This window comes from Ursus maritimus, unplaced genomic scaffold (genome assembly GCF_017311325.1).
Source record: "Ursus maritimus isolate PB19 unplaced genomic scaffold, ASM1731132v1 scaffold_4, whole genome shotgun sequence".
Classification (NCBI taxonomy): domain Eukaryota; kingdom Metazoa; phylum Chordata; class Mammalia; order Carnivora; family Ursidae; genus Ursus; species Ursus maritimus.
In genome coordinates this window covers 79,274,341-79,413,376 of record NW_024426552.1, presented here as the reverse complement: position 1 = coordinate 79,413,376, position 139,036 = coordinate 79,274,341, and the positions used below count along the sequence as shown (strand labels likewise).

Genomic DNA, 139,036 nt, shown 5'->3' with positions numbered 1-139,036 from the left:
AACCAACTGGGGAAACCAGGTGCCCCCAGAGAAAGGGTTTTGAGAAAGAAGAGGCCAGGAAGCTGGGAACGGTGAGGGGATCTCACTGAAAGGGGTGTGGAAGCTAAGTGGTAAGGAACTCAACAGTCTGGGCAAGGGGGTTGGGAATATTTGGGAGGCTGAGTTGTCTGGGTCTCCTTTGCAGTGGAGAATGTGGTCCTGGGCATGGAGAAGAAAGTGCAGGAGATTTCGAACACATCACAGAACCTCATTCGGAGCAAGGGGGAGTGGGTACTTCTGGGTATCCATCAGAGAATGATGAAGATGACTGTGGGCACCAACCAGTATGACCAAATCATTTTCTATGTGAGCTCAGGGGATGTGGTTGTGATCTTCTCTAAGATGCATAGCTTATGTCCCCTACCAGAATGTAAGCCCACCCCCTAGAAGGTAAGCTCCATAAGGGTGGAGATTTTTATCACTTTTTTCATTGATAAATCTCCACTACCTAGAACAGTACCTGGAGCTCAGTAAGTATTGATTGAATAAATCCTCCCAGAGAGAAAAAAAGGCTCCCATGGGAGTGACTCATAGTGAAAGTGAGATTCCCAACTCCCATGACTATCAGAATTCTTTGGAAGGCAAGAATTTTTATGTTTATTTTTAAAAAGAGATGGTGTAAAAGTTATGAAACATTGTCTATGGGATAGTATGCTTCCAAATCCTGGTGACCACAAAATTATCTGCCATTGTTTTACTTTCCCTTCCACTGGTCTTGAATGGCCACCAGCAAAGTTACTAGAGATTAGACTTTGATGAGGAAAGTAAGCAGAAATACAAGGATAAAATGCACCTGATACCTAAGAATTTGGTCCCACAGTCCTGCCAAGAGCCCTACATTGGTAGGGCTAAAAATGGAAGTGAAGAAAGTTGACACCTTGGGTCAGCAAGGAATGAGATACATTTCAGTGGTAAGCAGCATGGTAGAATCAAACCCTGGAAAAGCAGAGTGTAGTGATTAAGATGACTTTGTTGGAAAGAGGGGACAGTGAAAGGGACTTGAGGTAACATTTCCTTCCTAGACAGTTTGGTCTGGGACATATCTCAACTCTTGTTCTTAACTGGCTCAGCAGCCTCCCAGCCTATTCCTCACTTGCTCCTCTGTCTCTTCCCCCCAGGTGGCCATCAGGCGCAAGCCCAGCCTCTACGTCATAAACCTCCTGGTGCCCAGTGGCTTTCTGGTTGCCATCGATGCCCTCAGCTTCTACCTGCCGGCAGAAAGCGAGAATCGTGCCCCATTCAAGATGACACTTCTGCTGGGCTACAATGTCTTCCTGCTCATGATGAATGACTTACTCCCTGCAGCTGGCACCCCCCTCATCAGTATGGCCCCTCCCTCCATCAGGAGAATAAAAGCAAGGTGGAGGGAGGGGTGGGGAGATGGACCAGTGGAACCAGGTCAGAGTGAAAAGAGATCCTGGAAAGGGTCCTCCGGGAAAGGAGGAAACACAAAGTCCTGGGAGGTACCTCTGGCCCTTACACAGACCTATCTTCCCTCCAGGTATCTACTTTGCCCTGTGTCTATCCCTGATGGTGGTCAGCCTGCTGGAGACCATCTTCATCACCTACCTGCTGCACCTGGCCACAACCCAGCCCCCACCCATGCCTCAGTGGCTCCACTCTCTGCTTCTTTACTGGGCTAGCCCAAGGAAATGCTGTCCCACTGCACCCCAGAAGGGAAATAAAGGCCTGGGCCCCACCCCTACCCACCTGCCTGGTAAGGGGAGTCAGCACTGCCCACACTTCCTCTTCCCACACCTCCACTCTCTGCTCCTGACTCCTTCCCTGGCCCCCTCCCTCCCCAAGTGCACTTCATGGTCCTGGCTGAGTCTCTTTCTCTCTGTAGGTGTGAAGGAGCCTGTGGAGTTGGTGGGGAAGGTGTCATGTCACATAGAGTCAGAGTTAAACGGGTGTCCTGGATCAGCAGGGACCCAGCAGGAAGAAGAGGCTCAGAAGCAGCACCTGGTCGACCTGTGGGTGAAGTTCAGCCACGTGATGGACACCCTGCTCTTCCGCCTTTACCTGCTCTTCATGGCCACCTCCATCATCACAGTCATCGTCCTCTGGAACACCTAGGCAAATGCCCACCTGCAAGCTCCAGTCTGGACCTTCTCTTGCCCCTAGAAACCAGCCAAGCTCCCTTGTGTGTCCAAATCCCAGCCTCACAGCCCTGGCAACCACCTTGTTTTCGACTCAGTCCTTCTGTGCAGTTTCTGACCAGACCTGGATGACTGCCAAGCCTCCCAGAGTTAGGTCCTTACTCCTGCACGCCATCAGCCCCCTTCATTCTTCCTGTATGTGCTGCCTGCCTGGCTCCTAGGATTTACGTTCCTGGAATACTTTCTTGATTGACTCACCCCCAATAATCCCCTTTACAGAAAGCATTGGCTCTTCCCTGCATTATATTACAGTATCAAAAATCTTGGATTGAGAGTCTTCTTGGAAAAGCTACTCATTACCACATTAGAAAGGATTTTTTAAGTCTATTAGACAACTTGTGAAAGCAGGGAGAGGGGAGTGAAGGGTTCAAAACCTATTACAAGGAATTATAATAAAATAGGGATTAATCTCCTAAATCTAGTTATCCTGGATTTAAGCTTTAGAAATTAATAATGTGCCAGAATCAGACATCTCTTAAAGTGTGAAGCATTTTGTCATGGCTTGACATATGACTCATTCATCCTTAAGCATTTAGATGTTAACATAATCCCGAATTACCGTTAACCGTGTTGCAATCAAAGTGGATGTGCCCTTAATCATGCTAAGGAAAGAACACAAGGCCAAGGAAAGCACATTTGAAAATGGCATCTGTTTTACTTGGGAGTAACATAATGAACTGGAAAATTCCCCTTCCTAGCACTTGTCTCAGGATTTTGCAAGTGTTTGTCTTTTGGCCCATCTCTCCCACTAGCTGTCTGGGGGATGTAGAGGCTCCACGGTGTCACTGTACATGGGAACTGTGACATGATTTGCTGGACACCCCAGGTTCAGAAAAGCACAGATATGAGAGCGAATTAATTACAATTCACACAAAATATTTTCTTTTTAGCAACCATTTCTTTTCCTTTCTTTCCTTTATTCTACTATTTTCTATCTCAAGCCTAAGAGATTAACGGTAGTGTTTACTAAACAACATTTCCTGGGTCCCTCCTCTCTGCTGCTCTTCCTCAGACTTCTCTGACTCCCTCCTTAGGGAGCTGTCCAAAGCGAGACAAGGCGATCAGTGTTCCGAGAAGGGTTGCTGTTGGTGGTGCAGGCGCAAAGTCCCACCCCAGGGTTTGCTGCAGAAGCATCTACCCGCAGAGCCCAAGCCAGTCAGGGCAGATGTCCCCAGCTGGATGTTGAGTCACCAGCACCAGCTATTACTTGTTCTTCCCTTGGAATCCCCTACTGCTGGGACTCGGGCAAGAGTCCATGAGAAGCTGGGAGTATTGAAGCAGAAGCACCCGGCTAAACTCTAAATCGCTCCTTGCCCTCAGGCCCATGGTCTTCCAGCTCAGCTTGTGTTCCTTAGTTCTCCTTTTCTTTGATCTGCATTTTTTTCCAAGAATGTCTTTGGTTTCTCAGTTTCTAAGGCCCTGTCAAGTACCCCTCACCATCACCAGCGTTCCAGGCATGTCCAAAAACTAGCGTATACATAATGTGGACTCAAATCAGGAGCCCCTGACGTTCACTTAAATAAATCAGCATATCTGTTATTATTTCTGCAATTCCTCTACTCACAGCTTTCTACAAAGTGGGCCTTTAGAAAGGACACAGTATAGTAATAATAATAACCAGCCTTTATAAGTTAGGAATATGTGGCAGGCGCTCTCCTAAGGGTCTTAGATAAATAACCACATTTAATCCTACAGTAATCCTATGAAGTAGGAACTATAGATCCATAAACCCTTGGAGCCAAAGGTGTTTTGGAATATGGAATTTTTCAGATTTTGGAAAGGAAATAATTATCCATGTACTGTATCGGGTATTGGGCAATGCCCTATAATCAAACATATTGACGTTTCTGCAGGGAAATCTATGAATATTCACAGTAGGGAACAGAAATGAAATTAGGGATAGTCTCGCATCAGTTCAGGTCAGGTTTTGCCACCAAATAACTTGTGAAAAATCATTTGGTTTTCAAAGCTCTTTAGCTCTTAGTGCTGTGGTTTTGTATTATTGTCCCCGTTTTATATATTCAGATACAGGAGATGAAATAAATGAAGGAAATGAAGCACAGGGGTGAAGTGACAGCCACTGAGCTGCCTCCCAGGTGCCCCAGCTAGCTAAGTGACCCAGCCGCCATTAGCTACTGGACTCTGAGCCTCCGCCTCACTGCCCTCCAAACTGAGGACGAGAACGGGACAGGATCTTTAAGAGTCCCGTGCTGAGATGTCAGGTCCATTAGCTAACGCCTTAGAATTAAGACAGAAAGAGCAAGGCCCTGATCAGGGCCCCAAAGACAAACTTTCTTTCAAATTTCCTTTTACTCCCTCCCTCAGTCTTCCCCACTCCTCCCCTCTCCCCTCCACCCCCATCATAAGTCATAACAGCCAAGTTCACTATTTACACTTTCTCCACTCCTTTCTATAGTGTATATTTCCCCAGATCTCATCTGAGAAATCCACCTTTCCTTTGTATTCTCTATGGGTTTCATTTTTTGCTGCTCAAATATATTATATGGCCAGATACTTTTGGACCTTCTACTCTTATGCCTTATCCCAACACAGTCATCTCACCTGGAAACTCATTCTTGACTTTGCTGAGAAGCCCATTAACCCAGCTTTGTGGGGGGGGGGGAGGGGATCTAAAATTATTTAAGATCAATTTGTGGCATTTTCGTTTTCTTACCCATCTTCATGGTACATATTTTTCTGCTTATTTTCTTCACATTTTTCCAACACATAGCTTTATGTTTTATTTGAACAGGAGACATACAATTTGTCTTATTTGACACATGCATTAAGAAACTAGATCTCCTCTCAGTAAGGGAAGGCATAGTATAATTATAGTGATTTTATCTTCTCCACAAGCAAAATCTGAGCACACGATCTTAATACACAAATGATAATCATGTGGAAGCTTGAAACCATAACTCTCCCAGAAAATTTACAGATATGGTTGCTGCATTTCTGTTCCATCTATAACAGAATCCTCGAATAAGCACACTTGGGTGCTAATGACTCTCCTCTTGTTATGGGGCAAATCTCTGAAAGGCTTTGCAAGGTAATTTAGAAAATTTTAAGAAAATCTTTAGAAAAATCTGCCGACAGGCAACTGGTCCTGCCTGGTCAATCTTGCATTTGATGGCTTGTCTTTGCAGGATAGCCCTTCACCTTGTCCATTCATCTGCAGTGCTACCTGGGGTTCCTGCACACATCTGTATTCACTTCCTTTCTCTAAACTATTATAGGCAGTATTTCTCCATGTTTTCCACATTTTCTTTCAGCTCCATATTAACCTGACATTAAAATGTATTATCTCATTACCACCTTTGTTCTCTCTCCTCCTCCTTCAGGTCCACTCTAGGATGTGAAGTCACAGACTTCAAGCCCATCCTTTCTCTCCTCTTTCCCTCCTCCAATTTTTTTTTTTTTTAAGATTTTATTTATTTATTTGTCAGAGAGAGAGAGAGAGAACACAACAAGCAGGAGGAGCAGCAGGCAGAGGGAGAAGCAGGCTCCCCACTGCGCAAGGAGCCCAATTGCGGAACTCGATCCCAGGATCAGGATCATGACGTGAACCGAAGGCAGATGCTTAACCGACTGAGCCACTCAGGCATCCGTCCCTCCTCCAATTTCTGACCCCTCCCTTTGATAACCTCTCCTATTTGATCATTCATTAGCACTGGTTCTTCTAAATGGCAGGGGGGGAAATAGTATAATAGGGAGGCTTTGGAATCTGGCAACCTTAGGTTCTAATCTGACCGCATTAGTTGTCGGGTAAAAACTCGTACAAGTGGATTCACCCCACAAGTTTAAATTTCATTTGTGAAGTGGAGGTAATGACGCAGATTAAATTACTTTTAAAATATGAATTAAAAAATCATTTACAAGTTTACAGAAACTAGAAAGCCATATGTGATGCACCAGAGAGCATCTACTTATCATGCAGACTGAGACTTAGTGTGCAAAACTGACTGCTAGGTGGGAGGCCATAGACACAAAGAATTACTGACTTTCTAGTTCAGCCCCCTCATTTTTTAGGCGAGAAAAATGAAGTGATAAGTGTGGGGTTGTCATACTTCAAGAAAGCCTGGGATCAGAGCTTGGGCCTGTCAAAATGGCAGCTCAGATGAGTACTTGTCCATGGGACTCTTTTTCCAGGTGTGTTTCAGAGTCCCAAGACCTTCCTTCTCTCCTGCTCCAGATGCCATAGCCAGCCCGACCCCAGCTAGTGACCCACTCTGCAGTTTGGATGTTCTAGCTGCCTCTGTACTCCTGGATCCTTACCCCTGGCCAATGGCCTCTGTGTGTGACTGCCATCCATCAGGACTGCAAAACAATGGCCCTGATTTTGCCCTCTCACCATCTCATTCTGCCCTTGTCAGTTACAGCTATATTCCCAAACCTGATCCACCAGGGTCCCAGATGAGTGGGACCATGCAGTGTGATCCAGCTTGGAATGAGCTAAGGAGAAAGATACTGGTGTCTATGACTTGCAAAACTATAGCTCCTGTCCTCACTGTTTACCTTTGAATCCAAGCATTGTCGAGGCCTAGGGATTTCACTGGTGAGAAACTAAGGGCCTAATAATTCAGGCCAAAAGACTTCCCAGCTATGGAGTAATAAAAAGAGCAAGGAAAGAACAATGGAATCAGACCTGGCTTTGAATCTGGATTCTACCTATTTCTACCTGGGTAGACACTGAACACAATTTTTTTTTACCTTCTTTACCTCATCTGTTTTCTTCATCTGTAACATGAGAGTAATACCACCGACCTCTCCAAGCAGTTGGGAGGATAAGAATACTGTAAGTAAAGTGCCTTCCACAGTGCAGGGCACATGCCACAAACTCAATCAATGGTAGCTCTGGTTAGGCCTTTGTTGGAAACTTAGACAGGGGAAGTCAGAAATAGAAGGCTGGGCCCTGGCTCTAGGCCTCTGTATCTCACCTGCTGTACATCTGCCAACCCCCATCTCTACCAAACGGCACCCAAGATGGAGGCCCACACCTTAGCCACACCACGGGAATAACAAGCAACTTCTCCGATACAGCCTCAGGACCCTCATGAGGTTCCTTACCATCTTTCTTACATCTGCCCAAGGTGCCTGTGTGTCTCTCTCCATCCATAGTGAACTGATGGGCCAGATATTGAACTAACATATATTGACTGCTAACTACTATATGCCACCCCCTGGGTGGGGGCAGTTGGGAGGGGGTCTCAGTGGGTAAAAGAACAAGACATGCCTCCTGCTTTCCATGAGGTTACAGAGCAGGAGAGGAGACGCCTTACTGCTTTATTCCCCCTGCCTCCATCATAGGCATTTCCTGGCAGCTAAATCTACTTTTAAGTCCAACCTATAGACTTAGGTGCAGTTTCTCAGCCAACCTTGATAAAAGCAAGATACACATCAATGGTCGTCAGCTGCCTTTCATCGGGGCTTGAAGTTAACCCTCCTTTCCTAGACCCAAGGTCTGGTAGCCAGCCCACCTGTGGAACTCAAGTGTACTATGAAGTCCTTCGCTCTTAGCCCATCGAGGAGTCCAGTGCCCCACAGTTGTATTCTTCTGCATATATACGTAGCATGACAGCCCAATCCTCTGGCCAAGTTTCCAAAACAGGGAAGAAATGCCTTACAGAGCGGGTGGGGCTGAAGCAGTGCAGATATTTTGAACCCGAGACAGAAAATATGTCTCTCCTGTGCTTTCCTACTTTGGGCCCCTCAGTCACTCCTGCCTTCCTCAGCTCTTTCTATTTAGGGCTGTCATAATCTTCCATTCTGAACAAAGTTTCTTTTGTATTCTAGGTCTGATCCTTCCCCCTTTCTGCAAGAAAAAAATTTCCAAGTCTTTCTGGAAATGTAACTAAGATACTTAATAGAACAATGCTCCAATTCACTCGTTTGGTCCAATTGTGTTTTCTATAGAGATGTCACATAAGATATAATATTGATACATGCCATTAAGATTGATGTTAACTGCAATTACTAGTTTATGATAATGTATAACACTATTGACAACACAAAGACATTAAAAATGGTTCTGCTACCTTAATTTTATGACTTCTATTATCAAGTAATCAATGCATAAAGTAAAAAAAATGTATAGAAAATTTAGTTTAGGGAAAATGGATCAGAAAGGCAGAGGGATTGAAAGGAGGAAATCTTGTTAGGAGCTGTTGGAAAAATACAGACAATAGATGATGAAGGCAGGAATCAAGCTTTGTAATTTGGTATTTGCAATTATCCCTAATGAATACATAACCAACTCACTAAATATTGTCACCTTTCCAAATCTGCAGATTCCCTGGCCGTAGAAGTACTTAATTCTTACTTCCCCGGCCCTCACCCTCTCATTAAGGCAAGTTATTTTGTTATTGATCTCAGCACATTGCTGCCAAACAGGTGCTTCTCCCTTAGTCTTGGCCCAACTCCCACTCCTGCCTGGAGCCCGGAAGGCATACCAGCACAGGGACAAAGCAGGACACTCTGCTGTGACTTCTCTGGCCACAGCCTCTCACCAGGGAGTGGTCACCTGTCATGAGCATTATTCAAAACCAGGAACCAAGGTGTGGTCTCAGCTCCTTTAAGCTCAAGAGTTTGGGGGCTCCTGGTGAATCCCCAGGGAAGAGTCCAGAAGAAGAGGATGGAAGGGGGATGGCCTGTGGTGGGGGGAGTCCTCCTCTGCCTCACTGTCAGCCTTCTGCTTCCAGGTAAGATGGGGCAAGAACAGGGAAAACCAGAATGTCGTTCTCAAGGACATCTAGGAACTTCCCTGCACTTGGAGGACATTCAGAATTAACACGTTAAGTATTTCTTCCCTAATATCTGTGTCTTGAGTGTGTGTGTGTGTGTGTGTGTGTGTGTGTGTGTGTCAGATAGAAAGACATTCCACTCTATTCCTGTCCATATAGGAATCTGCCAAACTGTCCCTCTTCACCACTTCTCCAGTTCCACCTTTCCTTCACTTCTGGTGTCCCTCCCATCACACCCTCATCCCACTCTTCCGGTCTTCTTCCCTTGATATGGTATCTGTGAGAACAGTAGCCACGAATTTTAAACAAGCCATGAAGGACTAAGTGTAAAACACTGAAGGAGGGTAGGAATCAATCTGAGGTAGGAGTAGACACTTTGCTTCCATGAGGGAATATTTGTTCCTAGTCTGGGTATATACCTTAAATATTATGGTAAGAGATGGAGTTGTAGAGGAGCAAGCAGAGCAAAAGATCACACAAGGCCGGAAATGGGGAAAGATTCTGCCCAGTTACTACCAAGATGGCTCCCTGGTCATAGCCAAGAGACAACATCTGCACAGATCTCACTATATGATTGGCATCTGGTTTATACCAGATTTTTATACCTGGTTTATACTCAGTGATATCACCTGATTATCCCAATGCTGAAAATAAATCCCAACATATCTGAAGTCACTAAATCTGAGAAGGGCAAAATAAATGCATAGCACCAAGGTACACACCAATTCACAATACCTACTACATGTTACCCATATCCACTTAGAAAGTACAATTGTTTCCTTCCCTTATTTGCTTGATAAATCAGTTCTTGTCTTCAGTAAATGGAAGTCCCTGAGAATGAGAAAGAGAAACACACTATATCAGATTTCTAAGTGACCCGGATGACAAGTTTTAAGGCAGTGCTGAGAGGTGCTCCTAGGTAGACCCAAGAAGCCTGTGATGGGTGCACTTGAGGACTTGTTGAAGTGGCTGCCATTGTACCAAGGCAAAGTTTGCATACAGATTTGGGTAGATTTTGCATGAGGACAAAACAATAGGAATGAGAATAGAGCCCTGGTCCACCTCACCACATCAACTTCCACCATTTGCCTACCAGATCAGCCTGTCCTCTCTGGCCTGGCAGGAAGGGGTTTGGCCTTGAGGAATCTTGGCCCAGGAAGGAGGGCTCACCACTCCTCCCAGTATGTCACCGTTTTCTCTCTGCAGAGAGGCTTCAGCCCTGGTCATAGAGGCCCTTTCTCACAGGGTCTCTGCTCACTACAGGAAGAGGCGACACTTTCACCATCAATTGCTCAGGCTTTGACCAGTATGGGGTGGATCCTGCTGCCTTCCAAGCAGTGTTTGACAGAAAGGCCTTCCGTCCAGTCATCAACAACAGCATCCCCACTCATGTCAACATCTCCTTCACCCTGTCTACCATCCTGGAAGTGGTGAGACCTGGTCCCCACTTTCCATTTTTCTAATAGGGAACAAGGATCTTCTGCCCTGTCAACACAACATTGTACTGGCCCAGTGGTGAACAGCAGGTCCTCTAAATGGATTCTGCACAAATTAGAGAATTTTCCTATGGGATGGGGAGACATAAAGAAGAACGCTGCAGTGGTATTTTTTCAGGAAGGATTCCTTCTAGAATCCTGTCCTATCTGGAATGTTCAGGAAGTGTCTGTATGTCAGTTAAAACCTGAATTGTCCCTAGATAGAAGGGAGACAAGCAAGGGAAGGACAGTTGAGCACCTAGAACTATGCCTGGCCCAATAAATTAGTGAATATTGGTAAGAATATGAGATGGTCATGGGCAAAGTCTTTTTGTACTAATAATCCTGGATGGGAATTTCTTTACCAGAATGCACAGCTCCAGCTTCTGACGTCATTCCTGTGGATAAATTTGGTAAGGAAGATTCGACTATCCCCTTCCCACTTGCATTTGTAAGTATAAATTTGAGAAGTAACTTAGGGGTTTCCTAGTCCCAACCTCTACTAAATCTATAATCTTTCTGGGACCAAATTACTTGGTCTAGAACTGCACTGGCCTTGGGCACACACATCTCCCTGGGCAGCTTATGAGGGGGGAAATGGTGATCCAAGAAAATGGCCAAATGGTTTGCGGGCAAATATATTGGTGTGCTCCTGGGACTGAAGGGTTTTAGGCTATACTTAAGGTCTGCCTGGAAAAAAAGGCCATTACAGGGCACTTTACCAATAACACTTGGCTAGATAAAGAAGGGGGTGACAGGCTGGGGTCATTAGAGACATGAGTGGGGGAAAGAAGATCAGAGCTCAAAGAAGAATGAGAAGGGCAGAAGAAGCTGACTATTCGAATAAGCTCTACCATTGCTCATCTCTGGTTCCCACTGCCCTGGCTACAGATGTGGAACAATCCTTTCATCAGTTGGAACCCGCAAGAGTGTGTCAGCCTCAAAAAACTCACAGTCTCGGCTGAAAACCTGTGGCTGCCAGACATCGTCATTTTGGAATCGTGCGTATTGGGGCTGGGGAAAGCCAGCACGAAGCCCATCTGCAAAGAGCAGCCTCGTGTCAGTGCAGGGCGTGGGAACATGAGAAGATTCAGACAGGGGCACAGCCTCAATTAATTGATGGCCACAAAACACTATGAGGCATACAAGAGACAAGACAGAGTGACAATAGAGAAAGAGTCCAAAGGGGGAGCACAGTAGGGGAAGACACAGGAAGGGAGGGAAACAAAAGCTAATGAAGGCACCACAGCACCCACTCCCTCCCTTTCACGAGCAGCATGGATGTGGACCAAGCACCTCCAGGTCTCACCGCCTTCGTTAACAGTGAAGGTCAAATCAAGTACGACAGGCCAGTGCGGGTGACCAGCATCTGTAACCTGGATATCTTCTACTTTCCTTTTGACCAACAGAACTGCACACTCACCTTCAGTTCATTCCTCTACACAGGTGAGCAAGACATGTTTTGCTAGTTATTCAAGATTCAGGGCAGATATTTAAGTGGTATAGGTATATGGTTAGGGGAGGTTTTAGATCAGTGTTTCTTAACTCTGCCTGCCCACTCAAGCTTTTTAAAAATACCAATAACTATGCCTCACCCAGAGATTTCAATTTAATTTTTCCAGGTGGGGCCCAGGTGCTGATATTTTTTATATGTTCTTGGGAGATACTAATGTGCAGACAGGGTTAAGAATTACTGCTTTAATTCCTCAATAAAGTTTATTTTAAAAAAAGAAGAAGAAGAAGAACTACAGAGGGACACCTGGCTCAGTTGGTTGAGCGTTTGACTTCGGCTCAGGTCATGATCTCAGGGTCCTGGGATCGAGCACCACATTAGGCTCTGTGCTCAGCGAGGAGTCTGTTTCCTCCCTCTCCCTCTGTCCCTCACCCTCTCACCCCCTCACCCTCCCTTATGCTCTCTCTCTTTCTCTAATAAATAAATAAAATCTTTTTTAAGAGAGAGAGAGAGGGAGGGAGAGAGAGAGAGAACTACAGGGGCACCTGGCTGGCTAAGTCGGAAGTGCATGTGACTCTTGATCTCCGGGTTGTGAGTTCAAGCCCCACGGTGGGTGTAGGGATTACTAAAATAAATAAATGAATAAATAAACTTAAAAAAAAAAAAAAGAACTACTGCTTGAGATCTTGGATGGCCCTTGTGCCAAATGAGGCCCATCTGACCCTGAGCTTCCGTAGAGCTCCTGCTCTACAATTTTTAGCTGAAAACTTTTAATTTTGATAGCTAACACACTTAAACCAGTAAACACAGAATGCTACCAGGTGTCGTGTGGTAGATTTGGATATATTAATCATTCTAATGGGCATGCATGTAATTATAAAAAGGTTGAGCTGTTCAAGTTTGATTCCACTAAAACAACATCATATAACTAGGAAATGGAGAAGGAAAATAGGAATGATTGCAAAAGTTCTTGACTCACATTTGAGTCATATCCAATATTCCCATAACAAATTTGAGTCATTCTTGTTTTCAACTGAAAAAAAAAAATCAATGCTGCAGCCTGCATACACATGAATTGTGGTCCTGTAACCCACTTTTGAGAAAACCTGTATGCCTTGCCTTAAAGGAACAGAGAGGAAAATTTGCTGAAGAAGCTCAGCGGGGGAGGAATTTAACTTGGGGGCAGGAAGCTTGGGAGCACTTCCAGACTGAGTTCCCCCCGGCCTCCCTTATAGTGGACAGCATGCTACTGGGCATGGACAAGGAAGTGTGGGAGATAACAGACACATCTCGTAACCTCATCCAGACCCAGGGAGAGTGGGAGCTCCTGAGCATCAACAAGGCTACCCCAAAGATGTTGGTGGGAAGCAACCTATATGACCAGATCATGTTCTATGTAAGTGCAAGGGTCCTTGTTTGACTTCTAATCCTGGTTCCTCTGTGATTTTCCTCTTGATCTAAGGCACTTTGGGATGTAAAAAGAATTTCCAGGGGCGCCTGGGTGGCACAGCGGTTAAGCGTCTGCCTTCGGCTCAGGGCGTGATCCTGGCGATCTGGGATCGAGCCCCACATCAGGCTCTTCTGCTATGAGCCTGCTTCTTCCTCTCCCACTCCCCCTGCTTGTGTTCCCTCTCTCGCTGGCTGTCTCTATCTCTGTCAAATAAATAAATAAAATCTTAAAAAAAAAAAAAGAATTTCCAGGGGGTTAAGCATCTGCTCCCCACTCCACCCTCTATCCTAACTGCCCTGAAGAAGGATCACCAGGGTCTCCCCCTTCCCTGCCCCTCTTCTTCCCCTCCTCCACCCTGCAGAGAGGAGGAGCAGCTGGGCTCTTACAAGCTTTACAGTTCAGAATGGAGCAGCCACCTCTGTGATGGTCCAAAGGACCTACTTGCCCCTAAAAGTCTACAATTGTGTTCCCAGTGGGTTGGACATATTTACCAGTGAAAATTAGACAACAAAGAGGAGCACTTCTGTAGAGGATACAATTAAATGCATGTGTTACCTAAAGCAATCATCCCACAGCCAGCCTAACAGCACATCGGCAAGGATTACAAATATACGAGAGCCCTCTGACATCAGTATATTTGCCACATTCTCCACAATCTCTCCTCCCCTCAGGTGGCCATCAGGCGCAGGCCCAGCCTCTACGTCATAAACCTCCTGGTGCCCAGTGGCTTTCTGGTTGCCATCGATGCCCTCAGCTTCTACCTGCCGGCAGAAAGCGAGAATCGTGCCCCATTCAAGATGACACTTCTGCTGGGCTACAATGTCTTCCTGCTCATGATGAATGACTTACTCCCAGCCAGTGGCACCCCCCTCATCAGTATGGTCCCTCCCGCTTTCCAGGGAAGAACAGGCAGCAGGGCATAGGGAGGAGAACCAGGAATTGGCTGCTTCTCCACTTAAGGAGGGAAGGGGTTACAAGGAAAGACTGGATTTGGAGAAAGTCTTAAGAAGTGTAGAGATGAATCTGCCCTGGTTTGCTTATAATTTGTTTTGCCCTCAGGTGTCTACTTTGCCCTGTGTCTGTCCCTGATGGTGGTCAGCCTGCTGGAGACCATCTTCATCACCTACCTGCTGCACCTGGCCACAACCCAGCCCCCACCCATGCCTCGCTGGCTCCACTCTCTGCTTCTCTACTGGGCTAGCCCAAGGAAATGCTGCCCCACTGCACCCCAGAAGGGAAATAAAGGCCTGGGCCCCACCCCTACCCACCTGCCTGGTAAGGGGAGTCAGCACTGCCCACACTTCCTCTTCCCACACCTCCACTCTCTGCTCCTGACTCCTTTCCTGGCCCCCTCCCTCCCCAGGTGCACTTCATGGTCCTGGCTGAGTCTCTTTCTCTCTGTAGGTGTGAAGGAGCCTGTGGAGTTGGTGTGGAAAGTGTCAGGTCCCAGAGAGGCAGAGTTAAACGGGTGTCCTGGGTCAGCAGAGACCCAGCAGGAAGAAGAGGCTCGGAAGCAGCACCTGGTCGACCTGTGGGTGAAGTTCAGCCACGTGATGGACACCCTGCTCTTCCGCCTCTACCTGCTCTTCATGGCCACCTCCGTGGTCACAGTCATCGTCCTCTGGAACACCTAGGCAGACATATATGTCCACTTCTCCCTGCAAACCACAGCTGGAGTTTCTCTTGGTGTTAGAGCCAGCCAGATCTGGGTCCCTTTTCTGATCTTAGCTACTTACCCCCAGTGAATACCATGTCCCCATCTATACTCCCCAAACCCCAACTCTTCCCCCCCAAACAATTTCCTGATTTTTCATATGCCATGATTCTCTTTCCTACACACTTTCAGTGTTCCTTAGCCACACCTAATTTCTGACTCTGCTATCAATGGAGGTCAGGGTCAGCAGAGTCTCTCCTTGATTGATTGTCTCAAAAAACAACTTTTCAGGAAGCACTGCCTCCTCAGTACATTTACGATAGGTCCACAAACACTGGAGCAGAGAGTGCTCTTGCAGACACTTTGATAGTTCACTCAAAACAAGGGTAATCTGATTTGAAGTCTTTCAGACACTTTCACAGTTTTAAAAGAATGAAAAGGTCAAGTCTCATTTGTAAGAAATCACTATAAAATATTTATAATTGCAAAATGTTTCTTTCATCAACCACTTTCATTTAACTTGCCTTTACCTCTCTCATTCCTGAAATTGTTCTTTGAAATAAATGATATATTTTATCTTCCCCCCTCCCCAAATTCACAAAATCAAACAGGGAAGGCCTTCTGAATACATGCTTGGGGGCACCCAAGCCATGCTTGGGTGGCTCAGTCAGTTAAGCGTCTGACTCTTGATTTCCACTCAGATCATGATCTCAGGGTTGTGAGATCAAGCCCTCCTTGGGGCTCCACACTCAGTGGAGTCTGCTTGAGATTCTCTCTCTCCCTCTGCCTCTGCCCCTCCCCCCCCACTTGCGCTCGCTCACTCTCTCTCTCAAAATAAATAAATAAAATCCGATATACATGCTTGTATATCAGAGGTCCAGGAAGACTAGTTAGGGACCGCAATTACATGGTTCAAGTTAAATAAATTGTCGTATAGCCACCCAATTAGATGCTTTGTAGCCATTTAAAGTGAGAATACAGATCAATGTTACTACCATGGAAACAGGTCCATGATATATAAAGTGGAAAAAACAAGTTACAAAACAGTTTGTGTATATAAGTTCTGTTTTTAAAAAAGAAAGAAAAAAAAAGAGGGCTGGAGAGAAGTGCAGAGAAAAAGGTACAGATGGCTAGAGACGAAAACATAAGCAAACTTTGTCCTGGATAATGGGACGAGAAATGATTACTCTTTTCTTTTACATCTTCAGCTGCATTTTCTTAATTGTTTTCAATGAGAGCGTATTATTTTTACTATCAAAAAACCCCATATGTTTTTAAGTGTTCCTTATTAATAGTACTTTACACCTTCATGGGCAGATATGATCTTGGGAAGGATTCTAACAGCTGGCCCTCAGGAGAGACAGAAATTGAATAGGTAAGTAAAAGAATACCAAAGACAAATTTCTGAATTGTATTTCAATTAGGTGAATAAATTTCAGAGATTTTTTTATATTTTTTCCTCCCCTAAGAGAGTGTGTCTTCGTGTGGGTTTGGTACAATGTCTCACTCATTTTTATAACTCAGTATATGGTAGTATGCCTGACACAACATGGGTGCTTAATACAGACTCACTGAATGATTAAGAATCAGTATTTTACTATCCCTAGGTGTAATCCCTTTATCCCATCCTGGCATATTTTATTTTATTTTTACATATCTCATGTGGAAAATTAGCAACCCATTTTTATGTATCAACTTTACCTTTGAGTTCTTAGACATGTTAATTATACACCGACAGACATTTCTGCTTGCACATTCTCATGTGTTTCCTTCTTTCCATTACTTGGAACATACTTCTCATGCAGAAACTTGTCCTTGACTTTTGCCAGTAGCATAAAATGAAGAGTGTTTACCACATGTTTGAGAAATTTTAAATTTCTTAAGATCGCTTTTGCATCATTTCTTTTCCCTTCCCCATCTCCACATTTATATTTCTCTAGATGTCATTTTGTAATTTCTTTCCACCTTATTGAAATGTGACTTTAAGTTTTCTGTGCCAAGACCATTGTAATTAACAATATCCTTTGCAAAAGAACATCCTGTTCATACGTTAGGGTTGAGGTGAGCCTTGTGGTCTAAAATATGACCTAAAAACAAAGCGAAACATTTTAAGCTCGTACTAGCTTATGTCAGACATGTCATCAGGAACATTAGGAGTACTTCACAGTTTCGGGGGTGATTCTGGTTCCTGCCATCCTTCTCCCATTTAAAAGATATATATAAATAGTAGTCCTTGTGATAATAACTTTATTTACTTTCCCTCCAGTTTCTACTGTAAACCTCTGTTAAGAGTGTGCATTGAAGGGGCGCCTGGGTGGCGCAGTCGTTAAGCGTCTGCCTTCGGCTCAGGGAGTGATCCCAGTGTTCTGGGATAGAGCCCCGCATCAGGCTCCTCCGCTAGGAGCCTGCTTCTTCCTCTCACACTCCCCCTGCTTGTGTTCCCTCTCTCACTGGCTGTCTCTGTCAAATAAATAAATAAAATCTTTAAAAAAAAAAAAAGAGGGCTCATTGGAAATTTATGAAATGTTAGTAAAAACCAGACCACTGGGATCCCCAGGTGGTTCAGTTGGTTAAGTGTCTGCCTTCAGCTCAGGTCATGATCCTCGGATCCTAGGATCAAGTCCCACATTGGGCTCCCTCCTCAGCAGGAGTCTGCCTCTCTCTCCCTCTGCCCCTCTCCCCACTTGTGCGTGCACGCATGTGCTCTCTCTCTCTCTCTGTCTCTCTCAAATTTAAAAAAAAAACAAAAAACCCAGTTCACTGGCCCTGGGTATATTACTGTCCTTAAATGTTTGATCATGTTTCTAACTTCTTGAGTTGTCATTTCTACTAGCTTCCCACTCTCTTTTCATTAGCAGCATCGAGGGGTATCCTCACAACCTTTTCACATCTCAGTGTTTTTCTTTTTTTTTTTTAACTCAAGTATAGCGGACACACAATGTTACGTTAGTTTCGGGTGTATAACATAGTGATCTGACAACTCTATACACTACGCTATGCTCACCACTAGTGTAGCTCCCATCTGTCAATATACACCACTATGACAATACCATTGACTGTATTCCCTAGGCTCTGCCTTTCATCCCACTGACTTAGGCATTCCATACCTGGAAGCCTGTACCTTCCACTCCCCTTCACCATTTTGCCCAACCCCCCTCCCCTCTGGCAACCAGCAGTTTGTTCCCTGTATTTTTGTGAATATCTTTTTGTTGTTTGTTGGCTGTGCTTTCTCTTCTATAAAGTGCCTATTCACGTCTTCAGTCCATTTTTTCTGATAGGGTTTTTTGTCACTGTTATTTATTTATAGGCATGTTTTATATATTTTCTACTATTCTTTTGTCAGTTATGTGTTGCAGATATGATTTGCGGTTTATGATTTGACTTTTCACGTTTAGTGTCCTTTTTTTTTTTTAAGATTTTATTTATTTGAGAGAGAGACAGAGTGAGAGAGACTATGAGCAGGGTGAGGGGCAGAGGGAGAAGCAGACTCCCCGCTGAGCAGGGAGTCAGTCCAATGCGGGGCCCCATCCCGGGACTCCTGGATCATGACCTGAGCTGAAGGCAGACGCTTAACCCACTGAACCACCCAGGTGCCACACATTTACTGTCCTTTAATGAAAATAAGTTTAAATTCTTTTTAAATGCTGAATTTATCAATCATTTCCTTCATGTTTGTGATTTTAGAGTCCTATTTTCAGAAGTCCTTTCTTATCCAAAGTTCTAAACCCTGAAAAATGCAGAGAAACTGGATCATTCATACATTGTGGGCAGGAATGTTAAGTAGTACTGCCACTCTGGAAAAAGAGTATTGCAGTTTCTTTAAAAACTGTACATGCAGATACCATACAATCTAGCAATTCTACTTCTGAGTATTTATTCCAGAAGACTTTTGTTCACACAAAAGTCTGTAGACAAACATTTACAACAGCTTTACATGTAATAGACAAAAACTAAACAACTCTGTGAAAAAATGTGTATTTGGTCTCTCCTCCCAGCTTGTGACACAGAGTTCGTAAATCCCTTGGAACTTCCTAGACAATAAGAGCATCTTTTGTTCTATTGAGGTGACTCTTGGTCAGCTCCTGGATATCTTCAGGATGGGGGACTGGTCACCAGAAAGACCAAGGCATGACTAGAAGCTTGGAATTCTCAGCCCCAATCTCCATTCTCTAGGGAGGGGAGAGGAGCTGGAGATTGAGTTAATAATTGATCATGCCTACATAATGAAGCCTCCATAAAAAATCCTTAAACTATGCAGTTTGGAGACCTTCCAGGTTGGTGACATATCTACATGCTGGAACTCCACAGGGACAGAAGCTCCTGTCCTCAGGACCCTTCCAGATCTCACCCTGTGTACCTTTACATCTGGCTGTTCTGTATATGTTATTATAAACTTAATGGCCAGTAAAGAGAAGTAAATGTTTCCATGAATTCTGTGAGCTGTTATAGCAAAAAACTGAATCTGAGAAGGGGGCTGTGGGGACCCCCAATTTATTGTCAGTTGGTCAGAAGTACAGGAGGCCCTGACTTGGGATTGGCACATGAAGTAGGGGTCACTCTTGTGGGACTGAGCCCTTAACCCAAGGGATATGCCAGAAGGAGTAGTGTCAGAATTACTTGGTGTGAGGGGGAAACCCACAATTTGGTGTCAGAAGTGTTGTGGGAGCACCTGGGTGGCTCAGTCGGTTAAGTGTCCGACTCTTGATTTCAACTCAGGTCATGATCTCAGGGTCATAAGTTGAAGTCCCGAATCAGACTCCGCGCTCAGCGGAGAGTCTGCCTGAAAGTCTCTCTTCCTCTCCTTCTGCCCCTCCCCCCCATAAATAAATAAATCCTTTTTTTAAGTGTTGTGAGTAAAGTAGAGGAAATAAGTGTTTTCCCTTAAAACTCAGAAGTCCTTCAACAAAATTTTTAAAATTTGAAACCTCAGAAGTCCTTCAACAGGTGAGTGGTTGAATGAACTGCAGTACATTCTTACCATGGAATACTGTCAGCAATAAAAAGGAATGCACACTGATACACACAACAATCTGGATGGGTCTCCAGAGAATTACACCTAGTGAGAAAAAGCCAGTCTCAAAAAGTTTATACTGTGCTATTTGATTTACATAACATTCTTGAAAGGACAAAATTATAGAAATGGAGAACAAATTAATGGCTGCCAGACAGTGGGAGGTTGGGGAGGGAGGGAGGTGGTTGTAGCTGTAAAAGGAAAACATGGGGATCCTGGTGTTGAAGTTCTGTATCTTGACTATATATCAATATCAGTATCCTGTTTGTGGTATGGTAACGCAGGCCAATCCAAAGGTTTTCAATGAAGTGCGAATCAGAACCATCTGGGCAAATTTTAAATACACACACACCCTTCCATAGGGGTCAAGGAGGCGGGGAGTGCAGGTATTTTCAAAAAGCTCATCAAGTGATTTTTTTATTCACACATTCCCACATGGCTCCAGGACTGTAGGCCTTTGGAGACATTAGGCAAGGAAGGGCAAGCATTTGAGTTCTGTGTCAGGAGAATGGCAAAATGAAGAATTGGACCGGGGAGAGGCGTCTGGGTGGCTCAGATGGTTAAGGGCCTGCCTTCAGCTCAGGTCATGATCCCAAGGTCCTGGGATCGAGCCCCACATCTGGCTCCCAGCTCAGTGGGGAGTCTCCTTCTCCCTCTGCCTCTCCCCTTGCTTGTTCTCTCTCTTTCTCTCAAATGAATAAATACAATCTTAAAAAAAAAAAAAAAGAATTGGCCTGGGGGAAAACCAGAGAGGGAACCTTATGAAGATGTCCCAATAGTGCAAACAAGGATGATGCAGATCTGTACTACCTGTGCTAGCTGTGGGGGCAGAGGTCTGTTAGGTTGACGTCATGAAAAAGAAGCTTACTTTCTCAATATTTTTAACTCACTGTTGACAATAATCCTTAATGTCCACAAGTGGATAAAGGATACATTTCTAGGTCTGCAACAAATTACATGTTCTTGCCTTCAAAATTAGCAGGTGTCTCCACCACATCCATTTCTGAGTGAGCCATGCACTTTCCCTGAGGCATAGCTAGTTCCAGAAGCACCTGATGAGACCTTTATCAGTGGCCTTACCTGCCTGATCTCCCACATCCCCCATTTTCCCCCGAAAGGTATTTGGAACTGAGATTTAAAACCATTCATCTAGACAAGGCTACTAAACAGGTGCTTCTCCCCAGGTCTTGGCCTAACATGCCCCCTGCCTGGAGCCCGGAAGGCATACCAGCACAGCACTCTGCTGTGACCTCTCTGGCCACAGCCTCTCACCAGGGAGTGGTCACCTGTCATGAGCACTATTCAAAACCAGGAACCAAGGTGTGGTCTCAGCTCCTTTAAGCTCAAGAGTTTGGGGGCCCCTGGTGAATCCCCAGAGAAGAGTCCAGAAGAGGAGGATGGAAGGGGGGTGGCCCGTGGAGGGGGGAGTCCTCCTCTGCCTCACTGTCAGCCTTCTGCTTCCAGGTAAGATGGGGCAAGAACAAGGAAAGATGGGAATGCTGTTCTGGGCAAAATCTAAAAACCCTCTCATTCTCCAGAACTAGAGAGCATCTAAAATAGCTGGGTTAAACATTTTCTTTCTCTGTAGGATCTATGTTATGGCTCCCTTGGAAACAGACAAAAAAAACCCACTTCACTGATCAATACACACAGCCCCTCTCTCATTTGCCTGCCTAGGCATCTACTAAACTGACCTTCCATCTGCCACCTCTCCAATTCCACCCCTTTATAGTGTCCAACTTTTCCTTTCTACCAAGATATAGTAACTATGAACAGGGTGGTTTGGGTCCTGGTGACAGGAACATAGCTCTTTTCCCACCTCACTCAGGAAGATCTTGCAGAGGAGGTGATGTAGAGGGGAAAGGACAATATTTTCTTCCCTGAGATGTGTTTCTCCTTGGTTTGGAGATGTACCTTTTGAGTTAGCTGGCATGGGGGGGCGGGTAATGGACGAGGCACTAGAAGAACTTGCTGGGCTGTAGTTACAGGAATAACCACAGAGTCCTCTGTGGCTGGGATGCAGGTGAGAGGGGCCGAAGGGCTTCTACATTTCATTGCCCGGCTCCACCAAGCCATGGTAAATGATCAGTGAGATCCTCTCAGAATGGTGATGATGACGCTGGCTCCCATGGATCTTACACGAAGCCACTGAGCTGGAGAAGGGCACAGAGCGCAGCACACAGTGGGTAGTCAATAAATTCACATCCAGTGCAACATTAAGTCCCCGCATATTTCAGGTTGCACTCAGGTTGACTTCTTTCCAAATTTTTCCTCCCAGGAAATGGGAAAACATGAAAGCAGGAAGGGGAAATTAAGAAACAAAATTTTAGGGAAATTTTGTTCAGTGACTATAAGAACAAGCCATAATCAAGCTAGAAAGAAAACAGTATGGTCAGACAAAAGCCAAAACTTCAGCGTTGGGACTATGGAAGGAATAGGACTCCCCAGAGAGGCTGTTTGCATACAAATTTGGGTAGGCTTTATATGGGAACAAAGCACAGGAAGAAAGGTCTGAGCCCTGGTTCAGCTCACCACATCAACTTCCACCATTTGCCTACCAGACCAGACCATGCTCCCCAGCCCTGGCAGGAAGGGCTCGGCCTTCAGAAGTCTTGGCCCAGGAAGGAGGGGCTCATGTGCTTTGCCCCATGTCCACATATTCTTTCTTTGCAGAGAGGCTCTCAGGCCTCAGCCCGGGTACTCCTCTCACTTAGGACACACAAAAGCCGTATTCTCAACTCATAGGTCTCTGCTCCCTACAGGAAGGTCAAACCCTTTCACCATCAATTGCTCAGGCTTTGACCAGCATGGGGTGGACCCTGCTGCCTTCCAGACTATATTTAACCAGAAGGACTTCCGTCCAGTCATCAACTACAGCATCCCCACTCAGGTCAACATCTCCTTCACTTTGTCTGCCATCCTGGAAGTGGTGAGTTCAGACTCCTGCATTCTTTCCATAGGCTGCTAGTAGGGAACAAGGAGTCTTCACCTTGGCAACCCAACCTCGCACTGGTCCAGTGGCAAGCAATCCATCCCTGAATGCTCTACAGGTTAGATGTCCATCCTATGGGGTGGAGAGACATGAAGGGGAACACTGCAGTGACATTTCTGCAGGGAACATCTGTCCTGAGTTCTGCGCCTATTTTCAGATGAAACATTTCCAATGGGCACGCATGCTGTCTTTCCCCCTACATTTTCCATGTAACCTGCACTTTTCGGACCCACCTTTCTTTTGAGACTTGTGACTGAAAGCTGAATAGTCACACAGGACCACATAGGAAACAAAGGCAAGAGCTGGAGGGGGACCTGATCTCTGGGCATTAATCATCCTGAATGAGGACTTCTTTTGGTCAGGATGAACAACTTCAGCTGCTGACATCATTTCTGTGGTTAAAGTTGGTATGTAAGTCCAGCTTAGTTCTCTTCCCTCTTTTTCCCCTTTTTTCTGGGCTCCTTTGCAAAAATCACATTTGTTGAAATTGGCATTGCCCAAGGGAATAGATAAATCCAACCAAAATAGGGCCCATGCTGATGACAAATAGCTTTCTGAGCTGCCAAACAACTTTGAAAGACATAGATGGAAAATGAAGGAAGAAGGGGGCGGTATTGTTGAAAACCCCTAAGTAAGCTCCAAGCCCCAAAGGTATCCAGCACCCAGTTTCAGATTTCTCTTGAATGGGAAATGAAAGGCCAAAAAGACTTTGTTAACTAGAGAAAGGGGACATTATCACCAGAAAGAGAAGAGGAATCAGAGCTTAACAGGAAATGAGGTTTAAAAAAAAAAAGCAACCTGAGTAACAATGTGCAAAGTATGAGTTCATCTGTGTAAGTAAAAGTGAATGCTGGAATATGTATTAATTTATTTTCTAGAAAGAACCAAGAAACTGTTAATAAGGAGACTGAGTTGGGGATATGAGCTGAGTTGGAGTGAATTGAGGAAGGAGAGGCTTGCTTTTTATGTTATACCTTTCTGGAATGGTTAAAATTTTATCATATGCCTGTAGTGCACACAGTTAGAAAAAAATACATATATATAGGAATGGAAGGGTAAATGTTGACATAAACTAGCTCCAGGTTTCAGCCATAACCATCCCTCTGTGCTCTGTGCTCTAGATCTGGAATAACCCATTCATCAGCTGGGATCCAGAAGAATGTGGTGCTATCAGTAAACTCACTGTGACAACTGAGAACCTGTGGCTGCCAGACATCTTCATCGTGGAATCGTGGGTACCAGGGCAAGCTGGAGCAGAGACCCTTCTGCAAGAAGAAGGCCAGGGCAGTATAGGGCAAACCCATTCAGTGGGGCCACCAAAAACTTATTTCAGAGAGGAGTACAATCACAGCTCATCAACCGTCTCTCATTTCTAGAAGATGTTTCTTCTAGAAATGAGAAAGTGGTGGGCAGAAAAGATGGCAGAGTGGCCATAGTGAGTAACATTGGGAAGCCCCACCCTAAGAGAGAAGCTTAAGCTGATGTGAAACCCAGAGCATTTGCCTCTCTCCCCTTCTACCACTTAGCATGGATGTGGATCAGACCCCAGAAGGCCTCTCCGCATATGTGACCAATGACGGTCACATAGTGTATAACAAACCAATGCGGGTGACCAGTATCTGTAGCCTGGACATCTTCTACTTCCCCTTTGACCAGCAGAACTGCACACTCACCTTCAGCTCTTTCCTCTACACAGGTGAGTTGCGGTGGGGGTTCCAGGATGGAGTAAAATGAGATCAACCAGTGGGGCAACAAAATAGCACACACAGCAAGGTTATTTTTTTAAATGCCTAAAAAGGGACAGTGGAGTATTTGCTGATCAGGAGTGTGTGGGTGGTGGGGTGGGGGAGTTGAACTTAGGAGGAGACAAGACTTCTGAGAAAGCCCAGAATTGAAAGAAGGAGACTGAGGAGTGAGGAAGCCATGTTACTGGACAGCCAGAGAGAAGGAGTTAAGCAGTTTTCTAGTTCACCTCTCTGAGCCCCGCACAGAGCAGGTGCTGAACAGTGTGCTGAATGAATATTTGTCTCCCCTGCAGTGGAAAACATGTTGCTGGGCATGGAAAAGGAACTGTGGGAGATAGTGGACACCTCACGTGACATTGTCCGCACACAAGGGGAGTGGGAGCTCCTAGGCATCAACAAGGCCACCCCAAAGATGTCTGTGGGCTCCAGTCTTTTTGACCAGATCGTGTTCTATGTAAGCCCAGAGACTGTGAGATGTGCCCATCTCCCATATCTCCATCATCAGATCTTTCTAAATCCCAGAGCCTCTCACTTCTTGTCCCAAGACCAGAAAGCCACTGGGTTCCACAACCCTCACAGCCTTCCCCTCTCCCAAGTCCCCCAGAGCAGCCCCCCTTTCTGAACATGCCAGCTCTGGCATAGGTTTTCTTTGGTGGGAATGGCAGAGTCTTTTTAGTCATGTGAAGTCTGACTCTCATCCAGCCCCAGAAAGAGCCCCTGTTGGATTGAGGACACCAAGGGAGGAAGGGGCTAGAATCATCCCCCAGGCTCCCCTCAGTGCTAGCTTCACCTGGTTCTCTGCTCTCTCCTACCCCCAGGTGGCCATCAGGCGCAAGCCCAGCCTCTACGTCATAAACCTCCTGGTGCCCAGTAGCTTTCTGATTGCCATTGATGCCCTCAGCTTCTACCTGCCGGCAGAAAGCGAGAATCGTGCCCCATTCAAGATAACCCTTCTGCTGGGCTACAATGTCTTCCTGCTCATGATGAATAAACTACTTCCTGCTAGTGGCACCCCCCTCATCAGTATGCCCACCTCTTCACTGTTGGAAAGTGGGGGGGTGGGAAGGAGGCAAGGTAGATAGGTGCACTGGCTAGACCTGCTGAGGCAGCTAAGGCAGAAGGGAGAAAGCAGTCATCTCAGAAAGCACTCTGTGTGAGACAGAGAAAAGGGGGGATTGCTGGTTCTTCTGGGCCTCACTCATGCATGCTCCTCACCCCCATCCCAGGTGTCTACTTTGCCCTGTGTCTGTCCCTGATGGTGGTCAGCCTGCTGGAGACCATCTTCATCACCTACCTGCTGCACCTGGCCACCACCCAGCCCCCACCCATGCCTTGGTGGCTCCACTCTCTGCTCCTCCACTGCACCAGCCCAAGGAAATGCCGCCCCACTGCGCTCTGGAAGGAGAATGTGGGCCCAGGCTTCAGGCCCACTCACCCACCTGGTAAGGAAAGTCTGCCCTGCCCATACTCTCTACACTGGGCCTAGCTTCCCCAGTCCCCCACTTCCCCAATCCTGTCTCCTTCCCACCTCACAGCTGAGTCTCCATCTTCTCCACAGGACCAAAGGAGCCAGGGCAGTTAGTAGGGAAGGAGCTGGGACCCAGAGAAGCAGAGCTGAATGAGGGCTCAGGATTGACAAGCACAGAGCTAGCTGATCTATGGGTACAGTTCAGCCACATGATGGACACCTTCTTATTTCGCCTTTACCTGCTCTTCTTGGCCTCCTCCATCATCACAGTCATCATCCTCTGGAACAACTAGGACCTGAATTCTAATGGTGCAAGAGCAAGTCAGTGTTCAGGTTTCTTCAGCTTCAACTGACAGACCCAGACCCCATTCCTCTGCTCCAATTTGCATACACAGTTCCAAATATGCCACAATCCCTGCTCCAGGGCTTAAACAGAACCTCTGCAGACTCTCTCAGAAATAGGACTCTATTTCTAAAACATAATGAATTCAGAATTTACATGTTTATGTTAGAAATACAACTTTTACTGGAAAAGGAAGGCTTTATAATAAATGACTGCAAGTATTTACCAAAAACAAAAAACCTAACTCACTTACTGGTGTAGAGGAAAGGGATTAAACCTCTTTTTAAATATAGGCTAACATATGTATTTATTCTTTTTAATAAATACTTATTGAGCACCTACCATGTGCTAGACACTGTTCTGAGTGCTGAGGGTACAGCAGTGAGCCAAGCTGATAAAAGTCTCTACCCTCACAGAGGGTGGGTGGAGACTGACAATAAAGAAAATAAGAAGTGAAACATAGAGCATGGGCTGAGTGCCGGGGGTGGGAAGCAAATTAGGGAAGGAAGAAGGGGAAATGGGGGAGGAGGAGACTGTAAGTTTAGGTGGGTGGCCAGGAAAGGCTTCACGATTGCTGCCTGGCTGGCTCCTATGCATTACTCCAGAAAAGTACCAGGAGGAGCACAGGTGGTGCTATAAACAGATGTCCCTTGACAAATGGAGACGTGAGGATGAATCAAACACAGCTCTGTCCTCAAAGAGCTTGTGGCCCAGGTGGACAAATAAAATATATATGTTAAATAATTGTAATTAAATGTGAAATCTGTTTTTAAAGTTTTGGTGAGTGCCACTGAAAATAAACTGCTGTGAAGTTCAGAGGAGAAAGGATTCTTCTAGTGAGAGCAGAGCTGTGGTTCTCAATCCTGTCTGTACATTAGAATCATCTGAAGAGACTTGCATTTTTTTATTTTTTAAGATTTATTTATTTATTTGAGAGAGAGAGAGAGAGAGTGCTTGCGTGAGTGGGGAGAGGGCCAGAGGAAGAGGGAGAGAGAATCCTCAAGCAGACTCCCCACTGAGCGTGGAGCCCTACATGGGGCTCTACATGGGGCTCCACACGGGGCTCGATCTCATGACCCACGAAATCATGACCTGAGCCGAAACCAAAAGCCGAATACTCAACCGAATACTCAGATAAAAGCCATCCAGGAGCCCCTGAAGAGACTTTTAAATAATCCTAGTCCCCAGGCCTTATCCCAGTCCAATTAAATCGGAACGTTTGGTGTGGACCCTGGATTTGGTATATTTGAATGCTCCCCATGGATTCTAATGTGCAGTCAGAATTGAAATCACTGAGCTAGCAGAGGAGGCAGTGTTAACTTGGACTCCGAAGGATGACTAATACATGAACAGATGGAGGACTTGCTGGGACTGACTAATCACAATACACCTCTGGGGTTACATTAGTACATTAGTACATTAGAAACACTGCAGGTTGGGCCTCGGGGGCCCAGGGGTTTGTGCAACAGTAGCTGAACGGCAGGATCCAGGCAGAATCACAACACACTCGTTCTCATGGTACTCAGATGGCTCAAGTGTCCAGAACAAACTCATAAAATCATCTACCAGAAATAACCCCACAATGGAATGCAAACTAGCATAGGCGTTTTGGAAAACAATTTGGCAGCTCCTCAAAGTGTTGAACATAGAGTTACTCTATAACCCAGCAATTCCACTCCTAGATACATGCCCAAGAGAAATGAAAACATATGTCCACACAAAAACTTGTATGCAAATGTTCATAGCAACATTATTCAAAATAGCTAAAACAACCCAAATGCCTATTAACCGATGAACAGATAAATAACATTTTTATATTCACACAATGAAATATTATCATTTGGCTATAAAAAGGAATGAAGCACTCATACATGCTACAACATGGATGAACCTTTAAAACATGATGCTAAGTAAGAGAAAAGCCAGTCACAAAAGACCACATGTTATATAATCCCACTTAATTGAAATGTCCAGAATACACTCATCTATAGAGACAGGAAGGAGATTAGTGGTGGCCTAGGACTTGGAGGAGAAAAGGGCAGGTGAATGAGGAATGACACAAATGGGTACAGGATTTCTTTGGTGGATGATAAAAATGCCCTAAAATTAGACTGGTGATGATTGCATAACTCTGTAAATATATTAAAAACCATGGAACTATATACTTTTAATAGGTGAATTTTACGGTATGTAAATTATATCTCAATAAAGTTGCTAAACAATAACAAAAAGTAATATAACCCCACTACACAATTCTCTGTGCCCACCACTTCCTTCCTGCTTATTCTCTCATTCCCCTCGTCCCTGCTGCCATCTCCCTGACTCTCTGACTCCTGACTCCATATATTCAGTTTTCATCAATGTCTTTCCCTGGCCCTCCTCCACCATCATATGACTCACCAGGAGCCCACGGACTGCAGCTCCCCACTCATCTGTCAGCTCTGCATGCTTCCTTGATTTGGAAATCACCCACAACTTCAGGTCAGACACAGTTTCCACCATCCCTAACTATATGAAACATTCACCAGTCAGACCAACTCAGAGATCCTTGATAGGAGATGGGAATTCAGACATGAGGTACATGGAGCATGCCGTCAGGCTCAGATGAGAACTTCTGCCTCTATGAACCATCTAGTCATCCGGTCCCCAGAACAGCATCATGGACTGAATGAAATGAGTGAAGCATTCATTCGTTCATTTATCCAATCTTTACTAAGTGCTTATTTATGTAGTAGACATTTTATCTAAGAGCTGGGGATAAACAAGTAAGACACATAGGAAGCACCAATCTTCTCAAGTAACAAACTGATGATTTCATATTACTCCAAAGAAAATAAAACAGGGTAATAGGACAGAGAGTGACACACAGATTAACAGAATGTTCTAGGAAGGCTGCTCTGAGAAAGTGACACTTGTGCCAGATGATCATAGAATGATGAGATATGTCCTTGGATTCGTGCTGATGTATTCATACAGGGAGGCGAGGATGAAACATGATAGACAAGCACTACAATTACAGAAGTAGATCAGGGTAAGATCCAGGATCTTTGGATGAACAAGGTGAGAAATTGGAAAGAGGTCGCATACTGATTATTTTTTTTTAAAGATTTTATTTATTTATTTATTTGACAGAGATAGAGACAGCCAGCGAGAGAGGGAATACAAGCAGGGGGAGTGGGAGAGGAAGAAGCAGGCTCATAGCGGGAAGAGCCTGATGTGGGGCTCGATCCCGTAACGCCGGGATCACGCCCTGAGCCCAAGGCAGACGCTTAACCGCTGTGCCACCCAGGCGCCCCGCATACTGATTATTTTGATGCTATTGTGTAATGTTTAAGAATTGTGAGGTTAAACATTTATATTATAATCCACTCAAAGAGTTTAGAACAGAAACTTTCACAGGGTTTTGATCACAGAAACTATTTTACTCACCCATGTATACGGCCTTACTCAAAAAAGAACTGGTGATGATACAGAATTAAAAAGGAACCAAATTAAAAGTTGCAGAAAAGTTATTGCTAGAATTGCTTACTAGATACTTACTATATACCATATGAGAAACTGTGAGTTTACCCATTTAAAATATAAAACAATGTCCTATAAACTTTAAAATAGTTAATACTTTTACAACACTTGTCTTGATTACAAGTTATTTAACTAGCTTCCATTCTCTGAAAGAACATCACCATTGCAGTGCCACTACACAAGCAGATTTTGAGGGAATCTGTATATATCCACTGTAACAATAATAAGATAGACACCTGAAACAAAGCGAAATTACTTTTGATGCAAATACATCACAACACCCTGAAGGGGGGAATCAAACAATTCACGTGATGTTGAATAGATGATGGAACAAAGCTAGCAGCGATTAAAGAGCATGAATAGCAATTCGACCACCTCAGACCAACACTGCTGATGCGCTAATAAGAAAAAGCCCTGGAAATTGAGAGAATCCCAACAAGTCCCATGTCTGCTTGCGGGTAGGAGCTTTGTGACTTTCTCACAGGCTGCAGGATCATAGTATAATGCCAAATTGGAATCTACAGGACATCGAGTAATGTGCAAATTTTAGTTTACAAATGCCTCATTTTTAGCAATCCTGAATTAACAGGTCCTTGGTGATGTGTAAAGCTGAAAGGAAGACCCAAGGAAGTGTTTGTGTTTGTCAGCCCTTTGGGAGATCCATACCGCCCTCTAGTGGGCACCCTACTCGGACCCTTCTGAGATGGTTACCTTAAGATACAGGCAAAAGATATGCACATACTATGCGGAGTGTACCTACATTACCCATATTTTCCTGACTAAAATTTGGACACATTGTCAGATGATCTGTAAATGTGAACGGGCCTATAAAAACCTATAAATAAAATTATGTTCATAGACTTAGTGAATTGCCTTTATTAAAAACAAAGATACATGAGGGGTGCCTGGATGGCTCATTCAGTTAAGTGTCTGACTCTTGATTTCAATTCAGGTCTTGATCTCAGGGTCATGAGTTCAAGCCCCACACTGGGCCCCACACTGGGCTCCATACTGGGTGTGGGGCCTACTTTAAAAAAAAAAAAATCACAAAGTTACATGAAAACAAATATGAAAGTTCCAAAAACAAGCAAACGAAAGAACATGTTTTAACATGCACTTGTGGTTTTCATCATCTACTATTGAAGTTGACAAGTTGATGAACTATTATTCCATCTGTCTTTGCTGAGCAAGAACTCTCTTGTCTGAGTATAAATGGGTCTGAAGTAAAATATAGATGTGGTGGTTTCTACAGTTTCATGAAAGATTATTAGTTTAGGCCTTTCTTTGTTTTGGACATAAAAAAGTTGTTTGTTTGGGATTTTTTTTAGATTTTATTTACTTATTTGAGAGAGGGAGAGAGCAAGAGAGAGCACGAGCAGGGGGCAGGGAGAGGGAGAAGCAGGCTCCTCACTGAGCAGGAAGCCCAACACAGGGCTTGATCCCAGGACCCTGGGACCATGACCTGAGTTGAAGGCAGACGCCCAACCAACTGAGCCACACAGGCACCCCTACAAAAGTTATTTTAATAATAGCTATTACTTACCGAGTACTTTTTTGTTCTTGTCAGAGAGAGAGAGCACAAGCAGGGGGAGCAGCAGGCAGAGGGAGGTAGGTGTTAACATTATTCCCAGTTTGCAGATAAGGACACCCGATAGAAGGAAGTTAAGATCCTTCCCCAGGATCACACAGCAAGTAAATGACAGAACCATTTTGAACCCAATTATGTTCAACTCTTACTTCTATGTTTTCATACATGTAGGTCATTACCAAGGAATGCAGAAATAATAATTCTTGAATAATTCTTGAATAAATTGAGCTCTAGACTCTAAATCCAGAATGATCTCCACCAAAGAATTCATCCCACCTCACTCTATTTGATAACTCTTAACCTCTGGGTGTCAGCCTTCACTGTAACCATCACCAGGCTTTGGACTTTCCACAGCTCTCATGATCTCCTGGACTCTCATCGGGACCCTTAGAAACTAACTTGTTCACACACACACACACAAATGAATGCATGTTTAACTGCTGAAATCTGAATAAGTGATATGGATCATACTGTTTAAAGACAATTTTTAGAAAGAGGCAAAATCATGATTCTCATACAAATATAAAAAGGAATACACATTGAAGAATTGATTGAACTCATATATTATGAGAGAACCAGACATATGTTATAACTGATTCAAAGGAAAAGTCAAGAAGCACACATTTATATGGAGTGAAGATACTGAATTGCAAATAGAGGTTATTTTTACACAGGAGGAGGAGGGAAGTCCACTGGAACTCCATAGGACAAGGCAGAGTTCACGTATTGACAATGTTGGATTTTACCTGGGCCCTGTGTTCCCAGAAAACACCAATGGTTAAGAAATCTCTCCAATCCTTTGCTTTCTGAAATCCCACTACCCTTTTATGTTCTGGAAATGGCTGATGGAAAAGAACCACCTTTCCCCAAATGACTTAGATAAGACTCACTCACTGTCCACTCTTTCTCATGACTCCCATAGGCCTTACAGTTGCTACCTTTGTTTACTTGTGACAAGACCAAACAAACTTTTCCCCTTCTGCCTGAACCCACCAGCAAGGCCAGACACAGATCCTCCAACTCCCAGTTCTTTGTCACACGAATGATTAACTGAGATTTGAACTGTTTATCCCCTAAAATGAGCCAGACACAGAGCTAAACATTTAACTGACTGAGACTTCTAACTACGAAACAGTCCCAACTGTAAATCACCTATAACGTATCCACTTCTCCCTATAAAAAGTCTAAGGCAAAACTGCCCTGCTGAGATACTCTGATCTATGAATCTGGGTGATCTCCCTATTGCAACAGTCTAAATAAAATCAATCTTCTTAATTGTTTGGTTCTTGTCATCGGCAATATTCATCAGTTACCTGCAATTTAAAAAGCGTTGATAAATAGCCCAGAGACAATGAACAGGGCTCTTATCAGACAGCTGGGAACTTGGGGCACCTGGGGGCTCAGATGGTTAAGCATCTGCCTTTAGCTCTGGTCATGATCCTGGGGTCCTGGGATGGAGTCCCGTGTCTGGCTCCTTACTCAGTGGGGAGCCTGCTTCCCCCCCTCCCTCTGACTCTCCCCCTGCTTATGTTCTCTCTGTCTGTCTCTCTCTCTCTCTCAGATAAATAAATTTAAAAATCTTAAAAAAAAAAAAAGCTGGGAACTTACTATAGACAATGCTTAATTTCTCATTGAAGTACACATATTTTTTCTATAATCTCCTCCCTTTTGATCAAAAATAATCTCAAAGGAAGAATATTCTTTCATTTATTTCTTTTTATTTTTTATTTTTTAATTAACATATAATGTATTATTTGTTTCAGGGGACAAAGGAAGATTATTCTTGATCGCAAATAAGGTGGTCCCTAACTTCACTGTTTACATTAGTGTAACAAGAGTGATAATTTGCCACTTATGACTTCTTAAACTTGCTTTGCTGAAAGGTTTCCCAAAAAAAATCTCAAATTGACTTCTAAAAGCCTCTGAGGTTAGATAGTCACACCAAGAACTCAACACCAGATTTCAGCTGTGATAGCCATTGTGTGAATTTGTCTCTTCTTAAAGTTCCCCAAATATCCTAAGATTCCTGGGTCTGACAAGAAAGTGACCTTATCCACTCAGAAGCTGAAAACCTTGTAAGCCAGATACCAACTAATTTTCCTGGAAGGGTTTGTAAGCATTGGTTCCATAAAGTCAACCTAGTTCCTTAGATGTGTCTGGCCATATCTGATTAAAGGAACATCATCCCCAAATATAACACTCTAGGCAAGGCCTTGGTTGCATACCCAGTGTTTCCAATTATGTCCCGGTAAAAAGGAGAACAGATTCTTTCTGAATCTATGCCAATAATTATATTGTCATGAATATATGATAATTATATTGCCATGAAATTAAGAATATTCAATAAAAGTTTCCAAATTTTAGATGGCTCAGGCAAAGAGAACAAGCTATCATTCACAAATGTTTCATTTCAGTGTACAAAAGCAGAGTCTTAAAAAAAGCAGAGTTTTAATTATTAAATTGTTATGAGTTATATATAGTTTAAGAGGAAAGAAAAGGGCTTCCTTAAATATCCAGAAAATAGAACATTACAAAAATATCAACAATACTTTAAGCAAAAACAGTAATCATCCCTCATCAATTCATCAGTCCTATGTAATTAATTCTATTTCAATGGATCTTGGGCTAGCGGTCTTTTTTTTTTTTTAAGATTTTACTTATTTATTTGACAGAGAGAGACAGCCAGCGAGAGAGGGAACACAAGCAGGGGGAGTGGGAGAGGAAGAAGCAGGCTCCCAGCGGAGGAGCCTGATGTGGGGCTCGATCCCGTAACGCCGGGATCACGCCCTGAGCCGAAGGCAGACGCTCAACCGTTGTGCCACCCAGGCGCCCCTTGGGCTAGCAGTCTTATGAAACCATTGGCTTCTCTAGAGTTCTAGAAATCCTGGCTCAGTCCACTAGTATGTTTTCAAAATTGTTTAAGCGATGCCATCAGAAACCTGTACCCCAAAGTATCTGGCATAGGCCTTTTCCACAGAATTCTGAAACATTCCTTTGTTGAAGATGGAGTACTCTGGCTTGTAGTTGATTGAAAAGCTTTCAGGGAAGCATCAAATACAAAACTATCTGTATACAACAACAAAAAAAATTTTTTTAGAGAGGGAGAGAGAATCTTTTTTAAAAATTTATTTATTTAAAGATTTTATTTATTTACTTGACAGAAAGAAAGAGTGAGCGTGAGTGCAGGCAGAGGGAGAGGGAGAAGCAGGCCCCTGAGGGGCAGGGAGCCCCATGCGGCTCAATTCCAGGACCCTGGGATCTGACCTGAGCCAAAGGCAGATGATGCTTAACGGACGAGCCACCCACAAGTCCCGAGAGAGAGAGAGAGAGAGAGAGAGAGAGAGAGAGAATCTTAAACGGCTCCACGCCCAGCATAGGGCCTATCTCGGGGCTTGATCTCACAACTTGAGATCATGAACTGAGCCAAAATCAAGAGTCAGATGTTTAACTGACTGAGCCATCCAGGTGCCCCAAATCTACCACCTAGACATTTTTTTAAGTAGGCTCCACTCACAGCATGGAGCCCAAAATGGGGTTCAAACTCTTGACCCTGAAGTAAAGACCTGAGCTGAGATCAAGAGCTGGACACTTAACTGAATGAGTCACGCAAGCACCCCCGTATACGACAAAAAATTTTAAATGATTATAGTTAGCTTACTAGCTTATTATTAATAATCTTCAAAAATGAAAGAGCAGATAAGAATTCATTACAAGAATTACACAAAATGATAAGGAACTTTGGTTGTTTCTATGTCATGCAAAACAAGATAATAAAGTCAATCTAAGGGCACCTGAGTGACTCAATCGGTTAAGTCGGTGGCTCAGGTCATGATCCTGGGGTCCTGGGATTAAGCCTTGCATCAGGCTCCCTGCTCAATGGGGAGTCTGCTTCTCCCTCTTTCTCTGCTGCTCCCTCCCCCACACCAATCCGTTCGTGCTCTCTCTCTCAAAATAAATAAATAAAATCTTTCAAAAAATTTTTAAAAAAATAAAGTCAATCCAAGAAAACCTCTAGATAAAATAATTATAAATATGATTAACTATTTTCAAAGAAGACCGTGAACATTGCATCTAATTTATAAACATGGATGAACACACTTTTTACAAAGAAAAAATATTGAGAGGTGCCTGGGTGGCTCAGTCAGGTAAGCACCTAAGCCTTTGGCTCAGGTCATGATGCCAGGGTCCTGGGATCAAGTCCCGAGGTGGGCTCCCTGCTCAGCGGGCAGCATGCTTCTCCCTCTGCCTGCCGCTCCCCCTGCTTGTGCGCTCTTTCGCACTCTCTGTCAAGTAAATAAATAAAATCTTTTTAAAAAGAAAAAATATTGAGACATAACATATCATAATCCTGACTTTATATCATGAATATACCAAGCTTTTTGCAAGAATATACCAAGTACATATCAAGAATGTCAAGTAAAGGGGCGCCTGGGTGGCTCAGTCAGTTAGGCAGCTGCCTTCCACTTGGGTTGTGATCTCAGGGTCCTGGGATCGAGTCCCGCATGGGGCTCCCTGCTCAGCAGGGGAGGCTGCTTCTCCCTCTCCCTCTGCCTCTCTCCCCATGCTCCTGCTCGCTCTCTCAAATAAATAGATAAAATCTTTAAAAAAAAAAAAAAAGAATGTCAAGTAAAGAGATTCAGTAAGTCTTGAGTAAGTCCTAAATATCTGTGTATTAATTAAACTATATTGATTAGTGATATGAATCCCCAGTTGAAGCCCAGAAGATGCTAGATTCAAATTTAACAAGTAAAAATGTGACCATGCTAATATTAAAAAGAAATAATAACTGAAATTATGACCAAGTCTCCAACCACATAACCAAGAGATCTGCTGCCCTCTCCTGGAAGCCAATACCCTATGATTCAGTTCTAGCTTAAAGGAAAGAGGACACACACAGAACCTCTAGACTTACTTTTGCTTTATCTTCCTTTCTTCTTAAAAAAAAGAGGTTAAATTCACATAAAAAATGCAAAAAGAGTACAAAGAGCTCCAGAGGATGCTTCATTTGGATTCCTCAATTGTGGGTATTTCTAAATCATTAAGAAACAGTTGCAGAATTGATGACCCATTAATTCTGAATATTTCAGTGCATATTTCCTAAAAATGAGGACACTCTCCTATACAATCACAGTATAACCATCAGCATCAGAAAATTAACATCAATCCAAGATTACCATCTAATCTACAAGGCCTATTTGAATTTTGCCTCTTGTCCCAATAATGTCTTATAGGTGCAGGATTCAGCCCAGAAATACACTGCATTTAGCTTCAGTCTCCTTCCATCTGGAACAGTTTCTCAGTCTCCTTGTCTTTCATGATCTTGACATTTGTGAAGAGTACTGCCAGTTATTTTCGAGGACTCTCCCTCAATTTGTATTTGTCTAACATTTATTTATAATTCATGCATTTTTTGCAAGAATGCCCCAGAAGTAATGCTGGGTTCTTCTCAGCACACCAAGGAAGTGCAAAATGTCAATTTGTCCCTTTACTCGTGATATAACTGTTAACTTGTAGCTACATGAATTCATTGATTAGTAGTTAATTAAATCAGTAGTTAATTAGTAGTTAAAGGTAATTAGCAAGTATGGCATGCTTATTAATTAATAAGTAATTAATCAGAGTTTTGCGAAAAGATGCTTTGAGACCATGTACTTATCCCCTTTCTCACCATAATGATTCTTGTATGAATTATATATTCAGGGATCTTTACAAAACCATTATTTTCTAATTCCATCATTTCTTCTACACTTATTCATTGGCACTCTAATGTAAAGTAGAGCTTCCCCTTTATTTTGCTCATTTATATCAGAACATATTCATGGGTCGTTATGTTTTTCTAAGAGATAAATCCACTATTATCAATATTTATTTTGATAAATAAATACTTTCTGTATTTATGGACTAGCCTTTCTTGAACATTTCATATAAATGGAATGATACAATATGTGGTCTGTTGTGTTTGGCTCCTTGCACTTAGCACAGTGTTTGTGAGGTTCATTCATGATGTAGCACGTGTCCATAGTTGATTTCCTTTGTGAATATTTTTCATCATATGGATATATCACATTTATCTATCCTTTCACTGGTTGATGGACATTTAGGTTGTTTCCAAATTTTGGCTATTATGAATAATATTGCTATGAATAACCATGTGCAAGTCTTTCTGTGGATATATTTTAATCTCTCTTGGACAATTGCATAGGAGTAGAATCGTCAGGTAGTGTAGTTTTATCTTTAACTTTTTGAAGAACTTAAATTGTTTTTATGGTTTCATCATTTTACATTCTCACCAGCAATGTCTAAAGTTCTCAGCTTTTCCATGTCCCCCACACATTGGTTATTGTATGTCTTATTTATTTTAACCATTCTAGAGGGTATAAAATGGTATCTTATTGTGGTCTTAATTTGCATTTCTCTGACAACTAGGATGTTGAGCCAATTTTTATGCATTTATTAGAAGTCGTCTTAAAAGAAAGTGATTTTGGGGACTCCTGGGTGGCTCAGTTAGTTAAGCAGCTGCCTTCAGCTCAGGTCATGATCCCAGAGTATTGGGATCAAGCCCCACATGTCCATGTTGGGCTCCCTGCTCAGTGGGGAGCCTACTTCTCCCTTTCACCTTACCCCCACCTCCACTTCCCACCCCAACCAACCCCCACTCATGCTCTCAATCTCTCTAATAAATAAATAAAATCTTTTAAAAAATGTGATTTTCTTAAGGGTACTGGTGTGCTCGCACACACTTCTGCTCACTCTCTTGCTCTCCCTCCCACCCACTGAGAGAGACTTATAGCATCTCACTTAATGTTGGAATCACACACACACACACACACACACACACACACACACACAAACACACACACACATTATAGTAAACATGTGAAAACTTACTCCTAACTCACATATTTACACAAGAATGAAATCCTTGATCTAATTCCCTTGGGTAGATATGTTGTTGGAATTCAGAACTTTTCAGAAACTAGAATGATAATAAATTGCATATACCATATATCATATAATGCTTCCACGGGGACTTGGGACAGTATTCATAATCAAACACATTTCTATTTCTGCGGAAAAAAAAGTATGAATATTCACACTAAGAGGAATAAATATAGATCATAAACAGCTTCAAGTCAGTTCAGGTTAGGTTGTGCTGCCAAATCAGTTCATCCCAAATTAACCAAAAAAAATTTTATTTTCAGAACTTTCTGGATTCCATAATTGTGGATAAAGACCTGTGGGGCTATTTATAATAACCTAAGAGTTGAACAGGCTACCTGACAATATTCAGGTTATTTGACATTTAATTAAATATGTATTAATTTTGTTTTTTCAATTTACTTTTTATATTTTGGAGCCAATAACTTTTTCCCAAATCTCAACCATTTATTTTATTTTTTTAAAGATTTTATTTATTTATATGAGAGAGAGAGAGTGAGTGAGAAAGAAACACAAGCTGGGGGTAGGGCAAGGCAGAGGGAAAAGCAGGCTCCCCACTGAGCAGGGAGCATGATGTGGGGCTCGATCCCAGGACCCTGGGATCATGACCTGAGCGAAGGCAGACACTTAACCAACTGAGCCACCCATGCACCCCCTCAAATCTCAACCATTTAATAGGCTACTAGGAATCTCTTGGACTCTGTGCATTGTGTCCCCAGTACAAATAAAATACTCCTGTGGATTTATGCAAACAAGAGAAGGGACTCAGAAACAAGAACAAAAACGAAAGAGTGGTATGAACTTGTAAGAACAATGAAGGAAGGCTAACGGCTTGAGAATAACGCCCAAATGAGGAAGGAGAATATTTACTCAGTACCTGTGAAATGCCCAGCACTGAACTAACTTTTTTCAAATGCCATCTCTTTAATCACCATCCAAAACCTATAAAGGGGGGATTATTATCCCCATTTTGGAGATGAGATCAAATACTCAGAATTTAAGAGCTTTCCCCAGAATTAAAAAGTCAGTATGTGATGGAGCCAGGATTTGAATCAATGTCTTCCAATTCCAAGGTCGATACTCTTCCCACCATAATGTCTTGATATATTCAGAATAGAATACATTCAAAGAGAAAGAGTCATCCTTGGGGAAGAGATTTTTGTCTTTTCCATTAGTTAGAATAATTAAGCCAATTGGAGATAAGCAAAAATGACCAAGAGAATTGAATATCAACAAGCATAAGGAAAGTGGAAAAAGACACCCAACTAATTTAAGAGATTTTACATCTCTAAGCCCGAATGAGTTTCATCAAAGGTTAGCATAAGAGTCTGAAGTTGTAATTTCAGAAACAGAGTTAGCAAAAGTCAGAATCATGGAGAAAAGAAGGAGTATCTGACAAATGCACAAACATTTTCCTTATTTCTAAAATTTAGGGGAGGATAAGTAAATTCCAAAAACATTAGGTCAGTAAAGTTTGACCTCAATCTTGAGCAAAACTCTTAAACAGAATCCTAAACCAATGACTTATAGAACATAATATAGTGATCACTATTTCACTAAACCCAGTAACTATACCAAAATAAACCTTTCTTCTCTTTTATATGGTTCTTTATTGATTCCGAGAAGAGGGTCTTAAGTTAAAGTCCATGGCTCATGAACCTTGAAATTGTATGCAAAATTTAGTGTATGTGAACATTTTTCTGGCTGGACAAAGGGTCTTTTAGCTTTCATTAGATTCTCAAAGTTGTAGACTCAGGGGCTTTTGTGACCTCATGGTAGTGGAAAAAATGGGGTCTCTGATCAGCCTGTGCAGGTCCTGTGAGTCCTCTCTTGTCTCCATGGTGATGTCCTTTGCCTCTTCGTTACTGGGTGCTCTGATGACACCTGCTGCTTCAAGTCTGTCACTGGCGAATTCTTGGTTAGTCTTGTTTCTGATAAAGTTTTCCTTCACTGGCTTGGTTCCACCTCCACAACTGCTGTGGCTGTAGACCCCTCTGAGCCTCACGCAGAGCCTCTATCTGGCCTTGACAGTCTACCCCACAGCCTCTACTGCAGAGGTGCTTCATCCGTCCGAGGAATTTCTGATTCCCTTCGATATCTCACGGGGACCAAAGGAGATGCAGGTGTGCAAACCAAGGCCCTCTCTCTGCCTAACCACTCTGTACTCTGTAGCTTCCATTTACCAGTCTGGGACCACAGGGAATAGCAGTCTCTTTCCTGGATCCCAAATGAGTGATAGGGCATAAGCCTCCTCTGCTTTTGGCATTCCTCTCAACCTACCTAGCCCCCTCTCAAATACACCCATATGCATGCACACACACAGATTTCAGCACAGAGAATCGTGTGTGTGTGTGTGTGTGTGTGTGTATCACACATTAATGTTATCACTTACTCCCTTCCCTCTTCTCTCCTTTGTCCCATATTCTATCAAACCAGAAGAAGGATTTCATCCCCTTCTACTGCAGCAGAGATCTTCCATAGGTCATATATTCTTATAGGGGTAACGTTTGCCCTCCCCCAGGTCTATAAAAGCAGAAGGGTTACAGAGGAAAATGATTTCTGGGGCTGTAAGGAAGTTGATGTAAGTGTGTTCAAAGGGAACAGTGAGGATTGAAAATTTCATAGGCTTAGTATTTTTAAACATTACCCCATTACACATGATAATTGTCTTGAAATATTTGAAAGGTATGATGCAGAAGATAGAATTAACTTACTCTTTATTCTCTACTGGGCTGAAATTATACCAGTGGTATAAGCTACGAGAATGCAAATTTGGATTTTTAAAAAACTTTCCAGTAACCAGAGGTTTTGTTCAAACATAAAATAGGATAACATAAGAAATAATGGGATGGTGTCACTGGAAATGTTAATATGTTATTCACAACTAATGAATCACTGAACATTACACCAAAAACTAAGGGGCGCCTGGGTAGCGCAGTCGTTAAGCGTCTGCCTTCGGCTCAGGGCGTGATCCTGGCGTTCCGGGATCGAGTCCCACATCAGGCTCCTCCGCTGGGAGCCTGCTTCTTGCTCTCCCACTCCCCCTGCTTGTGTTCCCTCTCTCGCTGGCTGTCTCTCTGTCACATAAATAAATAAAATCTTAAAAAAAAAAAAAACTAATGATGTGCTATACATTGGCTAATTCAATTTAAGTTAAAAAGGAAAACAAAACACAAGTTTGGATGACCACTGATCAAAGACACATAGGGGGAAAAATCCACCTTGGTTTAAAGATGATAACAAATGACTTCAAAATTACCTAAAGATACAGATTCTCATCTTTTTTTCCAAATGAGGTATTCATCATTTATCTTCTGACATCATTAACAAGTAGACTGCAGACTGACATGTCCCTGAGTTGGCCATCCACTACTCCCTCTATCTCAGACTACAAAAGGTAGCCAAAGATTTGACGCCAGCGGTAGAGAGGAAAGGTCATATGCAAGGAATTGAAACACCAAACCCGTGTCACGTTTTGGTACGGGGTCTAAATTTACACTAGTCGTAATGATGTGGGATCCTTAATACGCACGCGCACACACACACACACACACACACACACACACACACACAAGAAATGACTGGACCTGGTAAAAATCCAAAGGCTATGTCAGAGGCAAATGACAATTTTCTTTGTAGAAAAACTTTACAACCCAAGCACATGAAACTCCCACTGAAATAACCTTCTGAAGATGAGTTTACAATCAAGAGTTACAAATCACGAGGAAACAAATCAAGTAAGACAAAGCTAGCAAAATAGTTAGCATACCAAGAACGAAATGTAATAAAACAATCTGAAAGGAAATGCTAAATAAATATGTTCTATCAAAAGAAAATTCAGAAAGCTCTGCTTAATATGAATATTTTATTGAGCAAGGAACAAACTTTTGGAGAATAGGGAGACTTCTGATCCAAAGTAGTAAAGAAACTCAAATCTCAGCAGTTACAGCTCAGTTTATAAAGCATGAAATGTGGGAATGCATTTTCTATTGTGACTGGTTACTACAAAAACTTACACTCTTTTTCATTGCCAGCTTAGTTTGTAGCTGATTAGCTAGGAAGCTCCCCCACACACACACCTTAAGTAAGCTCTAAGCCCACTGTGGGGCTTAAACTCACCACTCCAAGATAAAGAATAGGGGCATGCTCCACTAACTGAGCCAGCCAGGTGCCCCATGGCTAGGAAGCTTTAAGGTCATGCTGAGATGAAGAAATCTTAACTTTTGTTTGAGGTCAGAGTAAACATTTGGGGAAATCGGGACAGTTTTAAGTTTTGGTTGCATGATTATGAGTGTTTGGTCTAGGAATATATTCAAACTGTATCCTCCAGTTTGGTTTTGCTTTAACAGTTCCAAATAAGAAAAGATTAAAGAAATATTAGAAACCAAAATGAAAGAACAGTACAAGAAAGAAAGAGAGAAAGAGAGAGGAAGGAAGGAAGGAAGGAAGGAAGGAAGGAAGGAAGGAAGGAAGGAAGGAAGGAAGGAAGGGGAGAGAAAGGGGAAGAAAGGAAAGAACCAAAAAGATTGGTTTCTTAAAAGAACCAAGTAGAACTTAAACAAAAAATATAATCACTGAAATGGAAAACTCAGTGGACAGATTAGACAATAGTTTAAATATAATTGAGAAGAAAATTTACCTGGAAAGTAGATCTGAAAGAATTACTAGGGACATAGATAAATGGATGGAAAATATGAAAGAGGGGTATGTTAGGCAGAATAATGATCCCCCAAGGACATCCACATCCTAATGTCTGGAACCTGTGAATATGTCAAATGGGAAAAGGTGAATTAAGGTTGCAGATGGAATTAATTTGGCTAATTGGCTGACCTTGATATAGGGAGAGTATCCTGGATTATCCAGGTGGGCTTATTGTAATCATAGGGGTTCTTGAAAGTGAAAGAGGAGAGAGAAGAGCATGGGAAGCAGAGAGATGGCAGTGTGAAAAAGACTTGCCAATGTTGCTGGCTTTAAAGATGGAAAAATGGGACCATGACCAAGGAATGCAGGCAGCCTCTAAAAAGTGGAAAAGACAAGGAAATGAATTTGCTCCTAGAGCCTCCAGAAGGAATACAGCCCTGGCAAAACTTTGATTTTAGCTCAATGAGACTCTTCAGACTTCTGGCCTACAGAACTGTAAAATAATAAATCTGTGTTTTTTAAAACTAAGTTTATGATTTGTTACAACAGTAGTGGGAAACTAATACAAGAGGTTAAAGGCATGTAAGGTAAAGGGAAATGATCCAATATATATCTAATAAGAGAAAAAAATGGAGGCAAAATATTTTTTAAATGGCTGAGAATTTTCCAGAATTGAAGATTCAGATTGAGAGATCACACAAAGGTCTGAATGTGATACATATCAACTAATCTACAACCATACATACACATTGTAGTGAAATATGTAAGAAAGAAAGTCTTAAAAGCAAACAAAGCCTCCAGCATGGGCAAGAACAAGACAACCAGAACTCTCTTTCCAGGAAGGTAACAAATGTCAGTGGTCAACCAATGCTATCAGTATTCAAAATTAGACTCTAGGTGTGGCCTGTGATCCTTTAATCCAGGGATTCCTGGGTGCTGGTACACTCCCGGAGAAGAATTTAGAAGAACAAAGAAGATGGAAGGAAGCTGGTTCCACAAAGAGAGATATCCCTTCTTCCTTGTTCTCAGTCTTCTACTTCAAGGTAAGAAGGGGGCAACAACAGGGGGAAAAGCAAAGACTCTCTGTAAACACCTAGAAACTTCTTACAAATTTCCAACTCCCAGAGATTATCTAAAATGGGCATTATTTCATAACTTTGTTATAATAATGCCTGATGGACATTCCTTCTCTGAAAGACAGAAAATATCCTTCCAGAGATGTGCCACACAGGAACACTTCTATTTCTCTTCCCATGAACCATCCCTGATTGTTTGCTCTTCCATTTAGCCCATATGTCCATTCATCTTTCTATACCCAGGCATGACTCTTTTTCTCTACAGCTATGAAATCCACCCTATTGTAGCAAAGTGCTCACTTTTAGCCATAACTTCCCCACCCACCTACAGGATCCAAGTGCCCTAGGTTAGGTAAGATGCCAGAAGGTAGTAGGTGGAGAGTGAAGATGGAGTGTGCTACTCCTTCAGGGAGTTAACATGGGAGAGTGGAAAGAACATGGGATTTGGAGACAGATGAACCTGGATTTGAATCTTGGTCCCTTACTTGGCTCCTTATGTAACCTTGGGCAAATTGCTTGACTTCTCTGAGCTACAGTTTCCTCATTTGTAAAACAGGACCTACCTTGCAGAGTTGTGAGGATGCAATGAGAGAAAGTGAGTAGCACAGTGGCTGCCTGGCATTTGATAGGTATCAATAAATGTCATCTCTCCCCCTTAGGTTGTCATATAACTTCTAGATAGGGGGAAATAGAGGAGGGCTGTATGAGAGGTGGCTTTAGAGGCCAGTACAAGAAAGAGGAACAAATTGCACACCTAGTCTACTCAGTAGAAAACATTAGAAACGTTCCTCTGGTCACTCACAGACCATGCTTGACAAGTGAATATTCATTGCTCATAGAATGATTCAAGGATTTGCCCGGACAGCACTGTGACTCCAGGAATGGATAAGGCTTGATGTTTTCGGGACACAATCCTCTCTCATTCCAGGTTGTTGTTACTCTAATAAATTTCTACCAGTAGAAAATTGGAATATTTATTAGTCAGAAAAGAGGGGAAGGCAACACTTCGAAAGCCTCAAACTAGAAAACTGATAGAAGGTTGTGCAGCAAAATAGGGGAAGGAAGGAAATTTGGGGCAGCAAAGGTGAAATAGGTGCATTCTCTTTGGGCATCCCTCTGCCCCCCCCCCATGGAATCCTATCCAATGGCTATCACTGTCCCAGGGGTCAGTTTGCATATAGATTTGGGCATGCTTTGCATGGAAACAGAAAGATTAGAAGAAGGCCAGAGCCCTAACTCAGCTTACCACATTAGCTTCCATCATTTGCCTTCCAGCCCAACCCATGCTCCCTGGCCTTGTTGGGCAGCACCCAGCATCTGGGCCTCTCTTGGTGATCCTCCTCCCTCATTCTCTATCTCATCATTGGGGGTGTATGCTGCAGCAGCATCAAACAAATTGGGGTTCAGATCAAGTCGGTTTCTGCCCCTTAAATATTTGACATCAGGAATTTAATTCCTCTTATTACATCTCAGTTGACTCATTTATTACATAAGGATAAAAATAATTTCCACCTTATAGGGGCTTGGGAGGATTAAATAAGGTAATTTGTTTAAAGGGCTTAGACTCTACCTGGCACATAGTCAATGCTCAATAAATGTTAGCTATCGTTATTATCACAGGCTACCCCCAAGATCCTTTCATAGGGCCCTCTCATATAGACAAAATGAGACTTCTCTCCCTCTCCTCACACATTCTATGTCCACTACAGGAAGGAGCAGTACCTTCATCAACAACTGCTCAGGGTCTGGCCAGCATGGGATGTACCCCACTGTTCTGGATTCAGTGTTCGACAGGAAGGCCTTCCGTCCAGTCACCAACTTCAGTATCCCCACCCTAGTCAACATCTCTTTCACTATGTCTGCCATCCTAGATGTGGTGAGTGCTGACCCCTCTAGCCCTTAATTTTTTCCCCACCCTGGCAAGTCAACCCCAAAAGCCTTTGTCCGCATTGCAGCTTCCTCCATCACTGCTATCTGGCATTTGCCCAATGGGGATCTCAAAGAAATTGTGTCTGTTTCAGCAAGATGAGATATAAGAGCACATAGAAGAGAATTTCTTTTCTTCTCACCCAGTGTTTCTCTACCCTGGCTGCATGCCACTATTCAGGCTCCACTCCCAGAGGTTCTGATTGGATGGAACCCAGACTTTGGTATTGTTAAGCTCCTCAAGTGATTTTAAGATACAGTCAGTGTTGAGAAGTCCTCCTGTGAATTCTCCCACCATGGCCCAAAACATCTGTTTTAATCAAGCTTTTGTCCTTGACCTACATGTTGGCCTTGATCGTAGTACCAGTTTTACATATCTTGGGGGTTGGTAAACAGAAGTGGGGAGTGGGAGGAATGGACAGACTTCTTACCAGCATCATATTGGAAATAGGAAATTCTTTTGACAGGATGAACAACTACAGCTCTTGTCATCATTCCTGTGGCTGGAAATGGTATGGCCAATACTGTTTATTCTTTCCCTTCATTTACAGTCAGAAACGATGTTAAACAAAGATATAATTATGACCTTTATGTACCTTAAAGATATGTTGTACCTTACAACATATCTTTGAAATACATGATAGAGAAATTGAAAAATCTACAATTATGGTTAGAGGCTTCAATATACTGCTTTCAAAAATCAAGTAGAAAAAGAATAAACATATTGTGATTTTTAACAGCACAATTAAGAAACTTGATTTAGGAGTGCCTGGGTGGTTCAGTTGGTTGAGCATCCAACTCTTGATATTGGCTCAGGTCTTGATCTCAGGTTCCTGAGTTCAAGCCCCGCATTGAGCTCCAGGCTGGGTGTGGAGCCTACTTTAAAAAAGGAAGAGAGAGAGAGAGAGAGAGAAACTTGATTTAATAACATCAAACTTTGTGCCAATGAACATGCATAATCCCTTCTGACACAAATGGAATATTGTCCCACACTGACCCTATTTTTGGCCACAAAGAAGATCTCAATAAAGTTGAGAAAGCAGAAAGTATCTAGACCACATCTGATCACAGTACAAGAAAATGAAACTAACCAGAAAAAGCACTCCCCAAGAAAACCTTATTTCTTGGGAATTTAAAATTAAACTTCCCAAGTTTAATTGGGGTTTTTAATAAAACCCCAAACTACTTTGGGCTAAAGAGAAAATAAAACAGGGGCACCTGGGTGGCATAGTCAGTTAAGCATCCTACTCTTGGTTTCAGCTCAGGTTGTGCTCTCAGGGCTGTGAGATCGAGCCCTGCATCAGGCTCCACACTCAGCTCAAGGTCTGCTTGAGACTCTCCCTCTCCCTCTGCCTCTCCCCACGGTGTGTGCACTGGTGAGCTATCTCTCTCTCTCTCTCTCTCAAATAAATGAATAAATCTTTAAAAAAAAAGAGAAAATAAAACAATTAAATAGAAATTATGAACTAATTAGAAATGAAGAGCTCTACAAATGAAAATCAATGAATATAGCCAAAGTATAACTCAGTAGACAGTTTATATCTTAAGTGCATTAATTAGAAAACAAGAGGGGGAAAATGGAAGTAAATGAAATAAGTTTCCAATTTGAAAAGCATGGCTGAAGGGAAGGAGAGAGGAGAGGAATAATAGTAATGATCACCTAATCTTGCTCTCAACGTGTAGTTCCCAAATGGGCAGCACTGGTTGATTGCACCACCTAGAAGACTAGAAATGCACTCAATTTTGGGTCCCACCCAGCATAATCAACCATCCCAACATGCCCAAGACTGAGGAATTCTCAGGACATGGAATTTTCAATGCAAAAACCAGCAAAATCCTGAGCAAATTAGGATGAGTTAGTCACCCAACCTACTGAATCAGAATCTACAGTTTAGTATGATCCCCAGGTGTTTTACATGCAAAGTGAGAGTTGAGAAGCACTGACCTAGTACAAGTCTTTATTTAATGTGCATAGAGCCCTCTGTTGTGGCTGTAGTTCCACAAACTGCAGCTGCGGTTGAAAGTGTCCTGAGACTAAACAAGCCCACCCGGAATTAGACAATCCTTGAAAACAGTTTTCAAAGAAGGTTGCCAGACTTGGAAAAGGGAGTTTGGAAGGGTCATCCCAGAGACAAGGGAGGGTGGTGCCTGGCACCTGCCAAGGAGAGGAAGACCACTAAGACTCTTGGCTTCAAAGAACCCAGGGGCTCTTGTTCAAGTTCTCCTTGCAATAAAGACTGGTGAAAGGGGTCTGGAAGACAGCTGAAGCCATGCTAGATACTAATATATAATACCTATGAACAACATTACAGTTTCAAAATCCATTGATAAGCCTTATTTTATTTGATACCTACTAATCTCCTTATTTCACACTAAGGAAATTCTAGCTCAGAGAGGCTAAGTTACTGATCTTTCATCTCTGAATCTCATTCCTACTGAAGAAAGGAAAGGATTTCTCTGATCACCAGTAATTTCTCACAGAAATGGGAAAGGAGAGGGATCAAAAATTTATGAAGAAATGAATGCAGAGTGCTTCAATTCTATCTGTAATTCTTATTTCTTAAAAAAAGGCCAAAGTAAATTTATCAAAATATTTATTTCACAAAGTTGAGTGATAGAAACACATGTTTATTATATTATTTTATATACTTTTTATGTGCATGAAATATTTCATAACTTTTTTAAAAGAAAAATCAAAGGACAGGAAAAAATAGCCTCAATTCATATCAGGCTCTCACCTCTCCTGCACCTGGGCTCTAGGTCTGGGATAACCCATTTATCAGATGGAACCCAGAGGAGTGTGAGGGCATCACGAAGATCAGTGTGGCAACCAAGAACCTGTGGCTCCCAGACATTTTCATCGTTGAGTTGTATGTGTTAAGGGCTGGGAAAAGGCAGAGGGAAGCCCCATTTTCTGAAATCAGTAGAATTTACAGTCTACCATTGGAGCCACTACAAACGGTCTTAAATGACTGAGAAATGACCAGAAAGGTAGGAAGAAAAACCATAACACCTGCATCTCATCCCATTTCTCTCACAGCATGGATGTAGATAAGACCCCAAAAGGCCTCACAGCATATATAAGTAATGAAGGTCGCATCAGATATAAGAAACCCATGAAGGTGGCCAGCATCTGCAGCCTGGACATCTTCTACTTCCCTTTTGACCAGCAGAACTGCACGCTCACCTTCAGCTCATTCCTTTACACAGGTAAGTTGCAATGGAGCCTCGGGGATGTAGGTGAATGAGAGCAACAAATAAAACAACAGAAAATAAAATATAAATAAATTATAAACAAATGGTAATCAAGGTGTATGGGTGGAGCAAAGATTAAGGCTCTATGGATATTTAAATATTTTCCATAAAGGCAGAACCCAAATCTATCTTGTTGATTACCATTCCAAGCTCTTTCAAAGTTTCTGTCATATGGTAGATACTCAAAAATACGTGTTTAATGAAAGGATGGAAAAAGAGAGAGCAGTTGAGTCAACAGGAAACTGTATCCTTGGGAAATGATCTGGATCTACCTTTCAGTGGAGAACATGTTGCTCGGCATGGAGAAAGAAGTGTGGGAAATAGCAGACACATCCCGGGACATCGTTCAAACCCATGGAGAGTGGGAGCTCCTGGGCATCAACAAGGCCACCCCAAAGATGTCCCTGGGCACCAGTCTATATGATCAGATCACGTTCTATGTGAGTTCAGAGGCCCTTGCTTTTTCCTTCCTTGCTTGCGTCTACCCTTACCTAGAATCTCCACCAAGTGGGTATCTCCCAAGTTTCAGGGTTTCTCAGTTTTACTTCTGCCAGTTCTGAACCTTCTCTCTTGGCTACCCAGACACACTCTTTTTCCTAAAGCTCACTGCTCTGGCCTAACTCACCCATGGCAGGTTCTATACTTAATTATGAAGCTACATTCTGCATACCTCCAGATCTCAGGGTGATATCAGACCAACAAGAAAGGCAGAGACACAATCACTACTATTCCTGGCAGCCTCCAAATCCCTTATCCACTTCCCTTTCTTTCCTCTCCCAAGGTGGCCATCAGGCGCAGGCCCAGACTCTACATCATAAACCTTCTGTTGCCCAGTGGCTTTCTGATTGCTATCGATGCCGTCAGCTTCTACCTGCCAGCAGAAAGCGGGAATCGTGCCCCATTCAAGATAACCCTTCTGCTGGGCTATAACGTCTTCCTGCTCATGATGAATGACTTACTCCCCACCAGCGGCACCCCCCTTATCAGTATGGCCTCTCCAGACTTTGGGAAAAGAAGGGTGGGAAGGACTGACTGAACTAGCTCAGGGAAGGGAGATATACTGGGAAAAGGAGGCTCTCTGCTTGCCAGGATAGGATTGGAAGAGAGAAGTCCTAGGTTTGTGCCTCTGGCCCACATGTAGGCCTACCTTTCCTCCAGGTGTCTACTTTGCCCTGTGTCTGTCCCTGATGGTGGTCAGCCTGCTGGAGACCATCTTCATCACCTATCTGCTGCACCTGGCCACAACCCAGCCCCCACCCATGCCTCAGTGGCTTCATTCTCTGCTCCTCTGCTGCACCAGTCCAAGGAAATGCTATCCCACTGCACCCCAGAAGAGAAATAAAGGCCTCGGCCTCCCCTCTGCCCACCTGCCTGGTAAGGGTCCAGCACTGCACACGTTTCCTCTTCCCACACAGTCATTTCTCCGCTCCTGTCTCCTTCCCTGTCCCCCTTCCTCCCCAGGTGAACTTCATGGTCCTGGCTGAGTCTCTGTCTCTCTGTAGGTGTGAAGGAGCCTGTGGAGTTGGTGGTCAAGGTGTCAGGTCCCAGAGAGGCAGAGTTAAACGAGTGTCTTGGATCAACAAGGGTCCAGCAGGAAGATGAGACTCAGAAGCAGCACTTGGTCGACCTGTGGGTGAAGTTCAGCCACATAATGGACACCCTGCTCTTCTGCCTCTACCTGCTCTTCATGGCCACCTCCGTGGTCACAGTCATCATCCTCTGGAACACCTAGGCATGATGTCTATCTGCTTTTACAGATTCCAGCCCAGAACTTCTTCTGGCTTCCAGAGACTAGTCAGGTTTTTGCCTTGTTGAGTATCAACTGTCACAGCCCAGATGACCAGTTCCCTGCTGCATTCCATGCATCTCAATCCAGCTCCACTGATCAGTCTCAACATTTTCCTCTTGTATCTGCATTCTGTAGACTTCCCTCAGTTTTTTCATGTGGTTCTAGTCTTCCCTTATGTCTTCTCCATAGTAGCCCCACCTCCTCTGCTTGCTTACTTGTCCCAATAAATCATTCTGCAGAGATCTCTGGTTCTTTATCATGTTTTCAGGTAGCAAATTAACTATTCAGGACTGATAGTTTTAAAATATCACCTGTGCATCCCTCTGCCTGTGAAAAAATTTTGATGTCATAACAGACTATTCTCTTACCTTCAAGTCCAATGTGACAACAGTCCTGTCTGGGAAGTTTTAATTTTCTTAGACATTTTATTTTATTTTATTTTAGATTTTATTTATTTTTATTTTAGAGAGAGAATGAGCATGAGCAGGGGAGGAGCAGAGAGAGAGAGAGAGAGGGAGATAATTTCCAGCAGATTCTGTGTTGAACACAGAGCCCGACACAGGGCTCAATCCCAGGACCCCTGAGCTGAAACCAAGAGCTGATCGCTTAATGTACTGAGCCACCCAGGTGCCCATCTTAGGCATTTTAAAAGACTACTTGTAGATTCTTTTATTCATATTTTTCATTACTGTACAGGCGTACTGCAGAGATATTGCAGGTTAGGTTCCAGACCACCATAATAAAGCAAATATCGCAATAAAATGAGTCAATGAGTTTTTTTGGTTTCCTAGTAGATATAAAAGGTTTTTTTACACTATACTGTAGTCTACTGAGTGTGCAATAGCATTATAGCTATTTTAGTCGGTTGAGCATCTGCCTTCAGCTCAGGTCATGATCTCAGGGTCCTGGGATCAAGCCCGACATCAGGCTCCCTGCTCAGCGGGGAGTCTGCTTCTCCCTATCCCTCTGCTCCCCTCCAACTCATGCTCTCTCTCAATTAAATAAATAAATCTTTAAAAAAATGTACATACCTTAATTTAAAAGTACTTTATGCTAAAACCATCATCTGAGATTTCAACAAGTTGTAATCTTTTGGCTTTGGAGGATCTTGCCTCAATGCTTATGGCTGCTGACTGCGCAGGGTGGTAGTTGCTGAAAGCTGGGGTGGCTGCAGCAATTTCTCGAAGACAACAATAAAGTTTGCCACATCCATTGACTCTTCCTTTCACAGCAATTTCTCTGTAGCATTCGATGCTGTTTGATAGCATTTAACCCACAGTGGAACTTCTTTCAAAATTGGAGTTAGTCCTCTCAAATCCTAAGTTTGGTAATATTCTAAATCCTTTGTTGTCATCTCGACAATCTTCATAGCATCTTCACCAGAAGTAGATTACATTTCAAGAAACCACTTCCTCTGCTCATCCATAAGAAGCAAGTCCTCATCCGTTAGTTTTATCATGAGGTCACAGCAATTCAGTCCCATCTTCAGGCTCCACTTCTAATTCCAGGTCTCTTGCTATTTCCACTACACCTGCAGTTACTTCTCCCACTGAAGTCTTGAACCCCTCCATGTTATCCATAAGGGCTGCAATCAACCTCTTCCAAACTGCTGTTAATGCTGATATTTTGACCTCTTCCAATGAATCACAAATATTCCTAATGGCATCTAGAATGGTGAATCCTTTCCAGAGGTTTTCAATTTATCCAAATCCATCAGAGGAATCATTATCTATGGCAGCTACAGCCTTATAAAATGTATTTCTTAAATAGTAAGATTTGAAAGTCAAAATTACTTTTTGACACATGGGCTGCAGAATGGATGTTGTGTTAGCAAGCATGAAAACATCAATCTCATTGTACATCTCTGACAGAGCTCTTGGTGACCAGACACACGGTCAATGAGCAGTAACATTTTGAAAGAAATATTTTTTCCTGAGCAGTAGGTCTCAATAGTGTGCTTAAAATACTTAGTAAACAGATGTGTCATCCAGGCTTTGTTGTTCCATTTATAGAGCAAAAGTAGAGCAGATTTAGCATAATTCTTAAAGGCCTTAGGATTTTTGGAATGGTAAATGATCATTGGCTTCAACTTAAAGTCACCAGATGCATTAGCCCTTTATAAGAGAGACAGCCTGTCCTTTGAAGCTTTGAAGCCAGGCATTGACTTTTCCTCTCTAGCTACGAAAGTCCTAGGTAGCATCTTCTTCCAATAGAAGGCTGTTTCCTCTACCTTGAAAATCTGTTGTGTAGGGGAGCCATCTTCATGAATTATCTCAGCTACATCTTCTGGATAACTTGCTGCAGCTTCTGCATCAGCAATTGCTGCCATACCTTGTACATATGTGTTATGGAGATGGCTTTTTTCCTTACTCCACATGAACCAACCTCTGCTAGCTTCACATTTTTCTGCGGCAGCTTCCTTGCCTCTCTCAGTCTACACAGAATTGAGAAGAGTTAGGGCCTTGCTTTGGATTAGGCTTTGGCTTAAGGGAATGCTGTGGCTGATTTGATCTTCTATCCAGACCACTCAAACTTTCTCCATATTGGCAGTAAAGCTGTTTTACTTTCTTATCATTCATGTGTTTCACTGTAGTAGCACTTTTCATTTTCTTTAAGAACTTTTCAAAGAATTATTTATTTATTTATTTATTTGAGAGAGAGTATGTGTGTTTGCTCAGGGGAAAGGGGCAGAGGTAGAGGGAGAGAGAAACCCAGGCCGACTCCCCACTGACTGCAGAACCCGATGTGGGGTTCAATCTTACAAACCTGAGATCACGACCCAAGCCGAAACCAAGAGTCCAACACTTAGCCAACTGCACCACCCAGGTGCCGCAAGAACTTTTCCTTTGCATTCATAACTTGGATAACTGTTTAGAGGCCCAGCTTTTGACCTGTCTCAGCTTTTGACATGCATTTCTCACTAAGCTGAATCATTTCCAGCTTTTGGTTTAAAGTGAGAGAAGTAGGACTCTTCCTTTCACTTGAACACTTAAAGGCATTGGCCTAATTTCAATATTGTTGTGCCTGAAGGAATAGGGAATCCAGAGGAAAGGGAGAGAGACAGGCGTATATCCAGTTGGTGGAGCAATCAGAACATACACATTTATTAAGTTTGCCAACTTATATGGGCACAGCTTGTGGCACCCCAAGACAATTATAATAGCAACATCAAAGATCACTAATCACAGATCACCATAACAAATACAACCATGAAAAAGCGTGAAATATTGAGAGAATTACCAAAATGCGACAGAGACACAAAGTGAGTGAACACTGTTTGAAAAATGGTGCTGATAGGCTTGCTCGCATACGATTGTCATGAACCTTCAATTTGTAAAAAACAGTATCTGTGAAGTGCAATAAAGCTAAGCGCAATAAAAAAAAGTATGACTGTAAATGAGTTCGGCAAGGTTATAGGATACAAAATCAATATACAAAAGGCATTATATTTATATGCATTAGCAATAACCTGAAAATGAAATTAGAAATCATAAAAAACAAGACATTTAGGAATAAACCTAACAAAAGAAGTATAAGACTTATATATTGAAAACTACAAAACACTGCTGAAAAAATTAAAGAAGATCTAAATAAATGGAAACATATATCATGTTCTAGACTTGGAAAACTTAATACATGAAGATGGCATTATTTCCCAAATTAACCTACAGATTCAACATAATCCTCATCAAAATCCTAGCTGCCTTTTTTGTAGAAATTGACAAGTTGATTCTAAAATTCATATGAGGGGTGCCTGGGTGGCGCAGTCGTTAAGCGTCTGCCTTCGGCCCAGGGCGTGATCCCAGCATTCTGGGATCGAGCCCCACATCGGGCTCCTCCACTAGGAGCCTGCTTCTTCCTCTCCCACTCCCCCTGCTTGTGATCCTTCTCTTACTCTCTCTCTCTGTCAAATAAGTAAATAAAATCTTTAAAAAATAAAATAAAGTAAATAAAATAAAATAAAATTCATATGAAAATGCAAGAGATTCAGAATAGCCAAAATAATTATGGAAGAGAACACAGTTGGTAGTCCTACGCTTCCTGATTTCAAAACTTATTACAAACTAAAATAATCAAGATAGTGTGTTGCTGACAGAAGAACAGACATATAGATCAATGAAATAGAATTTAGAGCTCATAAATAAACCCTAACATTTATGATTAATTTATCTTTTACAAAGGGACCAAGATAGGGGCGCCTGGGTGGCTCAGGTAGTTAAGCGGCCAGCTCTTGATTTCAGCTCAGGTCATGCATGATCTCAGGGTCCCAGGATTGAATCCTGTGCAGGCTCTGCGCTCAGCCAGGAGACCGCTTGACGATTCTCTCCCTCTGCCCCTCCCCTCACTCACACTCTCCCTCTCTCTCAAATAAATAAATCTTTAAAAAAAAACAAAAACAAAAAAACAAAGGGACCAAGACAACTCAAAGTGGACAAAGAGGGGCACCTGGTTGGCTCAGTCAGCTAAGCATCTGCCTTCAGCTCAGGCCATGATCTCAGGGTCTTGGGATGGAGCCCCTGTCAAGCTCCCTGCTTATCGGGGAGCCTGCTTCTCCCTCTGCCTCTGCCCCTCCCCCTTGCTCCTGCTCTTGCTCACGCACTCTCTCTCTCTCTCTTTCTCAAACGAATAAAAAAAGCTTTAAAAAAATTAACTCAGGGGTAACTGGGTGGCTCAGTCAGTTAAGCGTCTGCCTTTGGCTCAGGTCATGATCCCAGGGTCCAGGGATGGAATAAACAATATCATATCTATGTATATGATCATATGTCATATGATATACACATGATATATATATGTATGTATGTGTAACTATTTTCAGAGGTGTTTTTAATTTCCAAATATATGGAATTTTCTTAATTATCTTCATGTTATTGATTTCTAACTTAATTACACTGTGGTTAGAAAACATGTTTCGTGTTGTTTTGAGTTCAAGTCCCATGTTGGGCTTAAGACTTTACATTAAAAAAAGGGGGAGGGTCTTTTTATGGGGTGCCTGGCTGGCTGGGTTGGAAGAGCATGTGACCCTTAATCTTGGGGTTATGAGTTTGAGCCCCACATTTGGTGTAGAGATTACTTAAATAAATAAAACTTAAAAAAAAAAGGAAAATGAAAAAGAAAACCTGCTTGGTGTCAAACTATAATGTACACATGAATCCTCCGGGGATCTTGTCAAAATGCAGATTTTGACCCAGGAGATTTGGAGGGGGCCCAGAATTTTTACTTTTTTTTTTTTTTTTTTTTTTTTTTTTAGTAGGCTTCATGCCCAGTGTGGGCCTCAGACTCAGGACCCTGAGATCAAGAGTCACACAATCTACCAACTGACCAGCCAGGTGCCACTGAGCTTATACATTTCTAACAGGCTTTTACGTGATACTGAAGATGCTCTAAGGACCATACTTTTCAAGGAAAGGGTCTGTATAACACCAATTCCTTGATATCTGTTGAGATTTCCTTTATGTGTGGTTAATGTTCACAAACATTCCACAGGAATCTGGAAATAATGTGTATTATTGGGGCCCCTGGGTGGCTCAGTCGGTTGAATGTCTGCCTTTGGCTCGGGTCATGATCCCGGGGTCCTGGGATCAAGCCCCGCATCAGGATCCCTGCTCAGTGGGGAGCCTGCTTCTCCCTCTCCCTCTGCCTGCCACTCCCCCTGCTTGTGCTCTCACTCTCTCGCCTCTCTCTCTCTGTCAAAATAAATAAATAAAGCATTTTTTAAAAAATAATGTGTGTTATTCCTTTACTGAATGGTGTTCTGTTTATATCTATTAAATCAATATGGTTAATTGTGATATTCAAGTCTTCTGTATCCTTATTCATTTATCTTTTTGATCTACCAAATACTGAGAGAGAGATTTAAAATCTTTTTTTTTAAGATTTTTTATTTATTTATTCGACAGAGACAGAGACAGCCAGCGAGAGAGGGAACACAAGCAGGGGGAGTGGGAGAGGAAGAAGCAGGCTCCCAGCGGAAGAGCCCAACGTGGGGCTCGATCCCAGAACGCCAGGATCACGCCCTGAGCCAAAGGCAGATGCTTAACCGCTGTGCCACCCAGGCGCCCCTGAAATCTTTTACTACGATGGTGGATTTGTCAATTATTTCTTGTAGTTTTGTCAATTTTTACTTCATATGCTTTGAAGCTTCATTTTTAGGTGCACAGAATTTGAAATATTTTATCTTCCTGGCAAATTAAAGGTGACCATTTCAATTTCTAGTAAAATTTACCAACAGATTTGTTTTGAACAGTATTTGCCTCGTGTACCTTTTTTCATCTTTTTACTTTCAGCTTTTCTGAGTCCTTATGTTTAGATGTGTTGATTGTAAACAGTACATTGTTGAATTTTAGTTTTTGATCCAGTTTTCACATGAATAATAATATTTTAGAATGTTTGAACTCTAATCATCACCTTCCTGACTTATATGTACAGTTTAGCTCTTTCTTTTTTAACCCCCTCAATTTATTTTTTTTATTTTAATTTTTTTTTATTGTATTATGTTAGTCACCATACAGTACATCCCTGGTTTCCGATGTAAAGTTCGATGATTCATTAGTTGCGTGTAACACCCAGTGCACCATGCAATACGTGCCCTCCTTACTACCCCTCACCAGTCTATCCCATTCCCCCATCCCCCTCCCTTCTGAGGCCCTCAGTTTGTTTCTCATAGTCCATAGTCTCTCATGTTTCATTCCCCCTTCTGATTACCCCCCCTTCTTTATCTCTTTCTTCCCCTACTGAACTTCCTAGTTCTTATGTTCCATAAATGAGAGAAATCATATGATAATTGTCTTTCTCTGCTTGAGTTATTTCACTTAGCATTATCTCCTCCAGTGCCGTCCATGTTGCAGCAAATGTTGAGAATTCGTTCTTTCTGATAGCTGAGTAATATTCCATTGTATATATGGACCACAACTTCTTAATCCAGTCATCCGTTGAAGGGCATCTCGGCTCCTTCCACGATTTAGCTATTGTGGACAATGCTGCTATGAACATTGGGGTGCATATGGCCCTTCTCTTCACTATGTCTGTATCTTTGGTAACCCCCTCAATTTAGACATTGATATTATTTTATATCATCAATATTTGTTTAGATTTACTAACACATTTACAATTTTTTTTTTTACTAGATCTTCCACTCTGCATCTCAGACCTTTGTTCTGAAATTTTCTCCTTCTGCTTGAGGTATATTTTTTAACAGTGCTATTCAATATGCTGTTCAAAATGGTGGAAATAATCAATTTCTGCATTGTCCAATGTACAAGCTGCTGGCCATATGTGATTATTGAGCACTTGAAATGTGGCAATGTACTCACTGAATTTTTTATTTTATAATTTTAATTTAAATAGCCATATGTGCCTAGTGGGTACTGCCCTGGATGGTAGAACTTAAGAAGTTCCATTTAAAAAGGTCTTTTGATGATTAATTGTATGTTTTTGTTGATCTAAAAATGTATGTATTTCACCCTTGTTCCTGAAAGAATTTCTCTGGGAAGGGAATTCTTGGCTGACAATATTTTCTCTTAACACTTTAAAGATGTTATGCTGGGGCGCTTGCGTGGCTCAGTCAGCTAAATGTCTGCCTTCAGCTCAGGTCATAATCCCAGGGTCCTGGGATCAAGCCCTGCTTCGGGTTCCCTGCTCCATGGGGAGCCTGCTTCTCCTTCTCCCTCTGCCTGCTGCTCCCCCTGCTTGTGCTCGCTCTCTCTCACTCTGTCAAATAAATAAATAAAATCTTTTTTAAAATAGAATAAAATAAAATAAAGATGTTATGCTATTTTCTGGCTTCCATTTTTGCTCTAGTGAAATCAATCTAATTTTTGTTCCCCATTAGAAAATATATATTTTCTCTCTGACTGCCTTTTATCTTTTTTTGTGTTTGGTGTTTTGCGGTTCTGCCACCAGTTAGTGCCCATGGTGTTACTAACATCCTCTGGCCCACCAGCCTCGGGATTTCCTTCTTGTCCAGGTATTGGGGAAGCTCTGATTATTTCTCCAGGTAGGCTCTTTAGGAGGGAGTTATCACAGCAGAGCTGTTGGCACCTAGTGACCTGTCTCTATGGTAACCAAACATTCCAGTTTGCCAAGGACTGAGAGTTTCCTTGAGTCCAGGATGCAGGAATTTCAGTGCTAAAATTGGGATACTCCTGAACAACAGGGACAGTTGGTCACCCTATCTGCTTCCTCTCCTCCACACCACAACCCTCCCCCTCCAGGAGCATATATGTCCCTTGGGGGAGACTGAATAAAGAGCAGGTAAGGTATCATGTCACATTGTTCCTACTATCCCTGCTCCATCAGGATTCAAGACTCTGATAATCAAGCCGATCCATTAGCCATACTTTCTTTCTCTTGGCAATGCTGTCTCAAGAACCCTACTGGCTCTCTCCAGAGAGAGATGGCTCTCTCCCCATCCATGAAGCTCAAGCTCATGTCTTCAAGAAAACTGGTCTCAGGGGTGCCTGGGTGGCTCAGTCAGTTAGGTGGCCGCCTTCTGCTCGGATCATGATCCCAGGGTCCTGGAATTGAGCCCCGCATGGGGCTCCCTGCTCAGGAGGGAGCCTGCTTCTCCCACTCCCTCTGCCTGCAGCTCTCTCTGCTTGTGCTCTCTCTCTCTCTCTCTCTCCCTGTCAAATAAATAAATAAAATCTTAAAACAAAACAAAGTACCTGAGTAAGTCTAAGGTAATTGCAGAAAAGGTTGGTGCACGACACAGCAATGACCTCTAGGGGGTGGTGGTGCCCAACTCCAGCACCTTATCAAGGCCCAGCCCAAGTAGAGTATATATGTGTCAATGACTTTTTCCCCTCTCCCTTCTTGTTTTGTTTCTTTTTTAAGATAGATTTTGTTTGTTTGTTTGTTTGTTTGTTTGTTTGTTTGTTTGTTTTAGAGAGAGAGAGTGGGAGAGCCCGCGTGCACATGCAAGCAGGAGATGGGGCGGAGGAAGGGAGAGAGGGAGAGAGAGAGAGAAGCAGACTCCTGGCTGAGCACGGAGCCCAAGAGTGGGCTCAATCTCACAGCTGGAGACCACAACTTGAGCAGAATCAAGGGCCTGATGCTTAATGGACTAAGCCACCCAGGCACTCCTTCCCTTAAGTTTTTGAGTGAAGTTTCTTTTTAATAATCCCAGCCTGTTTTGACTGAGCTATAGAAAGTTTATAGGATATTTTTTCCTCAACTCTCAGCCTGGAAGACAAAGGGGATTGTTATACCTATAGAAACTAGTTTTATCGCTGGAGGTGATAGTGAAGATTGGGGGGAGGACAGATAGGAGAGAACTCAGACCTTTAGTTATTCTGTCATTTTCTAACAAGCTAGGACATGAACAGTAAAAACTTCAGCTATCCTATAACACATTTAGAACCCTCAACTTTCAGAACAACGACTCCAGATCCAAAAGTAACTAGAAAAATAAACAACACTTGTGGCAGTGAACAATCGGCTCTGATTACTAAGCCACAAGTAACCCCAGCTGAGAAGCACAAAAGGCTCTAAGATTTACTGTCAAAGTGTTCTAATCCACCAGATTGATGCATGCAATCACCAGAGCCCTGACTCTTTAGCAATGCCTAGAAACGGCCAGCTCTGTGCATGTATCAAGGGTACCTGGCAGGGGACATATCCTACCATTATTTTGCCATCTCTGTAATAGAACCTAAAGAGGGAAAAAAACGTGTCATTTAAAAGTTGAAAGAAAACATAGGAGAAAAACCTCATGACATTGGATTTGGCAATGATTTCTTGGATAAGACACCAAAAGTAGAGGTAACAACAACAAAAAAAAAACCCAGATAAATTGTACTTCACCAAAGTGAAAACTTCTGTGGATCAAAGGGCATTATCAACAGAGTGAAAAGGCAACCCATGGAATGGGAGAAAATATTTGCAAATAATATATCCGGTAAGAAATGGATATCCAGAATATATAAAGAACTCCTACAACTTAAAAAAAATTTTTTTTTAGTGGTCAAATAGACCATTTCTCAAAAGATACACAACAGACATGAATAGACCAGAATGCTGGTTGCCAGAGCTGAGGACAGATGGGAATGAGGAGTTATTGTTTAATGAGCACAGAGCTTTAGTTCTGCAACATGAAAACAGTTCTATGGATGGATGGTGATGACAGTAGCACAACAATGTGAATGGCGTTAACACTACTGAACTGTGCGCTTAAAAATGGTTAAGATGGGAAATTTTATGTTCTGTGTATTTTACCACAGTTAAAAAAACAAAACAAAAAAACCCATGAGCCTCAGCTTGGGAGAGCCTGAAATTACTTTTATGCATTTGCTTAAAGTTGTCTCATCAGACTCTCACTTACTGACTAGCAACAACCAGCTAGTCATTCAGCAAATATTTCTTGAGCATGTGCCATGTGCCAAGTATTCCTCTAGACACCTGGGATACAGTAGTGAATAAAACAGATGGAAAGCCCTGATTTTCACAGAGAAATTTACATTCGAAACTGATATTCAAGACCCATTTTGAAACCGTATTGCTGATACATTTAATTTACAAAAAGAACCAGAACTGATAGTTGACCAAAGAAATACAAATGGTCTTTTAACATGTGAAACGATGTTCAACATTTCTCAAAATAAGAGAAATGAAAATTAAAACGACACTTCTTTTCCCTCTATGGATTGGCAGAAACTCCGAATTGTTGACAACATACTCTGTTGGTGAGGCTGTAGGGAAAGTACTCCCATACATAGCTGTTGTAAGGACAAAAAGATACATTTTCCATGGATAGCAATTATGTAACAATTAAACAATTAAGCCTCAGCAGGCTTCCCAGTGAGTTCAACAGCATATCATTTGCCATGGGAATTATATCCAATTTGAACCACTCTTCTTTAAGAAGGTATTCTAAGAAATGAATGCAAATTTATAAAGATATCAATAGGAGGATGCTTGTTGCAGCATCACCTGTAAGAGCAAAACTGCACCAAAAAATTAAAAAAAAAAATCTGAACGTTTATCAACACACTCTCTTTCAAACAAAAAAACAAGATCTTTGGAAAAGGAAAGAAAATTTTTTAAAAACAATAACTCCCCATTTCCTTGTCCCAGCCAGCCCCTAGCAACCACAATTCTATCTCTAATCGCTCTTCTACATACCTCATATAAATGGAATCATACAGTATTTGTCTTTTTGTGACTGGCTTATGTCATTTAGCATAATGTCCTCAAGGTTCATCCATGCTATAGCTTATGTCAGAATTTCCTTCCTTTTTAAGGCTGAATAATATTCTGTCATATGTATATCTCATATTTTGTTTATCCACTTGTTTGTCAATGGACATTTGGTTTGCTTTCCATGTTTTAGCTATTGTGAATAATGATGCCATGAACATGGGTGTATAAATATCTGAGTCCCCATTTGCAGTTTTTTGCGTTATATATCCAGAAGTAGAATTGCTGAATCATATTGTAATTCTATATTCAATCTTTTGAAGAACCACTGTCCTGTTTTCCACAGCGGCTATACTGTTTTACATTCTCACCAACGGTGTACAAGGATTCCAATTTCCCCACATCCTCACTAACACTTGTTATTTTCTGTTTTGTTTTGGTTTGGTTTTTTGATAGTGGCCATCCCAATGGATGTGAGGTGACATCTCATTGCACTTTTGATTTGTAATTCCCTAATGTTTAGTGATGTTGAGCATTTTTTCATGTACTTTATTGGCCATTTGTATATCTTTTTTTGAAAAATGTTTATTCAAGAACTTGACACATTTTTGTTTGGATTGTTGTTGTTGTTGTTGTTGTTGTTGTTGAGTTGATTAGGTTTTGAAGCAAATATTCTCTCTGGGACCCATCCATTAAAAACCTCATCTATCCAGTTACCTGTCTACAGAATTAGAAGGCCTGGATTTATCACTCACCACTTTCCTGGATCACAAGAGTCATTTAAAAATGTCTAAAATTGGACCTACTTTCCATATGCTTCACCACCACCACTACCAGCATCACCCCACCTCCGTGTGTGCATGCACCCACAAATCACTAGTCCAATTTGGTCATCCTTTTTTTCTCTCTCTCTCTCTCTCTCTCTTTCTGCCTATGGATTTGTAGGACAGTAGAACACCATTCTCTTCTATGTACATAAATTTAATCAAAAACTTTTACTGAGTTGCCTTCTGCCTCTCCTTCTCCAGGCTAAATTTTCTAAAATCCTTAAGAAATGGTTTTTGCCCAGCACTCTCTCATTCACTAGTATGGGGAAGAAATGAAAGATCTCCCTGGTCCTACGTGGAAACAACAAATCTAAGCTTTCTGAACCTCACATCCCAACACGCAACGTTTGCAGAAACTTTGCACGGTAAGCGATGGAATTCGGACCGTTCTGGGCAGAAAGGGCGCCGGTGCCTTGCTGGAAAGCTCCTGACCTACAAAGGACGCCCGAGCTGCGTTGCCTCGCTTCTACCGGGAACCCACGGTCTGGCTCCTCAGCAGGCCTGGTTTTCTCCCTGCAACCACCGCCTTTTGCCCCAATCCTCCAGCATCTCCCGAGCCTAGGGCTTTGCGCCTCTGTGCTCGCAGCTGCTTCCGCCTCCAAGGCTTAACTCCAGTCTCACTCAACTTTATGGTGTTCTTGGATGCACCTCAACTCCACTCTAAGACAGAGCAGGGTTTCAATAAATGCTGATAGGCCGAATGAACGAAGAAATGAAGAACTCATTAAATAATTTTTATCCCTACATAACTTGGCAGAAAGACTGTGGAACTGTGAAGTGGGACAGATCGGGTTCCAATACCAGTTCTTCCACTTGGTAGCAGGGGGAAGTTTACCCCTCTGAGAGTTCAAGAAACGAACGAATGAATAAGATGTTCTGGCAGAAACGTGTGAAGAATTAAATGACTTAATGCTTGTATCGTCAAACCTGGCCACCAGAATTACTACTCTCCCTACTCTACCACGTTCTGTATTTAGGCAGACTGTGAGTCTCCTGAGGGAAGGGGATGTCTGACTGGATTCTGAGCTCCCCAAGGTGCCGGGTCACATTTAAGTGACTAGAATGTAGATGGAGGACTACAATTGTTAACATGCTCCGGGCAAGGAAGATTACATATTCTGAATGGATCTGGCCCCTTCGCAGAGACCCCAAGTCCTGCCACCCCTCAAGAATCTCAGCTTGTTCGCGTACAAATGAAGGCCTACTATACCTGCAAATCGAGTCTGTGGTCCATAGGACTCCACCCCACCCGCGCCTCAAACCGCGGAGCCAGCCTGCGGCGCACAGCTTGCTCCTCCCAGCTCACACCTCAGCCAGGGCCGGCGCCTAGGGTACACGCCTGCGCACTGCTCTCTCCTCGTCTCCTCCCTCCCTCCCCTCTTTAGTCCAACGCGTTTCGAGCGCTGGGCCCTTTTTGTCCCCTACTGCGAGCGGTGTCAGTTTCCGTGCGGAAGTGGTGGCCGTGAGGGAAGAAGATGGCGGCGACTGCCCCTGGTGCGGTGGCTAATCGGGCCAACAAGCGCAGCGGCCCTGGGCCGGGAGGCGGCGGCAGCGGCGGCGGGGGAGCCAAAGGGACGGAGGAGGAACCGCCGCCGCCGCTGCAAGCAGTTCTGGTAGCAGATAGCTTCAATCGCCGCTTCTTCCCCATCTCCAAGGACCAACCTCGGGTGAGCGTCGCACGCGAGAGCAGCCAGAGGGCCCGAAGGTGGCCGGGCTAGAGCAGGTTATCCTTTCGGCTGCCTAGTGAGGAGTGCTCTGGTAGATAGGCACTCGTAGTCCTGGCCACCTGAGGTTGGAAGGCATGCAGAGGGCTAAATGTAGAAGCAAAGCTTTACACGGGGATTCAATGCCTCAAACGGAAGCTGTGATGCCTGTAATTGTGCAGTGGTAAAAGATCCCTGGGTGTATGGGAACGATACTTCCTTTTGCCTGCAAAAGGGAAGTCATATGCCTAGGAAAAAAAGGAGACTGGTAACAGTCTAATCCCATAGTAACAGAGGTCTTGAATCTCGGAGGGTGTGCTTTTTTTCTTTCTTTCTAGGTTTTAATGACAGCCGGTGCCATCTGTCAAAAGGAGGACAGAACAGGTTTAGTAGCTGGTTGGCTACAGCCAACCCGTATTGTCTAGATGCTGGGGAATTGAACCGAGTTAATTTTAGGGATTGCTGGGTCGTTCAACAGTCCCCAGTTCAGTCAAAGACAGGGAGCTGCATTCAGTTCAGGAAAAATCCTAACTCCCCCACTCCTCCCAAAAAACCTAATGGCTGTTCATTTGGGACAAGTGATGGGGTTGGCTAGCCTCTGACTCCCATTAGAAAGGGATCAAGGAAGGAAATTTTAAGGGGAAAATGCCCTTTTCATTGCTTAAGTTTCTGGAGATATGATTGATTTTTAGTATTTTCCTTTGCCAAGGTGGCCAGCTGTTCTGTAGCAGCTATGTCCAGTGCTAAGCAAATAGATTCCGTGCTTACTATTAGATTCTCACTGTAGATTCTTGTGCTTAGATGATGCCATGAACATCAAAGGCAGGGGCCCGATTACTTTTAACTTGAAAAGATAAAGTAAAACAATGGTGTTTGGAAACACTGGTAGGGAATTATAAAATGTGCTTAAGTGGAGGAAAGAATAGTATCCAGAGGCCCTTCCTGGATTGAAGACTTCAGACTTTTCATCTTCTACCCTCCAGGTCCTGTTGCCCCTGGCCAATGTGGCACTAATAGACTACACTCTGGAATTTCTGACTGCTACAGGTGTACAGGAAACCTTTGTCTTTTGTTGCTGGAAGGCTGCTCAAATCAAGGAACATTTACTGTAAGACTCTGCAACTTTTCTTTCCATGTTTCACTATTTTTTCCAGTTTCCTTAGGATGGTTGTAACTAAATAAGGGGAAATTCTGAGGGAAAAAAATATATCTATTTGGATTCCATCATAAGAACTAAGGGCCTTCTCTTCACTTATCAGGAGGTGAGCAGCTAAAGTTGTAACAAAGATTAAAGAACAGCATTTGGATTTTTTCTGAATCTTACTTACAAAGTTTGGTCCCATAGGTTTTGCTTTTATTCAATGGCTCTGGTATGGAAGTTACAAGAGTAACATCTTTGTTTTTCCACTGAGCTTCTAAATATTGAGCTCTTACTCATCTTTGTATTCCCAGTGCCTACCTTAGTACAAAGTACATAGTAAACAATTAACACATGTTTGATGAAATCTTCTTGAAAAAGAGTGAATATCAGAATTAATGAAGTTCAGGGTAATAAAGACTGGGATATTAGTATGGTGTCCTTTAGACAGTTTCTAAATTTGGTTTGGACTTTGGATGGCAAGAAGTGGCATGGAAAGTGTGTTCCCAGGATATTTTGTATACTCTAAATCTCAGCAGGATTTTGAATTCAAATCCATGTTAGGGGATAGGTGTCAGGGAATGGAGAAGAAATAACCATGTTTCTCTAACCCATAAAACAAGACTGGTGACACAGGATGCTGAAACCATTAATTATAGTTCATAAATCTCTTTGAAGTAGAGGAGGCTGTCAGGAACCCAGAAAAGCCATAGAGCAGGGGTGTGAATGTTGAATGGGTGAGCAAAATAGGGAAACTCTACATGCTCTTTATGCTTGATTTGCTCATTCCCCTCATCCCCTTCCTTTAGGAAATCCAAGTGGTGCCGCCCTACATCCCTCAATGTGGTTCGAATAATTACGTCAGAATTATATCGATCACTGGGGGATGTTCTCCGAGATGTTGATGCCAAGGCCTTGGTGCGCTCTGACTTCCTTCTGGTGTATGGGGACGTCGTCTCAAACATCAATATTACCAGAGCCCTGGAAGAACACAGGTCAGGATGGGAAGGTGGTAGGGACAAAGGGTTTGTGACCAGCAGAGCCCTAAGACTGCTGTTTTGCTCCTCTCTCCCTCCTATACTTTATAGATTGAGGCGGAAGCTAGAAAAAAACGTATCTGTGATGACAATGATCTTCAAAGAATCCTCCCCTAGCCACCCAACTCGTTGCCACGAGGACAATGTGGTAGTGGCTGTGGATAGTGCCACAAACCGGGTTCTCCATTTCCAGAAGACCCAAGGCCTTCGACGGTTTTCTTTTCCTCTGGTGTGTGGGTATCTGGGGTCCTTGAGGTGGGAGAGTTATTGGCTTCAGCAGGAGACAGGTGAAAGTCCTTATACTGGGTGCCTGGGTGGCTCAGTCGGTTAAGCATCTGCCTTCAGCTCAGGTCATGATCTCAGGATCCTGGGCTTGAGCCCCCATCAGGCTCCCTGTTCAGCAGGAAGCCTGCTCCTCCCTCTGCCCCTCCCCCTGTGCTCTCTCTCTCAAATAAGTAAATAGAATCTTAAAAAAATAATAAAATCTTGATACCTTCTCCCCACAGAGTTTGTTCCAGGGCAGCAGAGATGGAGTAGAGATTCGCTATGATTTACTGGACTGTTATATCAGCATCTGCTCTCCTCAGGTGAGCTTTTCAGGCCCAGGGATGCACATCCAAAGAGTAGAACTTTGAGTTCCACAGTAAATAGGTGCTGTCATACTGATTCCAGTAGCCCATTGGGAACCTTTTTGGGATTCTGGCCTTTGTCCAACTATCATAGGGTCTGATAGGTCTGTAGGGACTTATTTTTGTTTCCAGAGGATAGCACTCACCTTGGCCCCACCCAACTTCCCCCCACAGGTGGCTCAACTCTTTACAGATAACTTTGACTACCAAACTCGAGATGACTTTGTGCGAGGCCTGTTAGTGAATGAAGAGGTAAGAAAAGGCTCCTGGGCCTCTTTAGAAGAGGGCTATGATAGTATCCCAGGCTGATAACTTTTGGTCCCATTTTGTGTTTTACTGAGCCTTAGGATGAAGGAAAAGAGCTGCAGCAGAGAGGGAATCAGACACAAAGAAAAATTTTGTCCATTTGGCTATGACATTGAGGGGCAGATGGGAACTTAAGGTTAAAAAGAGTTGTACCTGGGTGTGTTCTTCCTCTTTTACTTGCTTGGGGTACCTCCCTTTCCTTCTCCTCATTCAGATCCTAGGAAACCAGATCCACATGCATGTGACAACTAGGGAATATGGTGCCCGGGTCTCCAACCTGCACATGTATGCGGCAGTCTGCGCTGATGTCATCCGCCGATGGGTCTACCCTCTCACCCCAGAAGCAAACTTCACTGACAACACAACCCAGAGCTGCACTCATTCCCGACATAACATTTACCGAGGGTCTGAAGTCAGCCTGGGCCATGGCAGCATCCTGGAGGAAAACGTGCTTCTGGGTTCTGGCACTGTCATTGGCAGCAATTGCTTTATCACCAACAGTGTCATTGGCCCTGGCTGCCACATTGGTGAGCACAGGTGGGGAAGTCAGGGTGATCACCCGAGGAGCAGGAACCCGGGAGGGTGGAGGCGGGTAAGAGAAGGATACAGAGGGACAGTCCCTGAGAATAAGGAACTAGAGTGGCTACCTTAATATAGGAGGGAATGAGGATGTGAAATTTGTGGCCTTTAATTTGTGGCCTGTGAGCCTCTTATTGGGTGACTCTTCGCATTCCAGAGTACCCTATTCACATTCAGGACCAAGTGGATAATTAACATGCAATCATAATATCTGTGTGGTGCCTTGCAGTTTACAAAGGGCTTTTGCATACATTGTTTCATTTATCCTCACAAAAACCTTGTGAAGTAGGTATTATTTATCTCCAGTTTTTAGCCAAGCAAACAGGCTCAAAGAGGCTATCTCCCTCACGGTCATAGCTAATGAGAGGTGGTGCTAGAACTTGAATCTAAGTATTCTAAGACCATTGTTCTTTTTACTCAAACATACCTGCCTGGTTGGCCTCTTGGTAACTCACTTTAGTTGTAGGAATGTGGTGCTCCTAATGGAACTGCCTCTTTAAAAGAACAATAAGATTCTAATTCTGAAACGTACGAGAAGAGGGGTTCCTGGCTGGCTCAGTTGGTAGAGCATATAACTCTTGATGTTGGGTTTGTGAGTTTGAGCCCCACGTTGGGTATAGAGATTACTTAAACTCTTTAAAAAAATAAATTAAAATGTACAAGAAGAGATGGGAAATTTTAGTTCTACTTCTAGATATGTGGATATGATTCTAATAAGGTTCTTGAGTTCAAGGGGATCCCCATATATCTTGAAGGTTCTCAGGTTCTGAAGTCCGGTATGTAGTCTGTGATTGTTGTAAACCTGGTAGAGGATGGTCATGCTAACCACTGTTCTATGCTCAGGCTGGAGTGTAGAGGGGGAGAGGGTGTTTCTGGTGAATTGGGGGATGGAGTATCAGAACTGGGTGGGAGCCGTGCTGGTATCAGTCAGCCCTGTCCTCCAGGAATGGCCCTGGTCTGGAATCCTGAGTGACCAGGAGTACTTCCTGTCCTGAGCCAGGTGATAACGTGGTGCTGAACCAGGCCTACCTGTGGCGGGGTGTCCAAGTAGCTGCTGGAGCGCGGATCCATCAGTCTCTGCTCTGTGACAATGCTAAAGTCAAGGAACAAGTTACACTGAAGCCACGCTGTGTCCTCACTTCCCAGGTGAGACCTGCTCAGTATTGCACAAAGACCCCAAACTGAGTAGTGGTCATGCTGAGCCAGAGGGTCTTTATGTCCACCCATGATCCAGCCCTGAACTGAGAGTCCAAATCCAGTGGATTCATGTGTCTTCTAGTTAGCTTAGTAAAAATCACTCCCATTGTCAGGATCTACCATTCCCCAACACACTAATGAAGCTGTGCCACCCACTCTTTTTGTGTCCGCTAGGTGGTAGTGGGCCCAGACATCACGCTGCCTGAGGGCTCGGTGATCTCTTTGCACCCACCAGATGCAGAGGAGGATGAGGATGATGGCCAATTCAGTGACGATTCTGGGGCTAACCAAGAAAAGGAGAAAGTGAAGCAGAAAGGTGTGAGGTTAATCAGGTGTGGGGCATCTGTGTGTCTCTCTGCCCCACGGGAAAACCAGTGTTTCCGCCTGAAGGGATTGTGCTTCTCCTGTGTGTTCACTAAAGATCACTGCCTTTTTCAGGTTACAATCCAGCAGAAGTCGGAATTTCTGGCCAGGGCTACCTCTGGAAAGCTGCAGACATAAACGTGGAGGAGGAAGAGGAACTACGACAGAATCTGTGGGGTGAGCTAGGCCTTATTCCTGTCACCACCACCAACCCCCAAGTCAGAATATTTTGATGACAAGTGAATGCTTCAGAATCTGACTTGTTCGTTACATTCTTCATTCAGACAGCTCAGATAAATTCCTCTCTGTCAACAGCTCTTGCCTTACTTTTCTTTTTTCTCACCCTTATGGGTTCTCAGGACTCACAATCAACGTGGAAGAAGAGAGTGAAACTGAAAGTGAGCAGAGTATGGATTCTGAGGAGCTAGACAGCCGAGCAGGCTCCCCACAGATGGATGACATCAAAGGTAATTGGCCAGGAGATTTCCCAGGGAAATCCAGCAGTGTCCTGGGACAAGAGAAGAAAACCTCCAGTTTACTCTTTGTCTAGATCAACTAGTCAAAGACTTGTGTTTCTCCCAGAAGGGTTTGGTATAAAGTCAGGACTGGAGAACTTAAAGCATTCTGGAGTGTTATTGGTTCATGAACTTATTTGTGCTTTGATTGCAGTGTTCCAGAATGAAGTCCTGGGAACACTACAGCGGGGCAAGGAAGAGAACATTTCTTGTGACAATCTAGTCCTAGAGATCAACTCTCTCAAGTAAGAGCAGCCCTCCCTCTTCTCCTCTTCTCTGGGTAATCCCAGCAGGTAGACGTTCTCTCCTGTTTCTTTCCCAAATAGGAACCGATTCCCTCAGCATCCCAGATGGGCAAGGCCAGTAGCATTAGGAGCAAGGAGAGCATTAGGTTCTGGCCTCAGCACAGACTTCCCCCTGCCAAAGCCCTCCCCTTGCATGTTGTTCCAGCCGACTTCTCACCCAGTGTCCTGCCAAAGTCATAATCCTACCGCAGGCTAAAAGGCCAGTGAAGGCCCTTGTGTCAGCCCTGTCTCCCCACAGGTATGCCTACAACATAAGCCTAAAGGAAGTGATGCAGGTACTGAGCCACGTGGTCCTGGAGTTCCCCCTGCAACAAACGGATTCCCTGCTGGACCCAAACCGTTACTGTGCCCTGCTGCTTCCTGTGAGCAAAAATCGGGGCTGGGTACAAGGGATTGGGTGGAGGCAGATCCACGTCCTTGCCATGTTTCACTTTAAAGGATATAGGGAGTAGAAGGTCTTATTGTGGATATGTGTTACTTGTGGTTCCTTTCTCCTTGCCTTTGGATGCAGATTGGGTACTAGAGCAGGCGTGGCTGGTCCAGAGGAGTCAAGTTAGGTTCAATACTGAGCGCTCTTTGAGACTCCAGGGTTCAGACCATGCTAGACCCTAAAGGTACGCCCAGAATAGATCTGGACTTTTACATTCTCCGACTGAAATAATTTGACCCAGAAAGAGATCAACCTTTAGGCTGGTAATAGGTATTTTGAGGCAGCCTGTAGCACCCGACCTCCTTTCACTTTCCCTGGGAAATCTCTTCTTTCTCGCCAACGCTGACTGCCAGCAACTCCCAAGTCCCTCTGACATGATTCCTCAGGCCTATATCATTTCCCTCTTGTTTGCTCATATCCTGAAAGTCCCACGTTTTCAATATTGTTTGCTATCGGGATATAGGTGCATGCTCAGGAATATATTGCGTCTCTCTTCTCCTTTCTTCCGTAGCTGCTCAAGTCCTGGAGCCCTGTTTTTAGGAACTACATAAAGCGTGCAGCTGATCATTTGGAAGCATTGGCAGCCATTGAGGACTTCTTCCTGGAACATGAAACTCTTAGTACTTCCATGGCCAAGGTGAATACCACCTTAAGCCCCAGAGTTCTGGATTTGCTTTGAAACAGACCTTGGCTACCTCCATGGAGACACAAAACAGGCTGACATGAATCCAGTATGAGATTTGATTAATAGCACCATCCACCCCTATTGTGCTGATTGCTGGGATAGTACAGCTGGGAGCCAGGCTGGTAAGGCAGCCATTTGGGGATTATCCTGGGGACCCAGCAATAGTTCCAGAAGTTATACCTGTCCCAGTAGCAGAGTGAAAAACTCATTTTTTGCCTGTTTTAAAAGCAACTGCTTGATGTTTTAAAGGAAGCCGACAATCTGATAGAGAGAGGTGTTAAGATCTTGCCTCCTCTTCCTCTGTTGTCTGTTATATCTTGCTGGATTCTGCAAGATCCCTGAGATCTCTTCTGCTGGCTTTCTGCAGGTACTCATGGCTTTGTACCAGCTGGAGATCCTGGCTGAGGAAACGATCCTGAGCTGGTTCAGCCAAAAGGATATGACTGACAAGGGCCGGCAATTGCGCAAGAACCAACAGGTGAGACAGGCCTCCCTCTTGTCACCACGGTGGTTGTTTGGTCCCCTGGCTCTTGGCCAGAGACTCCAGGGGGTTGGTCCCTGAGACTCTGTGGCTGTTAAAGCTGTTTATATGCCCCTCCCTCAGTAGCTCTCCACTCTGCTTCCTTACAGCTGCTGAGGTTCATCCAGTGGCTAAAAGAGGCAGAAGAGGAGTCATCTGAAGATGACTGAAGTTGTACTGCCTGCTTCTGTGGGTGTGGTTGATAGCCCTCCTGGCTTCTGGGCCAGAGCAAATGAGACGCTAGTTGCAGAAGGATGAGTGACCACCATCCAAGCTGAGACTTAAAGGAGCAGAGGCTGGAACTACAGTATTCTTCCCACCGCCAGCAACCATGTGCCTCCCATCCTGACCACGGAGTTGGGAAAAGGGAAGTTGGGCTGCAACGAAGCTCTGCCTAAGGAGGAGCAAGGCAGGCCCTGCAGTTAGAGGAAGCCTAGAGAAACAGTTTTGTGCTCTGGCTTTCCCTCAGGGAACAGCAGAGAGCAGCTGGCCCTTTCTGCTGCTTGTATCTATTAATATTAAAAAAGAGAGAGGGGGATGTATTTGGTTTCTCTCCAACTCTGACTGATCAGCTCTTGATGTAGGTGGCCAAAGGGTTGAACCTGGCAGCTTTTCCCTAACAGCTGGGGGAGAGGGAGAAGTGGGGTGTTAACAACCACTAGGTGGTACTGTGGTGCCTTGCTAATTGACCATTGCCTGGTTCATGGGTAGTGAGAGGCCTAGATTCTTTTCCAGTCTCTGTGGACCAATTTGTGGTCCTGGAGTGGTGTGCCTGAACCTATTTCCATAGAGAGTCCAAGTCCAAACACTTTCCTGCCAGAGGGTGATGATCCAAGCATATGTAAAGTCCACTAACCAACTGCCAGTCCCTCACATGTTTTATCCAGTTGACCAAGTACTACTATCAGGGAAGCTGGGATATTCAGCATCTTCAAGATAAGGAAGTTTGCTTAAGGTCTCAAGACTCTTAAGAGGAGTAAAGCTAAGGACTTGAATCTCATAATCAAGAATTCTTTCTGTTTCACCATATTCAGTGTCTCAGTGAAGGGAAATTGCCTCCAGAGGCAAATATAACCCCAAGCCAGCCATGGGTATCCTAAGAACAGAGGAAATCTTATGAAATGGGCTTTCCCTAATATTGAGAGAGTGTTTATTATATGATAAGCATTTTGTTAAATACTTTCATGTGTTTAGCTAAACTTCACAGTAAATGATGTAGGTCATATCCGGATTTTCAGACGAGGAGCCTAGTGTTCAGAGATGTCCCATAACTGGTCATTGATAGAGCCATGTTTGAGTTTGCCATTTTGCTATATAGTCTCCTTTAATCTCAACTATGAGACATGCCGTCTGTCTCATCTTTTTTAGCTCTGTTGTCGTCCTAAAACCCTTACCCTATTGACATTTAAACTGTGGCAAATTTTACTGGTAACAATTGGCCCTCCTGAACATCACAGATAAAATGGTTGCCAATGTTCATTTTATTTGGATAGAAAGGAGTAAGCTAAGGGCAGTGATACTGAATTGTGCTCGGGTGTGAGGGGCATTACTGGGTATTTCTAAAGAGGAAAAAACAGCTTATTTTACTTTTCTTATTTAGTAAATCTCAGTTTTTGCTTTTCAAATACAGGACCTAGTGTCTAGAGGGCATATGAAGGTTATGGCATGGACTACTAGGAGCCGTTAAATACAAAAAACTTATAGGGCACCTCTGATTTGTACCTAATGGGTGGCGGGGATCAGAGGTGGCCTATAGAACTTTTCAGAAAGAAGAGATTCCTTCCAGTGGAGTAATTAGGGAAGGCTTACAGGATTGTGACACCTGAGTGGCCTAAAAATCGAAAGGAGTAGAAGGGGACTTTAAAAGCAAAGCAAAGGGTTTCCATTTAAATATGATACATTAAACACGTGGGTTTTTTTACTTTTTCCAAAACCCCATTTAAATGCTAAAGGAATTCTTCAAAAAGGGCCCATAATTCAATAAAGAAAACCGGAGGTGATCACAATGAATGAGAGACATTGACATTTTGAAAAAGAAAAATAAATGAAAGAGCGAAAGTTGACTTAGCAGAATGAGATGGGTTCTATCTGCTGAGGTGGTTATTAACAAGCAAACCCAATGTACCCTTTTAAACCCAGAAAAGGCCCCCCCAGAGGAGATAAGGATCGGTTACTAACAGGGTGGGGTGGAGAGGAATCAAAGATCTATAAAAGAAAAGGCCTCCTGGGTCTCTATCTCCTCTGCTTTAGCCAGGTGATTACCCCTACTCTCCTGCAAGAAGTGGGAGATTAGTCTCTGGAGAAATGGTGGGGAGGAAGTTATCAAGTATTATGAAGTTTTCCTAAATCTGAAGGTCTTGAGTTTTCAGACTGACAGAGCTCATGAGTGCCCAGTAGAATGAATGAAATATCCCCATGAAATTTCAGAACCTTAGGGAAGAGGTATTCGAGCCTCTGGACTCAAGAGCAGACATGGGGATGGGGGTGAGGGGCTAGATTGGAAATGAGGGATTAAGTGAAAGTGTATGAGGGCTCTGAATATCAGCACGCACCAGGCAAAAACAAACTGAAAAACGGGGATGGGGGGGAGACTTTAAATACTTACCTTTTTTGTTTCCTCAAAACAAAAAGCCATCTTCACCCCCACTTGATCACCCTACAGTGAAACCTGTTAGTTAATAAGCCCTGTACGTGGGGGCTGGCTCGGTGGAATGTGTGACTCTTGATCTTGGGGTTGTGGATTCAAGCCCCATTTTGGGTATAGAGATTATTTTTTAAAATTAAAATTAAAAAAAAAAAAAAAACCCTGTACCTGGACAGAGCTTCCAATCAGTTTTTTTAGTATATTGCTCTTAAATGTGAATAGACCACCAATGGCCCGCAAACGTTTGAGGAAACTTCCAGTGCAGAAGGTGGAGACCAACCAAAACTGAAATCAAGGAAACAATGAGAAAGTAGGGAGTTTTTGCAAACCTCAGGGCAGGGGGAAGCTATAATTATTCTTAAAACTCAAAAAGGGAAGATACTGTGTCTATGAAAAAAGTACTGTGAAAAGGGAGAATTGGATAACAAGGTTTTTAGAAATTAAAAATAAGTAAATGATTTCCTACTGAGAATTGGAGGACTAGAGACCTGAATAGGATGGAGACCATATCCATCCTTATGTAGTTGAATTTTGAATTGTAAATATTTTACCTATCCAATTGGATAAGGGAAAGGTTGGAAATGTCAAGAAAATCTTGCAAAAAAAGGTGCAGTTATTTAAAAATAAAAGGGAATGGATGATAAAGGAGAAAAAAAATCAATCTAGAAGGGCCAACATCTTACAGGAGTTGTAAAAAGAACAGGAAAAATGGTAGTGATGTTATTAAATCATTTAAGGAAATATTGTTGAACTTCTAGATGGAAAGGGCTTATCAAGTGCCTAGCACAGTAAATTAGCACCAAGACGTATCACCATGAAATTTCAGAACCCCAGGAAGCCTGGGTGGCTCAGTCAGTTAGGCATCTGCTCAGATTGTAATCCCAGGGTCCAGGGACAGAGTCCAGAATCCCACATCCTGCTCCTTGCTCAGCAGGGAGCCTGATTCTCTCTCCACCTGTTGCTCCCCCTGCTTGTGCTCTCTCTCTCACAAATAAAATCTTTTTCTAAAAATTTTGGAATCCCAGGGATAAAGAGAACTTCCTAAAGACTTCCAGAGAGAGTGAAAACAAGTCATGTGCAAAGCCTTAGGAAAAACAGAGCTCAAACTGACTGCTTAATAGCAACACTGGATGCTAGAAGACTTAGGAGGAGGTGAAAGAAAGATAAACCCATCAATCAAATTTGGAAATAAATAAGCAATGTCCAGAATGTATAAATCAATAACTAGTATGAGGTGGGTTTTTTTCCTCCCCCCGCCCCCAACTAGTATGAGGTTTTAAAAATATGTATGTACTGGGGTGGGATGGAAAATAGGACAGAGAACTGTTAAGAGCTTTCTTAATATGTACATATATTTAATTTTAAAAAGTAAAGAGAAGGCTATGAAATGAAAGCACACAAAGTATGTGCAGGGGCTAGCAAATAGGTTGATTTGCTGAAGTAAAAAAAAAAAAAAAATAGCCAGGATATAATGAAGAAATAGCTGTAGAGGTAGGTAGCTTTGATTATGGAGAGAGTTAAATATTGTGCTACGAATATTTGGAAAGATGGGAATGTGGAGAGGTTTCTGAGCAGAAGAGTCCTGTGGAAGAGGTACTTACTCAAAATGCTAATTTGGCAACGGTGTACAAGATGGAGTGGGAGGAGCCCACACTTGTTCTGTGGCCTTAAAGGACCTATGTGGTCTGGGCCCAGCCTACTCCTCCAGCCTCATTCTACCACTATCACTATAGTCACAATGGCCTTCTTCTTCCTCAAATTGAGAGAGTTTATTCCTGCCTTGAGCCTTTATACCTGGCTGTGCCCTCTGCCTGGAATGCTTTTCCCCCACACTGGACCTTCTTCTAGCTGCTGTTTTTTTCCATTCTATGTCATAGCTGAAATGGAAGAGTCTTCTCTAACCACCCATGGTTCTCTTCTCCCTTCTACTACCACATCACTCCGTTTTATCATTTTCATAGCACTTATCCCTCTGAAGTTGTATCTTACAAGCTCGTGTGCCTCCTTTCAGGTGAGTGAAAGTCCTGAGGGCAGCCTTAACTGTCTTGTTTTCAAGTTTGCAGAGTATGCCTTGCACCTTAGTGGGCACCCATTTATTAAATGAATTAAAAGCTAAGGGGTGAAGAGATCTGTCAGAGACCGATTATACCTAGTTCTGATTTGAGACTTACTGTCCCAGTCTTGCACTCATTTTCATTCTTACACTCATTCTGCATCAGTCCATTTATTAAGCCACCGCTTTGCACCTAGGTATTGTACTGAGGTTGTTTTTGTTTTTGTTTTTTTAGATTTTTATTTGTTTATTTTGAGAGAGAGAGCGAGAGAGAGCAGAAGCAGAGGGGAGGGGCAGAGGAAGAGGGAGAAGCAGACTCCCCGCTGAGCCAGGAGCGGGATGGGAGTCGATCCCAGGGCCCTGAGACCAAGGCAAACGCTGAGCCGAAGGCAAACGCTTAAATGACTGAGCCACCCAGGAGTCCGGTACTGAGCTTATAAGAAGGAATCAGAATTCGATTCCCTTCTGTCCTCAAGGAACTCAGTTTGGTAGACTCAGTGACAGCAGCTATGCTTTCCAACAGACCCTAAAAGGGCCACGTGAAGGTCACTTTCCTCCATCGACACCCGGTCAGAACCCCCCCCCCCCCACCTCTGGGGACCAAAGTGCCCCCAGGCTGCTGAGGAGCAGCCGATCTCTCTTGGGTCCAGAACCAGGGCCTTGATGAGTCCGCGAACGCGGCCATCCTGTTGAGATCCGCCCTTCCCTGTCTGGGGAGCCTAGGCGACCGCCACCAAGCTCCCCGCAGGCCTGGGACCGGAGCGTAGGCAGCCGAGCTCACCGCCCGGCGGGTGGGCGGGGTGTCCGCGGGGCCCGGCAGAGGGCCCGGCCTTCTGCCTTGTGGCCAGCGCGGCTCGGCGGCGGCCAGGGGCGGAGCTCGCGCCGGGGCGGGGCCGCGCCGGGGTCGGGGGAGGGGAGCGGGCAGATCCGCGGAGCAGAGCCGGGAGGGCCGCGGCCACCGGAAGAGTCACCGTCGCCAGCCGAGCCGGGAGAGTGGGGAGCGGAAGCGGCGGCCGCGGCGGCGGCAGGCGGCGCTGGGACCCGGGAGCGGCCGGAGAACAAGGGAGCTGGCGCCGCGGCCGGCCGCCGAGCTAGGCTGAGCCGCTGGGCCGCGCCGAGCGCCGTCGCCGCCCGAGAGGCCCGGCCCGGCCGCCGGAGCAGGCCGCGCGCGGGCCGCCGGGCCCGAGGCCGGAGCCATGGGCGAGACCAAGATCATCTACCACCTGGACGGGCAGGAGACGCCGTACCTGGTGAAGCTGCCCCTGCCCGCCGAGCGCGTCACCTTGGCAGACTTTAAGGGCGTTCTGCAGCGACCCAGCTATAAGTTCTTCTTCAAGTCTATGGACGACGATTTCGGGTGAGGATGGCCCCCGCCTCACCTCCGGGGGACCCCGGCCCCTCCGGCTTCTCGGGGCCCTCTCGGCCAGTTTGGACTCCCTTTGCTACACTGGCTTCTAGCCCCACTCTGGATTCCAGGGGGCGACTTGGGCATTTGGTCCCCCCCTGGCTTTTTCAGATGCTGGAGTTCTAGCCCCTTTAGGGACTCTCCATTTACCTCTTGTGGGGGATCTAGGCCCCCCTAGTTTAGGAGGACGTCCAGCTCCCCAAAAGCAACCAGAGTTCCAACCCCCCTCACCTCCTCACAGACCAGTGGCCTACATAGACAGACACACACCCCCTCCTCCACACGATTCCAGAGCCAGAGTCCCCAGCCTAACGCCTGCCAAGGGAGCCACCTTTTTAGCAGAGATTTGGGGTGTTTGGCACTCGGCCTTTGACCTCTCCATCTTTTCAGCTCCCAACTCAGAGCCATATTTGGAGTAGTGCATCTAGGGGCTATGCTGTGGGACTTTGAACTGGGGGGAGGGGGAGTTGGGGGGGTGGTTTCAGGGGCCAGGCTGCAAGCTAAGGCCAGAAAACCTAACGTTTATTTAGCTGTCTACCCTTTCTTTTGGGGTGTTCAGGATGTTGTCAAGGAATTGGAGTGCCTGACCCCTGAGAAGTCCCCACTGGCCTAGGTGCTGATTTCCCTTCAGAATTGGGGCCTTTTTCCTCTAGATGGTGGCCAAGGGGGAGACCTTGGAAAGGGCCTCAGAGACTGGATGGGAGGGCCAGGAAGAGTCTCTTCGAGTTCTTCATCTTCCTCTCCCTGGCGGGGTCTTCTCCACCCAGCTGCAGGGCTTTGGACACGCGGAGTTTGGAATCAGCCACTTCCCCTTTAAGAGGGGATGGAATGTTGGAGCCGGAAGGTTCTGTAGCAGCTGGCCTGGGAGGGGGAGCCTGGCCCATCCCCTCACCGCCCCCCCAACTCCCAGGGGACTGGGGGAGGGGGAGGCCCCCAGACTTGCCTGCCCCACACTAACTGGGCACTGGGCCTGGAGGCCTGTGGGGAAGGCCTTCCCTGGGCCCTCCGGGCCTAAAGCCTGTCTCTGCAGCCCCAGCCTAAGGCCTGCACTGTTATTTGGAGCTGAGGCCCCAGAGCTGAGTGAGGGGAGACATTCTCCTCCCCAGTGTTGATGAGTCTGGGTTCTCTTCCAAGACCCCTGCCCTCTTGGCCCTAGGAAGCAAGCACCTTTTCTCTCTTCTGCTAGCATGTTTTGCTGTCACCTTTCCCCATGGAACTCAGGGTTTGATGAGCCATGAGATCCTATGTGTGAGTGCTTTGTACAGTGGGAAGTGCTACCCAGCTTCTGACCATTCTTGCTTCTGTTGTTGTTCCTGCCCTGGGGTGGGGTACTCCTGGTGTAGTAATGATTGTCTGGCTTCAGTCCAGAGACAGACACCCCTGATTGGAAGATTCTGAAGAGGGATTGATCTGCGTGGGGTGAGAGTGAGGGGGGCAGATGCCTTGGCCTGGTAAGAGCAAAACAGAGTTGGAAGAGACCAAGATGCCACCTCAGGGTATGAGGTAGGGGAAATCAGCTAGGGTCCCGGGTGCTGGAGCCACCCTGGGACTGGATGCCTTGAGGCACTAGGATAGGCCTGTGTCTCCACCCTCAACTCACCCCTGAGCCCAATGGGCTTAGCACCCCCCCACCAAACCTAGACCTCTCTGGGCTGCGTCCCACTCCCCCTGGTCAAGCCAGGCCTAACTACAGTCATAGGGTCCCCATTACATCTGCTCACAGTTGACTTAATGTTCTTTAAATTCACTGCCAGTTCACTCACTCTTTCTTAGCTTGACCCAATCAGTAATATGAAATCACAGGTCTTATTTTCTATTTGTATTTCTTCCTACCATATGTTAAAAATAAATACTTAACTATTGAGTTAAACATTCATTCAGGTGCACCTGAAGCGATCTTGCATACGTTAGTGGTACTTGAACCATCCTTTGCAAAATATTACAGTAGACTGTTTTAACAGGGTTGAAAACAAAGCTAAAGGAGGAGATTGATTTTGTTTTTATCCCTAGAAGGATTATTGAGCAGGAGAGGGCTAGGGCTGTCTTGTCACAGAGAACTAGCGACTGAGAAATATATATTTCATTTATTTAACGAACTCTTTTTATGGTGCTTCAGTGTGTGTGCACTGATTTAGTGCTTTTCAGATCTTTACTCATTCAGTCATCTTAATAGCCCTATGAAATAAGTATTAATATCGCCAGTTTACTGATGAAGAAATTAGAGCACAGAGAAAACGTAAGTAACTTACCCAAGGCCACACAGCTAGTAAGTGGCAGAGCTTGATTCTGCCTCAGAAATCTGGCTCCAATGTCTAAGACCTTAATCACACAATTGTAGGTGTTATTATTACCATCACCATTGAACAGATACATCCTCTCTGAGGGAGATGCTGAGCCTTGGCAAACTATAGAGGTGATAGGGCTGCCACTTATCCTAGCCCCATGAGACCAGGGTCAGGCAGAGGCCAGCGACCTCTGCTGACAGATGGGAGAGTGGGTCAGAGGAGAAAGGCTGCTCTCCAAGCTCACCCTTTGAGATTCTGGTTTGTGAGGCCTGAGGACTCCCCACCTCCCATCTGGTTTCCAGAAGTACTTGTCCAGCTAAGGTAGGCCAGACCCTTTTAAATTATTTGGGAAAGGGAGGAAGAATAAACATTTTTAGCACTGAGGGAGATAGGGGATGGATGCTAGAGCGGCCTTGAGCTGTGGGCAGGAGCAACGTGGGAAGTTGGGCTACCAACTCTGTTGCTCCCCACTCCATGTCACGTAACTGCCCTGCCTCTGGGCCTTCTACCCAAAGCACATGGCTCTTCCCTTGTCTTCCCCAGGTCCAAATTGCCCCATCCTCTGCATTTAGCTTTTAAAGTTATGGCACTTTATTCTGTTTATCCTTACACCTGCCCAGCTCCTAGCCAGGACCTGACACCTAAATAATACTCAAGAGATGTCTGACCAGTGAACACATCTGTTGTCTTATGGTTCTGACCACTTCCCACTTGCCATATACTTGTATGAACTATCCATTGGGCCATAACCTCCAAGGACAAGGCAGGCTCCTGGTCTGATGCTTCTTCAGGTTTATACAATGGCAAGCACAGGATTTAAAACCCGCTGGGCTCTTAGCAAAGTCTTTTTAAGGGAATGAATGACTATGGACAATGAGTGATGTGCGGATTTGTTTGGTCCCTGCCCTTAGAAACTTACACCTAGTTGGAAAGAGAGTAGGGAACCTGCTAAAAATTGACACAGCTAATAACTAGCTTTTATTGTAATCCTAGAGCGTGCCAGGCAGTCACAAATTCCACTTACCAGGATAAGACAAAGGTTTGGAAAAGTTAAAAAACGTCTCTAAGATAGAGGGCTAATAAGTGGCAGAATTAGAACCCAAATTTGTTCAACTCTGCTTGGGGTGTGTGTGTGTGTGTGTGTGTGTGTGTGTGTGTGTGTGTTAGTGCTGTGCAACCCTGAGCCGTTCATCTCCACGGTGGGAAGGGGAGGCCTGTCTGAGGTCCCCCAAGGCTGTTGCTGAAGATCAGCTGATCGTTATGAGTCAGCAGAGCCTTGGCGACCTGTCGGTGACCCCTAGAAAGAGAGGAAACATCTGTAGCATTGGAGCTGTGTGGTGGGGACTGCTGGGGAGGGAGTGGTGGGGACTCAGCAGCCGTTTCCCCCCACAGGGAGACCCTCTCCAGAGCAGATCAGTCTCTGCCATGCGACCCACATACCCCATTTTCCTTTGAGCCCCAGTTCCCATATTGGACTGCAAGCTTAGGGTACCCTGTGGCCAGCCTGGCTGGTGACTCTGAGCTAACCTCCATATCCCTTCTTCTTAGCATGTTCTATCCCTAGGCTTTCTGCCTCTGTGGGTTTGACCAGGATGATTAGAGCTGCTTTCCCAGGGTCTTTGTGGGGTTGAAAATGGTGGAGGAACCAGAGCTGAATGGGAGGGAGAAGGGCAGGCTCGGTCTTCGAACTTGGCTCTCAGTCCAAGAATGTGAGCATCACAAGGAGCCAAGCACATTCCCTGCTCTGGGCAGAAGCTGCTCCAAGAACAAGGAAGGACTAGGCTTCCCAGCCTCCTTCCTTTCTATCTTCCCTCTCTGCTCACAACCCCAGGCATGTGTCTTCCTCTTGCCCCTGATCACATCTTTCCAGCTCTGTACTCCTGGGGTGTTTGACACAGTCTGGGGCCCGCAAACTTTTCCATTCCTTTCCCTGGCCCCAAACTGTAATCACGGTCTGACTTCTTGCCTTGATGCATCCCCCAACCCAAACTACATGCCAAACACATCTCACTGCCTCCGTGCCCCACATCACTGTCTACCCCACCACCACCACCACACACACAGATCCACGTCACCTGCCACTGTATGAGAAAAAATGTGAAATACCATGGAAAGACCATAGGTTTTGTGGTCAGGCAAGCTTGGGGTTGAATTCCAGCTCTGACATCTTCCAGCTCTGCAACCTGGGATGTTACTGAATGTTTCTCCATTTCTTTACTCATAAAATGAGGGTCTTGTCCATATAATGAAGGTGATGTGAAGATTATGCATTCTAACTGTAGGGAGATAAGATGGTATAATAGGTAATAGTAAAGGCTAAAGAATCACGCTGACCAGGATTCAAATTCCAGCTTTAATTGGTGGTGTGACTGTAAGTGAATTTGTGAACCTACTAAGCCTTAGTTTCCCCATCTGTATCTATCTTAGCATTGCTGTGAGTATTAAATGAAATGACTCAAGTGTTTAGCTTAGTGCTTGGCCCATGATAACATGCTCAGTAAATGAGAGCAGTTGGTACTATTATCCTAATGGCAGTGGAGGATATTCAGTAAATACCTCTTGCCCTTTTCTTTCCTAATTTCCTTAAACTTCTCATCCACACCTCCCAGAAGAATGTCAGGATTCCCAAGAAGGGAAGTCAGAGATAAGGCTATGCTTTGTCCTAGTTTAGGGTCAGAGGGGAAGAATAAGTCCAGCCCAGAAGAGCTATGTTGGGGCTGGGTAAAGCACTCTCAAAGGTTCTAGGGAATAGCCACATTCATGGGGGACAGCAATTTGTCAGGTGTAATTTACAATCACCTGATAGTGGAGAGGACATCCCAGGATGGCATTTGGCCTGGGCAGGGCTGGTTTCTTCCTGGTGGTGCTAAAGAGCTGCTGCTTCCATTTGAATAGGCTTAGGCTGGTGGCATGATTCCCAGTTCAGGGTGGAGGATCTCTTGAATTAGGATTGTGAGGACACTTCCATTTCCACCCCAGAAAGCTCACTCTGACACCCCCACCCTTTCCCTGCAGAGTGGTGAAGGAGGAGATATCCGACGACAATGCCAAGCTGCCCTGCTTCAATGGCCGGGTGGTGTCTTGGGTAAGGAGCCCTCCTCGGCCCTCCCTTCTCCTGCGTTCCTGCGGTGGGCTAGACAGAGGAATAGCATTGCTAAGATTATAACTGGTGGTTTTATACTTCAATATCTGAATCTCCCCTGAGATTTCTACCTGAACTGTTTCTCACCCCAGACTCTGTAGCCTTGGTGAAAGGTGGCGGGGGGCGGGGGGGGGGGGGGGGAGGTGGAATGTGCAGAAAGGGAGGGACAGAAACACTCATCAGAGACACAGATGTCTCCTATGCCCTTTGAGGCACTTTGCCTCAGGTTCCAGCCAATCTCTGCCTTGGACCACTGACCCTTGTTCTCTGCCCCCATCCCATTGCAATAGCTCATGCCTTCCATCCTCCCCATCCACGAGCAGTGAGTCCATTCCTCATCTCAGCTGACCTTGCACAGTCCTGTCTCTTCTACCTCCATATCCCCTGCTTCATTCTCCCCGAGTCTGCATGCCCTGCCAGAAGCCAACCACCTGCTACTTCCTTGGTGCCCCAGTACCATAATACCCGCCCATTCTTTCCCCATCAGTTGGTGTCTGCTGAGGGCTCACACCCAGAGCCGGCTCCCTTCTGTGCTGACAACCCATCAGAACTGCCACCGCCCATGGAACGCACAGGAGGCATTGGGGACTCCCGGCCCCCATCCTTCCAGTGAGTGTGGCATGAGAGTGGAGCGGGCCCATGGGGGAGGGCTGCATCAGCTCAGCCCAGGGCTGGGGGGAGGGAGGCCCCAGCCTGCCCCCTCTCCCACCAAGTCCTCTCTTCCCTGCAGCCCTCATGCTGGTGGAGGCAGCCAGGAGAACCTGGACAATGACACAGAGACGGACTCCTTGGTGTCTGCCCAGCGCGAGCGGCCACGCAGGAGGGATGGCCCAGAGCACAGTGCGTCTTCCTGAACAGACGCCTTCCCTCCCCACCCCCACACCTTCCCCCGCTGCTTCCATTCAGCTACCCGCTTCTCTGCCCTTTCCTGAGCTCTGGGTATGCCTGGCCCCAGTGCAGTCCCTAGCCCAGCCCTGTGTCCTCCCTTCCCTCCTACATTGACACTGTGAACCCAGCTGTCTCTGTTCCCTGCAGCAACCCGGCTAAATGGAACTGCAAAGGGGGAACGGCGGCGAGAGCCAGGGGGTTATGATAGCTCATCTACACTTATGAGCAGCGAGTTAGAGACCACCAGCTTCTTTGATTCGGATGAGGATGATTCCACCAGCAGGTGGGGCTTTGGTTTCATTGGTACTATGGGGCAGGTGACCCCTGAGGAGCCCTGACCCCACCTCCCCCCAGGATGGTGGGACCCTGGGAGGGCTGTGGGCTTTGCATGGGGGAGTTGGGCCCTGCGGTGCCTCTTGTGGGGCAGGGCTGGGCCAGCCTGGTGGGGAACGACTGTGGGCCCCCCAGGTTCAGCAGCGCCTCACGCCTGATGAGAAGACATAAGCGGCGGCGGAGGAAGCAGAAGGTTTCTCGGATTGAGCGGGTACGGGCCCTGAGATGCCAGGGATGGGTGGGGGCAGATCCAGGGTGTGTGCTTCCTTAGACCCCTCCTATTGGGCCAGGATTTGAGCCTTAGAGGGGAGGGGGTGCTGAGGGCTCACCTTGAGGAGGCCCTAGGTGGGAGCAGTGAGTTCTTGGCCACCTCTATGTGCTGCTCAGGGCCTCTGTCTATTCCAGTCCTCGTCCTTCAGCAGTATCACGGACTCCACCATGTCCCTCAACATCATCACAGTCACTCTCAACATGGGTGAGTCTGGTGAAACAACACTCTTGAGGGCCTACTATATGGCAGACACTGGGCAGACTTGAGGAGTTCAGAGAGGCACAAGATATGTTCCCTGCCCCCAAGGAGCTTTCTCTCATAAACATAAACTGACACATAAATTGATCATTTCAGTAGCTCATGATCAGGGCTATGACAGAGACAAAGCACAGAGGATGGCATCAGGGAAGACTTCCTGGAGAAAGTAATTTCTGATTCCTATCCCCGTCCCTTTTCCAGCCATTGCTTGTTGCTCTCTGATTTCTGCCCTAGATACTGTCTTTAGGAGATAGCTGGATGTAGTAAAAAGAGCCCCAACCTTAGAATTTAAGTCTGAGTTTGAATCCTGGTTTTGCCACTTAATGACTTAGAAAAGTCACTGAAGCTCTCTGGACCTCAGTTGCCTGCTTTGTAAAATGGGACTAAGAGTCCCTGTGGCAGAGCTAGCAAGGACTGAATGGAAGTATGCTTGACCATGCTGAACACAGGGCCTGATTCAGGTTCGATGAATGTTAGTTCCCATCCCTTTCCACCCTTTCCTAATAAGCGGTTGAGAATTTCGGTAGGAACCTTGTTCCCCTCTTAAGGTTATATTACTCTCTGTAGAAAAGTACAACTTTCTGGGCATCTCCATTGTGGGCCAAAGCAACGAGCGTGGTGACGGAGGCATCTATATCGGCTCTATCATGAAGGGTGGGGCTGTGGCTGCGGATGGACGCATCGAGCCAGGAGATATGCTGTTACAGGTACCACTGCCCACCGGAGACGGTGGTGTGGATGGGGAGTAGGGAGATAATCTCTACCCCCTGTACCCTGCTCATTTAGAGGCCACTTCTTGGTAGGGGGAAGACCTCCTGATCCACCAAGCTCAGCTTCCCTACCCACCTCCCCAACCCAGCTGCTTATCCCACTTCTGGCCCTCTCTCCCAGGTAAACGAGATCAACTTTGAGAACATGAGTAATGACGACGCAGTCCGGGTACTGCGGGAGATTGTGCACAAACCGGGGTATGGATGGGATGGGACATTGGGAAGGAGGGGGCAAGCATTTCTGGCTGTCAGGCAGGGGGTTGGTCTGGGCTCCATGCATCCCGCCCTCACTAGGGACACCCTTGCTTTCAGGCCCATCACCCTGACTGTAGCCAAGTGCTGGGACCCAAGTCCACGTGGTTGCTTCACACTGCCCAGGAGTAAGTGGTTGGGGGACTTGGCTCTAAAGCTGGTGGTGCTTGGCACACGTGAGCCCTTCCTTCTGTGTTGCCCTGAACCCTCATACCTACCCTGTGGGGCCTGGCAGTGGGCTGCATGGGCAGCCTCTGACTCTCATCCTCCCTGCAGGCGAGCCCATCCGGCCCATTGACCCTGCAGCCTGGGTCTCCCACACTGCAGCCATGACCGGCACCTTCCCTGCCTATGGCATGAGCCCCTCCCTGAGCACCATCACCTCCACCAGCTCTTCCATCACCAGCTCCATCCCTGACACAGAGCGTGAGTGTCCAACCCTGCCCCCTAGGCCCGGCAGATGGGGCCAGGTGGGAGGGACTGATGAAGGCCCATGTGGAAACTCTTGCTTAAAAGTCAGAGGGGGCTGGAGAGGGGGCTGAGTTCATTCCAGCTACCTCATACTGCAGCTTCCCTCAGTGGACACCTGACCCTCACTAAACAGTGTTTGCCTCTGAACCTGTATTGAGCACCCCGCAATCCTCAGTTTCCTCTAGTAAAATGGGACTAATGATATGCATTCTACCGGGTTCTGGGGGGTGGGGTCTTTAATGAGGGGATATAAGTGAAGCCTCGATCCCAGTACGTGACAAAGTAAGCACTCGGTAAATGGCTGCCATTTTTATTATAACGTGTATCATACACTATGCTAAGCACCTTCATTTATATTATTTAATTCTCTCTTCAAATATCTTTGCAAAATATGGGGTGCCTGGGTGGCTCAATTGGTTAAGCATTGGACTCTTGATCTCAGCTCAGGTCTTGAACTCAGGGTTGTGAGTTCAAGCCCTGTGTAGGGCTCCACGTTGGATGTGGAGCCTACTTTAAAAAAAAAAAAAATCCTTGCAAAATAAATATTAAAGTCCCTATTTTTACAGAGGAGGAAACTAAGTGTCCTAGAAGTCAGTAATGTGCCCACCATTGGTCCATAGTTATTAGGTGGTAGATCTGCAGTGCAAACTCGTCTCTACATAACTCTGTAGCCCCTTTCTGCCTCACCATTCTGCCTCCCACCCCCAGGCCTAGACGACTTCCACCTGTCCATCCACAGTGACATGGCCGCCATTGTAAAAGCCATGGCCTCCCCTGAATCTGGGCTGGAGGTCCGTGACCGCATGTGGCTCAAGATTACCATCCCCAACGCTTTCATCGGTGAGAGGGCCCCAGGGTGGGATGAAGGACGGGGTGGGGAGTGATGGGGCAGGGCAGGCTGGGGGCGAAGATCTCCCTTGGGCCACTCCTTTGAGCTGGAACCACCCCCAGCCTTGTGGCTTCTGTGAAGTCAGATGAGCCCAAGTCAGGTGGGCCTCCCAATCAAGTGGCGGCCTTGCCCCCAGGCTCGGATGTGGTGGACTGGCTATATCACAACGTGGAAGGCTTCACTGACCGGAGAGAGGCCCGCAAGTATGCCAGCAACCTGCTAAAAGCCGGCTTCATCCGCCACACTGTCAACAAGATCACCTTCTCTGAGCAGTGCTACTACATCTTCGGTGACCTCTGTGGCAGTATGTGCCTCCCCCACCTCCTTGCTCTGTCTCCTGGCTGGGAGTGGGGAGGTGCCTAGGGATGTGGCAGCAGACCCCAGGGAGCCCACATGAGGCGTGAGCGGGCAGTCAAGCTGGGGGCCCAGCTTGAGGCCTGACACGGGCCTCCCTCTCTAGTAGAAGCAGAACCTGGTCAGGCCTTTTCACCTGCTCTGCGTCCCCGTCTTGGGGCTGGCATTTCCTAAGTGCCTCTTCTGTTTCTGGCACCATGCTGTTTGTTTCTAAGCATTATTTCACTCTTGCTCAGTCCTTACAACCCCTGCCTCCTCACCTTCTGGGAGATGGATCACTATCCCTATTTCAGCTGAGGAAACTGAGGCTTCGAGAAGTTAAATAGTCCACCCATTCTCACAGCCAGATGCAGAGGAGTTAGGCCTTGGGACCAGGTCTTTCTGGCTCAGAGTCCTTTTTCTTACTACCACCTGGAGCTGCCTAGGTGTGTGGTGTTGCAGAAACATTGTCTTAGCAAGGTCAAACAGAGATCCTACCGTTGGCCCCTGATCACCCTCCCAGCACCAAGCAGGTTCCACCAAGGCAGGACCTGGGGCTGGCCTAAGGCTCCAAGTTCCCAGCCTCCTCAGACCCTTGAGGTTGGGCTGGGCCTTGGGATGAAACTGAAAAAAACTGTCAGGGCCAGCTTATAGAGGACTCTGCAAGCTGCCCTGAGCAGTTTGGACTTGACCCCGAGAGAGTGCAAAGCCAATGAGGGTTTTTAAGGAGGAAAGGTTTGCAAGGAACCCCCCTTCTCCTCCTGAGCATGTAGACAGCCCTTGGGAAGGAAGGGCAGTCCTCAAAACAGGACAGCACTGCTCAGGGCTGGGAGCAGAAGCCCACTCCCCACAGCCGCCTCTGCCTCAAGGAGCCTTTTGTCAGCCCAGTGGTGCTTGCTGGCTGGAGTCCAAAAACTGACTTAAAATGCTTCAGATTAGGTTCCAAGACTAGAAAGGCTGTTGCTACAGAGCACAAGTTCATGATGGAGGGTGACAGGTGCTTAGGGTTTTGGAGGTGGACAATTCTGAGTTCAAATCCTAGCCCCGCCCTCACCGTGTGAACATGAGTAAGTCACAGCCTCTAACTGCCTCAATTTCTTGATCTGTAAGTTGGAGGTAATAGTAGAACCTATCCCAGAGCTATTTAGAGGTTAAGACAAACGTATATGATGCTTTTAGCACCACGTTCGGCCCACAGTAAGTGCTCTAAAAAAGTTCTCCATTATTCATAAATTTAATTGATTCTAAGGTGAACATTTCTTTCACTTTTCAGTATCTCTAAAATTGGGGTACATCATAATTAATGGTTTCTTAGACTCAATCCTGTGTGTTTATTATTATCATCATTAATAGAAGTCAGCCTTGGCCCTGAACCTCCAGGGACCCCTAAAGCTTCTCAAGACAGCTGTGGTTTTTGCTCAAGAAATGTTCCATCCCTGGGGCCTTCTGGGTCTTCTACCCATGGGCCAAGGACCCCCAGAGGCCCAGTTCAGGGATATGATGAGAGGTCATTTTCTTCTCAGTGGCCAAGTTCTCCTCAGCCTCCTCAGCAGGCTCAAAGGAAAGAATTGGGGACCTGGGATCCCTAGGAGCCCACAGTCACTCCCCTCAGGACAATAGCCTGGAGGCTGAAATAGTCACCAGCTCTTGGGGCATGAGCCAAGGCAGGCCCCTGCTCCTCACCACCCATGCAGGCCTTGATAGGTTGATGGCTTAGGTGGTAGACTCCACAGACTGCCTCCGTCCTCTCAGATTCCCCTCTCCTGACCTCTTCTCCCCTGGAAGGTTGGGCTGGCTTACTTAAGGAGTCCATGTGTATCCAGGAGCTGGCCCATAGGACAATTCCAGCTCTCTCAGAGCTCTGGGACCTGGTATGATGAGGTACGAGCAAGGGGTGTCCCAGGCAGGTAATCACTTCTGGTGGCCCCTTGTATTCCCTTTCAAGTAGTTCCAACATAGGTGGGGGCAGCCTTGTCCTTAAGGAGTGCACAATTTACTGTGGGAGCCAGAGTCATGAGACAGGTAATGTTAATCCTGTGAAGAATGAGGCCTGGCTGGGAATGGGGTGTTTTCTTTCTGAGCCCTTTCCACCTTCCCCAGCAACACCAGAAAATCCATCTGGACCAAGGCCCTTCTGTGTGGGGAGGCTCTGAAAGGCCTATGTTCATTCTGGCCTATAATGGGTTTGGGTTTTTTTTTTTTTTTTTTTTTAGTCCTAGGTGAAGGGAGAGGGCAAAATTTCACCTGCATTTCCCCAAACTGCTCCCTACTCTTTACTAATGACTAACTTGGAAAAGTAAGAAGAAAGTAAGCAACTCCAAGCTTCTGCTCTGGCTACAGTTTGGATTGACCTCAGGCAGGTCATTTAACCTCTCTAGACTTCACTTTCCTCATCTGGAAAAATTGTGACTAATGCCCTCTTCATAGGATGGTGGTAACATTTGCATGAGGTGAAGGGCTTTGTATCGTGCCTAATGACTTCCAGGTTTGCCATACCTGTCTGCTCTCTCAGCTTCCCACACTCCCCTAAGTGAACAGAGGAGAACATTGCCTATTTAAGACTTTTGCTCCTTCTTCCGGTTTACTGAGGAAGGAGGAGAAACTGTCAAACCCTTGAAAGGGAGCCTCCCCAGGACTGGGAGTTGGGTGTCAGGACTGGCCATTGAGCATCTGAAGTGGGGGCTTAGGGCCTTCCTGAGGAGGGTTTTCCTTGGTGCTGTGTCTGCAGGGTCTCCCTCTCCACCATCTCAGGTGGGTGGCAGAGGGGTCTGAAGAAGTGAGAGATCTCTGACCGGTGCCTCCTCTCATTTGGGGGATAAACTACCACTGCTGTTAGGTGTCATTGAAAATGTACCCACCCGATCTAGACCAGGGACCTCTCCTGACCTAGGGGTGTGGGGGCATGGGATAGACCCAGCTCATCTGGCCCTCTCCTCCACAGACATGGCCAACTTGTCCCTCCATGATCACGATGGTTCCAGTGGCGCCTCTGACCAGGACACGCTGGCCCCTTTGCCGCACCCAGGGGCCGCACCTTGGCCCATGGCTTTCCCTTACCAGTACCCACCGCCCCCACACCCCTACAACCCGCACCCAGGCTTCCCAGAGCTGGGGTACAGCTATGGTGGGGGCAGCGCCAGCAGTCAGCACAGTGAAGGTAAGGCAGAGGGGGCGTGGTGGGGGCACAGGCGAGCCCCAAGCTGCTTCTGCAAGCTCTGAGCGTCCCCCACCCTGGGCCTGCCTGTCCCCTACAGGCAGCCGGAGCAGTGGCTCCAACCGTAGCGGCAGTGACCGGCGGAAGGAGAAGGACCCGAAGGCGGGGGACTCGAAGTCCGGAGGCAGCGGCAGCGAGTCGGACCACACAACCCGCAGCAGCCTGCGGGGGCCGCGGGAAAGGGCGCCCAGCGAGCGCTCGGGTCCTGCCGCCAGCGAGCATAGCCACCGCAGCCATCACTCAATGGCCAGCAGCCTGCGCAGCCACCACACGCACCCGAGCTACGGCCCCCCCGGCGTGCCCCCGCTCTACGGTCCCCCCATGCTGATGATGCCCCCACCGCCCGCGGCCATGGGGCCCCCAGGAGCCCCTCCGGGCCGCGACCTGGCCTCTGTGCCCCCCGAACTGACAGCCAGCAGACAGTCCTTCCGCATGGCCATGGGAAACCCCAGTGAGTTCTTTGTGGATGTGATGTGAACAGGGCCCCTCTCCCACTTCCATCCCACTCCCACACCCGGGCGGCTGCGTCCCTCTCTCCATCCGTCCGTCTTTTTTACTTTGTCTGGTACCTGAAAGGGAAATAAATTGAACTAAATTCAGGCGCGCTAACTGCTCGCTGGGCGCAGTGAGGGCGGGGTGCACCCACCGATCGCCACTGCGGCCCCTAACCTGCCACCTGCCCCAGCTTGTCCCTCTGTCCACTAACTGCTGCGTAGGCCTTCCCAGGATCCTTCATGTCACTGGGACCCGACTTGCTGGTGCTGCTCCTTATTCCCTCCACACACGTCAGGATTTGACCCTGGCAGTACCCTTAGGGGCCCACTCACCCCTTTATCCCCACCTTTCCCCCTTCAGCAAACTTGCACCATTCATTCCAGCTACATCCGGTGCATCCATTAACCGCATCCCCTCGAGCATGTGTGTTAATCTCTTAACTTCTCCCCCACAATAATGACACCAAAAAATACTTGCTTCATCTGCCCCTCCTCCTAACTGCCCCCCCACCCCGCCCTCTGGGCCGCCTCAGTCCTGCACCCTAGAGCTGTAGTCACTTCCAATAACCATCCAATCTATCCCAGCCTGTGCCCGCCTTTACTAGAAGCCCAAAGGGCCCCCTCAGTTGCCTGAGCTGCTAGTGGCTTCCAGGAAGCATATCTGCGCTACCCCTACATCTATACCCCTATGCCTGCCCTGTGTGCTGGTTCCTTCAGACCCCTAACCCTACTAACCAACAGGCTCATCTCACCTCTGGGCCTGAAACATTTCTTTTCTTTCTTTTTTCTTCCCTCAATTTTTCCTGGGCCTGGAGCAGCCAAGAATTTCGGGCTGTTTGACTTTCTGTGAGCCCCCAGCAAGGGGAGGCCCAGCCTCCGAGGAGACCAGGAACCCTGCTTCAACAGCCCTTCAGGGCTTCCCAAGGATGTTCAGCTCCCACACCCCCATTTCAACATGTTGAGTCACTAGGCTTTTGTGGAGGGCTTCAGCCTCTCACCCATGTATGAGAGACTCTGTTCCCCTTTCCAGAGATTGCCCCATCCCTCTCTCTCTCCTCTCTTTCTGTCTCTCTCTCTTTCTCTCTTACACACACACACACATACACACATGTGCCTATGCAAGTTCACTTAAGCCTCAGGGCTGGTCCCTACCCAGAGGGCTGGACCCTCTCTCCCAGGTTGTAGGGCTGGTCCCCTGCCTTCCAACTCGTAAGCTGGGTCTCAGGTTAGGCTCAGCAGAGGACTCCCCAAGCAACTGGCAGGTTGTTCTCACCCTGCCCCTTACTGCACATACCCTTCCCTGATTTCACAGTTACCATGATACCCCAGAGAAAGGTTGGGCAGGGGGACTTCTGAGACTCCTAAATTGCCAGGTTTTAATTTTTACCCTATCTCCAGTTTAAGCAAATCATGACTTTCTCTTTAAACCTCTTCTATAAATTCTCCTGGCTCACCTAGGTGTCCATATTTTTAGGACTGGGGTGTCAAGAGTAGGATTAAGTCTTGAGCTCCAGGCTTTGGGGCAAACCAGGGTAGGGGCATTTTGGCATTCATTCATTTAACCAATACTTCTGGGGGTTTTGGTGACCAAGGGCTGTGTTGGAAGCATGACTCAGTCTTGCCTGCCTTCTAGGAGCTCTAGGTTTGCTCCCAATCCAGGCCATGGCTTTCTCTAGCCACCAGTATAGGGCTGCCTCCTATACTTTTTCTTTTCTGACTCTGCCATGTTCAGCTAACTTGAGAATTCCTCCACTATTGCTCATGCCTTCAGTGTTGGTGCTCTCAGTGTTCGTCTTTGTTTCACTTCTCTTTCCTCTATGTTTACCCCCCAAATGATGTCATCTATCCTGATGTCCTCAATTGCCACTGATATGCTGGTGGTTCTAAAACACGTATCTCCAGCCATAATTTCCCTCCAAATTTTAGATCTGTATTATCACCCACTGGACATCACCATGGATATATCCATATGGACTCAACTCATTTCCCCCATCAAGTGTGTTCCTCCTGAATTCCAATCCTGGTTATCTTTATCACAGTCTACATAGGCACACCAGCTAGGAACATTTATGGGCTTAAATCCCTCCCTATATCTTACTAGTCAGCATATCATATCCATTCCACTCCAACAATCTTTCCTGAATATGGTCCTTCCTCTCCCCCTGCCTCTACTCTAATTCACAGGAGCATGGGATTTGGAGTCAGGTTGTTCTGGGTTTGAATCCCAGCTCTGCTACTTTTTGGTTTTGTGATAAGAGAGTTATTTAATCTCTCTGAGCCTCAATTCCCTCATATGTAAAATGACAATAATAATACCTACCTCACAGGGTTGTTGTGAGGATTTAAATTAGATATTGTACGAAAAGTGCCTAGCACAGTGCCTGGCACACAGTAGAATAGGTGCTCAATAAATGGTAGCTATTATTATTATTATTATTAATTATTTACTCTAAATTGGTAGGGTATTACTGAAGATAAAGCTTTTGGAAAGGTAGCAGTGAAGCTTTGAGTGCTCTGGTTCACGAATTAGAAATGCCTATGTTTGGTCACTCAATAGATTCACACTGTGACCACCATTTCAGGGAGGCCAGATCTTCATCCTGCCGCATCCTGGCTTGTAGCAGGAGGATGCTGGGACAGTAGGGTTTGCAACCAGGTTTGCCCTTTTTTGCCCTTCCTCGCATGATGGGCTTAGCAGCAGTGAAGGCAGCAGGGCATCTCTCCCTACAGAAAGAGAAGAGCTAACATTTTCTTTAGGTCCTGCAAAAGTCAAGCAGGCCTTTCATGTCTGAGGGTTTTCTCTGTCTCTTCTTCTCAGCCTGGTTGCGAAGGCTAACTCTGTCCATCAGAGAGGGGATTTCAAATTCTGTGTCCAGTTAAACTTGCCAATGGTTTTTTAAGCAACATATGTGCTGTCACTAGAAGGCACACAGGTCCTGGGCTCGAGAGGTCACATACATATGTACAGCTGGGATAGAACAGACATTCTTGAAAAACTTTGGCTAGTTTCTTACAAGCATTTGCCTCCTCGCTCCCTGCCCTTTTACTTGGGTCTTGATCCCTGGGAAACGGCTCATGTCTGGAACAAATATTTGATGAAAAACTCTTGGGAGAATCAGAGGTGGTGTTAGAAAGCAGGAAATTCAGTACAAACACTTCTGCCAAGTCGTGTGTGTGTAAAGTGAGCACAGCCAGTCCTCGGACTCCAGAGACGGAGAAGGCCTACAGCAATCTCAGGCTTAACAGATGGGCTTCAACAAACGGCATTAATCCTCTGAAGCTCTCCTAAACACTGAAATAGGAACAGGATGGACTGCAGACTACAATTCCCAGAATGCTCAGAGGGGAAAATGAAGTGAGTGTGGTGGCGTATGATGGGATGTGTATTTCGTGAAAGGCTGAATAAGGCCACTCCTATCCTAAGGCGCTCCTACCCCGCCGAAGGCCGTCGGTAGTTGTAGTTTTGCTAAACCTAGAAAGCTTAAAATTGTAAGCGAGACGGTTGAGGGGCCTGACGGGATATGTAGTCGGCGCCATCGCCGGATGCGCACGCGCAACTGTGTTCGGGGCGGGGCCGCGGCACTGCGGTGAAAGCCGAGGCAGCGGGCAGGCGAGCAGGGGGCGGGCGGACATCTTGGGATCTGGAGAGTGGCCGGGCGGGCCGAGCAGGGGGCCGCGAACACCAGGTAAGCTCGGGATCTGGCCAAGGGTGAGGGAGAACGCCTGCCCCGCTGCCCAGCTTTGCCCTTCCCTGCACTGCGCTACGCGGAAAACTGCCCACACCCGGGAGTGGCCTCAGCCTTCAGATCGGGAGGGAGCTGACGGCGGGGCGGGGGCGCCCGGGGCGCGGTTGCAGGACGGGCAAGGAGCGGCGCCCTCCACCTGACCCGTCCGGGCGCCTCCCGTGAGAGGGAGACTTACTGGAATCCTCCCAGAGTGGGGACGCCGCGCGGCGCCCCCCTCCCCTGGATCGTGACAACCCCCCTGCTCCTTGGCGCCTCCTCATCTCAGCGCAAGGACAATTCCCCTATCTCCTAGGACAGTGACACCCCCTTGTGCCGCCTCCTTGGACTGTGACAAGCCTCCCACCCTGCGGCACCCCCTCCCCCCAGTTGAGTGACACCCCGCGGCTTTTTCCTCAGGCCTGTGACAGCCGCCGCACCCCCGTGGAGCCATATTTTTCCCGCGACGTCTTCCTCCCCAGGGCGAAAAGCCCACCACCCGCTCATGCCTCTACGCTTGAACCCCAAAGCAAGTTACGCAGCCCCAGCTTTCCCTTATTCACCACTGTCAGTCTCTCCCTGCTGTTTTTCCTCTTCAAAGCCTTGACCTTTGCCACACTGGAAACTCCTTCCTCCAGATGTCCCCCCACATTCCCCCCTAGCCTGTTGCTGCTGCAGGCTCACCTGGAGTAGACCGCCTGGCTGTTTCTACCAGTCTTTCCCTTTAACTCAGTATTCCCTTCCTGTCCTGGGCCCCACCTCTGCTCCTCTGCTGCTCTGAGGTCCCTACCACTTTATACCTGTGAACTTGCTTCATTGCCCGGGGCTCTACCTCCATTTTGCATTTCTTCTCCCAGCGTCTTTGGGACTGAGGGGTGAAATGCGTCCACCACCACCACCTTGAGAGACCGCTCACTGAGTTTGGGAGACCCTGATGGCCACAGTAATAGGCTTTATTTTCCAGTTTAGAAAAGTCTGCTAAACTCCCTCTGCCCTGTGAAATTAATACCAGAGCTAATTCAGGAAATCTAGAACTAAATTAACCCTTTTTCTTCTTGCAAACAGTCTAAATTAGTTTGACCCAAATAATTTGGATAATTCACGTATTCCGCCCCTTGCTTATAGGTACTCAGGCCAGAAAGGAGTTATGTCATGGGTCTGGAATCATAGACTTTCAGCTGGATTGATTGATCTCTTCGTTTTATGAACCTATACCCTCACCCCCTTATTTTTATTGCATTTGGGAGCTGAGAGGGATCCTCCCTTTTTGAAAGGGAGGTGGTTAAAAATAACTAATAAGAAGCTTGGGTCATTGAAGTGTAGTCTGCCAGGGCTGGGGCCTTTCTACACTGCTCTTTTGCCTGCTTATCTGACTGCCTGGGATTGGTTGGAGCCACACTCCTGGGTCGGTGTCAGGGCCTAAGGCCTCCCTTCACTCCTCCCCATGCCCTGCACACGCTTTCCTGGAATGTTTAGACTTCTGTGAATTAGAGAGCCCGAGGTTCAGGCCCTGCTGTCTTCTCAGAAGGGTAGTAGAGCCTGAGAGACCGGGTGCTCCTAAAGCTGTGCCTGGGGGCCCCAGGCCTGAACCAAGTGGAGTAATTCCTACCGCCATTCCTGCAGCCGCAGGCAGGCCTTCACAGTGACTCACCGGCTAGAGCCTGGGTGAGAGTCTGCACAGGAAGGGGCCAAAAAGGATCCGTGCTGAGCTCAGCACTGTGAAGAGGGGGAGGGGGATACTCTCTGGGCTCAGCCCCAGAAAAGGGAGGGTCAAAATGGCCTTAGAATCCTGGGCCCAAGTCCCTCTCCATTTCTTTCTCCTTTCCAGTGTGGGATAAACAGGAACTGGAGCCTGGCTAAGGGGAGGGGCATGCCTGGGGAGGGCTTCAGGGTCACTTACTGGAGGGTTGAGTCAGGAAAAAAAGCCCAGCCAGTGACCTGCACAGCCCCACAGGGGATGTTGGCAGAGGTTCTCAGGCCTTCCCTTACCCTGCCTCCGCCTGTCTTAGGTCTGTTCTCAGAGCGATGGGCCTTGGAGACTGAGCTGCCGCCATGATTGGAGGCTTATTCATCTATAATCACAAGGGGGAGGTGCTCATCTCCCGGGTCTACCGAGATGACATCGGGTGAGTCCCCTGGCTGAGCCAGCTGTGCCCCCACCCTTCATCCCTCCTCCCCAGCATGCAGGACCAGGTCCGTTCCTACCAGAGACTTGACTTGGGCCACCCCCATCCCTCGCTGCATCCAAGAAGCTCAGCTAATACAGCCTGGTTCCCGTTAGGTCTGGTGGTATTGGCCTTGCAATAGGTGGGACCTGTGGAATGGTGTGGCCTCCACAGTCTTAGGAACTCTTGCCCTTGCTGCCTTCTGCTTCCCTTAGTGACAGACCTAGTTGCTGGAGATGAGTGCTTTTGCCCTGGCAGATTAATTCCTCCTTTGAGGAGGAGGGAGATCTTTTTCCGGGGGGTAAAGTTAGTGGCTGGGCTGGTGGTACTAGTCCATCTAAGTCTGGCTCTCAGAAGCCCTTCTCATGGTGAGAGCCTTCACTGGATTCTCTTGAAAGCCTCTCCAGGCTGCCAAATCCTCTCCCACTCCCTTTCTCAGGAGGAGGCAGGCTGCTGACTCAGCTGTTTTCAGTTCCTCTGGGCCACTCCTAGAAGAGAGGTTGTGAGCAAGCCTGAGGCACTCTCCGGGTCACTGAGGGAAGGGCAGGGAGGCCATGCGGCCCTTTCTGGCCTATCAGAGTAGACCTGGAAGAGCTCCTTGTTCTGGGTCCCTCACACCTTAACAAGGAGGCACGGCCTGCCTTCTCATTCTGCCCCACCCTGCATGCCACTGTTCTTTCCTGGGTGAGGGGACACATCCTAGCCTCAGCAGCTCTAATGACATTAGGCTCCTCTGGGTCATGCTGCCCTGTTTTTCTTCCTTTAAGAGCTTAGGATAGACAGTTACAGAATGGGCCTGCTGCAGTGCCCTAGCTCCTTGGCTCCCAGCTCTCTGGCTAGTGGGCTGGCCTGGCTTTTGCGGCTGTTTATCCATTGGCTGGTGGTGGGCATGAACTAGAGTTGTGGGAGTGCCTGGCTTGCCTGAACCTGGCTGGCTACACCTATCCGCACCCCCTCCTGCCCTGGATGGACCTGCTTAAGCCAGGGTACATACTGTCTTGCGTGCCTTGCTATGCTTTCCACCCCTTGCCTGTTGCTCGTCTGCTTCCACCTCATGGTGTGTGCTGCCCACCCCAGTGTGTTGTGTGTCTAATCCTCTCTCTCGTTGCTGTCACTCTCCTCTTCTTGCTGGCGTCATTTCTCTCATCCCATCTCATTGGCTGCCGTAGCAATAGGTAAGCAGCCTATCAAGCTGCCACCCAGGTACAGGTGGGTGGGGGGCCCTGCCCCCCATCATTGTTTTCTTCATCTGTTTTCAATTCCTGAACTTGTCCTGGAATTGGATCCCGGACAGGAATGAATGGCCCAGCTCCATGGCCCTTTGGTGCTTCTTCCTCGGTAGATTAGAGCCTTCTCTGAAGTCACGCTGGCTTTGTCTCACTTCTAGAAGAGCGAGGCCTCCCCACTGGTAGGATCACAAGTGGGAGAACTGAAGAAGAAGCAGGGTATCTTTCTCATTTGGGTGTGGAGCTTACTGAGAAGGTAGAGAGGTGGCAGCTGGGAAATTGGGGCCACGCCTGGGAGTCAGGAACATACCTCCTTAAGCCTGATGGACTGCACTTTATTAACACTACACCTGTCCCCCTGTCATTCCCACCTGACTTCCCTGTCTCTGGTGGCCTTCAGATACCAGCTCAGCTCTGGCTCTCCTCCCATGCCTCTGCTGGGAGCCACAAGGGAACTGCCCCAGTGGTTCAGACATTGGCTTCAGGATATGTGTCAGACTTAAGCAGTGAAGGGGGGGAAAGATTGTTAGCAGCTGTGGTTGATCCCCATGGAATGAGGTTTGACGGGGTGCTGAGCAGCCCCTGTGTACCCTTTTCCCTCAGGAGGAATGCAGTGGATGCCTTTCGGGTCAATGTTATCCACGCCCGGCAGCAGGTGCGCAGTCCCGTCACCAACATCGCTCGCACCAGTTTCTTCCATGTTAAGCGGTCCAACATCTGGTTGGCAGCTGTCACCAAGCAGAATGTCAATGCTGCCATGGTCTTCGAATTCCTCTATAAGATGTGTGACGTAATGGCTGCTTACTTTGGCAAGATCAGCGAGGAGAACATCAAGAACAATTTTGTGCTCATATATGAGCTGCTGGATGGTGAGGCTGGCAGGGCGGTGGGCCTAGGGTGGGGATGGACCTGACAGGGCCTAGCCTGGAGGTAGGAGCACGTGTGAGGTTCCCTCCAGTGTCCTGTAAACTTTCTTTTCCTGACTGTCTGGTCTTTTGAGCCTTGAAAAGGCCAGTCTAAATTCAGCCCTAAAGGCTGCTCTGAAGTAGAACACAGAAATAGGCTAGCGAGTGGAGGTGGGGAGAAGGGGAGGAGGACCAAAAGATATTTCAGGGGGCTAGGAACCTAACTGTGGGGCTTGGTAGCTGGGCTTCCTGCAGCTAAGCACATTTCCCTCTTACCTTTGTGGTTTGGGCCTTAGTTCACTGACCTTCCAGCTTTCTATCTCAACAGCTGCCTCAGAGCCTGAAGGAGGGTGAGATATTACCAACTTCTGGGGTTGCATTATCTCTGTTCCTCTGTAGGGTATGATTTAAAGGAACAGAGTCTTTCTACCTTCCCAGAATCTGTTTTTTAAGGACTCAGTGCTTCTTGATCTCTCACCCATTGGCCACGAGATTCTTCTGGTTTTCTCTGTGAAAACATCTGACGTTTTAACTTTGTTCTCTTATGAAGCACAAATCCCAGTAAATGATACAAAACTAGAGGACATTGCTGCAGATGATCCCATACTCTTCTAGAGCTGTGTTGGCCAGATATGTCCAGGCCAGAGGAGGGATCGGACTGAGGAAGCCTTCAGTTTTTTCCAGGAGTTGATGGTTCCCTTCCTTTTGCAGAGATCCTGGACTTTGGCTATCCACAGAATTCAGAGACAGGCGCACTGAAAACCTTCATCACTCAGCAGGGTATCAAGAGCCAGGTATTCAGTGGGACAGCCACAGCAAGCCCCCCCCCCCCCCCCCCCCCCCCCCCCCCGCCTTGTCCCAGCAGACTCAAGAGCCCACCTCTGACAGGAAGTGCTGACCTGAGCCCTCTACCACGATTGCAGGCCTGTTCTGCTGTATGTGGCCCTCCACCCTAGGAGCAGCCGACTCAGCATCTCTGTTACTGGGAATACAGTTCAAGCAGTTTCCTTCTGCACTGGGGGAAGGAAGGGTGTGGGCTGCCCTGGAGGCCTGGTGTTCCTCAGGAGGAGAGAGCGTGGGCCCTCCTCTAGGACCCAGGCCTTATAGCTGCCTTCTCCTTCTTTTCTGCCTGCCTCTTCCCGTCTGTGCTCCCCTACTGCTTCCTGTGGGCATCACATTGGCCCTTTGGCCTCCAGCATCAGGTAAGCTGTTCCCCCAGCTTCCACCTTTGCAGCTTTGCTCCAGTTTTCTTCAGGCCCTGCTGCATGAAGCTTATGGGGAGGATGAGTTACAGGGTGGGGACTAAAAGGGAAGGGGAGTGAGAGTGGAGTGGGGATAGAGACAGGATCATTGAAGGTGGAGAAGAATGAGGCCATTAGTGTTTTTCTCTGTCCCTCCACATAGACAAAAGAAGAGCAATCCCAGATCACCAGCCAGGTGACCGGGCAGATTGGATGGCGGCGGGAGGGCATCAAGTATCGCCGGAATGAGCTCTTCTTGGATGTGCTGGAGAGTGTGAACCTCCTCATGTCCCCCCAGGGTGAGAGCCCTCTCGTGATGAAGCTGGAGGGGCAGGGGCAGGGCAGGATTCTCATTCTAACTCAGATGTCCCCATGTATCTATCACCAGGGCAGGTGCTGAGCGCGCATGTGTCAGGCCGGGTGGTGATGAAGAGCTACCTGAGTGGCATGCCTGAGTGCAAGTTTGGGATGAATGACAAGATTGTCATTGAGAAGCAAGGCAAAGGCACAGCTGATGAAACAAGCAAGAGGTGCCTGAGCAGGGTTGCTGGTGGGAGAGGGTGGACCTTGGAGGGCTGAGCAGGGCTTGGTCTGTCACAGGTTCTTTTGAGATATCATTTCTGCAGTAATGCAGATTCCCTCTTCCCAAGGGTGTGCTTGCCTGGTTGCTCTTGACATCTGTGCTTACAAGAGATGAGAGAATTGTCCTCATCTTACTTGAAGAGATGGCCCCTTTGTTTGATCCCCAGGGCCGAGACTCTTTTATACATATGATGGCCTCTGTCCAGTGTGCCTGAAACCTCTGGGTCCTAAGCAGCAAAGTTCTGCTGAGGTGATGAGCTTGCAAAGCTCCCACTCACCCCTAAGTCAGCATCAGAGACCCCTGAGTCAAAAAGCTGCATTCTGGTAGTTTTCCACAGTCTGTAGTTCAGGCCTCACTCAGCCTTTGGGGGTGCGATAGTCTCCCAGTCCAACTCTCTCCTGCCACTCTTCTGTACCAACGAGGAGACCTTCTGCCCCTGCTCACAGTGGGAAGCAATCAATTGCCATCGATGACTGCACCTTCCACCAGTGTGTGCGACTCAGCAAGTTTGACTCTGAACGCAGCATCAGCTTCATCCCACCAGATGGAGAGTTTGAGCTAATGAGGTGCCATTGGGGTGTGAGGAGGCAGGGGGTGCTGCTGGCCAAGAGAGATGGGGGAGAGGGAGGAGGACAGGCTCTTTTGTGCCAACCTTGCTCCCTACTCCTAAAGGTATCGTACCACCAAGGACATCATCCTTCCTTTCCGGGTGATCCCACTAGTGCGAGAAGTGGGACGCACCAAGCTGGAGGTCAAGGTGGTCATCAAGTCTAATTTCAAGCCCTCGTTACTGGCTCAGAAGATTGAGGTGAGAACAAGGGACTTGGGAAGGAGGAAACACTGTCTCCAGGTGTAGAGGCAGCTGATGTCAGGGTTTGACCGAGCTCCCTGACAGGTGTATCACTTCTAGGTGAGGATCCCAACCCCGCTGAACACAAGCGGGGTACAGGTGATCTGCATGAAGGGGAAGGCCAAGTACAAGGCCAGTGAAAACGCCATCGTGTGGAAGTGAGTCTCCTTCACAAAGCCACTGCAGGGCTCAAGATGCCTTGGTGTACCCTCTTTTAAGTTTTACCTTCATTCTCTTGAGAGAGAGAGAGAGAGAGAGAGAGAGTGTGTGTGTGTGTGTGTGTGTGTGTGTGTGTTGGGGGGGCGCCTGTTTCTTCAGGAGCCTCTGCTTGTGCTGTCACCCCTATACCTCTGTATGAGTGTGCACATGCCTGCACCTGGGTGCATGCATGCATTTATTATCAAAATGCTTTCATGTTTTTCCCTGTTTGCCCTTGTAATATTTCTGTGGAATAGCGAGCAGGGGATAGCATGCCTGTGTATCTAAGCTGAAACTGCAGCCCACAGTGCTAAAGGAATAGCAGACCCAAGGTTCCATAACAAGTGGTTATCAGGGTCTTCCCCATACTTTTTGTCCTGGCATCTCCCACAAGCTCTTCAGTTCTCTTCCCCCCCCCCCAATCCCTCCAAAAAAGCACCCTCCACCTTGAAACTCCTCCAAGCTATCAGGGGCACTTGCTGCTTATTGCCCCTCTGTTCCCAGGATCAAGCGCATGGCAGGCATGAAGGAATCGCAGATCAGCGCAGAGATTGAACTTCTGCCCACCAATGACAAGAAGAAATGGGCTCGACCCCCCATTTCCATGAACTTTGAGGTATGGCAAAGGAAGGGCCTAGAGCTGTGGCAGGGTGTGCTAAGAAAGGTCTTAGGATTGTTCAGGTCAACTTCTGCACCTTACTACCTGCAGATGAGACCTAGAGAGGGGAAGTGACTTTTAATTCATACACCCATTCCTTCCGCCTTCAGGCCTTACTAGAAATTACTATTCACGCTGATAAAAATCTTTGATTTCTTAAGCTGTCATAAAACAATTTTTTGGAAAAATTTAGATTGCTTGAATGCCAAATTATTTACAGACAGGAGAATGGGCTGACTTTGCTTTGTGCATGTTAGACATATAATTTTCTCCACCTTATTTTTTAAGCCCATAATATTGAGCAGGATAAGTTCTACAGTGGGTCTTTGGTTGCTGCCTCCTGCTGATTAAAGGAATTGATTCAAGTTATCACAGGCAGGGCCTGACTTCAAACCCAGGTGATTATTAGTTACTGTTGGATATGCCTTTCTATAGTAACCTCTTAAGAAGACCCTTCTTAAGCTTCCCCAGCTTCTTTCAGGACCCCAATCATTGAAACACCTGTAATAGAGATGAAGTAGGTCAGGGCTACAGAACTTCCCAGAGGAGAGCAGCTGTGAGTGGAAGACTACACTCCTAACTGGAGCTGTCCCTTGCCCAGGTGCCATTCGCACCCTCTGGCCTCAAGGTGCGCTACTTGAAGGTGTTTGAACCGAAGCTGAACTACAGCGACCATGATGTCATCAAATGGGTGCGCTACATTGGCCGCAGCGGCATTTATGAGACCCGCTGCTAGCTGCCTAGTAGCAGCTAGCCTGCCTCCCCACCCGCCCTTTTCCACAGGTCTGGGTGCCCTGGGCCACCACACTTCAGTGTCTCCTCCCTCCTGCTTTGCTGCCTTCCCTTTGCACCAGCCCCTGAGTCTAGGTCTGGACCAACCACATTGCGAGCGGGACTGGTGGAGCAGTCCCTGGGCTCCCTGGGCAGGGTGGTTTTTGGGACTCCTACTCCACCATCCATCTGTCTGCCCTGGCCCAGTGCCAGGCTCTGTGTTCTGTGACCAAAGCCAGGTGGGCTCCCTCTCCTCCCCTCCCCTGTGGCCACATCTCTCTGGAGTGGGAGGGTTGGCTGCCCCTCACCTCGGAGCTCCCCCAAAGGCCAGTAACGGATCCCCAGCCCTCAATCCCTACTCTGCTTTGGGATAGTGTGAGCTTCATTTTGTACACGTGTGACTTTGTCCAGTTATAAACCCAATAAACTCTGTAGAGCGGAGTTGCTAAGTGTTAATGCGGGAGATGGATGGGGAGGGGGACTGATGGGATTGCTCTTCGCAAATCTCACGCGGCCTGCTATGAGTAGAATTTTATATGCTGAACTCTCTTAAGGCTCTTTTCTTGTCTTGTGTCGATTGTTAGGCCCTTCAAGGTTATCCAAGCCCTTATCCTTACTGGTGTTATCCCAGGTCTCCTGTCTCCCCAAAACACAACCTCAAGGGCAAGCACCTCCACCTAGTCTCAGTTCCCTGAGGGTAGAGATTCTATCCCTAATTCACTTTCACCTTTAGGTAGGTAGTTTCTAATTAGCAGAGATTAAGCAAGGTTTACATTTGGATTTTCCCGCCATCCTGAGAAACTGATCTCTCAAAAATGTCCTCTTCCCAATTACCCAGGCTTCCCAAACATTGGTGAATGGGTGATAAAAGGAATTCTCTTTTCTGTAACTTCCCCTCTCCAAAGAATCTTGTGATAAGCTTGTCCTTGAGGGGACTGTTCCATACCCTGCTGGTGTGTTGGAGCAGATAAAAGCACATTTGCCCTCACCATCTTTCTCTTGTTTGGCTTCAGCCATTTTAAAGATAAAAAAAAATCTATTAGAGAAAATTTCAAATATAAACAGAAGTATCAAGATACAATGAACCTTCATGTCCTATCATTCAGCTTTAACAATTATCAACTCATGGCCAGTTCCTTAGTATCTCATGATTTGTGTTCACACTTAATCCAAGAGTCCTGTGAAATTGTTTACAACTTGTATCTGGATCTAAACAAGGTCCATTGTGGTCTGTGAATGCTATTTTTTGAGAGGGGGCGGGGAGTGGGAAAGGGGCAGAGGGAGAGGGAGAGAATCTTAATCAGGCTCCTCACCCAGCATAGAGTACAATGTGGGGCTGTCTCATGACCCTGAGATCACCACCAGAGACGAAATCAAGAGTCCGGCACTTAACCAACTGAGCCACGCAGGCACCCCTCACTTTTTAAAACCTATAAACAGGTTCTCTCTCAGCTCTTACAATGTTGTTGAAGAAGCCATCGTTTGTAGTTTCCCCATCAGAATTCCTCTTTCCATCTCTTGCCTATAAAGTGGTTGTTAGATCTAGTAGCTTAGCTTTTTTAAACTTTTTTTTTTTTTTAAGTTTTATTTGTGTAATTTCTACACCTAACGTGGGGCTCAGACTCGGGACCCTGAGATCGAGTTGCATGCTCCTCTGACTGAGCCAGTCAGGTGCCCCAGTTTTTTAAACTTTAGTTGGATGGATCCTTCTCCATGGCAAAAGGATAGTGGATCTTAGGTGAAAATCTTAGAGCTAAGTTGGAAGAATACTCACTTTAAATGTAAAGCAGTAGCATAATTTGGGGGAAATTCCTAACTTAAAGAGGGAATCAGTGAAAGTAGCTTTATACACTCATTTAGGGAGCTTCCAGGTGTAGAGAAGTCTGGGGTGTGTAGGTAGAGAATAAATGCCAATGAATTTGCATGGGCCTATCTCATTTTCTTGCCCTTTGGCGGTAAGTGAGCTTGTGCCCTAGGGTGATGTTAGGACCCAGTGGGCACAGTTCGCAGAGGTATGCTGACCTGTCAGAGGCGAGAGAACTAACACTAGCCACCAGGTCAATACAACAAGCCCGTAGGTCATGGGGACCAGAACAAAACCTGTGGGCCGCGGAGAACTGTGCAGGGAGCTTCTGAGAGCTCAGGGACCGAGCATGAATCAGCAAAGCTCCCGGCGGCCTCCAAAATGGACCTGGCTGGGCGCGCTGAGACAGACGCGCCTCAAGAGAACACAGAATCTAGCGAGGCCCGTGTGCTTTATCAACCGCCCGTCTCTTGGGAGGTTCCCATCCGCGGGACCATCGGTGCCTCGTGCCCTGATAAACCGCGAGCGCCCCTGTACTCTGCCGCCGCCGCCTCTCGGAGCTCCACCTCCCAGAAGGCAGCGAGAACCGCACATGTGGCCAGTTTTTCAGCGGAAACGGCGTTGCGCAAGCGCAGAGAGAGCAGCTCGAACGTAGGCTCTGAGCGGCGCTTGCGCACGGTTCCTCCAGCCCCGTTCACCCGGTCCACCGGGTTCCGGGCACCCTGTGCCTTTCTTACGTCACCACTACGCATGCGCTTTGGAAGGAGGGGCGAGCTTTTGGGAGACCGGCAGGAGGCGCGTCTTGGCTGCGGTCTAACGGCGCCTGCGCGGACGGGAGCCCGACTGGAACATGGCGACTTGCGCTGAAATCCTGCGGAGCGAGTTCCCCGAAATTGACGGACAGGTCTTCGACTACGTGACGGGTGAGCCGAACCGAATCTGCGCGCTGGGGAGGCCAAAATGGAAGTCACTGGGAGAAAGACTAAGGGAGGGCAGTGCCGGGGACCGCTGCTAGGCCTCTCCTCTGCGTGACCTCTTGTCCCGAGGGCCAGTTAGGTCTGAAGCCCGGAGTGGGGCCGTATTTCGGTGACTAAAACTGCTTGTATGTCTACCCTACCCGGTATCTTCCTCGACCTGCCACGCCCGGCCCAGGCGTCTTGCACAGCGGCAGCGCGGACTTCGAGTCTGTGGATGACCTGGTGGAAGCGGTGGGCGAACTGTTGCAGGAGGTGTCCGGGGACAGCAAGGATGACGCGGGCATCAGGGCTGTGTGCCAGCGCATGTACAACACTCTGCGCCTGTACGTGCCAGGGTAGGGGGATTCGTGAGGGCGATGGGAGGGCGGACGGTAGGGAGACAAGATGTAAGGGAAGAAGGTCGGGTGGACGTAGAGCTTTTGTATTCAATTCCTAACTCTGCGCTTTCTTCCTACCCTCAAGGGATGAGCCGCAGACCCAGGGAAACAGCCAGGTGCTACTAGACGCCCCCATCCAGTTGTCAAAGATAACAGAAAACTACGGTGAGAGCGAGGGAAGATTGAACTAGCTGTTCTCTGCCCTTGTCTCAGCCTCCACCACCCATCCAGCCAGCCTTCCCCTGGAGCCCAGGACTCCTGGTACCCCTTTTCAACAGAACAGGGATGTAGAAGCTAGTTGATGTCTTTGCTGACAGCAAAAGAGGCCACTGATGAAGAGAGTAGGGTTGGAGAGTTTTCCAAGCTCCTAGGTAGGGTAGGAAGCTTATGGGCCTTAGAGCTGGACAGACTTGGGTTTACTTACCAGTTTTGTGACTTTCTATTCAACTGCATGAGCTTGTAGGAGTTGCTTATCTGCCTCAGTGTCTGTATTCTTAATCTGCGAAGTGTTTTTTGGTTTGGGTTTTGGTTGAAATTATGGGGAGGATGATAGCTGTTTCTGGGATTGTGAGGCTTTCCTTTAAATGTCTGTGTCTGTGTCTGGTTCATATTAGTTACTCAAAATGTTAGTTTCCCTTCCCTCAGGGAGAAGGTGACTGCTTTTCTTATCGCTTACAGACTGTGGCACCAAACTTCCAGGACTGCTAAAGAGGGAACAGTCCTCGGTGAGGAGGAGAAAGAAAGGGAGGGGGCTGTGTCTGTGGTGGGGGTGGAAGTGGACTGTCTTTAAATATTGGAGGATTTTTCTGGGGGTTTCTGATTATGTCTTTCACTGAAACCAGGGTAACTCAAGATGTTCTTTTGGGGGCTCCTTTGTGAGCCTGCAACCTAGGCTGAAATAGTTGTGTTTGGACTTTTAGACAGTGAATGCAAAGAAGCTAGAGAAGGCTGAGGCTCGACTGAAGGCAAAGCAGGAGAGGCGCTCAGAGAAGGACACACTCAAGACCAGCCCTCTGTGAGTTTAGCAAGAAGGGCTGAGAAGAGACTAGAGCAGTCTCTATTGGGATGGAAGGGTGGCCGGGAGTGCTCCAAGCCATTCATTTCTCCCTTTGAAAGAGTCTTGGAAGAGGCATCAGCCAGCCAGGCAGGCAGCAGAAAGGAGAGTCGATTGGAATCATCTGGCAAGAACAAATCGTATGATGTGCGAATTGAGAACTTCGATGTGTCTTTTGGCGATAGGTGAGGGAATGGCAGTGGGGAGGGGTAACGTTTTTCTTTTTCCAATTAAAGGAGAATTTGGATAGATGAAATGGGGCTTAAAATAACATTAGGTTTTTTGTGGTTAAATTTGCTGTATTAGAGCAGCACCCTTTGTCTTCTTCCTACTACCCCTGCAGGGGGCCGCCGCTACGGGCTGGTGGGTCGCAATGGGCTGGGGAAGACGACGCTCCTGAAGATGTTGGCTACTCGGAGCCTGCGAGTTCCAGCCCACATTTCCCTGCTGCACGTGGAGCAGGAGGTTGCTGGAGATGACACCCCTGCCCTGCAGAGTGTGCTAGAGAGTGACACCATGAGAGAGGACCTTCTGCAGAGGGAACGGGAGCTCAGCGCCCAGATTGCTGCTGGCAGGTAGGGCTCCAGATGGGGAATATCCAGAAGCCGGGGTTCTTCAGAGAGTGCCTGTTGTACTGCCACAATCCGTAACTCGCATGCTCATCCTAGGAAGCAGCCGAGCTTGAAACTTGGCACCGTGGAGCTGTAAAGCCCTGTTCCTTCCACAGTGCCCACTGCCCTCACTGGCTTGAACAGGTGCTTCCTGTAGTCTGTTCCTGTCCTGGCAACAAGGCAGCCAGTGGCCCGCTCTCCAACTGCATAGAGTACAGGGCATTCCCCCTAGACTGCCGCCATTCAGGCTGAGTGCTCTTCTTCCCACTCCAGGGCTGAGGGCTCAGAAGCTGCACAGTTGGCAGAAATATATGCCAAATTGGAGGAAATTGAGGCTGACAAGGCACCTGCCAGGTATTTAAAATTCCCCTTCCCTTCTTCAGATTTCACCTTTCCCTTCTGTCACCTGTTTCAACCAGGTTCTTCAATTTCTTCACTTCTAGGGCATCAGTCATTCTTGCTGGGCTTGGCTTTACCCCTAAAATGCAGCAGCAGCCCACCCGGTGAGTGGCCCTTGCCATTCTTGGCTCTGAACACTCTGGCTCTGCCTCTGCCTGTCCTGGTGAACACCTACCCCTGATGTGATTTCTGTTTCTTTAGGGAGTTCTCAGGTGGTTGGAGGATGAGACTGGCCCTGGCCCGGGCTCTGTTTGCTAGGTGAGTCTCCTGGGCCTGTGTACGGATACTGTGGAGGATGGGCCTTGGCTCATGGGAGGTCACGAGCTGCTGACCTAAAACCTCAAGGCTTACATTCTTCTTTTCTATAGGCCAGATCTTCTGCTGTTAGATGGTGAGTTTGAAATGGGGCACCCTGACTTTGGGGTGGGGAAGGATGGCAACATCCAGGTTCTGTAGCTCTTTAATCCCAAATGTATCCTCCCCCACTTTTCCAGAACCCACAAACATGCTGGATGTAAGGGCCATCCTGTGGCTGGAGAATTACTTGCAAGTGAGTGCCTATAGATGTTAGAGTAGGTCTAGGGGTGGAAGTTGACTACTCTCCCAAACTGGGCCTGCCATCCTGTGACCCCTCAGACATGGCCCTCTACAATCCTGGTCGTCTCCCACGACCGCAACTTCCTGAATGCCATAGCCACAGACATCATCCACCTGCACAGCCAGCGACTAGATGGCTACCGGGGAGACTTTGAGACCTTCATCAAGAGCAAGCAGGAGCGGCTCCTCAACCAGCAGCGTGAATATGAGGCACAACAGCAGTATCGCCAGCATATCCAGGTATGGGGACAGGCAGGGCTGGGGCCCCCATCCCGTGGGAATCAGAGTTGGCAGGAGTGAGGGAACCTGACCAGTGCCTACACTCCTTCACCCACAGGTTTTCATTGACCGATTTCGCTACAATGCCAACAGAGCCTCTCAAGTGCAGAGTAAACTTAAGATGCTGGAGAAGCTGTGAGTACAGTGCCTTTGACCGGGCCCTGACTCCTAGTCTCTTGATTTCTTCCCTTATTTTGCAGGCCACCCCTTGCCCTCCCATTCTAGATCTCCCCTTTTCTAGAAACCAGCTTTAGTCTCCATCAGGAAAGCAGAGCATTCGATACTGATGTTGAGAATTAGTCTTGTTCCCCACAGGCCTAGGCAACCACTAATTTACTTTCTCTAATCTGTTTGCTTATTCTGGACATTCCATATAAATGGAACTCTATAATGTGATGTTTTGTGCCTGGTTTATTTCACCTAGCATAATGTTTTTGAGGTTCTTTCATGTTGTAGCACATATTGGTACTTCCTTTCTTTTTATGGTCGGATAGTATTTCATTGTAAGGACATACACTATTTTGTCCATTGCTTTATCAGTCGAGGGATATTGGAAGATTCCTCTATTTTGGCTCTTATGAATAACAGTGCTATGAATATTTGTGTACAAATTTCCGCCTAGACATATATTTTCTATTCTCTGGGGTATATACCTCAAAGTGGAATTGCTGGGTTACAAGATAATTTTATGTTTACCTTTTGGAGGAACTGCCAAACTGTTTTCTAAAGCAGCCGTACCATTTTATATTTCAACCAGCAATGTACGAGGGTTCCAATTTCTCCACATCCTTTCCCACACTTATTATCTGTTTTTTTAATTTTAGCCAGCCTAGTGGGCGTGGGTTTGATTTGCGTTTCTGAAATGACTAATGATGTTGAACATTGTAGGCTTAATCTTAAACCAGCTTTTCTAGAGGTGCTGGTGGGGAGGGGTAGGGAGGAAAGCCTAAAATCAAAGGCCTAGGTTTTTGTGCTGTTGAAATATTTATCACGGTATCTTAACTGGTAGGCTGAAAACCTACAAAAAGGATAACCCTATTTTTGAGCATATAGTGAACTAGAAGAAGGTATTCTAAAATAAGAATGTAGTCTGGATGGTGGGAGTACAAGCTTTTCCTAGGTTTTCTCTGAACATATATTACTTCTGTAATAAGAACAAATAAAGTTAGTTTTTAAAGCCATAAATCTAGTCTGCCCCCTCTCTCCTCAGACCAGAGCTGAAACCTGTGGACAAGGAGTTGGAGGTGGTGATGAAGTGAGTGTTGGGCCGAGAGGCTGGTGGGGAGCTTGTGTTTCTGGCTGCTCCCATGTTCCTCACCACCACCTCCTGCAGGTTCCCCGATGGGTTTGAGAAGTTCTCACCGCCAATTCTGCAACTAGATGAGGTGGATTTCTACTATGATCCTAAGCACGTCATCTTCAGCCGTCTCTCCGTCTCTGCTGATCTCGAGTCCCGCATTTGTGTGGTATGGTTGCTGTTTCTCGGTTCCGTGAGCTGGGACTCTGCCACCCCAGCACGTGGTGTGGATTGGCCCAGATCCTCCGGCTGCAAAGGGAAGTGGTATGCAGGAGCAGGAGTTGGCCTGGGCCAAGGACTTTGCTCTACTTCCCTGCAGAGATAGAAAGCCTGGTTGTGGTATTTTCTGAATACATAGAGCAAGACTTCATCTTCCTAGGCTCAGATCTGAGTTTTCTCAAACCACGGAACAGGGAGCAATTCGGGTGAGATTTCAGGGCTTGACTCTTCCATTTGCTAGCTTAGTTACTAAGTGGAGCTATCAGCCACCTCAGTCGGGTCTTGGGAGGATTAAATGCCCTGCACGTAGTAGGTATTCAGCTGTCAGTTCCCTTTACGTCTTTACTAGCTCCTTTGTTTTTCTGTACAGTTCCTTAATATTTTTTTTAGTTGTTGAAGGAGTCATTGGTCAGAACCAATTCTCATTTCCTTTGCTTCTGTGTTCTACACATGTCCGCTCTTCAGCGTTCTTGTGGTTCTTTTTACAGGTTGGGGAGAACGGGGCTGGGAAGTCTACCATGCTGAAGCTGCTTATGGGGGACCTGGCACCTGTGCGGGGCATCCGGCACGCTCACAGGTAAAGCCCCCAGGCCCCAACGACTCTGTAGCTACACTCCTTGATGGGCACTGCCTTCCACCCCGTCTCTCCACCTTTGTTTCTGCCTGTAGGAATCTGAAGATTGGCTACTTCAGCCAGCACCACGTGGAGCAGCTAGACCTGAACGTCAGTGCTGTGGAACTGCTGGCCCGCAAGTTTCCCGGTACCTCAGGGATTTGAGTTGAGAAAAGAGGTGACCCCTACAGCTAGGCCTATCTTGGGTGGGGTGCTGAGCAACGAGCCCTGAGTCTGGGTATAAGGACATGGGCTTTTGGAGGTATGGCTGAGGGGAGGGTGAAGGGAGGGAGTTAGGTCAAGAACCCACTTGATGAGGTGAGGCCTGTTCCAGGGCGGCCTGAGGAGGAGTATCGTCACCAGCTGGGCCGGTACGGCATCTCTGGAGAACTGGCTGTGCGTCCTGTTGCCAGCTTATCTGGAGGCCAGAAGAGCCGGGTAGCCTTTGCTCAGATGACCATGCCCTGGTGAGCTCTTGCCTTCTTCTCTCCCCATCTCTTCCAGTAGTAAATGTTTGTCTTGTCTTCATATCAGGGGAGTTCGTTTTCTCCCAGCCCCCATAACTGCCTACCTCCCTGGGTACTGCCTTCCAGCCCCAACTTCTACATTCTGGATGAACCCACAAACCACCTGGATATGGAGACGATTGAGGCTCTGGGCCGTGCTCTCAACAATTTCAGGGTGAGTGTGCCTTCAGGCTACCCACTCCTCCCCAAGCCTCAGCACCTCTTTGGCCCCCCTAAGTGCTTCCCGGTCTCCTCTCTTTCAGGGTGGTGTGATTTTGGTGTCCCATGATGAGCGCTTCATCCGGTTGGTGTGCCGGGAGTTGTGGGTGTGCGAAGGCGGTGGCGTCACCCGGGTCGAGGGGGGGTTTGACCAGTACCGTGCCCTTCTCCAGGAACAGTTCCGCCGTGAGGGCTTTCTCTAGGGCCACCAGGCTGAGGACTGTGCCCAGGAAATGGACTGGTCTCTCAGACCCCTGGGCCACCATGTAGGCAACCATCTCCAGGCCACGGACTTCCCCTGACTTTGGGGACAGCCTTATTTCCAAATCTCCTTTTGACTGGAGCATCCTCTGCACAGCCCAGGGAGCCCCATCTAAGTGTCTGTGAGGACTGGTCTTCAAGGGAAGGAGTGGGAGGTGCCCTCTGGTTATAGATCCCCCCACCCCTGCCCCGGCTCTGACTGGGCCCCAGGTGGCTGCTGTGTAAATTAAATTTCCCCCTGCATCTCCCTGGCCTCATCTCTGCTGCTCCCTGGCAGGGCTGCAGTGCTTGTCCACTGTTAGGGGGTGTGGGCTCTGTGGTTTGGGATTTTTGTAACACTTGTATCAATCATGCAGATGAAGCCATGGCAGCATGAGTCTTGTCTCTGGAAGGGGAGAGGTCATTAAAGCCGCTGGGGCTCAGAGGTCACCTGCCTGACTTCGGGTGGGCCGAGCTGGTGGACTCGAGGGCAACGTCGTACATCCCTGGAGTGCTATTCCCCATAGCCCAGGCTCAGCCTCCACTGAAGGGGGTTTGGTTTCTGCTGCCTCAGCCCCACTGCTTGTGGGAATGAACTGATGCTATAACCTGGCCTCCAACATGGTTTGTCAACTGCTCAGTCCAGTGGTCTTGACTTAGGTTCGCCCTGCTTCTCTGATCTAGACCCTCAGATGGAGCTGAAGAGAAACCAAGAAACTATCTTTGTCCCCATTTTGCTTGGGTGGTTTCATGTTCTTTATTTTCCCTCGAACCATGTAGGGGGGCCGGGGAAGTAGGGAATTGAGAATGGGCTTGAATGGGAAGAAACAGCACTTTGTTTTCAGTTGAAGCGATCTTGGAGAGGAGATGTTTAACAGAGGTTGTATGACTTAAAATATTGTTTCTTGAGGACTCAGCTGCTATATGTAATTGTTAGAAGACACTAAAATAGGAACCTTGCATTCCTGAAAGACAATGGAGACACCAAGAGTCCACAGAAGGAACTTGCTGGCCTCGTGGAGAATTGTAGTCCTAGAGCTCAACCTAGGATTCTTAGCCCCTGAGGCTATTGTGTGTAGGTAGCTGGAGGAAAGAGCCTGTTTTGGAGGAAAGGAGGATAAAGACAGGAACGCTCTGTTTACTACAGAACAGGTGCTGATGGACACAGGAAGCTGGCCAAGGGGCCACTTGTCAGCCAGCCTCCTCAGCCTCCCTCCCTCTCAGAAGGACAGCCATGTCTGTGGCCATGCGCACCCTCGAAGTCCTGAGAGCCTTCTCACAGCCCCTCCCAAACTCCCACCTCAGGCCTGCAGGTGGGCCAGTTGGGGGCCATCTAGGGTAGTCTCCACACATGCCTGTTTGCCGGGCTCTCGGCCCGTTCACCCCTCAGTAACTCGCCAATCCTGATAGGAGGAGTCCTCAACTCGTCAGTCAGTGAAAATGCAGCTGAAGGGCTGTGACACAGAGTCTGCTGCTCCGGCAGTGGTTTTGTGTGCAGAGAGCACAGGCCTTGGAGTTGGGCCTGAGATCAACTCCCAGCAACATCACTGGTAATCGAGGGAGCCGCCAACATGAGCTGGGTAACCACAGCAAATCGCTAAACCTTGTGGAACACCTTCCTCCTCGGTTTCTTTATAGGATTGTTGTGCGGATTAGCTGGCAAGCACGTGATGCATAAGCACTCGAAGTGATTCTTGGGTGACCGGTCTGTGATTTGAAGACTATATTTGAGGAAAGAGGTAAATTTTCTCTTGAGTGACTCCCAAACTCCAGTTTGGGCTCAAAGGAAGGAAAACTTTTTAAGTAGCTCAGGCTGCTTTCTGGGAGTGAGTTTTCCGTCTCAGACTGTTCAGCCCTGCCAGGATCTGGAGAAGGGCTCTCTCGAAGAGCACTGGTTAGCCTCTGGGTCGGCTTCCAATTTTATGATTCCATGAAAGAAATGTGAAGAGCTTTTGTGTATGACAATAATAAGCCTATGCTGCGGGACTTCCGAAAGGTAGGAAGAATGAATTGTAGCAGCTGAGAAAGAGCCCACAGTAAGTGTGTAGAGTGAACTTCTGGAAATCAGGGGAGGGCAGTTGGCAAAAGATGGCTGTCTTGAGGGATGGAAAATGTCGGCCAAGTCACCCAGCTCCATCTTAGCACAGAACAGGGAGAGGAAGGTGACACAAAAGACTGCCGCTGATCACTCCAGGTAACCCATCATGGCAGCCACCCCTTTCATGCTGTGGAGACCCTCTCTAACTCCAACCACTGGGAACCTGGCTGATCCTTCCACAGCTGCTGGTGCTGGAGCTGCCCTGGCCCCGTCAGGTCTTTAAACCAGTCCAGAGCTGGCGGGGTTGAAAGGCCTCAGTCTGCAGGGTCTTCATGAAATCCTGGCCTCCCTGCTTCTGCTGGCCTTCCCACACTCACCAATGCCTTCTCAGTCCCTGCTTCTGCTGGTTGGTTCCCAGTGGACCAGGGTGCGACGGGTCTCTGTACCAATCTGCCTGCCGCTCAGAGATGCCAGTCACAGAATTATTTATTCCAATGTGCTATTGCTTTCTTGAGATTTGTTCGATGTAGACTTTCTGCTAAGCTCTCACTAATTTCCAGGTAAACTTTAGCACAGAATAGGAGAGAAGGTGCCTTTTACCCTGTCTGGCCATGCCCCAGCCTGATCTGTCATTTTGGAACAGAACGTCCTACTAGGAGCTGCTCCCCAGGCCTGTTCTGGTCCAACCACAGATACAAACCAAACAACACCCCGATAGCATCAGAGCACCGTGCCTCAGCCTGAGCGTGCAGACTGGATGACAGCCTCTGGGAGGCACCTGGCGGGGTGGGTCCATAATCTGACTGCAGGGCTGCGAAGGTTTTTCAAAGCTGGAGCAATGGACTCCGCTTCAACCCCACGCTCCTCCAAGTGGATTTCCCGGCACTGTGCTGCCCCATGAGAAGCTGCGTGCAGTTAAGATCGTAGTTCCCAGGTTGCCTGGATATCCTTGAATGGCTTCCTCTTTTTTGCATCTTCTGTGCATCTTCTAAGCTCAATTAAAATGCTTCGTAAGTGAATATTTGGGGAAAACTGATGTGAAAAAAAGTAGAGAACAACATTGGAGGAGGAGAGAGCAGAGGCAAGGAGACCAGCAGAGAGGCCCTGACTAAAATCCAGCCCTAAGGACATGGGGTCAGGCTGCTGGAGGCGGAGGTGTGACCCGGGAGGGTGGTGTGCAGACTCAGCAAGAGGTTTTGAGCTCTGCACAAATGAGGGAGGGCTTCTTTTTCTTGGCCTGAGTCTTGAAATAAGTGAAATGAAATGAAAGCTTTCGGACACCAAGACTTTAAAAAGGGATCCTTTTAAACCTCCCCTTGTTCAACACCATGCTAAGGCAATCATAACGGTTCATATTTATTGGGGTCTTTTGTAACAGGTACCATTGTAAGTGCTTTGCTTGCACTAAATCAGTCCTCACAACCCTGCAAACTGGCACAGTCATTATCGCCATTTTACAGATGAGGAACTGGAGTTGACAGTGGGTGTCAGGGCAGGATTCAGGCCAGGCTGGCTCGAGACCTCAGCTCTTAAGTGCTACATAGCTGCCACTTAGCTCCTACTGTGACAGGCTGAATGGTCCTTAATTCCAACACTTAAAACTCATCATTAATTGCGTGGGGCAGGAGAGGGGTGAGGTTGGAACAAGCTTCTCTCAGGAGGGCAAGCTGATGAGTGGGAGTACCTGGCACGGGCTGACATGTTAGGTGCTCAGTGAATCGTTAAGTGATCCGAAAACACGCGGTATAGGGAGGAGTCTCCCTTGGGGTGGGTTAGCCCCACTCTGCCACTGAGGGCATCTTGGGCAAGTCAACCTCTCCTGAGTACATTCTCCTTACCCACAAAATGGGCATAATGCAGTTTGTCCTGCCTGCTTCTTTGAATGGATTAATTGAAACAAGGTCTTGTATAAACTGAATAAATTTTTTCATAAACTGTAAAGTGCTGTGGATCCAAAGGGTATCATTTCATAGGAGAACTGATTTGGCAGCAGCCTAGAGCCTCTTCTGGAGATACAGAATCAGACCTGAGCACCCTAACGCTCAGGGCCATCATCAAGATGTCACCCCGGGAGGGCCACCCCACAGCCCTCCTTGCCTGCTGCGCCAGGCTTCAGAGAGCGCGTGTGCGGGCGTGCCGCCTGAGCCTGCCTAGCGCCCGCCGACTTGCACGGGGTTGGGCAGAAATCGCCGTGTAATTGCAGCCCATTATAATGTGTGTACGTCATGCCCTGTTGGTAATTCTAGGTTTCTGTTTTCTTTATGTTAAATAAATAGGTGGTTTGAAAGTGATTCCTGCTTTACTGTATATAGAGAGACCTTTGAAACCCTAAATTAGAGTACATGAATGTTTGTCAGCCGACACTACAGCATTTTTAACCCTGAGGAATGCTTCACAAATGTTCCTTTTGGTCTTGTCCTCCCACTAATCTTGTGTTAAGGGGCTCTTGCTGAGTTATTCCCATTTTACAGAACAGGAGCTTGAAGCAGAAAGATGTTGTGTCTTGCTCGGGTTCAGATACCTGTTTTTGTATGCAGAGGGGCCGAGAACCAAGGTATGTGGGTTTCCAGCCTCGCCACATCTCTCCAGATCGCTGTTCTCACTTTGTTCCACAGCTCTTTGTACAATGGGTGACATTCTCCAGAGCACGCTCAGGGTCAGGAGCCCTTCTGACCTCGGAAGTATTTGAACCTGGGAGGAAGGTAAAAGACTATGAGTCTGATTTGTTTTAACTTGTAAATTAGGGAGCTAGCTCTGGAATCAGAAAAAACTGCATTTGAGTCTGGATTCTATCATTGAATGGCCATGTCACCTTGGCAAGTGAACCTGCTCAGTGCCTCAGTTTCCTGATCTATAAAATGAGAACAATAATGGTCCTTATACTATAGGTTTATTGTGAATATTAAATAAGATAATACAAACAAAACTCTCATCGTGGGCCCACTCATTCCATAAATGTTGGCCATTATGATGATAATATTTGTTGTGACCTTCACTGCTTTACTGATCTTTAGTGAGGTAATATTTATGATGCCCTGTGGCTGAAAACCACTGTATTTAGTCATGGTGCCTCACCCAAAATGACAGGTACCTACACCTCCAACTTTGTGTCCTTGGGCCTAGAAAGGACTCCTTCTTGGATTCCTCTCCCACGGCAAAGACTTTGTCCCTAGATTCTTCTACACATACACACACGTGCCCCCTCTAGTTCTTTCTGGATGTTCTACACTCAGTCTGTTCCATCACTCTACACTTTGTTCCAAGTTGGGAATTTCCATCAGTAGAGGAGTCTAGGTTTTTCTTGACTGCTAGGGACCTTGAGTATAGTCATTCTGAACCTTTTCACCCACAAAGACTTCTTCCTCTTCTTCTTCCATGAACTCCACAGTCAGAACAGATGTATGGCACACCCAGAACTTGCAAGTAGAGTTATCTTAGAGTAAAACTAGGAAGAGCCAATAAACAATGATTGAGATGTAGAAGTCATTCAAGGGATTGTACACTGTGTTTGGTGTCAGGGTTGGGGGGACATTTAAGAACTATCAGGTGAATGAGGCACAATTCGCCAAGGAAGAATAAGTGATTGGGACAACACATGACATGTGATTGGAATCAAGAGTGCCAGGATCCTGCGGTGGAGAAGAGAAAATATGAGAGACCAAGCATTTTCAGTGGGTCCCCAGACCTGCTGGCAGGAGGCAGACTCTATCTGGTGACTTGGCTTTTTAGCAGGTCTTGCCTTCAGAGGCCCTGGAGGCCCTACTGCATCAGAGCTCAACGCCACAGGCCCCAGAGCCTTCTCCACTAATTCCCCCACTCTGTTCCACCCTCATCTGGATTCCTTGGCTTGTGACTTGGCTTGTGTGGCCTTTCTCACCCAGAGAGGATGTGCCGACCAGTGAAGTTGGATTTTCAGGTCTCTTGTCAGCTGCATTTCTAATGACACATTAATTAAAAACTGATATCTGGTTTATATATCAGTCTCTTCCAAGACTGTGACTTGATCTAATGATAATATACAGAGCACTGTGTACTGAACATTGTTCTAAGTGTTTTACATGAATTAACTAATTCTCACACCAAACCAGTAAGGTATGGATTATCTTTATAAGTGAGAAAATGGAAATCTAGAAAAATTTTTTTTATTTTTTAAAGATTTTATTTATTTATTTGACAGAGAGAGACAGCCAGCGAGAGAGGGAACACAAGCAGGGGGAGTGGGAGAGGAAGAAGCAGGCTCCCAGCGGAAGAGCCTGATGCGGGGCTCGATCCCAAAACACTGGGATCACGCCCTGAACCGAAGGCAGACGCTTAACGACTGAGCCACCCAGGTGCCCCTAGAAAAAATTTTTAAAAAGCCAAAGAAAACTTGGTAGGGTCCAGCCAGCTCGTGAGACTCTGAGCCGAGCTTGTGCTGAAGTCATGGTGAGCCCAGAGCTCCAGCTCGCCCACGCTAGCATAGCAAGGTGCCTCAACCACCTCGATGTTTAGTACCTGAGGTGGTGAGGAGCGGCTCTGTGCTGTGGTGACCTCAGCAAGTACTGGGGCCCCAGAAGGGCCACATCGGAGCAGCCGGCCAGCCCACCTGGGGCATACTGCCGTGTTTCAAAAGATTATATGAAACAAACCTAATTTGTTAATTATTTTCCCATTAATATTTAATCAAAAACATAATATGGTACTAGTCACAGTTTCTGATCAACCTTAAATAATCACAGTTGCCAACCCAAATTAGTTGATTCCAGCCCCAAGAAAAGAAACACTTTTATTTAGCTTGGCCTCTCTTCAGGGATAATGTCTCTGCTCCCGTCTTACTGTCTTCTCAGAGCCCAGGCTGGCGTGTTAGTGCCCTGGGAAATGATGGACTGCTGCCTTGGACTTTACAAGGCTGCCTCTCTGGACACTGGCTACTTCACCTGGAATCATCTGGGCACATGCATGTTAGGACTCCATGCCTCACTGATACGCTCACGATGGGACAGCCAGGAAGGGTTAGTCTGGGTGTTTGGGTGTCCGAGGAAACAGTGTTCCCTCTGACTTGACATTTACCAAAGAGCTAATCTTGAGGTTTAGCCTTCCCTTCTGTAAAATGGGTATGCCAATCCCCTGTCCTTGGGCTGATTTACTCAGTATTCTGATATGAACACTGTCCGGAGGTGAAGCTCAGAGAGTCCCCCTCCCTTGACAACTGGAGGGTTCTTCACAGAACAACTTCTACACGCCTTTGTAGGGTGTGTGCAGTGCAAGTTCTCTAGGGAGGGCCTGTCTGGGAGCAACCAGCTCAGGTCCAAACAGCCCCACTGAAAATAGCTGATGGAGGTAACCCCAGGGTGGCCCTCCAAGAACTTGGAAATGAGGGTGTAAGCTACCTTCTGAGAATGAAACTGAATGATCAGTTCCTAATGGACCAGAGAGAGAATATAGACTAGCTGTTCCAAACTGCCTAAAAGAAGTATGTGTCAACCCACAGTGTCTATCCCAGCACCACCCAGAAGGGTGGCCTGGAGGATGCTTCAAGTCCCAGAGCTCCTAATAGGAGACCTTTTTCCTGTGGAAATGAACAGGTCAGGCCATCAGAGCCTGGTGCCATCAAAGTTCTAATCATGCTGGCACCCCTCTTGTTTTGATTCCGTGTTCATGAAGTGATCCCTTGAGGGTCTCACTCCCCTGAGCTGGCCCATTAGGGAAGATGTGGCCAAAGCCTGAGCCCTGGACTGGGACAGGGCTGGCTGCTCCCTGGTCCCACCACTTATCAGCTCAGTGCCTCCGTCCAAGTTCCCTAGCTTCTCAGAGTACGATTCTCCTTTGGACAAGATGGGAGGATAATTAGCATAAGATCATTGAAAAGATTGGGGCCCCTGTCTGACTCAGTTGGAAGACCATGCAACTCTTGATCTTGGGGTTGTGAGTTTGAGCCCCATATTGGGAGTAGAAAAAAAAGTCAGGAGCGCCTGTGTGGCTCAGTCAGTTAAGCATCTGCCTTCACTCAGATCATGATACCAAGGTCCTGGGATAGAGCCCTGCATTCGCCCAGCTCCCTGCTCAGCCGGGGGTCTGCTTCTCACTCTCTCTGCCCCTCCCCCCACTTGTGTGTGCATGTGCTCTCTCGCTCTCTCTCTCTCTCAAATAAAATCTTTTTTTTAAAAGTGAAAAAAGGATCGTTGAAAAGATTAAGAGAATTAACCCAGGAGGAATGCCTGCTAAGGAGAGAGAGTTCTGTTAAATGAAGAGCCCTAATGTTCTGCATGCTGGAGGGCTTCAGGGCTGCAGAATAGAGCAATATGGCGCTGCCAAATAAGGTGGGAAGATGGGAGCTGGGATGTCACTGGTGGGGGGGAAGGAGGCAAGAGAAGAGATGCATGTGTCCTGAGTTTAATCTTCCCTCCTGAGGACCCTTGCATTTCCCAAAGGTGGGGTGGCCAAAGGACTTCTAAGAACCCTAAGGGACAATTTTTGGATTTGAGGTTATTTGCATTTCTGAGATGCAAAAGCCTCTTCCAGTTATCTGTCTTTCATAAGTGACTTCTGTTGTTGTTGCTTGTATTTTTGCTTTTTGAAATCGAGGAAGGAGCCAGATCAGTGCAGTGTGAAACAGATAAAAAAGGGGAGCAGGAGTTCTGAGCCAGGCAGTGTCATAGGAATGAAAACACAAGTGCCCAACTGCTGGGAACGTGCAGAAAATTTAGGGTTTAGGCGATAGATACACTGCTTTACCTAAATTTTCAGGGTTTGAATTCTCCGTGATGTGAATGTCACTTTTTTATTTTCACATTAACATGGACCTATTTAAATTTAGAGGCACTTTACTGATTAGTGTTTGATTAAATAACCAAGTTGACACAGGAGGCTAACCACAACCAACCCCGTTTACTTCTACCCTAGTTCTCCCCTTAGAGAGTGGGCTCACCCCAGCCAAACTCCTGCTGCCCCCCTCTGAGTGCTCCCCTTCTCCAGTATCAGCCCATACTTCCCAGTGACCAGTCCCTGCCCTTTTAATTATGAAGATAACATAGCAAAGGGCATTTGAAAGCAGAGGGGGAAATTACTCACAGTGCCTTCATTTGTATCTGGCCAGGTCTTTATTCATGAACGCACTACATATAATTGCATTTTTACAGTCATGATACCCTTGCCGTTTTGTATTTGTCTTTAAAGTTAACATTATTGGGACACCTGGGTGTCTCAGTGGGTGAAACATCTGCCTTCGGCTCAGGGCGTGATCCCAGGGTCCTGGGATCGAGCCCCGCATTGGGCCTCCTCCACTGGGAGCCTGCTTCTTCCTCTCCCACACCCCCTGCTTGTGTTCCCTCTCTCGCTGGCTATCTCTCTCTCTGTCAAATAAATAAATAAAATCTTAAAAAAAATTTTAATGGCTACAAAATAGCCTACTGAGCAGATGTATTGTAGCTTATTTAAACATTACTTTTTTGTTGGACATTTGAGTTGCTTCTAAATTTTCACTATTATGGATAAATGCTACAATAAACATCTGTGTGCACACTGAATTTTTTTTTTAAGTTTGTTTATTTATAATCTCTGCACGCAGCATGGGGCTGGGACTCACGACCCCAAGATCAAGAGTTGCACGCTCTACTGACTGAGCCAAACAGGCACCCCTCTGAGTTTTTAATTGGCAATATAGGAATTAAAATATTTCCACCAATGAGCTATAATGATTAAATGCGACCTGGGTGGCTCAGTTGGTTAAGGATCTCACTCTTGGTTTCAGCTCGGGTCATGAACTCAGGGTTGTGAGATCCAGCTTGCATCAGGCTGCTTGCTCAGCGGGGAGTCTGCTTGAGATTCTCTCCCTCTGCCTCCGCACCTCCCCCTATTCTCTCTCTCTCAAAATAAATAAATCTTTTAATAAAAATAAATGGGATAATGTGTATAAAGCACTTGATATAGACCTTTACATACAATAGGTACAAAATAAATGGTGGTCACTATTATCAGAACTTAATTCATACCAATTTGGACCACACTTTCTTTTGTATACATGCTAAAGACTTTCAAGAGAGGAAGAAGAAGCAAGGAAATCTTATATAATCTGAAGGGATGTATCGAGGCTGCAGTCATTCGTTAAAGAACCTCTGTTACAGGATTTTTTCCTTCACCGGTGCGCACGGTTCTTGCTCACGCCGCTCCGAAGAATGAAGAGGTAGACCAGACAGAGTGGTGGCAGCAAAGCAAGCTTTATCGAGCAACAGCAAAGTGATAGTACAAAGTTCCCGAGGAGGGAGGGGAGGAGGGAGGGGACCCGAGAGGGTTGCCAAGGGAGTTTTAAGTCTAGTGGTTTTTATGGGCTTGTTGGGGGGCTGTTTTCATCTGATTAACCCTCCTTGCGCCTGTCATCCAATCAGGTTTTTGTCACCTATGGGAAAGGGTGGAGGGCCCCTTCCAGGGTGGTGTAAAATCCTCCTAAGGGTGTTTTCCTCTTAGGGCGGGGCCCCTTGTCCCCGCGGCCTGTCTTCTAACTTACCCTTCATCACTTCCACAACTTTGTGCACTCAATATCTAGCTCACACTTTGTTTTAACTTTCCCGAACTTTTTTTCTTATTATATACAGTAACTTTGTTTTTCTACAGTATCTTAGAAATCTTGTTTAGAGGAATTATTACGGTAGCAATTTGAACATCAGCTCTCTATCTCAGTGTATCTCTGTCTGGGCATTGTCTTCCCTAAAGCCTAGTGAGCACTGGAAAGTTTAAGCTTCTGAGACAGTAGAAATATAGACAAATTTTGTGCAGCAAAATGCATTCAGCTGCATAGAAAAGGTAAAATTACCCACACTCAGAGAATAGTTGAGCTTGCAGGACGTGCTGCAAGGTAGACAGTGTCAGAAAAATAAACAGAGGGGTGCCTGGGTGGCTCAGTTAGTAAAGTGTCTGCCTTCGGCTCAGGTCATGATCCTGGGGTCCTGGGATCGAGCCCCACATCAGGCTCCCTGCTCAGCGGCGAGTCTGCTTCTCCCTCTGCCTCTGCTGTTCCTCCTGCTTGTGCTCTCTCGCTCTCTCTGTCAAATAAACAAATAAAATGTTAAAAAAAATAAAATATGAAAAGTTTGAAATACAAAGTACATTTAAAAAAAAAGAAAGAAAAATAAACAGAGATTAGGGTAATTCCTGATAAAGAAAGAAGGGAAGCAGCATAATCTGTCTCAAGATAACTTTATCTATCTATCTCTCTATCTATCATCTATCACCTATCTACTTACAAAAACACCTTCTTCCTGAAATAATCTCCCCTTTCTCCTGGATTCCAAGGGCACTTGGCATCCAACACATTAGAAGGCAGCATGTGTTCTCTGCCTTGTCCATTGGGACGCCTGCGTGGCTCAGTCGGTTAAGCGCCTGCTTTCGGCTCAGGCCCTGATCCCAGGGTCCTGGGATCGAGCTCTGAGCTCTATGTCGGGCTCCCTGCCAGCATTGGGCAAGGTACAAAATACCAATCTCAGAAAAGTTTTGTGGAAAGGAATATTCTTGTCTCCATAGCTACACATCACTGGCCTTACTGGCCTGCATCCCAGCAAGCCCACAGGAGTATTTGCACGATTTGGTGATATATGTGGTTCTTTCGGTTGGAACAGCTGGTGCGGCAACTTGGGGAGAAAGAATATGGCAGAGAACTTATTTGGACATCCCTATCCCCCAGGTTGCTAGTGATGATAATAGTTGTGCATTTCAAGCTTGATCTTGAACTTAAAAAAAAAAAATGATGCCCTATGTTCTTTTATTTTGCAGTAGTAATTTTAAACGATTTATTATGGAAAATTGCAAACATACAAGAGTAGAGACACAGAATAATGAACCCCAACTACACGTGACCAGCTTCAACAATTATCCTTCATGGTTCAGGTTGGTTAATCTTGTTTCATCTGTACCCCCGTGTTCTGCCTGCCCTATGACTCCTGCTCCCCTCCCTCAATTTGCTGGGCTTCATCCCCACCCCATTACACACTCCCATCCGGATGAATGTAATGTTTCATTGCTATTTTGTGATAGTTTTAATATTTACAACAGGATAAGGTTCAGCCTTTTATTTCTCTTCATTTTCTTTGCAGTTTGTAAAAGATTTTCTAATAGACTTAATAGTGTAAAATGCCAAGTTACTCATACAGTGAGTTTTCAGTAATCACCATTATATAAGTCAACACTTCACAAAGATGCAATTTTCTTGTAAAAAGTAAAATCCATTTTTTATTAAGTTTTTAATTTTAATTCCCATGTAGTCAACACAGTGTTATGTTAGTTGCAGGTGTACAATACAGTGGTTCAACAGTTCTATACCTTACCCAGTGCTCATCATGATAAGTGTGCTCTTGGGGCTCCTGGGTGGCTTAGTCGGTTAAGTATCCCGCTCCTAGTTTCGGCTCAGGTCACAGTCTCAGGGTCATCAGATCGAGCCCTGTGACAGGCTCTTGTGCTCCCTCTCCCTCCCCCTCCTTTTTTGCACTCTCTCTTAAATAAATACTAAAATCTTTTTTAAAAAAGTAAAAAAAAGTGTACTCTTAATTCCCTTCACCTATTTCACCCATCGTCCCACCACTCTCCCCTCTGATAACCATTAGTTTGTTCTCTATAGTTAAGAGTCTGTTAAAAAATAATAAGACTGTCTGTTTGTCTCTCTCTCTCTTTTTTCTTTGCTTAATTGTTTTGTTTCTTAAATCCCACATATTAGTGGAATCATGTGGTATTTGTCTTTCTCTGACTTATTATTTCACTTAGCCTTATACTGTCTAGCTCCATCCATGTCACTGCAAATGGCAAGATTTCATCCATTTTTACGGCTGAGTAATATTCCAGTGTGTGTGTATCTCACATTTTATCCGTTCATCTATCAGTGGGTACTCGGTCCGTTTCCATAATTTGGCTATTGTAGATAATGCTCTACAAATGCATAAACACACAATTTTCTTGCAAGAAGTAAAATTCTAACCTTTGAAAAATAGATTTATTATTTAGAAAAGTTTTACATTCACAGCAAAATTGAGGGGAAGAGACACAGATTTCCCATATACCACGTGCTGCTACACATGCCTAGCTTCCCCCATTTTTAATCCCCCCACCATGGGATTGGTACATTTGTTACCATTAATGAACCTATATTGACATGTCGCTATCACCCAAAGTCCATAGTTCACATTAGGGCTCGCTCTTGGTGTTGCACATTTTATGGGTTTGGCAAATGTACAATGACACATATCTGCCATTATATAGTATCATACAGAATACTTTTAAAAACGAAAAAAGTCCTCCTCTTTCCTTCCCTTCCCCTCTTGAGCACTTGAGTCCTAAAGCCATTAAGTGTGGTAGGGCAAGGTAGTTGTTCACACTGGGATGGCATCTACCTCGGTGACCCTGAGCAGATGTCAGAACCTGAACAGCATGAGGAGGGTGTCTGTGTGAGAAGGTTGCCCAACGGGAAGCATCAGCGCCAGAGTGAGGTGAGGACATGCGTGTATGGGAGTGGCCTGTGGCAGGTATCAGAGACCCAACCGTGTACCCGCAGCAACAGGGGTGGGAGTGCAGCCTGCCTAGTGTGGAGAGTCAGAGCCCAAGCAGGATAAGGCGGGCACTCTGGAGGAGGGGAAGACCAGGACAGGGTGTTGGACAAGGTTGGAGTAGGGAGGGCCTTTGCTGAGGGGGCAGGAGGACAGCGGCACAATGCAGAATGTTGGAGACCGAGCAGACTGAGAAGGGCATCTGGATGGTAGAAGAGGGAGGCGGCAATAGGAGGATTGAAAATATGAATAAATATATTAGGGAAAATGGGAGCCAGGTTTCTCACAGTTGGAGAAGGAAATGACAATATGGAAAGAGAAAACTAGAACAAACATTGAGATACTGGATGAAAGCTGGAGATACTGGTGTGAATTCGTGGTTTTCAATACAAAGAGATATGGAAATAAATACAGACTTAGGTGTGCGCGTAGCTCTGCCCCAGCTCTGGCTATTGAGAGGGCCCTGAAGACGTAGCACCCCACCTCAATTGCCATGAGCACACACAGTGCCCAAATCCTGGCTTCTAAATACCATTCTCCACTGTAAAGTCCCAGAGCTCCCTCCTGAAAAAGCTGTTCTTGGGCTGAGGGAGGAAAGATCCAAGATGAGTCTAGAAATCTTGTACTAGAAAGCAAAGACATGAGGAAGGAATGATTGGGACATGTAAGAAGGACACAAAAGTCAGCTTAAAGTACTTCCAGTGGACAAATTAGGGATGATTTCAGTGTCAGTATAAATAATGACAGTAGAGATTATAACCCCTGTATAAAATAGAAAACCATGAATCCATACTGATGTGTATAAATACATGAATAAATTAAAAGTTTGGTGAGGAGGGGCACCTGGGCGGCTCAGTTGGTTGAGCATCTGCCTTCAGCTCAGGTCATGATCCCAGGGTCCTGGGATCAAGCCCCCCGTTGGGCTCCCTGCTCAGCAGGGAGTCTGCTTCTCCCTCTCCCTTTGCTGCTCCCCCCTGCTTGTGCTCTCTCTCTCTCCCTCTCTCAAACAAAATGTTATTTTAAAAAGTTTGGTGAAGAATGAGATACTTACATATTTTCAAAATACGTCCACCAAAAACATTTATTTATTATAAAAGGAAAAGGAGTTACTTTATAGTAGAGAAGCCTAGCAGACACTACCTTGAACACATAATCAAAGTCAACATCATCAGTAATGTAAAATCAAAATCTTGTGCTGCCTGATAGGATACAGTCAGAACACAGTATCGCTTCTGCAATATTCCTGCCAAGGATGCAGAACATGGGTCTAATCATGAGGATGCATCAGACAAACCCACACTGAGGGGCATTTTACAGAATAAATATCCTATACTTTTTTTTTTAAAGATTTATTTATTTATTTTGGAGAGAGAGCGCAGGGCAGAGGGGCAGAGTGGCAGAGGGAAAGGGAGAGAGAGAATCTCAAGCAGGCTTCCCTCTGAGCATGGAGACCCACACAGGGCAGGATCTCATGAGATCATGACCTGAGCCAAAACCAAGAGTTGAATGCTTAACTGACTGAGCCACCCAAGCGCCCCTATCCTGTACTCTTTCAAAATGTCAAGGTCATGATAGTCAAGGAAAAACTGAGGAACTGTTCCAGAGAGAATAGACTATGAAGATATGATGAAATGCAACACATGATCTGAACTGGTTATCATCATCATCATTATTATTATTATTATTATTACAGAGGACATTATCGGGACACTAGACAAAACTGGATTGGGGTTTGAGGATCAGATCGTAGAAAGATATCAGGTTAATTTCCTGATTTTGATGGTTGTACCATGGTTATGTAGAACAATGTCTTTGGAGAAAATACACATTAAATCAAGGGGGAGTTCTTTGTACTGAAAATTTTCTGTATACTTGAGATTGTTTCGAATTTTAAAAATATTTTTAAAATATAAAAGTAACACATGAGTGTTGGAACAAGTTGAAGAATGCAGTGGTATATTTGAATAAAGTTAGTACCCCCCCAATTCTAACCTCCTCTTCCATAAAGAAACCATTGTTACCAGTTTCTTAGACATCTTCCAAACTTCATCTATAATCATATGAACATGTACACCTACAAATTTATATGTGTGGAAACACTCACTCATTGTGCCAGCTATTAACTTTCTTCTTCGCTAAACAGAAATCCTTAATTTTTGTAACATTTTATTTTGAAATAATTTCAGACTTGGAGGAATGTTGCAAAATGTTACAAAGCATTCTGCTCTTCCCCTCAGCCAGATTCCCCAAATGTTACCATGTTGCCACATTTGCTTTATCATTCTGTGTATATTTGTGTGTATATAATTTTTTCCTAAACTGTATGAGAGTAAGTTGTGAACATGATGTTCCTTTATTTCTAAATACGCCAATATGTTGTTTTCTGAAAACAAGGACTTTCCTTACATAACCACAGTACAATTATCAAAATCAGGAAATAAACATTGATATAGTATCATTATCTATAAAGTTAATCCAAAACTTACCAGTTGTACCATCAATTTCCTTTATAGAAAAAGAATACAAGACTTTTTTGATCCAGGATCACACGTTAAATTTAATTATCCTATCTCTTTAGCCTCCTTAATCAGGAACAACTCTTCAGTCTTTCTTCATCTTTCATGACCTTAACATTTTGGAAAAGTAGAGGACAATTATTTTGTAGAAAGTCCCTCAACTTGGGTTAGTCTGGTGCTTCCTTATGATTAAATTCAGGCTATTATTTTTGGCAGGAGTATCACAGGAGTGAGGCTGTGCCTTCTCAGTGCGTCTTATCAGGAGGCATGTGATGTCAATTTGTCCCATTACTGGCGATGTTAATTTTGATTACTTGGTTAAGGTGGTATCTGGAGGTTGCTGTGCTGTAAACTGCATTTTTCCCTTTGTAATTAATTAGTATTTTATGGAGAAGAAATACTTAATTTTTATGTAATGAAAATTGTCAATGTTTCTGTGTGTCAAGTGTACTCAATAAATAAAAAATAACAAATAAATACAGCAAAATCATCAATGTTTTGCAAAAATGATCTGTTCTTTTAAAGGGTTTGGGTTCTTGGGGAGCCCAGGTGGCTCAGTCAGTTAAGCGACAGACTCTTGATTTCAGCTTGGGTCATGATCTCAGGGTCATGAGATCCAGCCCAGCGTCTGGCTCTGCACCCAGCAGGGAGCTCAGTGGGGAATCTGCTTGAGATTCTTTTTCCCTCTCTCTCTCTTTAAAGTAAATAAATAAATATTTTAATCAATCAATCAATAAAGGGTCTGAGTTCTTGCCCACTACCCCTAAGTAACAGAGGTTTTCTGCAACATTCTTTTTCTTTTTTTACATAAATAAAATTTTAAAACGATTTTATTTATTCATTTGAGAGAGAGAGAGAGCACAACCAGGGGGAGAGGCAGAGGAAGAGGGAAAAGCAGACTCCCTGCTGAGCTGGGAGCCTGACATGCGCCCGATCCCAGGACCCTGAGATCATGACCTGAGCCAAAACCAAGAGTCAGACACTTAACTGACCAAGCCCACCCAGGTGCCCCAACATTATTTTTCTAATAATTGTATAGTTTTGTTTTTCATTTAAGTTTAATCCATCTAGAATTCACTCTTGTATGTGTAGCTGTATGGGAATATGGTTTTCACCATTTTTCCATACAGTGAACCAGTTTTTCTAACATTATCTACTAAACGACCTATCCCTTCTTCAGTAATGTTGGTGCCACGTTTATTGCATATTGTGTTCTCATTTATATTATACACATGGACTAGGTTCTCTATTGGCCTGTTTGTTCTTGAAACAGTACCACAGGGGTGCCTGGGTGGCGCAATCGTTAAGCGTCTGCCTTCAGGTCAGGGCATGATCCCAGAGTCCTGGGGTCGAGCCCTGCAGTAGGCTCCTCCACTGGGAGCCTGCTTCTCCTTCTCCCACTCCCCCTGCTTATGTTCCCTCTCTCGCCAGCTCTCTCTCTCTCTGTCAAATAAATAGATAAAATCTTAAAAAAAAAGAAAAAAGAAAGAAACAGTACCACATTGTTTTGATTACTGTGGTCTCGCAAGCTGGTAGAGTAAGCCGTATTCTTTAATCTTTTCTTTTTTAAGATTTTATGTATTTGACAGAGGCAGAGGGAGAAGCAGGCTCCCCAGTGAGCAGGGAGCCCATGAGGGGCTCGATCCCAGGACCCTGGGATCATGACCTGAGCCGAAGGCAGATGCTTAACCAACTGGGCCACCCAGGCGCCCTCTTTTTTTTTCATCCCTAAACACAGGTTTATGTCCTTGACTATATTCCTTACACACTAGTGTATTTATTTCTGTAGGATGGCTTCCCTGATATATGGTAGAAGGATGCATAAGAAGTACTGGAAACAGTGGTTACTTCTTCTTTTCTTTTTTTTTTAAGATTTTATTTTTTAAAGTAATCTCTACACCCGACGTGGGGCTTGAACTCATGACCCCAAACTGAGAGTCATATGCTCTTCTGACTGAGCCAGCCAGGGGCTCCAACAGTGGTTACTTCTACGAGTGCTCCACTTTTAGTTTTCACTGAATACTTGCTTTTTAGTTTTCACTGAATACTCCATTAAGACTTTATATCCTGGGGCGCCTGGGTGGCACAGCGGTTAAGCGTCTGCCTTCGGCTCAGGGCGTGATCCTGGCGTTGTGGGATCGAGCCCCACATCAGGCTCCTCTGCTATGAGCCTGCTTCTTCCTCTCCCACTCCCCCTGCTTGTGTTCCCTCTCTCGCTGGCTGTCTCTATCTCTGTTGAATAAATAAATAAAATCTTAAAAAAAAAAAAAGACTTTATATCCTGACTGTGTATTAATTTTACAATACTAAAAACTAAAGCACAACAGGGGCACCTGGGTGGCTCAGATGGTTAAGTGTCTGCCTTCGGCTCAGGCTGGGATCCCAGGGTCCTGGAATAAGCCGCTGCTCAGTGGGGAGTCTGCTTCTCCCTCTCCCTCTGCCCCTCTCCCCCACTCTCAAATAAATAAACAAAATCTTAAAACAAATAAAAATAAAAAATAAAGCACAACAACATGAATGTACTTAACACCACAGAACTACGTACTTAAAAATGGTTAAGGTGCTAAATTTTATGTTATGTCTATTTTACTACAACTTTAAAAAGTAAAGATATAAAAATTAATTAATTGATTAAGTTGAAATAAACCCTGTGTGATCTCACCATTACCTAGATTAAAAGCCCTCTGATGCTTCTCCACTAGTTTTCAAGTAAATGTGAAGGTCCTTAAGAAGACTCTAAAGCCCTGAATAACCAACCCAGTAACTACTGATCTCTCCAGACTCTCTTTTTTAAAAGATTTATTTATTTACTTTAGAGAGAGAGAGAAGGGTGGGGGAGAAGGGGCAAAAGGAGAGAGAAAATCTCAAGCAGACTCCCTGCTGACCACGGAGCCCAACACGGGGCTTGATCTCAAGATCCATGAGATCACCACCTAAGCTGAATTAATGAGTCAACGCTCAACCTCAACTGACTGAGCCACCCAGGCGCCCCTCCAAACTCTTTTGCTTTACTCACTGCCTTCTTTCAGGTCACCAACTACACAAACTTTCCTTTATTTCCTATAAGGCTCCAAGCTTTCTTCCTACTCTTGTTCCTTCTGCCAGGAACCTTCTCCCCATCCTCTTTACCTAGCTAATTCTCACTCCTTCAAATCTCAATGTTCAGAGTAGCCATCTTTGATTCTTCCCCCAAGACAAGGTCAAGTTCCCTTATCATGATAATTGCATGGAAACTTGTACTTTCTTGTAGCCATTATCCTAATTACGGTTGAAAAATCTATAAATAAATAAGATCTAAACAAATAGAGAAACATATTGTGTTTGGGATTGGACGATTCAATATAGTAAAGATGTTCCTTCTCCCCACATAGATATACAGGTTTAATGTAATTCCTCTCAATAACCTAGCAAGATTTTTTTGTGGATATATACAAGATTATTCTAAAATTTAGATGGGAAAGCAAAGGAACTGAGATAACTAAAAGAACTTTGAAAATAAGAATAAAGTGGGAGGAATCAGTCCACACAGTCTCATTATTTATTACATATCTAGAGGAATCAAGACTGTTTGGTATCAGCAGAGGGACAGACATACAGGCTGATGAAGCAGAATAGAGAACCCAGAAATAGTTCCACACAATTACAGTCAACTGATTTTTGACAAAGATGCAAAAGCAATTCAATGGCGGAAAGACTGTCTTTTCAACGAGCAGGAGCAATTGGATATCCATAGACCAGAAATTAAAAAAAAAAAATCTCAACCTAAACCTTACACGTTATAAAAAGTTTTTCTCCAGTGGACCAAAGATTAAAATGCAAACTGTAAAACTATAAAATGTTTATAAGCTAACATAGGAGAAACTCTTTGTGATCGAGGGTTTGGTGAAGAGTTCTTAACATAATACCAAACGCATGACCTGTAAAAAGGAAAACAAACAAACAAACAATAAATTGAGGTTTTGATTCGTTTTGGCAAGGATGTGGAGAAACTGGGGACTTTGTACACTGCTGGTAGGGATGTAAAATTATTCAGCTGTTATGAAAAACCTCAATAAATTAAACATAGAATTGCCATATGACCTAGCAAATCCACTTCTGGGTATGTACCCAAAAGAACTGAAAATAGAAAACAGGTGTTCAAACAAAAGCTTGTGCACAAAGACTCATAGCAGCTCTGCTCACAATAGCCAAAAGGTAGAAAAACCCCAAGTGTCTATCAACTGACGAATGGATAAACAAAATGTGAGTATCATTACAATGGAATGTTATCAGCCACAAAAAGGAAAGAAGGATTGATCCACGTTACAGCATAGGTGAACAACTGAAAATATCATGTTAAATGAAAGAAGCCTGACACAAAAGGTAATGTATTATATGATTCTATTTATATGGAATATCCAGAATAGGGACGTCTAGAGAGAGAGAAAGCACATTAGTAGTTTCCAGGGACTGAGAGGAGGCAGAAATGGAGAGTGACTAACGGCTTTGGGGTTTCCTTTTGGGGTTGTAAAAATGTTCTGGAACTAGAGAGTTGTGATGGTTGCACAACATTGTGAATGTACTAAATACCACTAATGGTAAATTTTATTTATGTGTACTTTACCGCAATAAAAATGGTGAATTTTATTGTATGTAAATAATACCTCAATAAAACTGACATAAAATATTTTTTTAAAGATTTTATTTATTTATTCGACAGAGGGAGACAGCCAGCGAGAAAGGGAACACAGGCAGGGGGAGTGGGAGAGGAAGAAGCAGGCTCACAGCAGAAGAGCCTGATGTGGGGCTCGATCCCATAACGCCGGGATCACGCCCGGAGCCGAAGGCAGACGCTTAACCGCTGTGCCACCCAGGCGCCCCCTGACATAAAATATTAATTGGAACATTAATAAATGCTAAGACTTGTAACTGAGCTTTTAAGATATCAAACTATCTCCCCTCAAAAGCACTTATAAATTACACAGAGAAAAAGAGTAGCACTAGAGTGGAAAAACCTGGCCGACATCACCTGTGACCACCTCACGTGTCAACTTGGAGGGTGATTTTGGACGCCGTTAACATTTATATCGGTGAACTGTGAGTAAGTAGGCTGCCTTCCATAACGTGGGTGAGCCTCCCCCGAGAGCTTGAATTTAACAAAAAGACCAGCCTCTCCAGCAAGCGGGGATTCTCCGGCAGACTGCCTTCAGGTCACGTCTGCACCTTCAGCTCTCCTAGATCTCCAGCCTGCCAGCTCACAGGGCAAATTTGAACTTTCCAGCCTCCATAATTGAGTGAGCTAATTCCTTATAATAAATAAGTAATAGAAATACATACGTAAACACGCACCTTATAGGTGATACAGATCTATCTCCTATTGGTTTTATTTCTCTGAAGAACCCTAATACACCACCTTAAGCAAATGATCACAGTTAATATCACCAGTACTGATAACTGATATGCACATCCAGATATGGCAGAGTGAGAAGGGCACCACATCACTAATGTGGTAATTTTGTCAAAAGTAAATATTCTGAATCACGAGAAAGCAACAGACAAACCCAAACTGAGGGACAGTCTACAAAACGACTGATGAATATTCTTTAAAAAAAAATGTTAGTATTGTAAAAGACAATAAGAAAGAAAAAATTATTTTTGATGAAAGAAGACTAAACAGAACTATCAACTAAATGCAATGCATGATCCTGGATTGGGTAGGGGAGGGGGTTATCTATGAAGAACATTTTTGCAACTGTCACTGAAATCGGGATATTGACTATAGTTTAATAGTATTATTTCAAAGTTAAGTTTCCTAATTTGACAACTATCCTGTGGGGATGGAACAGTGTCCTCGTTCTTCAGAAACGCACACTGGAGTATTTCGGGGTAAAGAGGCATGGTGTGTACACCTATTTCAAATGGCTCAGGAAAAAAAGTCTATTCTTGCCAAATTTTTTTTTAAAAGATTTTATCCATCTATTTGACAGAGAGAAACAGAGCGAGACAGCACAAGCAGGGCGAGGAACAGGCAGAGGGAGAGGGAGAAGTGGGCTTCCGGCTGAGCCGGGAGCCCCATATGGGGCTCCATCCCAAGACCCTGGGATCATGACCTGAGCCGAAGGCAGACGCTTAACCGACTGAGCCACGCAGGTGCCCCTATTCTTGCAACTTTTGTATAAGTTTTGAAATTATGGCCAAGTAAGAAGTTTATAAAAATTGGGGCACCTGGGTGGTGCAGTCGTTAAGCGTCTGCCTTCGGCTCAGGGCGTGATCCCGGCGTTATAGGATCGAGCCCCACATCAGGCTCCTCCACTAGGAGCCTGCTTCTTCCTCTCCCACTCCCCCTGCTTGTGTTCCCTCTCTCGCTGGCTGTCTCTTTCTGGCTAATAAGTAAATAAATCTTTAAAAAAAAAAGAAGTTTATAAAAATTAACTGTATGATGGGTTTGATGTCTTTCATGAAGGGAGGGACCCACCACTGCCTTGTTTCCTGCTATGGTGCCAGCTCTAGCACTTTGTAGGCTACCCCAAGCAATATTTATTGAGTGAATAAATGAAGTCATGAACTAAGGTGTCTTCCAATCTGGGCTTCAGACTGGGGCTGGAGTTTGGGGAACCAAGCTTGTGAGAGGCAGGAGGCAAAATTCTTCTTCCTCTAAGCCTAACTCTTCCAGAGCCCAAATCTGAGAGTGTAGATGCTTCTGAGGTTTGGGGAAAAAAGGCCACCGTCCCCCAAGGCAGGGAGGCAGCCCACAAGCAGAAGACAATTGAATTGTGCTTTGCAACAGGTGGCCTGTCATTTTTCTGAGGCCCTTTCCCTTCGGGTTTACCCTTTCCCTGCCTTCTGTCCCTTGGTAAAGGCTGTCGACATGCTCCAGCTCCCACCTGGGCGGTGCGAGCCTGAGGAGCAGAGTGAGTTTGAATCCTCCCTCTTGGGCCAGATTGGAGGAAAAGCACAACCCTACAGGCTTGGTTGTGGCCAAGGTGAGCAGATGTCCTAGACGGGGACTTCAGTGGCCCAGCTGCCTACCCCACACAGAGATTAGAAAATTGGGGCAATTTCACTAACAGTCAGTGGGTTTCCTCACATAATTATTGCACCTGAGTCCACCAATGTTTATTGGGCACCTGCTGTGTTCCAGGCCATGTGGTAGGATGAGGGAATCACTCCTACAGGCTCTTACGGGTTCAACTACCCCTTCCTGTCTCATTCAGGAATGCTTGAATCCTGGGTCACACCAGCTCTCCCACGGGCTTGGCGCTAGGACTTCCTGCATGAGAGTGGGACAAACCCTTTCTCTTCCTGTTCCTTTTTTTATTTTTTTTAAGATCAGCCAAGACTGACGAGTATTTTCAAAAGGAAGTGTATTAAGATATTAAGAGACATAGGGAATCTAACAAATGTAGTGATCCAAAGGGGCACCTGCACCCCAATGTTTATAGCAGCAATGCCCACAATAGTCAAACTATGGAAAGAGCCCAGATGTCTATCGATAGATGAATGGATAAAGAAAATGTGGTATATATACACAATGGAGTATTAGCAGCCATCAAAAAATGAAATCGTGCCATTTGCAATGACGTGGATGGAACTAGAGGGTATTATGCTAAGTGAAATAAGTCAATCAGAGAAAGACAATTATCAAATGATCCCACTGGTATATGGAATTTAAGAAACAAGGCAGAGAATCATAGGGAAAGAGATGAAAAAAATGAGACAAGACCAAACCAGAAAGCGAGACAAACGATAAGAGACTCTTAATCATAGGAAACAAACTGAGGGTTGCTGGAGGGGAGGGGGGTAGGGGGATGGGGTAGCTGGGTGGTCGACATTGGGGAGGACACGTGTTGTAAAAGAGCACTGGGTGTTATATAAGACTGTTGAATCACAGACTTGTACCCCTGAAACAAATAATACATTATATGGTAATTAATTGAATTTAAATTTAAAAAAGAGACATAGGGAATCGAAATGGATGTTAACTAAACTCATTGTGGTAATCATTTTGTAATATATACTACATATATCAAATCAGTATGTTATATACCTCAAACACATGCAATGTTATATGTCAATTATATCTCAATAAAAAAAACTGGAAAAAAGAGATTTTGGGAAAATCAAAGAGAAATAAAGCAAGAAATAAATATCAAGAAAACCATATTTTCTATGGTGGTAGTTTAAAAATAAGCGTTCTGAGGCCAGACCATCTGAGATCAACAACCTGGCTCCCACTTTACTGGCCTATGATGAGCACGTTACTTTTCCTGTCCTGCCTTGGGTTTTCTCATGTCTAAGATAATAATAACACCTATCTCTTGGGCTGTTTTGATCATTAAAGGGGGTAATCCATGCTTAGTGCAGTACCTGGCCTATAGTAAGTGATTAATAAACATTAACTACAAGGAAAAACACTCACCTACTTATACTTTCCTTAGTCCCTCTGGTTTTCACCTTTTAGTGAGCTGATTCCTCTGCCTGAAATATCTTCTTCACTGCTTAGCTTCTATTTAGGACTTGGCTTAAATGGCAACCCACCCACCACCACCACCACCACCAAGTTAGGTGCCTCTCCTAAAATCTCTGTTAAAAGCTTTATAATACCTTTTGTATCGCTCTAATGCAACACTCATCTTAATCTACAGTAACTACGTATTTGCCTTTTTCACTACGTGGGAGCCTCTCAAGGCTCCCTTTTATCCTCCACTCCCTCCCCCATGCCTGGCACATAGCTGACCACTCAAGCTCCATGCTATTCCTTACCCCTGCCAAGGACCTCCTCCATCTCCTGGAACCTGGTTCTGGGACTCTCTGGGACGGTGGTGTCCTTTCCTGTCTTCAGCTGCCTGTCATACTGCAGCCCCACCACCAAAGCACCTTCCAGCTGGGCCTCAGAGACCCTCTTAATAGGCCTAGAGAGCCCCCTCCAGAGGGGGGCCCAGCAGCCTGCACTGCCCAGCCCTATTCTGCAGGATGCTTTACCCCTCTTGCCCTCTTGATGACCTTGCCTCAACTAAGACAGCCTTTCCAGCAGGATTTCAGGGCTCACCCAGCTTCCCAGCAAAGCTGGGCTTCTACCAATGTGTTGTCCAGTCTTTGACAGGGACACCGTCTTCCTGAGAGACTGTCTTACATCTCAGACCCCCTCAGAACC

The 139,036-nt window shown here is 45.8% G+C and overlaps 8 protein-coding genes and 1 long non-coding RNA gene across 13 annotated transcripts in view; 8 read left to right on the top strand and 1 right to left on the bottom strand.

The window, feature by feature from the left end:
• The window catches only part of LOC103676087 (5-hydroxytryptamine receptor 3C), a 5,877-nt gene extending 3,392 nt beyond the window's left edge, over positions 1–2,485 (top strand). The window contains exons 6-9 of the mRNA XM_008705257.2: positions 185–345; positions 1,158–1,362; positions 1,541–1,756; positions 1,886–2,485. Coding sequence (XP_008703479.2) covers positions 185–345; positions 1,158–1,362; positions 1,541–1,756; positions 1,886–2,115 — 812 coding nt within the window. The 3' untranslated portion in view covers positions 2,116–2,485. The remainder of the gene's footprint in view (positions 1–184; positions 346–1,157; positions 1,363–1,540; positions 1,757–1,885) is intronic.
• Positions 2,486–8,829: 6,344 nt separating this feature from the next.
• Positions 8,830–15,349, top strand: LOC103676188 (5-hydroxytryptamine receptor 3C-like). Its single transcript, XM_040621736.1, has 9 exons — positions 8,830–8,896; positions 10,184–10,368; positions 10,782–10,826; positions 11,305–11,414; positions 11,690–11,859; positions 13,102–13,262; positions 13,988–14,192; positions 14,376–14,591; positions 14,721–15,349. Exons 1-9 carry the CDS (start codon positions 8,830–8,832, stop codon positions 14,948–14,950), a joined length of 1,389 nt encoding a protein of 462 aa, XP_040477670.1. The 3' UTR covers positions 14,951–15,349.
• A 5,939-nt stretch (positions 15,350–21,288) lies between these two features.
• Positions 21,289–26,613, top strand: LOC103676187 (5-hydroxytryptamine receptor 3C-like). Of its 3 annotated transcripts, XM_008705374.2 has the most exons (9): positions 21,289–21,445; positions 22,744–22,910; positions 23,336–23,380; positions 24,095–24,204; positions 24,500–24,669; positions 25,012–25,172; positions 25,537–25,741; positions 25,945–26,160; positions 26,277–26,613. In XM_008705374.2, exons 1-9 carry the CDS (start codon positions 21,379–21,381, stop codon positions 26,477–26,479), a joined length of 1,344 nt encoding a protein of 447 aa, XP_008703596.1. In that variant the 5' UTR covers positions 21,289–21,378; the 3' UTR covers positions 26,480–26,613. The 3 variants fall into 3 exon arrangements, with proteins under 3 accessions (XP_008703596.1, XP_040477451.1, XP_040477452.1); XM_040621517.1 differs by lacking the exon at positions 21,289–21,445 and having other exon boundaries at positions 22,531–22,910; XM_040621518.1 differs by lacking the exons at positions 21,289–21,445; positions 23,336–23,380 and having other exon boundaries at positions 22,531–22,910.
• LOC121100428 lies at positions 21,919–26,465 on the bottom strand. The gene is made up of 3 exons (XR_005832230.1): positions 26,426–26,465; positions 24,157–24,238; positions 21,919–22,134 (listed from the first exon to the last, which is right to left on the bottom strand). It is a non-coding gene; the product is annotated as an uncharacterized LOC121100428 (long non-coding RNA).
• Positions 26,614–44,195: 17,582 nt separating the features above from the next.
• Positions 44,196–51,208, top strand: LOC103676088 (5-hydroxytryptamine receptor 3E). Of its 2 annotated transcripts, XM_008705258.1 has the most exons (9): positions 44,196–44,262; positions 46,005–46,171; positions 46,689–46,733; positions 48,982–49,091; positions 49,262–49,431; positions 49,756–49,916; positions 50,258–50,462; positions 50,635–50,850; positions 50,979–51,208. In XM_008705258.1, exons 1-9 carry the CDS (start codon positions 44,196–44,198, stop codon positions 51,206–51,208), a joined length of 1,371 nt encoding a protein of 456 aa, XP_008703480.1. The 2 variants fall into 2 exon arrangements, with proteins under 2 accessions (XP_008703480.1, XP_008703481.1); XM_008705259.1 differs by lacking the exon at positions 46,689–46,733.
• A 13,460-nt stretch (positions 51,209–64,668) lies between these two features.
• EIF2B5 (eukaryotic translation initiation factor 2B subunit epsilon) lies at positions 64,669–73,170 on the top strand. The gene is made up of 16 exons (XM_008705255.2): positions 64,669–64,892; positions 65,912–66,036; positions 66,876–67,061; positions 67,155–67,332; positions 67,610–67,690; positions 67,907–67,984; positions 68,253–68,565; positions 69,618–69,763; positions 69,989–70,130; positions 70,253–70,354; positions 70,537–70,644; positions 70,847–70,937; positions 71,236–71,359; positions 71,939–72,064; positions 72,480–72,590; positions 72,743–73,170. Exons 1-16 carry the CDS (start codon positions 64,701–64,703, stop codon positions 72,800–72,802), a joined length of 2,163 nt encoding a protein of 720 aa, XP_008703477.2. The 5' UTR covers positions 64,669–64,700; the 3' UTR covers positions 72,803–73,170.
• Positions 73,171–78,495: 5,325 nt separating this feature from the next.
• On the top strand, positions 78,496–92,439 carry DVL3 (dishevelled segment polarity protein 3). The gene is made up of 15 exons (XM_040621516.1): positions 78,496–78,686; positions 84,035–84,104; positions 84,649–84,770; positions 84,892–85,001; positions 85,197–85,332; positions 85,518–85,593; positions 85,788–85,857; positions 86,479–86,618; positions 86,803–86,879; positions 86,994–87,061; positions 87,210–87,359; positions 88,113–88,244; positions 88,430–88,597; positions 91,568–91,783; positions 91,881–92,439. The coding sequence occupies exons 1-15, from the start codon at positions 78,526–78,528 to the stop codon at positions 92,315–92,317; spliced, it is 2,133 nt and encodes a 710-aa protein (XP_040477450.1). The 5' UTR covers positions 78,496–78,525; the 3' UTR covers positions 92,318–92,439.
• Positions 92,440–95,867: 3,428 nt separating this feature from the next.
• Positions 95,868–105,094, top strand: AP2M1 (adaptor related protein complex 2 subunit mu 1). 2 transcript variants are annotated; one of them, XM_008705253.2, is made up of 12 exons: positions 95,869–96,020; positions 98,066–98,182; positions 100,051–100,316; positions 101,064–101,146; positions 101,549–101,554; positions 101,757–101,892; positions 101,982–102,123; positions 102,623–102,742; positions 102,849–102,984; positions 103,087–103,184; positions 103,729–103,840; positions 104,484–105,094. In XM_008705253.2, the coding sequence occupies exons 2-12, from the start codon at positions 98,109–98,111 to the stop codon at positions 104,616–104,618; spliced, it is 1,308 nt and encodes a 435-aa protein (XP_008703475.1). In that variant the 5' UTR covers positions 95,869–96,020; positions 98,066–98,108; the 3' UTR covers positions 104,619–105,094. The 2 variants fall into 2 exon arrangements, with proteins under 2 accessions (XP_008703476.1, XP_008703475.1); XM_008705254.2 differs by lacking the exon at positions 101,549–101,554 and having other exon boundaries at positions 95,868–96,020.
• A 2,132-nt stretch (positions 105,095–107,226) lies between these two features.
• On the top strand, positions 107,227–118,174 carry ABCF3 (ATP binding cassette subfamily F member 3). The gene is made up of 21 exons (XM_008705251.2): positions 107,227–107,380; positions 107,610–107,757; positions 107,897–107,976; positions 108,490–108,536; positions 108,732–108,826; positions 108,928–109,050; positions 109,174–109,440; positions 109,750–109,830; positions 109,920–109,979; positions 110,077–110,133; positions 110,244–110,266; positions 110,370–110,425; positions 110,512–110,712; positions 110,810–110,886; positions 111,962–112,006; positions 112,085–112,217; positions 112,756–112,844; positions 112,937–113,028; positions 113,215–113,347; positions 113,474–113,561; positions 113,650–118,174. Exons 1-21 carry the CDS (start codon positions 107,308–107,310, stop codon positions 113,806–113,808), a joined length of 2,127 nt encoding a protein of 708 aa, XP_008703473.1. The 5' UTR covers positions 107,227–107,307; the 3' UTR covers positions 113,809–118,174.
• The last annotated feature ends 20,862 nt before the right edge of the window (positions 118,175–139,036 follow it).

What these genes read in the sequence shown, in the direction of transcription:
- LOC103676188 (XM_040621736.1), top strand. Translation starts at nt 8,830, where the DNA reads ATGGAAGGGGGATGGCCTGTGGTGGGGGGAGTCCTCCTCTGCCTCACT. An exon ending in GACATCGTCATTTTGGAATC is followed by an intron (nt 11,415 to 11,689) that starts GTGCGTATTGGG and finishes TTTCACGAGCAG; the next exon opens with CATGGATGTGGACCAAGCAC. An exon ending in CACCCCTACCCACCTGCCTG is followed by an intron (nt 14,592 to 14,720) that starts GTAAGGGGAGTC and finishes TTCTCTCTGTAG; the next exon opens with GTGTGAAGGAGCCTGTGGAG.
- LOC103676187 (XM_040621517.1), top strand. Translation starts at nt 22,551, where the DNA reads ATGCTCCCCAGCCCTGGCAGGAAGGGCTCGGCCTTCAGAAGTCTTGGC. An exon ending in GACATCTTCATCGTGGAATC is followed by an intron (nt 24,205 to 24,499) that starts GTGGGTACCAGG and finishes TCTACCACTTAG; the next exon opens with CATGGATGTGGATCAGACCC. An exon ending in CAGGCCCACTCACCCACCTG is followed by an intron (nt 26,161 to 26,276) that starts GTAAGGAAAGTC and finishes TCTTCTCCACAG; the next exon opens with GACCAAAGGAGCCAGGGCAG.
- LOC103676088 (XM_008705258.1), top strand. Translation starts at nt 44,196, where the DNA reads ATGGAAGGAAGCTGGTTCCACAAAGAGAGATATCCCTTCTTCCTTGTT. An exon ending in CAGCTCATTCCTTTACACAG is followed by an intron (nt 49,432 to 49,755) that starts GTAAGTTGCAAT and finishes TCTACCTTTCAG; the next exon opens with TGGAGAACATGTTGCTCGGC. An exon ending in ATGATCAGATCACGTTCTAT is followed by an intron (nt 49,917 to 50,257) that starts GTGAGTTCAGAG and finishes TCCTCTCCCAAG; the next exon opens with GTGGCCATCAGGCGCAGGCC.
- EIF2B5 (XM_008705255.2), top strand. Translation starts at nt 64,701, where the DNA reads ATGGCGGCGACTGCCCCTGGTGCGGTGGCTAATCGGGCCAACAAGCGC. An exon ending in GACGGTTTTCTTTTCCTCTG is followed by an intron (nt 67,333 to 67,609) that starts GTGTGTGGGTAT and finishes TTCTCCCCACAG; the next exon opens with AGTTTGTTCCAGGGCAGCAG. An exon ending in GGAGAAAGTGAAGCAGAAAG is followed by an intron (nt 70,131 to 70,252) that starts GTGTGAGGTTAA and finishes TGCCTTTTTCAG; the next exon opens with GTTACAATCCAGCAGAAGTC.
- DVL3 (XM_040621516.1), top strand. Translation starts at nt 78,526, where the DNA reads ATGGGCGAGACCAAGATCATCTACCACCTGGACGGGCAGGAGACGCCG. An exon ending in TCTATGGACGACGATTTCGG is followed by an intron (nt 78,687 to 84,034) that starts GTGAGGATGGCC and finishes CTTTCCCTGCAG; the next exon opens with AGTGGTGAAGGAGGAGATAT. An exon ending in CTTCGGTGACCTCTGTGGCA is followed by an intron (nt 88,598 to 91,567) that starts GTATGTGCCTCC and finishes TCTCCTCCACAG; the next exon opens with ACATGGCCAACTTGTCCCTC.
- AP2M1 (XM_008705253.2), top strand. Translation starts at nt 98,109, where the DNA reads ATGATTGGAGGCTTATTCATCTATAATCACAAGGGGGAGGTGCTCATC. An exon ending in GTCTACCGAGATGACATCGG is followed by an intron (nt 98,183 to 100,050) that starts GTGAGTCCCCTG and finishes CTTTTCCCTCAG; the next exon opens with GAGGAATGCAGTGGATGCCT. An exon ending in CCATTTCCATGAACTTTGAG is followed by an intron (nt 103,841 to 104,483) that starts GTATGGCAAAGG and finishes TCCCTTGCCCAG; the next exon opens with GTGCCATTCGCACCCTCTGG.
- ABCF3 (XM_008705251.2), top strand. Translation starts at nt 107,308, where the DNA reads ATGGCGACTTGCGCTGAAATCCTGCGGAGCGAGTTCCCCGAAATTGAC. An exon ending in GAGTTGGAGGTGGTGATGAA is followed by an intron (nt 112,007 to 112,084) that starts GTGAGTGTTGGG and finishes CACCTCCTGCAG; the next exon opens with GTTCCCCGATGGGTTTGAGA. An exon ending in GCTGGCCCGCAAGTTTCCCG is followed by an intron (nt 113,029 to 113,214) that starts GTACCTCAGGGA and finishes GGCCTGTTCCAG; the next exon opens with GGCGGCCTGAGGAGGAGTAT.